This window comes from Chenopodium quinoa, unplaced genomic scaffold (genome assembly GCF_001683475.1).
Source record: "Chenopodium quinoa cultivar QQ74 unplaced genomic scaffold, ASM168347v1, whole genome shotgun sequence".
Classification (NCBI taxonomy): Eukaryota; Viridiplantae; Streptophyta; class Magnoliopsida; order Caryophyllales; family Amaranthaceae; genus Chenopodium; species Chenopodium quinoa.
The window spans coordinates 2,926,256-3,070,434 of NW_018744693.1; the positions used below are offsets into that span (position 1 = coordinate 2,926,256).

The following is a 144,179-nucleotide window of genomic DNA, read 5'->3' on the forward strand; positions in this document are numbered from 1 at the left end:
CCCTACCTTGATGGTACTTGCAGCGCACATTTGGATTCCAACTAGGCAACCTCTTCTCAAGCGGGGGATCTTGAAGAGGTCCAATAGGAGTAATGAGTCCCTTGGCATGGAGTCAATCGAAAGCATCATCGTAGCTAATTCCAATAGGGGTAAAATCCCTTTTTTGTTTCTTTCTAATCCTAAGATCTCATTAAGGTCGAAAGTACCAACACTGTTACTAGAGTAGGTGTTTTCGGAAGAAGAAGGATAGTCGTTCTTCTTCCCTTTACAGCCATTGTTACTATTGTTACTAATCTTGGCCTTCTTGTCGCGTGGAGGAACATGAAGGAGATTTGAATCAATGAGACCTTGCACACGATCCTTGAGGGCGAGACACTTTTCAGTAGTGTGACCGCGACCTTTATGGTATCGACAATAGGAATTTGGATCCCAATTGGGAAACCGTTTTTCATGTGGAAGGTCTTGACTGGGACCAATGGAGTGAATATGACCTTGATCATGAAGACAGTCAAAAGCTTCGCTGTGAGTCATTCCTATTGGTGTGTTATTCTTCAATGGTCCATTTTGTCCATGGCTTAGGAGCATTGAGTTCTTCATTAAGCCCTTGGCGAGGATTTTGTTTGATAACCGTCACCCGATTTGCTAGTCCTTCTACCACATTCAAGAGCATGGTAACGACATCTTGCAATTTCCGAACATCCTCTTTTAGACTTGACGAGTCTTCCCTGGTATTATCTAAGAAAAGACTTTCGCCCTCCTCAATTATGGCCACTTCATCGAGAGAGGTCATATAAGCTGTCTCGATCATGGGCTCTCCTTCAAGTGTGATAAGAAGTGATGGATCGAAGGATGCTTGGTCATCTTCGATGGCTAGAATCTCGAAAGTTTCATTGTTATCGATCAGATCTTGAATAGCTTCTTTGAGTTTCCAACACTCCTCAGTGTCGTGACTCTTTCCTTGGTGATATTTGCAGTGCTTATTAGGGTCCCACTTGGGTGGCCTGGCTTCTGGAACTGGATCTTTGATAGGCCCTATGGGCATGACTAGTCCTTTGTGATGTAGCTTCTCGAAAGTCGTTTCATAACTCATACCAAGTGGAGTGAACACCCTTTTTGACCTTTGGATTCGTGATTTAGAGGCGTTCGTGGCATGTACCTCATTAATGGGAAAGGAAGAAGAAGGATGGTCGTTCTTCTTTCCTCTTGCACTATTATCTTTCAGAAGGTCATCTTCAATGTCAATGACTATATTATAGACTGCCTTGAAAGTATTCAAATTGTGTTGGTACTTTAAGTGCCTTGAATACTTCTCTTGGAGATTCTTGATAAACATCCTCACAGATTCTTTTTCGATAGGAGCCTTGACCATATTAGCAGAAGTTTCTCTCCATTTGTTGAAGAAAGAAGTGAACCCTACGTTTTCTTTTTGTTTTAACATCTCAAGTTGTCTATGGTTCGTCTCGTCTTGGATGTTGCACTAATATCTATCTATGAAAGCGTTTGCTATGGACTCCCAGGTGGAGGTTTTCTCTTTGTCTAGGGAAAAGAACCATTGTTGACAAGCGGTCTCGAGAGATAGTAGAAATAGAGAGGGGAAAACCTTCTTATCGATACCCTTAATGCTCATTATAGTTTCAAAAGCTCTTAGATGAAAGTAAGGGTTATCTGTTGCCTTGAATTTAGGGATGTCAGTGGCGTTGAACTTATGCGGAAGAAGTTCCTTGTCCAGCGTGACCTCTTGTGAACTAGTGCCCTGAAATTTATAGTCACTAGACAGCTCGCTCAAGCTTTCTTGCATAAGTTTCATTTGTTGTTGTTTCACAAGGTCATCAATTTTAAGGGTTAAAGCCTTTAACACCTCATCCAGTCACGTCATTCAATTGATTCCTAAGTTCATTGACCTCTTCTTGACTTGCCATTATCTTTTTAGCCTTCCTCCTTTGATGAATCGGTTTATCAAAAAGTGAAACTTGAATAAAGAGGTTGTCCTTGATTAATCGCCCTTCTCTCCTCGACCAAGTAATGTGGAAAAGGAATTTGAGGATATTCATTGTTAATTATTGGACTCAAACTTTATTCAACATGCAATGGATGGAGGAAGTGAAGAAAGATTGGAATAGAATGTGAAGAAAAATGATGTAGATGGAGGGATATGAAGAATTAGGAATAGGATGTACCCCTAACTTAAATGACGGAAAAAACCGACTCATGCATGAACCTAAGACATGGTCATGGTGACATATACTCAAAGTGTGTGCTAAGACTAGTGAGTGTAGGTGACATGTTAAGACTCGTGTCATGACCATGTGGCTAGACTATGTGACTAGACTCAATTAATGACTCGACAAGGTGTTATTGACAGCGACATTTAACCGACTTAATTAGCAAACTGGTTAATTAGACACAAGGTGATGACTCGATCAATAATCCGAACTGTCGTCAAAACGACAGGACTGGCGTCGCACTGTGTAGTGTAGCGCCAGACGACATAGCTGTCACCAGGCGCCACACTCCACAAAGTGGCGCTACAGTTCAGATTTTGGCGCCAATTCTGGAACTTCAATCTGAGACTGTTTTCGGTGTTATTAATCAACAGGGGTATGCCTAAAAGTCGTACTAGGTCAATTATGATTAAAATATTAGACTTTATTTACTCTAATTAATTAACTAATTAATTAATTAGGCAAAGTTCTTTAAGTCATTAATCTATTAAATCTCAACACAAGTCAAACAAACGGTTAAGAGAAACATAGAATATATGCACAATAAATAATGCACAATTAGTCAAGTAGGCACAATATGATGCAATGAGTTTGCAACCTAACCATGGCTCTAGTTCTCTAAAGTTCGGGATATGGTTTAGTCAAAGAGGGTCCACGGTTAATTGTCCGGATGCACCGCGCGGAAGCCTAACCGTGAAGGGTTGGCGCGAGTGGATGGGACACCGCGAGTTTCAGAAAAACTCGCTTCCATGGTTTGGTGAATTCAACATTCTCGGATGTACCCTTTGTTGCTCATAGCGTTTAATCAGGTAGATGGAGCATGAATTCCCAGAGGGTTATGTCCATATGTAGAACACATATGGGTTTCAAAAAAGTGAAAAAAACTCAATCAGGAAGTAGGATCGAGCAAACAATACGAAAAACTGGTCGAAATTAGAACGCATATTTCTGTCTCGGTATTGGAAGAATTTGGCGCCAGCAAACAGAGGTTGGCGCCAGTATTTAGCTGTAGCACCTGGCAACAGGGCTGTCGTCTGGCGCTACAGTTAAATGTCTGGCGCCATCTTCTGTTCGCTGACGCTAATTCCTACATGCCTCAGCAGCTTTCTGTGCTCGATAAAATTTTCCAGTTTCGCGCAGTGTTATTTCGGTCCTAGTTGTGAAAGATATTTCTCAAATTTCCTACGTGTAAAATCCTATTTTTTTAACTCATTACGGATGGTCTTTCCAATGAGATCTTTTTTATGCACATGACAATAATGTTAATCAAAATTACGCACATGAAATACTTAGAACGTTTCGAGTCTCATCCACTCATTCTAAATCATTACCGAAACAAATTCAGGAATTAAAATAGAAATCCTCCCCAGTGGAGTCGCCAAAAAACTGTAGGGAATATTTCAAGCGTTAATCCCCTAGCTTGAACCCCACTGTGATCATACACTAAAGTACGGTGGCGTCCAAAGGAAAAGAAGATAGAGCAAAAGAGTCGCCAACAAGTTTTTTAGGAACTTGTAAACCGTTCACGAGGTGAAGGTTACACCCCTAAAAGATCCAAGAGATCGTCAACTCCATAAGGTCTTGAACCAAATAGGGTTCGGGGATAAAGGTACAAATCCAACCTAAAAGAGATTGAACCTGCTCTAATAATAGGCCTCTACTTTATTCTGATCGTATTCATGTGCGCTTTCTGACTAACATGCAATCAATAGGATTAACACTAAACCCGTTTATCTATGTTGGTTGAATTTAATGCACAAATAAATCTATTATTGGCGATCACTTGAATTATAATCAAATTAACCCTGAACAAGATTATTAATTATCTTATTAAGCGTGATTACAAGTATAGATTCCCTTTTAACATGCATAAAAGGTGTGATCAAGCAATAACAATAAATATAAAGCAACGTAATATATAATCATCACAAGTATAATTATAATAATCACAATCATAAAAATAATCATAATCATAATTAATAATCATAAATCATGTTAAAGCATAATAATAGCAAGATCATAGGCATGATACTAATAAGATTAATAACAAACCCTAGCATGTCACTAACAATAAAAATCAAAATCTTTAACCCTAACATGATACTAACATGAATATTAGGAAAGAAAATAAAAGGCATCATAACAATCATATTTAGTATTAAAGTTACCTTAGACATGATACTAGGAATCATAATAACAACCTAAGCATGAACTTTATATCATAACATCAATAAAAACCATTAAAATACTTACTTTGATGTCTCGTACCTCTTTCTAATAACAAAATACACGCATTAGTAACTTCAAAGAAAATAATAATTAAAACAACTAAATTAAATTAAATAATTGAAAGAGAGATTTGGGACCAAACCCTCAGAAATTAAACCTTTCACGTCTAGGACGAAGGCAACTTCGAATATGGCTAGGTGTATCTAGATCTAATGAATGCGGAATTTTGTTTTTGAGAAAAGCTAGTTTAGAAAAGAGAGAGAGAGAGAGTAATCAAGAGAATCTCGATGAGAGAGAATTGATAGATCGTAGATGAATGAAAAATTAGTTGTTGATGAATGAAAATTGGTTATAGGTTATTGTTGATGAATGAAAACGGAGTTTTTACGACGTTATTTATAGAGAAAATCAGCCAAAAAGATAAAATATCAAAACAGAGTTCTGGCGCAGATAAAACGATGTTGGCGCCAACGCTGGCTATTGGCGCCAAACGCCAATGCTAGCGCCAGGCGCCAATGCTAGCGCCAGGCGCCAAGCGTAGCGCCAGGAGCTACATCTGGCGTTTGGTGCTGATTCAGAAATTCACGCGTTTTCTTAAAATCAGATAAAAAATGTCGTACAAGAGGATAAAATCGTATCTTCCTCAAAAAAACGTTCTTTGATTTTAATTAAAACTCTGAAAAGTCAACAAAAGTCAATTTATCAATGCTAATTGAATTAGGAATGAAAAGAACCTTCTAGAAGAATCTAGAAGACTAAAATCATTCCTAATTGCATTAAGAATGATAAATCTATATTAGGCCCTCCTCTAGATCATTGGGCCGCATATAAGGCTCAAACCGGGCCCAGTTCAGTAAATTGGCCATAACTTCCTCAATATTCATCGGAATTGGGCTTATAATATATCGTTGGAATGCTCTTGTCAAGCCCCATTCAACTACTCTACTATTAGACCCATATCATGGACCAACCAAATTGGATTGGCTGTTTTCTTAAAATAAGTTTTCAAAAACAGAGAGAAGAGAAAAGAAATTAAAACTATCCGCAACACTAAACTTTCCACACTTTCACTTCATTCGATTATGATTCGACGTGAAAGGTACTCATCACCGGGTTTGGTTTTGGGGAGACACAAATGGGTGTCTACACATATATATGAATAAAGAGATATGTTGGACACTCGATATCTGTTTGGAACTCACTGGACGTAGTGTAACTAGAACCTGATAGGAACTTTGACCATGAGCACTGACTTAGCTACGTGGTGAAGGACAAAACCATTAAGCACGACCACTACACTTCGTCAGCCTCAACTTTGAATGAATACATATGAGCATATTTATAGTACACTCGAATTATTCATTTCATCTTGAAAAAGATAAGTTTTCTGAAAAGATAAGTTTAAAAGATATTTTCTAAAAACAAGTTTTCCGAAAATATATCTTTTTGTTAAGAATAAAAATTGTCGTTAATAATAAGATAAACTTAACATAAAATCATATTTTATTCAAAACTTACCTTTTTGTTTAAAAATACTTTTTAAAAAATCTTATCTTTTTTCAAAAGGGATTTATTAGAAGATAAATATCTTTATTCAGTAAACCAAATCCTTAAGAGATATGCACGTATTAGGTAAATATATATCATTAAAACCGACTTTTAACGACGTGCATACTTAAGTTCCTATTAGGTTCCTGAACTCTGACAGTCTCTGAGTTCCTGACAAGTCAGTTACTCTAATTTCATTGACTGTCTGGAATTCACCTTGGTTCTGTATAGACTTGTTCCAGACCGACTTTTATGTCCAACATACTTACATGAATCCTAGAGCAATATACTTCTATTTCTCTGTCTTCATGTTGCTTCTCTGAAACTCTTGTTCTGGAATCCTGTAGTCTTGATATATTTTGGATATTAGGGTTTGCCCCATCATTACACCGGAACCAGGTCGTTACAACCCGTTGCGAAGTTCCTGTTAAGAAACTTCTTGAAGTTCCATTTTTTGAACTCTTCTTCTGACTTTACTTGTATCCTCATGGATCTTCTAAAGTTCCTCTGTTTCAGTTCCTTCTTCAACTCCTGGTGTTTACTAAACCTGCAAACATCACAACACTAGAAAATCCTTATTAGATGGAAGTTTGCTCAATCATAACTATCATCATCAAAACCTCATAAGAGTCAACAAGTTGCCCCTTTTTGATGATGATAAACTGAGCAAACTTCTGAGGATAACAAAGTAAAGCAGAAGGTTAGTTTTTTTCATTTATAAAAACAATAAAGAAAACTAAGCTAAATTAAAAGACTCCTACACATACATGACCTATATATGCATAGGATACTTACCTTATGAAGCTAACATATGCAAAGACATATTTACATAGTTACCTTCATGGTTCCTTAGCCATCATTATGCTTATCAACCATAACACCTATCATTGTTCTTGTTCCTCTATTCCTTATCATATTATTACTCAAGTTCCTTACATATATACCCGTCATTACTCAGGTTCCTTGTATCCTGTTCCAAGCATAACTTGTTCTTTCTATGCACAACTAATCAAACACGTTAGATAGATAATCATCATTAGTTTACAATCATCAAAACCTAATTACTCAACATATCGTCACCAAATCTAGAGTCACTTTATATTCTTGCCTGGATCTCAGGAGGTGATTATAAAAAGAGCACCCTATTCGATGTTGATGCTCCTAATTTGAAATTCTTTGGTGCTAGTAATTTGACCGAAATGAAGTTTAGGTTTGTCGATGAACTAAGTGGGTTAATTGAAGCCGAGTTAGGTTCTTCGAGGGATCAAATTAACTTACACCTCTTTCGAGCAATCTGTAATGTTAGGACGCTTAAGCTACGTTCTAATGTGATTGACGCTCTTAACAATGCTCTGGATGATGATGATGGTCAATTGCCCGTGTTTCATAACCTATCATGCCTCGTATTTTCAGAAACAAATCATTCTTGTTGGAAAGCATTGCTATGTCTGTTAAATTGCACACAAAAGATAGAGTTTCTATCCATTGAGATGAGTACGAGGTTTGAGGAAGAGGAGTTTAACGAAGAGGAGGAAGATGAAGAGGAGGAAGAGGTTAATGAGATTGCTATGTACGAGTATGTTGTACCTCCAAGTTCGTTACAATATCTAAAAAGGTTGGAAATTGGGTTTAAGGAAGTCGAAGATTATGAGACGATGGAGTTGGTAATGTACTTGTTGAGATACACTAGTGCTCTGGAAAAACTTCTTGTTCAGGTTCCTGATTGTACAAGTAATTTTGAGGCTCTTCGACTCGAGTCAGAATTATATGAGTATTTGTCCGAGCTCCCATGATGTTCTAAGTCCTGTCATATTGAAGTTGTTTGTGTATCAACATGATCTAAGGAATACATACTTGTATTCTATCATCGAAGTGAGGTATAAAGTACTATATATATGCCTATTTTTTGTTGTGTTTTACTACAGGTCTTATGTTTGGGAAAAAGGGCAATTAACCAACTAAATCTTGCTCATTGTCCATCTTCTACTTATAAATAAAGGCAATTCATAGCAACTATCTTTTTCTAGCTAGCTCTCAATGATTTGTTTTCTTGATTACTGCTTAGTTCTCGAACTTTAATAGTTATAGACTCACACACAACGAACGTTATTTCTACCAATTTTGTATATGAAACAATCAACATCTTGTATGTATCTTCTTAACCTATAAACTGGTATGGTGTCTTCTAATGTTTAATTTTGGAGAGAAAAGGGTGGATTGGAAGAAGTTGAGGGATCCAATTTCTACATACCCTCCTCTCTACTACTTCTAACCAAACACGAATATTTTAATCAACGATATTCTCTTTTATGTCAAAATATATTATTCCGCACATCATAAGTGATTATATTATCAATGATATGTGTTGAAATTTAATAAGTAGTCAAAAAGCGTATCCTAATATTTAATAATAACCTGATGCATTATCTGGACTCAAAACTATTATTAACATCATATCATATAATCATTAATCTATAAACATTGACTTAAGAGTAGAGGGGGATAAGGGAAGCTAATGGACCATTCTAATATATTGGACATGATTTTGCCCCACTACTAAAAGAAACTGGGCTTTATACAACAATAAAGTATACACGTGAGTCCATTTGTTTATGGTATTACATTATCATAATGTAGTTTGACTATTTTAAGTAAAAATTGTTGTTTTCTTTCTAACTTATGCAAATGACAAATCTGTTGACCATGTATGAATGGCATGATATATAACTGATAAGCCAGCTTATTTTATGTGAATGGACCCATTAATTATAATTTGTGATATTACCAATCTTTATCAATGTTACGTGTCTGATATTGTTTACTAACGGTTTGCTGCGAAGGAGGCTTCCCTACGATATGGCAATATCGACTTCTCGTCATCTTGTACTATCCAACAAAATAATGCGATAGCATGATGGGTTTTTATTATTCATAATCGTTTATATTGGTTTACTTCTACCAAGGGGCAAATCGATGACTTCCTTGGTGACTATCTGTTAGGAATATAGGAAAATATATTATTGTGATATATTTTTCATATAAATTTTATGATATTATATTATTGATATTACAGGTCGTTTGATGTTTGAGACCGTAGATTGAAGTTTACTATGAACTTATGAAGTATTCCGTATTATTTGTTATTTTTGTTTTCTTAATATAAGAAAATTTGACTTTTAATTCTATGATATACTTACCTCCGTTTTATTAGTTGATACGTATTCCTTTTTAGGAAGTTTTTTTTAGCTGACACGTTTCCTTTTTTGGTAATTTAATACCTTACTTTTTAAGTGTACCCCCCCCCCCCTGTTTTTCATTCTCTCTCACACTCTCTCCTTTCCTTAATATGTGTGACTAAATTGAACGTGTCAACTAAATAGAAATGGAGGAAGTATATTATTTCTTTGACATTGTATTCAAATTATGATGGAACTTTAATATTGTCATATACAAGTAACCTTTGATGTTTTATGATAGGTAAGAAAGGTTAAGATCTAGCACATAGCTTCTATATGCAAACCTTGCATATAGGATGACAATGTAGTAATAAAGTTGAAGTGGTAGTGAGAGTATAAAATACTATTTAATAGGTAAATATTACCATTAAATGTTGTAGTGATATAAAATTTTATGTTAATAGTACAAATAAGTATGTAAATGGTACATCAAAATAATACTACTGTGAGATACGGAGTATTATAGTACTACTAAGACATAAATGATATAATATACATGTATAATAGTACAAAAATGTACTAAAAAGTACTCCACTTTTGTCCTCCTATATGCAACAAATGCCTATAGATATAGGAACTATGCGACAAGATGCACTCAGTAAGAAAAGAGTGAATGTAATCTCTATTAGGGCTTAATTAATATTAATCTTTGGAGTAATATTAACTTTATTGTTTTGGGCAATATATTGCTTAAATTGATGCATAAAAAAAAAAAAAAAATAAATAAACTTTTAGATTAATGTTTGCCAAATAAAAGGCACTAAAATTTTATTAGAATTATCTTATTTTTACAAGCTATTATACCAATTACTTAATTGTTTCGATCGAACTCTAAACGAATCTAACAAATCGATTACTCTTTCCGTTCCATTATGATGTTCCTGTTTGAAATCTTTGACTTTTTAAAACCATAGAGAATCTTCTAAATCTCTCTTATTCTATAAGAACAAATATAGTTACGTGAGACCTAGTTTGATTCTTCTTGATGAGTAGATTATTAAAAACTAACTTTTATAATTTTTGCTAGTTTGAGATTAAAGATATTTGCGGTCAAAGATGGGTAAAAACTTACATTGATTTACGAACAGGAACATCATTCTGAAACGAAGGTAGTATTAGTTGACATCTTACATCTAACCTTACATCTAATATCTACTCACTTAGCTATTAGCGATTACAACTACTACTTTTGTCTAACAAGTTGGAGTAATTGAGAGAGAAAGAATTACTATATGGTATACGTTATTAATAAGGTTTGATTTACTTAGACACCAATTGATTTTACTTTTGGTGTATGTTATTTAATACTTTGTAGATTCTAATAAGGGCATTTACCTAATTGAGATGATGTGGATCAAAGAAGGAGGAGCAACGGAGGAAGATCCCAATTAATGCCAACCAACAAAAATAGTTGGGTGCCTTCAGTGTAATTATATCATCTTTTGTTTGATTTCAATTGCTCTTAGTGCCCTCTTCATAACAACTTTCTATTTCGAAACGGTGAGAAGTAGGTGTGCCTTAAATTCAAGGCTACACCTCAAAGAAAGAACAACATCAAGGCATTGCATCTCACGACACGATATAGTTTCATAAATATATAACAAAAAAATACGGAGTACAAATAACTCAAAACTATTTTAAAATTTCAAAATACGATTATACAAAGTATTTTAATTTCAAACTTATAGCTTTTGTAGTGGAGAAGGTTGTAATATCTAGTCGAAACTTTATTTTTTTACCAACTTATTTATTTGTAAGTGGCAATTCATTCTGATAAATTGTTCCATATCCTAACAAAATGACACAAGAACTTTAAAAATACTATAGATAAGATAACCAATGTGGTGAAACTAATTATTCTTTCAAAAGGAACCTCAAAATTATACAAGTATGAACAGTCATCTTCAATTTCATAACCATAGAAAGGGGTGAAATATTGAAAAGGACAATTCATTTTCATTTTCATTTTCATCACATAAGCTTTTTATAAAATCCCAACAAAATGACTCCAAATTCTTACTTTGACTCCCCACTAAAACCCAAAAGCTAAACAGCAAAATATTGGATCCTCCATTTTGACTCCCTTTTTTTATTTCAAAACCTTTGGTCAATTAGAATATACCCCTTTTACCTAAACCAAATAAAATACTAACGTACCAACAAAACCAAACTTTATTACACTACCTTTTTAATTTTTTCAATATTTTTTTTTGGTAATCCATACATAGATAATAAACTAATCACATACCATTACCATTAAAAACACTATAATTACTATTATAATACCTGCTAATCACCTTGCACTTGACCACATTATCATTAACATAGAACCCTGGTGCAACCATTATCCTAACCATTGTAGGTATCAACTTCTTAGCCTTATCACCACCCATATCATCCATATAAACCGGGTCGAATCGAGCCCCCTTTTCGACCCGGAATATCGTTAACGTCGGGTGAACCGAATTCGCCAACAAATGGACCAACCAAACACTCTTAGACGCCCCAAAAAACGCTTGCAATAGCGGTTCCGGCCAAGCCCTATTCCATCCCAACATACTAACAATCTCACTCATTTTCCTATCACAAAATCTACTAAACTCCTCACTAAAATGTTTAGTCCCTTTATTTAACACCTCCTCCCATGCAAGCTCCTTCAACCCATTATACGCCGAATAGTTAGCCTCACACCGATCAATCGGGTTCAGGATTCGATCCGTGGAGCTCTTCCCGAACCCGGAACACTCGAAATCCTCGTAGAAAGAAGCACTCAGTAGAGCCTCCAGGTAAAACTGGAGACTCTTATACTGATTGCTGTTCGAAGATGACGACGAAAGCTTGAAATCGTAGGATCGTAAGATTGTACTTAACCTCTCGAACACCTTAACCCCCATTAATTTCAGCTGTGAAGCGAGCGATTTGCTGAGAAAACGGATCGAAGATCGCGCATCGGATACCGCAACGAGGAAGTTCTTGATGATGAGATCATGGTTGTTATGATTGCTAGGGAAGTTCCAAGAGCCACCCGGGCTTGGGCTTGAGAACCGGGCCGGGCTTTGGGCCTGGGTTTGGGTTTGGTTACAAATTTCAAGCCCAGATTTAAGGTTATGACAGTAGATTTCTAACCGATTAAGCTTCTTCTCAAGTTCAGCCATGGAATATTTTAGCTTCGAAGCTTCTAGAATCGCTTCATCTCGTCTTCTAGTAGCTTGTACAAGTTTATGAGAAAGTTCGGCAACCGCAATCCTCCAGTGCTCCTCCCTCTCCACCGCGGACGAAGATTCCGGCGCCGGCGACGGTGACGGTTTCGGACTCCGGCGAGAGATTCCGGCGATGAGAGACTTGAACAAACCATTAGGACTCGGCGTTGCAGAGGAGGAGGAGAGAGAGTGTTTGTTAAGGTGGTTGTCGACAGGGACGACAACAACGGAGGTTTTCTCGCGGGTTGTCGGACGGCAGTTGTTACAGGAGACAGCACGGTCGGAATAAGTGGCGGAGTTTGAATTTCCCGATGACTTACGGTTTTTTCCGGCGGGTTTTTTCCCGGGTTCATGAAGTGGGGTCGGGTTATGGTGGTACACGGTGTCCGTACCGGCTGATGAGGTGGCGATTGTACTGTTATTACTCGGTGTTGTAACTGATCCATAACGATGTCGTTCTTCTGTTTCTTCACTCTCATTTCCTTCTTGTATCTGCAAATCCAAAAAAAAAAAAAAAAAAAATTAGAATTGAATTCAAAAATGATAATGATAACAACAATGTAAAAGGGTTATCGTATTGGATGGGGTCGGATACATGAACCAAGAATTTATCTCGAGTATTCGTAACAAAATAAATTAATTAAAATTTAAAACCAACAAAATGAAAGGAAAATTACAGGAGTGAAGAGGTGTGAGCGAGAAGGAAGAGAAGGGCTGACAGAGGAAGAAGAAGGAGGAGCCATAATTGTTTGTTGTAGTTTGTACAGAGTAGTATTTCCAAGTGACGACTAGAAGAACGGTAGATTTGTTTTTATGTATTTTTTTTTTTCTCTCTCTTAATATGTTTAAGTACGGTTTGGAAGAAAGGATGGTCCAAAATAAATAAAAAGAAAAATAAATTGGTGTTGTATGTGAAGGGAGAAGAGGAAGCACTACTGTAAAAGTTATTGTCAGGAAGTAATGATGGTGGAGATAAAAATTCAAAACAAGGTTTGTTTTTACTGTATGAATTATCAATTATGAGTGTGGTTTATATTGTGGATAGTTGCACGAGAGGTCGTGCAATTATACATGGCGCTGTTTTCGCTTTTTAGTACTGCTGCAGTGCTCACAGGATTTACATTTTTATTGGATCAATTCATTACTATTGCACTACTAATTTGTCACTATTAATAAGGTATTTATCTTCAGCTTAATTTCATTTTACTTCACTTTCTAATTTCGTTCTCTCATAAATAATTTATTTTAGCTCCATTCAATTTAGTTCAGCTCAATTTCAATCAGTTTAGTTTAATTCAGCTTAATAAATTGGTAAATAACTTACTACCTACAAGTATGAACTAAATAAAAATAAAATAAAAACGTATCGTTTGCCTAATTTCCTATCAACTATTTTTATTGAATACTGGTGTGTATTTCGTATAAATTTATATAGTCATACTCGGTATCATTGTAGGACATTATCAAGGAGGTATAGCCTTGCAAGGTGAATCCCGACACAATATGTCATTAATAAACAAAATAGGTATTGAGACTAGTTAGTATTGACCCATGAGGCCATGAGGTACTAGAGAGTAAGGTGAGACTATTAATCTTTAAGGTTTGATCCCTAATTCCTACGGAGTAATATAATGTGTCCTTGCACTCCTTCGTAAGGATTGTACCTCTTTATATGACAAGCAAAACAATCAATATTACTACTACATATACTATATACTACTATATTGTGGATTATGCAATACTTTGGTACTTCGTATCACACTTTTTATTTGACACATTTGACTTGTTGTGCCTTAACGTTGATTCTATGGAGTAACAAATTTAAAGTGATTTCAAACTTTTAATCAAGATACAACATTATAAGATAGCTGTATTACTTTTGGATCAATGTTATTGATCAATGAGAACTGATTAGGGGATTTTTATCCACCAATCACCGTCTGACAAGTGGACCAACCAGGTTCCGCCACGTGTCCTTCACGAAGGCCAACAGGAGCCTGCCACGTGTCAACCACAGATACGTCCTCTACGGACCACTTTAGACACGCCACGTGTCCACCCATGCCAAATGGGAAAACCGGCCATCAAGGCCCAATCCAGTCTAGAGGCCCGATCAGCCCTAGGTTTACCCTAAACCTAGAGAGTGACACGCTTCTCAAGGCTATAAGTACTTAATTAATCCTCATTAATGACAATCGAATAATCAAGAAATCAAGCAGAGAAGAACAGAGTTATTAACAACCGGCTAATCTCGCTAACGACGCAGATTACCAACACTAAGCACTCTCACCTAGAGAGATCTCATTACTTTAATTTCTGTATTAATTACTCCTTAATCAGGTACTAACTTGAACGTTGGAGGCGGAGCTCTCAGGAGTCTCCGTTATTTTGCAGGTACAGGCGTCCGGTTCCAGTCTCGGAATTGTAACTCTCCCGCAGGACATCAGAATACCCCGAAACATTTGGCGCCGTCTGTGGGGAGAGTACTTCAGAGATGGCATCCAAGTCTGTACCGACTCCAGAAGAGAGGCGTCCCCTAGACGACCCTCAAGTTCAGTCGGACCATGATACCGAAAGTGAATTTGAAGTGGAAACTCATACAGCTCCAGACGGGACCCTAAGGGCCCGACGTACCCGTCATACCGAAAGGAGGGAACGGGAGCATCTTCAAACAGGAAGCGAGCCAGCAGGCGCACCGCTTGCTCGGCAACAGCCGACTGATGGGTCTGCTCCCATCACAAGGAACGAACTCATGACCTTCATGAGGGACTTCAAGGGAGAGATTCAAGAGTTGATCAACAAAAAACCGCCTGCTTCAGTCAAAGAGCAGTCGGCCAAGAAACCTTCCACTTCACTAAAGAGGAAGCCAGTTCAAGGGCGAGAGGCGACTCCCCATCCTAAATCCAAGAAGCGGGAGCCACCTGCTCTTGATTTCAAAAAACTCCGTTATCCTACGGGAAATAGGAAACCGGTTCGTCATATTCAGGCGGACGGGTCAAAGCAAACGTTCACAGATGCTCGGCACCTGCTAGAGCAGAAGAAGAGTGACCGATTATCAGAGCCGGCTTCTACTTCAAATTTTCAGGACAGTTTGCGAAATGCCTCGATGAGGCATACTCAGTCGTACCATGAGAGTCAGTCAGGCGGCACCTCCCGTCAGTCCGGCTTTCATAGTGCCCAGGCGGTACCAAACTTACCATTTGTGCCGCAACAACAGTATTTTATGCAGCCACCTCCATTTGGTGGACCTGCAGCAAAAAACGTCCAACCTATGGACTGGCAGCTACGGCTGCTTAGACTTGGTGAACAGCCGTCGGCCTTCTCCAAGGAAATTACTGAAGCCGCTCAGCCGGCCAAAGTAAAAAATGTTCTAGTAGGCGCCTATGACGGCACTACTAACCCAGAAGACCATCTGATGGCATTCACCAACCTGATGTACCTTCAAGGGTTGGATGATCCCACTTGGTGCAAGTGTTTCCCAGCGACTCTCAAGGGAATTGCACAGCAATGGTTCGGCAACCTGCCGACTGGTTGTGTAAACAGCTTCAGGACGCTTGCTTACTTATTTGCCTCCAACTTCGCTATGAACATCCCTGCGAAGAAAACGACCCTTGATTTGGGAACAATTCAGCAGGGCGAGAAGGAGGGGCTTCGTTCTTACATCAGGCGGTTCAACCTGATGAGAATACAGATTCAAGGGTTACCGGATGAGGTAGCTTATACTGACTTTTTTAGAGGTCTCAAAGACGGGTCTACCTTCAAATTTGATTTAGTTCGAAAAAGGGTGGCGACTCTTCAAGAGGCCTTGATTGAAGCAGAAGCCTATATACAGGCGACTGATCTGTGTACGATAAAACAGTCGGACGGGAAGAGGTTCGACAAAAGAGAGGGCCGACAGAAACAGTCGTCCAACAAAGATGAGAAAAGAAAAGAGGTCTGGGCGGCTGACTCCTCTAAACAGCCGGCCCAGAAAAAGAAAAAAGAATTCAAACCATACTCCCCAAAGTATGTGTTTAACAAGGATAACCAGTTTATCCTAAAAGAAATAAAGGGACGGTTCTCAATTGAGAAGCCGCTCCCCATGAAGGGTTCTGCGAGCAACCGGAACCAAGACAAAATTTGTGCTTATCATGATGACGTTGGTCATCACACCAATGACTGCATCAGTCTCATGCGGTACCTAGACCGCTTGGCTGATCAAGGTGATCTTGACACTTATGTCAAGAAATCTACGGGGAACACTTCCTCAAAAAAGCAGCCGGCCAAAAAGAATCAACAGGCCGACAGTTCCGATACAGATGATGCAGTCGTCTACACCATTGCAGGCGGCTTCTCAGGAGGCGGCCCCACTATTAGGGGCAACAAAGACAATATAAGGCGGTTAGATGTAAACTCCGTTCACCAAGAACGGCCGTCCAAATATACATTTCCTGAGATTGTCATCACCGAAGAGGATCTAGGAGGAATAAGGGGGCCGCATGACGACCCTCTCGTTATTGAATGTAAAGTGGCCAACCAGAGAGTTGGCCGAATCCTCATAGATACCGGGAGTTCTTCAGATCTCATCAGCAGCAAATGTCTGTCAAAACTAAAATATCAGACGGACTGCATACATCCGGCCTCCCATCCTTTAATAGGGTTTGGAGGAGGAGTCGTCCACCCACTGGGACGAGTAGATCTACCCATTCGCCTGGGCGAAAAAGGGGAAGGACGACACATGGTAGTCCGGTTCCTAGTAGTAGAGGAACTCTCGGCCTACAACATGATTCTGGGTCGACCAACCCTGAATAATTCCAAGGCTGTTATAATCCCGTCACTTATGCTGCTTAAGTTTGAAAGGGATAATGGAACAGTCGGCTCCCTGAGGGGAAATCAGAGGATGGCCCGAGAGTGCTATCTCTCGGACGTCAAGCCCACTGTTATGACCACTGGGTCAAGTGGAGAAAAAACAGACCTTAACAATGTCAAGGAGAGTACGCCTGTTCAAGAAACAGGCGACAAAAAGAGAAAGGCGTCCCAGACAGAGTCCGCAAGAAAAGCAAGAAAATAGCAATCATTGGCAGAGGAGCGGCCGGATGAGTTCCGCCCTCAGCCGGCTGGGGAGCATGCGGACCTGATCTTAGACGACTCACGTCCTGACCGAACAGTCAAAGTTGGGACGACTGCTCTGAGAAACCTTGGTGACGACTTTCACAATCTGTTGAAAGAATACAAGGACATCTTTGCATTTGAAGTCCATGAAATGCCAGGCATTAGTCCTGATCTGGCAGTACATAAACTCGCTGTGGATCCGAAAAAGAAGCCGGTACGGCAAAAGAAGCGGAACCATGGTGAAGAAAGAGGTCAGGCGGCAGCCGCCGAAGTCAAAAAATTACTTGATGCAGGGTTCATTCGGCAATGTTACTTCCCAGATTGGGTTGCAAATGTGGTGCTTGTTAAAAAGCCGAATGGCACCTGGCGAATGTGTGTAGACTACACAGACTTGAACAAGGCGTGCCCCAAAGACAGTTACCCTCTGCCTAAAATTGATAATCTGGTCGACTCAACAGCCGGTCATGCCTTGATGAGTTTTATGGACGCCTATTCTGGTTTCCATCAAATTCCTTTATGGAAGAAAGATCAGGAGAAGACGGCCTTCGTCACTGATCAGGGGTTATACTGTTACACGGTCATGCCGTTTGGTCTTAAGAATGCCCCGGCTACCTTCCAACGAATGATAAACACAGTGTTCTTTGATCAGATTGGGAGAAACGTCGAGGCATATATTGATGATATGATTGTCAAAACTAAACTTCAGAAAGATCATCTGACGGACCTCCGAGAAACTTTCTCCACACTCAGGCGGCACCATGTCATGCTCAATCCCAAGAAATGTGTATTTGGAGTTGAGTCTGGGAAATTTCTCGGATTCCTTATCAATCAGAGAGGAATAGAGGCGAACCCTGAGAAGGTACAGGCGGTCATTGACATGCAGTCGCCTCGTACCGTCCGAGAGGTTCAGAAGTTAACGGGTTGTCTGGCGGCCTTGGGGAGATTCCTAAGCCGATCAGGCGACAAATGCCTATACTTTTTCCAGGCAATTAAGAAAAAGGCAAGGTTCGAATGGGGGCCGGATGCTGAGGCCGCCTTCCAGAAATTAAAGGTTCACTTGCATTCCTTGCCGAGGCTGGTCAGCCCTTTGCCCAAAGAAGATCTCTACATGTACCTGGCCGTCTCGGATCATGCGTTAAGCGCGGTGCTTCTTGCTGAAAGGGACGGCTGTCAGCTCCCGGTCTACTTTGTCAGTCACGTACTGAAAAATGCCGAGTTGAGGTATCCCCTAGTGGAGAAATTTGGTCTTGCACTCTTCATGGCTGTTAAAAAATTGAAGCCCTACTTTTTGGCACATGCAGTCGTCGTGTATACCGACCAACCTATCAAGCGGCCCCTTACCATCATGGAGTCGTCAGGACGAATGATCAAATGGGCCATAGAAATACAGAGCCTCGAAATTACTTTCGAGCCTAGAAAAGCAGTGAAGGGGCAAGCCTTTGCTGACTTTATTGTAGAGATGACTCGTCCTCCTGACTCTCAAGTTCCAGACCAAGTCTGGAAGGTATATGTGGACGGAAGCTCTACTTCAAATGGTTGTGGAGCAGGCGTCGTATGTCAATCTCCAGAGGGCGACAGGTTCGAGTATGCCCTACGCTTCAGTTTTCAGGCTTCAAACAATGAGGCAGAATATGAAGCTTTACTAGCCGGGATCCGCATGTGTAAGGCGGCAGGGGCAAGAAAAATAGACGCCTGTTCTGATTCACAATTGATAGTGAGTCAGTACAATGGCGAATACGAAGCAACCCATCCGGCCATGATCAAGTATTTACAGGCGGTTCGACAAGCAGTCGGCTCCCTTGAGGATTTCCACCTAATCCAAGTGCCGAGGTCAGAAAACAACCAGGCAGATGCACTGTCAAAATTAGCATCATCCGCCTCCTCCGATACTCCTCGAACTGTTTTTTGGGAAGTGATGGAGAAGAGAAGCATCGAGGAAAACCCTATTGGAATCCTAGACAGAAGCTCAACCTGGATGGATTCAATCAGGGCATATCTGACAAACGGTACACTGCCGGATGATCCTCAACAGGCGGCAGCACTGAAAAAACGAGCCTCCTGTTTTGAAATGATACAGGGAGAACTTCACAAGAGGGGGTACCTTCAACCCTTCTTAAAGTGTGTTACTCCTGAAAAGGGACGAGAGATACTAGATGATCTTCACTCTGGTTTCTGTGCTTCCCATATAGGTGGTAGGATGCTTGCTCAAAGGGCAAGGCGCCAGGGCTACTTTTGGCCTACTTTGGAAGCAGATGCAATGGAGATGGTGAAAAAGTGTGACAAGTGCCAAAGGTTTGGCAAATTAATTCACCGTCCGGCTACTGACCTCACTACCATTCACAGCCCACTACCGTTTGCTAAGTGGGGCATGGACATTCTGGGTCCATATACGCCTGCTACAGGCGGCAGAAGGTATATACTTGTTGCCGTTGACTACTTCACTAAATGGGTAGAGGCGGAGGTTGTAAAAGGAATCAAGACGAAAGATGTAATTTCATTCATTTGGAAAAACGTCATCACTCGGTTCGGGGTTCCCATGTCTATGGTTTTTGATAATGGTCCCCAATTTGAGACGCCTGTTCTCAAAAGCTGGTTGGGAGACCAAGGAATTGCACACTACTTTGCATCTGTCGGTCGTCCACAAGCAAACGGCCAGGTAGAAGCCTTTAATAAAATCATCTCAGACGGTCTCAAGAAAAAGATTGAACGAGCAGGCGGCCTATGGGCGGATGAATTACCACATGTTCTCTGGGCCATTAGGACGACTGAAAAAGGGGCGACTGGAGAGACTCCATTCCTCTTAACTTATGGTGCGGAAGCTGTTCTTCCAATAGAACACTACGAGCCGACTCTTCGAGTAATGCTATATGACGAAGAGGCAAACTGGGAAGACATGCGCCTGGCATTAGACTCACTTCCTGAAAAGAGGGGCAATGCTGTTTTGCGCCATGAGATCTATCGCCTGAGAATGACTAGATCATACAACAAAAAAGTACACAGGCGTCCACTCAAAGTTGGGGACTTTGTACTTAGAAAAATGGAAGCAGTTGGTAGGGCTAATGAGTCTGGCAAACTAACTCCCAACTGGGAAGGACCCTACCGAATCTATGAGGAAGTCAGGGACGGTACCTACCGTCTGGAAACACCAGACGGACAACCGTTGCCTCGAACCTGGAATGTAGATAACCTTAAAAAATATTTCTTCTGAATGATGTAAAGTAAAGAGCTACTTAATAAAGTTTGCACTTACTATTCAATTTTGTATTCCGAGGGGCATGCCGTCTGTACCTTTACAGTCGGCTACTCTCCATTGAGTTTTTCACTCTATCTTCAGAGGGGCATGCCGTCTGTACCTTTACAGTCGGCTACTCTCCATTGAGTTTTTCACTCTATCTTCAGAGGGGCATGCCGTCTGTTCCTTTCCAGTCGGCTACTCTCCATCGAGTATTTTACTCACAATACTTAGCTAAAAAGATTAGGGCCTGGCCGACCCTGTGCCTAACAGGCGGCTACCCTTCTCTCACTTAGCACCTACGTTCACCAAGAACTTACAAAGGCCACCGGCCGAATGATCAGACCAGGCGCCAAGCCAACTGATCAAATCTACAAAACTAATTCGACCTGTCCCAACATCATAGCAGGCGTCCGACGGCATCCCTCCGGATGAAATTCGTCGCAGAGAGCAGTTCCCTTTTGGGTGGAACATTGTTCTATAAACTAATTACACGGCACCTATACGACTGTCCCCAAGGGCAACTACGTAGCCGTTTTTGAGACAAGGATAACTCTATCACTAACCAAATCAGTGGTAGCAGTTGACATCTGAGTCAGATGACCGCCTGTATTACTTGGGATAGATGCAGGGGGTACCTATTGAGATGATAGCCAACAAACATTGGCGAATCAAGGGGTCTAGCCGGCCTACGCCGCCTGGCACCTCTACTTCTCAAACAAAAGTGACGGCGACTGAGTAACTCCAACGTTAACTCATAGTCACTCCTTCAAATTTGGTATGGAATCTAAAAAGTTTGAGTCGTCCGCCTGTTTTAAACAAACAAGGGCACTCGAACCCCTATTCCTACTAAGTAACCTATTAAGTTAATAGCCAACCAACATTGGCGAATCAAGGGGTCTAGCCGGCCTACGCCGCCTGGTACCTCTACTACTCAATCTTGATTGTGACGAAGACTAAGTAACTCCTATGTTAACTTAATAGTCACTCAAACTTAGTATGGAGCCTAAAAGGTATGAGTCGTCCACCTGTTTTTTATAAACAAGGGCTCTCAACCAATACTCTTGCTAGATTAACAAATTACGAGTTAAAAGCCCACATTGGCAATAATGGGAAACAACCGGCACCTGCCGCTTGTTATCCTACTTAATTCCTTGGCAACTAGGAAATACTATTTACTTGGTCAGACAAATTGAATAAATAGTTCGAATACCGATTGAATAAATGGCCGACTGATCATCTATCCTGGATACAGACAACCAGTCGTCCAGGGGCATAAGCGGCATACTTACTATTTGTACCTGTCTTAACGTTCGGCCATACACAACAGTCGGTCCAGTGAACAAATTAAAAATACTTAGACAAATTTGAACCAAAACAAAAATTTGATAAATGAGCCGGCCATTAAAGACCAGCAGAATATTCAAAACCCCGGCCCCCTGGCCGGGTAATTACAAATCAAACGGCACGCAGGCCGTGAAAAAAATACTTAAAAGCTTAAGAAGGGGGCAGTTCAGTATCAGCAGCTGCCGCCTGGTCAGCACTCTTCTTGCTGGACTCGGCCTTAGCTGCACTCTCTTTTGATGCCTTACCCCCAAGTGGCACAAGCGCCACGACCGGCTCTTCCTCCTCCAACGCACCGTCCAACGCCTCTTCTTCAGCAGCCGCCAGGATCTGTTGATTATATATTTCCGAACACTGGCGGTACGTTCTTTCCCATGAGGCAAAGTCGGCACTGGGGAACAGTCGTTCCCAGGTCATGCGCTGGATTTGAGCGGAGTCTTCCACCATCTCCCGGACGAGCTCTTGTTTCTCTTGCTCGGCCTTATCCGAGAGCTCTTGGGTAAGACTCTTCTCTTGGTTCACCAGGCGTTCTTTTACGTTGGCCAAAGATTTCTCCATGGCTTCGTAAGAATGCATTTTTTGGCGAAGAGGTTTCAGCTCGGCCTTAAGGTTGGTGACGGTCCCCTCCAGCTCGTCAACCTTCTTTTGGGCCGCCTCTAACTGAGCCCGAACAGCGGCGGTAGCCTGCGCCTGATAATAAAGAAGATCAATGGTCAGTACTTCATTTTGGGCAATTTGAAACATTGCCTTATCACAGCTGGAGACGGCCATAGCCTTTGCGGCCTTTACCTCTTTGTTTTTCCGATCAATCGGCTTGCGAAGACTGTTGACTCGGAGCAGGGCCTAAGTACAAAGAAAAACAGGCGTCAGTTTCCAAACAGAAAAGTTAACAGGCGTCAGTTTCCAAACAGAAAAGTTAACAGGCGTCCTGGAACTCAAAAGCTCAAAAATATGCTAAGTATACCTCAGCTAGGACCCCTGAAATCCCATCAAGGTCAAGGGTGCCGGCACCCCTGACCGCCTCCCTGTCATACGGAGGAACTACTTTAACCATAGACTTGGCTACCTCAACCAAGTCAAGTCCCTGGGGGCCGCCTGCATTAAGCGAAAAAAAAAAAAAAAAAAAAAAAAAAAAAACAAGTTAGACCTAGTCAAGAAGGAAGCAAGGGTGAGTTTTTTACAAGTGAGGGTCCATACATCTAGGCGGCCCCGCCTGGGTTTTTGAAGAAGTGGCCGGCTGCTTCTCAGCCGCCACTGTTTTCCTGGAAGACCCAGGAGAGCTTGCAACAGTCGTCCTCCGGGCCTTGGGGTCCGGCTGTTGCGAGGAAGAAGCCCTTGGAGTGCCAGACTGAAAACAAAAAGAGTTAGTATATGCATGAGACAACTAAAAGAGGAAGAGTTTTCGAAGCTTACCAAGGGTGCCTCCTTGTTGGGGGAGTCGGCATACGACTGTTTCATGAGCGAGGCCCGCAACATGGCCGCCGCAGTCTTGGATGCTGTTATTTTACTCATGGCGTCAGCTGCAAGAAATAAAAAACAAAGTTAGTTAAAGTCCCAAGTAAACAAGGCGTGAAAAAACAGAGTATTTGTCAGGCCGGCTACCTCTAGAGCACCGACTTCCGAGGCCACAGGCGGCCAAAAAGTACTCGTCATAGAGCCACTTGAAGCTCGGGACGCAGTTTAGGGGTACTTGCTCTCGTACCCCTGAAGTAGAGTTCACCCTAGTCTCTACTTTGAAGAGTCCTTTGTCTAGGATCTCTTTTTTAGCCTTTGGGGGAACAGGCGGCATGCTGCGGCCGCCTGCGAGAAGAGGCGGATCCCTATTCCACTTGTTAAAGCGTTTGTTCAGCTCCGTGTCTGAACCCTCGATAATAAGGAAGGTGTTCCGCCAATCCTTCCATTTGTTCGCCTTACCTTTAGTCATGAGGTAACCCCTATGGCTTGTTAGTTGGTACCAGCCGGTACCTCCCGACTTAGGGGTCCGGCTGAGATAGTTCATGTGGGCGAAAGCCTCAAAGCTTGGCTCCACCCCGTACATTTCGCACCCGGCCACATAGCCGAGTACGTTTACCCAAGAGTTGGGGGCTAACTGCCATAACCCCAGATCATACCCATCTAAAATCCGCTGAACAGCCGGATGTAATGGGAAGCGCAGTCCAGCTTTGATGGCCGCCACATAGCAGCCAAAGCAGCCGTCACCATAGCTGGTACCAGCCGGCCAGACGACAGTGTCTTCTGGATCCGGCACAAACAGTAAAAATTCCGGGCCCATTTTGTGGTTAGCAATAAAGCTCGCCACGTTGTCTTGCATGGTTGCAATCCGGCCCCGGGGTACCCTGCAGTAGTAGGGGGCGTTTTCCTCTCTGTAAGAGGCGGACGGCTCTGCCCAATTATCCCCCTTCTCAACTGCATGAGAAAGTCTCGCCTCTTGTAGGCGGCTATGTTTTTCTTCTGAGCCTGGAGAACTGTGTCCAGAAGAGCTGGACTCAGACTCGTCCTCTGACGAGTCCGAGGAGGACGACTCCTCCCCTTTCCTAGAGGGGCCCGCCTCCTCTCCCTTAGAAGGAGCAGAAGGAAAATTAGACATGTCAACGGTAAGATGGGAAGGGAACACCTTGGCCCCTCTCTCAGAACTGTCGGCTTGACAGTCGCCTCGTTCTACATCTGGCGCCTGGTCAGATGTTTCACTAAGGAGCACCCTTTGGGAAGAGCCGTCTGAGTTTGATATCATAGCAGTCTGTTTCGTTCTGGCCATCACGTTCTGCATAGACACAAATACAGTCGGACTTTGTATAAAGGGCAAAGATGGGTCCAGAAAAGGGCAGGCGGCACTCCTAGTCCTAGATTCAGCCGTCCCCGGTGACCGGCTGATCACTAACTTAGGTCGTGTCGTGTGCTTCCATGGTGCCATTTCAAAAAATAAAAAGAAAATTAAGAGTAAGAGAACTGAGTTACCTGAACGAGTGACGGTTGACGAAGTCCTGGAAGTTCGGGTCAGTCGGCTTGTCAGAACAGGCGGTAGGCAGAAAAAGTCCGAAATGTCAGAGCAAGTTCAGGGGTCCGAATGTTCTCGCAAAGTTCTCAAATGTGAAAATGACCGAAGTCAGCACTTCCTTTTATAGGCAAAGTGAGAAGGCGAAGGGTCGCTTCCAAATTCAAAATTTGGGCGGGAAAATCTCTCGGCCGTTTGCAAGGTGACACCTGTAGCAGGCCGTCGCCTGTCACCGTGCGACACCTGTCACAGGCGACATGTGACCAGTCACGTGCCACCTGTGAGGGGCAAATGATTAGGGGATTTTTATCCACCAATCACCGTCTGACAAGTGGACCAACCAGGTTCCGCCACGTGTCCTTCACGAAGGCCAACAGGAGCCTGCCACGTGTCAACCACAGATACGTCCTCTACGGACCACTTTAGACACGCCACGTGTCCACCCATGCCAAATGGGAAAACCGGCCATCAAGGCCCAATCCAGTCTAGAGGCCCGATCAGCCCTAGGTTTACCCTAAACCTAGAGAGTGACACGCTTCTCAAGGCTATAAATACTTAATTAATCCTCATTAATGACAATCGAATAATCAAGAAATCAAGCAGAGAAGAACAGAGTTATTAACAACCGGCTAATCTCGCTAACGACGCAGATTACCAACACTAAGCACTCTCACCTAGAGAGATCTCATTACTTTAATTTCTGTATTAATTACTCCTTAATCAGGTACTAACTTGACCGTTGGAGGCGGAGCTCTCAGGAGTCTCCGTTATTTTGCAGGTACAGGCGTCCGGTTCCAGTCTCGGAATTGTAACTCTCCCGCAGGACATCAGAAAACCCCGAAACAAGAACCATAAGTTTATAAAATAATTGTAAATTGCGTCACAACTTATGTAATATCTTCCACCGAGTATCATTCTTCTCCATTACTTCGTATTACCAAGAAAATTACTACACTATAGAGACCATCTACCAAACAAGAGTACTTCCTTCAACTATGCAGAAGGATATTAGAATTTGTGTATCTCCGGTCCCTCCCTCCCAATAAAGGAGGTCATTGTTTTTTTTAATGTGAAAACAAGTTGATACACGAGTGGTTTGCTTGTTTCAACTTTAAATAAGTTCATAAAAGTATAATTTAAAATAAATTCTATTAAAATAAGTTATAATTACGATACTTATAATTAATATTTTTTTAAGACAAAAGCTAGCAAACGCCCTCCGAACATCGGATAAGCTAGCTAAAAGTAGAAACATCAAATTAAAAATTAACATTAATTACACCGATTAACGCGTGATTTTGTCATACTTTCCCAAATTAATACCATCTTAGGTGATATTTTAAATGCTTATCCAACGCCCTGGGGGCATTCGTTGGCAAGATCCTTTTTTTAATTATAAGTTCAAGTTTAAATAAGGTTTTTTTATATATATATAAAAAAGGGTTAAATTCAAGCAAATTTTATTAGTAATTTTCTATATTTTTTTACTAATCAATAGTTTTACTCATTAAACAAGCAACACATGAATTTTGTGGTTTTTTTCTGTATAAGTTGTAACATATTTCTGAATTAAAGACTTCCTCGCTAATCAAAATTTTGAAAAACAGTACTATACAATGCAAATCATGCACCTTGGAAAGTAGAGGAAGCAATAATATTCTATTGGCCCGTTAATCCGTTACTCATTAGGCATATTATTGCTAAAACACTGATGTTGATTTAAGACCATTAAATGACATCCAATATTCGTGATTAATTTTCTACGTATTACTCGAACTAATTGGTAGTAGTTATTACAGTACCAAAAATTGCGTAAACTAATGAATTTACTCCGTAAAATCTTAAATGATTTACAGATGATTGGCAAATGCCAATACGTACCTGGTCCAATATTAATACCCGGTACCTAAGGTTCTTTTGGTGATCCAAATAAAGTCGATCTTGCCCTAAAAAAATCCAAATAGTCTCTGAAATTTACTATTAGCTGGTCCTAGATTCCCAAAGCTACATCAACCAACTTAACCAACAAAAACACATACTCCCTAATCCCTATATACGTACAAACCTTTTTCATACGCAGTAACACGGACTATCGAGTATGTTCATTTTATTTTATTTTTTTAATTGCAGAGAAGCTAAGGCTCTATTGAGTCGAAAACTTTACTTATCAACCTAGCAAGTCGGATGTGCTAATCCTTTTGGAAGTGGGAGAAGAGGATAAGATAGTTCCCATCTTAAAATGTCTTTAAAGGGATTTGATTCTAAATACTAACTCATCATAGTTGTAACTTGATTGTAAGATGCAAAGGCGCAAAGTTGAATAATGGATCTTACATTGTTAGATTCGTCTCATTATGAACTTTTTAAATATGTAATTTTTATAAAAAAAAAATTTAATACGCAATTAACGATATTTAACAATAAGTAAATGATAATCAAAAGTTCTGATTTGGTCTGATCTGAATCTTTCTGATTTGATCCGAATTTATTAAGGAATAAGTAATAAGTATATGAAATAAGTTGAAGAGAACAAGTCATAAGTGAACTTTTTCCGCTAGATCAAGTTTTGGCTGTTGCTCAATAATATCTAGAATAATCCAACATTAATCAAACCACATTTTTTGCATATACATTAGGCGAATCTTTCCTAGAAAGGCAAGTGAAAAATCTAAAGAAATGGACTTTAAGTAAAGTATTGACTAATGAGAGAGAAATTTTGTCATTGACTTTATTTCTATGCGAAAAGCATGCATGCATACATGCATGGCTCCATTATTTTAGTATAAAAGTATGAATTTATTACTCCGTGACTTGGATTCATTATCTTCGTTTTTGATGTTCTTTTTTAATTAATAAATTGCCTAATTTGTACCCCATTTTATAGAATTGCTAACAATTGTAGGTTCTATTAAGGGTATGTTCTCTTCCGTTGAAATTCAGTTCAGTTCAGTTCAGTTCAGCTCTTAATTTACGTCTAATGATATTGCTAATGATATAAAGCCAAATTTCATTCTTTTAAGCTCTTATTACAACAACGACGACGACGACGACAACAACAACAACAACAACAACAACAACAATAATAATAATAATCAATAAGTAATAAATAATAATAATAATAATAACAATAATAATTGAAATAATAATACTAATAATAATAATCAATAAATAATAATAATAATCATCAATAAATAATAATAATAATCATCAATAAATAATAATAATAATAATAATAATAATAACAATAATAATAATAATAATAATAATCAATAAATAATAATAATAATAATCATCAATAATTAATAATAATAATAATAATAATAATATTATTATTATTATGTACATTTGTATATACACATATGTATAGTAATAAATAATCATTAAATAATCAAAGATCACTAATCCGTAGTTAAAAATCACTAATTAATAAGTTCAGTTCAGTTCAATTCAGTTCAGCTGAATTCAGTCAATCGGAACAGGCCCTAATTCCGTACAAATATCCAATGAATCTATCTTGCTAGAGTACTTTATTACTGAGTATAAAACTTTGGGAGTGTAATGAAGTATTACCGAGTATTATAGTTTTATTTGTACTTAAACACAAATCGACAATTCAAATGTTGACAAAGAGTACATTTCTGATTTCTGCCTTTTTAATCGAGAAGTATCTTTTGCAATTATTATACAACACAAATACTTCTATGAAGGACTCTTATTATTAAATCGTTTAGAAAGTACTAGTACTTCATTATACCATTATTTTTTTAATAATAATTCAAACTTTGGTGATAATAGTTCAAACTCTTCAAAGAATTTTGTTAGTAACTACTCCCTCCGTCCCATAATTACAGGCAAATAACTCTAAAAGTACGGTTTTTAAGGAGGATTGAAAATGTAAAGGAATGTTGTATGAAAAAGATAAAAAGTGAAGAATGTTGTATTGGGATAATAAAAAGTAGAGAATATTATATAGAAAAGTTAAAAAGTAAGTAGTGATTGTTTGGGTATGTGTGTACTTTGTATGAAAAAGAGAAAAAGTAAGTAATGATTTTTTAAGTATGTGTGTAATTTGTATGGAAAAGTTAAAAAGTAAATAATGATTAGATGTTATTTTTAGTAATAGGAGGAACATTTGGGACACCCAAAATAGTATATTTGCCTGTAATTATGGGACGGAAAGAGTAGTAAGAATAAGATATTATATGATGTTGAGAAAAAAAAAAATTGCATAACTATTCTACTCGTATTTATTAATTGTATCATTATAATTCTACGCCTTTTTTTGGTTTTATCCTGAAAAAATAACATTTTTATTACCGTTTGCAAATGTGTTTGCTTGGAAGTTTACACTCATTAAACTTGCCGGATAACTATGTTTTTGGCAAAATCTTTGATACTCGATCTTATTGTGAGATTGTATTGAATTATTTAATTCTCTTATTGAAATAGTTTTTTTTTTATTTACAAATTAATAAAATATCGCCATACGGCACTTACATATAGTTCTTAAGAAATCAAGAATTTCAACATTAGTACACACCTTAAAACTAAATAAATCGTAGATTTGATTAACAATCGCCTTTATAAAAAAAACTTCATCTTAAGAAATACAATTTGTGAGTTCGCACTGATTCGGCTTGAAATCCACTTATGCGTAATCGTTTGAGTGAAAATACTCATATAGTCCTCCGAATTCTTGTAGAGATTATGAAACCTTAGATTTTCAACTCTTGCCATATAAACATAAAAAGTAAATAAACTCAAGAGAAAAATCATTCTCAAGGATGAGATCTATTTATTGAAAGCAATTTAAAGGTTTTTTGGGCTTACTAGGCACCAGTAAGAACATCAGTGGAGCCCCGTACAAAGATTCATAACTGAGACCAAGAGGAAAAGAGATGGAGAGAAAAGGGAGAGGAGAGAAGGAAAACCTTAAAAAAATTAGAAAAAAACCTAGCAATGAAGGCTATGAAAAACCCTCCCAAAGAGAAACCCTAGAGGGAACACTCATATGTAAATTATTTATCTTCACAACTAACAGTTTGTTGACAGCTAACAGCTACATACACAGCTCACAGCTACCTCCACAGCTACAGCTAACTTCACAGCTATATTTTGTCGAACATGCCCTTATTGTATCAATTCTAATTTGGTATCAACTTCATAATACTCATATTAATATGTGGTTTTCCAATTTTCCTCATTAGATATAACTACCAAAGTACCAATTACGAACAAAGGAATTTCTCCTTTTCAATATTATATTCTCTTTGCTAATGTGTCTAAAGCTCAATTTAAAAAAGGTACAAGTATGTACATTGTTAAGTTAAATTGTACTCTTTACAATAATAATAAAAAAAAACAATATAATTAAGGAAAATGAATTATTGTTAATTGATAATTAACAATTACGAATAATATGTCCTAATTAATCCCTCCACCCAAAATTTATATGAGTACATACTACATACTATATACGTGACAACTGAATCCAGATAAAGGCAGAACTGACTCACTGCAACAACATACTTCACCACTAGCAAGCTAACATACGTAAGACAATGTTATGAGGAATGTGGTGCTTTCAAGTAGTAAACTCAGTAATTCAGTACATGTAATAAATAAGAGTAAAAAAGAAGTGTGAAAATTGGAACCACAATCAAAGGCATTAAATGAGTACTCTCACAAAAATGGGGAAAGGGGGGTCATATAGCCCGCAGTAATAGGTCATAAACATTAATGGTGTAGTATATATATTATTCTCATTAACTTATTCTGAAATTCTCAACTACCTCATATTTAATAATCCTATCATCCATACCAAACCATTCAAAACTACAATTATACATGCCCAAGAGTAGGAGGAGAGAGAGTCTGATAAGTATAGTGTATGAAAGAAACATGTGAATACAATTAATGAGAAAATGATATATGAAAGCCATCTAGGTTGGGTTCTCATTTATTGCCATCATCTACACCTATCGTTTTTTCGATTATATATACATCCCTTCCTCTCAAGAAAAAAAAAAAAAAAAAAACTTTGGACATCCCTTACCCTTAGGCGTGTTTTATATATTCACTGATTTTCAGTTATTTGAACTTAACTGAACCTGGATAACATTTATTAATTAGGACTTATTTTTCCTGAATTGAACTTATTTTTCTTGAACTGAAGTTATCTGAAAGATGAACTTTTCTTCACTTAAGTAAACATATATGAATTTATTATACCTGAAAGGCTGAAATAAGTGAAAATAAGGTGAACATAAACTAGCCCTTAGTGCTACACTCCGTGTACAAGTATTGATTTGAATAATGTACTTCTAAAATAATGGTACTCCAATCCAATCAAGGGTGCTAATTGAACAAAGTAGCTCAAACTCGACTCGGACAAAACTCGACTTGAGTTGGCTCATGCTTGCTCGAATTAGCTCGAAACACGATAAGTGTACAAGAACTTCAATATTTTCCTATTCTTCTATCTTTGAAAACAAAAATTTATACCTTGACACTTAATTAATTTAAATTAATACTCTAAAGATTTAAAGTCCTAAACCTTTAAACAAACAGCTTATGTGTAATCGACTCAGATTGACTCAAAACTCAACGAGCATGAGTCGAGTAACCCTCTAATCGTGATCGAATCACGTTCCCATACAATCCAATCTGTATGTATAAATTTAAGAATTTAAAAAAAAAAAATATACATGTAGATTGGCGTTATCAATGCTTAATTAGTTGTGGAAACTCTAACTTAATATTGCCTATTTAAATTTCTTATATGCATGCAGCACTTGAAATTGCATATATCACTTTCCATCTTTTTTTGATAAATCATCTTCATTGTTTAGGTGTCACTTTTAAATTTCCCACGCAATGATATAATAAGATGGTGTATTAATAGTTCAATACTTTAAACTTAAAACTTCTCTCGTTTGGTCAATTAGCTAACTACATAAAATTGATATAATAACTTCAATGAAGTTATACCTTACACGAGTATGCATATGTATGTGTATTTATAAGAGCTATTCTTTTGTACACTTATAATCGTGTGAAAATGATTCATGTGATTCCAACTTGTGTTAAAATAAGATTTATTGCTAGAAACTGGTGATTTTTAGGTTTTGTTTTCTTTAACTAATTATTTGAAAATCAAGTGGTTATTGTTTTTGTACTAATAAGTACTTCCTTTGTCCTTTAATTATACATTTATTTATCTCTATTATATCATGTGAGTAATTATAAATGAAAGAAATATGCATATAATAAAGGGACGGAGGAAGTATATAACTATGGTTATTATTATTCAACTGATTATTTAAAATCATGTGGTTATTTGGCAGAATACTTGAAGCAATTTGTTGCTAAGCAGTAGTCCTACGAGTTAATAAGTTGCGGAATATTTTGGAAGTTTTGTTCCCTTCAACGAAATATCATTGATTAGAAATTTAGAATAGACATTTACTAATCAAAATTGAATTTGATTGTTCGTACCATCTCTGATTTCTTTTTTCATTCTCAATGAAATTTAGTTTCGCTATTTAGTGCTAATTCTTATTAGCTGAATATAACAAAAACCATAATTATGACAAATTTGATCATTGCCGAAAAAATAACAAATTTGATGGCAAGTCGTTTTCAAAACCTCAATTCATTATTTAATACATATACAAATCATTTTTTAAAAATTGTCTCATTCATAAGTGACGGATTACACTTAATATCCATATAAATTTATTTATTACTCCGTAGTTTAACTTTTACTCTATATGTATATGATCTCTTATTTGAATTGGCCTTGTTAATTTTTTAAACAAACTTAATTTTACTCTTACAATCATGAAAAATTATACGGAGTAAAAATATATAAAATTATTTTCAAATGCATTTATTAATGCAGGAGTGCAGAGTTGTGTAGAATAGGAAAGTTAGAATAAGACCATACACTTATTTTAACATCTTGTGAAACTGAATACAGAATAATTTGGCTCTGTAATCTGTATTTCTCGACAATTCTTTGTTATCAAGACATTTATGGACAAAACTAAAGTCTTTCTATTTTGTCTTTAACTTCACTAGCTCAAATTTGTGATATCATTCTTAGACAACTTGAAGAGTTGACTTTTTGTTCGGTTCAAGTCAATCACCCTTCTTTTTTTCAGGAAATAGGTCAATGACCCTTCTACTTCTACTCGTATTTTCTTTCTTTGTTTGTATATATGAGTATTTTACAATTCTTTATACTACGTATTTTCTATTTTGTTAAATTAAAAAATAGAAAAAGAGCAAAAAATAATTGGTGACATTCTGAAAAGAGATTTTCTAACAAGCATACAAGTATGATCACGAATACTTGTTAATTACTTAATTACTCCTTAGAAAGTAACATTGGCGCCCAATTAAAGATTGTGTTAAACACACAAACTTTAAAATGAATTTCATTTGGATCATTTAATTTAACTTGCATATAAAATTCATCATTATTGATTATTTCTGTAGTACAATCAATTGTACTATGCACAAGTATAATCCTAATTATAGAACGGTAATACTATATCATTCACCTTTCAGTTAAATCAATTGCTAAGACATGTTAATACTCAACTCGATTTGGCTGTTTGATATCCCTATTTAATAAACGGTAATACTGTATCATTCACCTTTGAGTTACAAACAAAAAAAAAAAAAAAAAAAAAGGCCAATATAAGGGAAAATAAAATCGTCAATTCGTCATCAACAACAACAAAGTCGTGAGTTTCATGAGAAGACCAAGACATTAGAAAAGTGGCCCAAACCAAAAAATAAGGCTTTTAAACATTGAAGTCTTATAACGTGGGCTACAAATTGGGGTGTGGACGGTAATGCAATTGTGTAATGCTGGACAAGCGTCATTTCCACACCAAAATTTGCCTCGTTTCAAGGATAAACGAGTAGATCCACCGAGTGAGCAAGTACCAAACTACACAATAATTATTCAATGGAAAAATTATCAAAAATAATACAAATTTTGAACAATCCGCTAAAAATAAGTCAATTTTTTTAATTATTTTTTAATAATACAAATTTTGAGGGTTATCCGTTTTAAACAAGTTAAAACCGATTAATTACCTCATGAATAGATTATATAGAACACGTGATATTGTATTATTTTCTTAAAACTATTAAACAACTTTATAAGATAAATAATAATAATAAAAAACGGTTAAATAACTTGTAGGTAAAATAACTTGTTTAAAGCAGATATTCTTGAAAGTTTGTATTATTTAGAAATAATTAAAAGTTTGACTTGTTTTTAGCGGACCGCTCAAAGTTTGTATTATTTTTGACAATTTTTCCTTATTCAATTACTCAATTATAATTCACAAACTTCATGATAGTTTTGGGCATGGACGATAACACGAATTGTTTGTAATAAAAATTTGGACAGTCGGACCGAAATATATACTTCCTCCGTTATTTTATTATTGCACCACTTGCCTTTTTAGGAAGTTTCACAAATATTGCACCATTTCCTCTTTAGGAAAAAATTATTTATGTTTACACTACAAATACCCAACATACCCTTGCTTTTACACACTTACTTTTTAATTTATCAATATGTCACATGGACAATTTTGTATTTTTACCTTTATCTCTCTTACTTTTTTCACTACCAAAATATTTGTACCTAACTCGTATGGTGCAATAATAAAAATATATCTCTCTTGTGCATCAATCGGTATTTTGGGAATCATTTTTAAAATTGATGCACAAGAGGGATATATTTTTGTTCCTACAATATTGTAAGAAATCGTTCCTCTTACTTTACCCAATTTTTTTCCTTACTCACGCATCCCTTCAACACTCTCTCCAACAAAATCAATTTACCAGTATATGCAAACAATAATAAATAACTATATTTGTACTCCCAATTCCCGTTTTAGTTCTTGTATAATTAGTATGGTTAAGAGAGTCAAGTTGTCTCATTGTAGTGTCGAGAGTCGTTGGGAGCTAGTCTCCTTTTGAACCATTGTTTTAAAAAAAAAAAAAAAAAGATCATTTGGGAAAATAGGTAAAATGCGGTGTCATTAGTGAATTAGAATAATCCTAATAACATGTTAACTTTTAGTTAACTACAAGAAGTGTACAATAATATAAACTAACTTCATATTCAAATAAGACGGTGTATGCTTGGTTAATTCGTTAGACGTTGAATGAGGTTTCACAATCTATATATGGATCTCCCTCCGAGTTGGTGGAAGCATCTTTGGGGTTCACAATTACTGCCGAAATAGAAGATGTTTAGGGCCTGTTTCGATTGACTGAACTCAACAGAATTGAACTGAACTGAACTTATTAATTAGTGATTTTTAACTACGGATTAGTGATCTTTGATTATTTATTGATTATTTATTAATATACATATGTGTACATACAAATGTACATATTATTATTATTATTATTATTATTATTATTATTATTATTAATTATTGATAATAATTATTATTATTAATTATTGATGATTATTATTATTATTATTTATTGATTATTATTATTATTATTTATTGATTATTATTAGTATTATTATTTCAATTATTATTATTATTATTATTATTATTATTATTTATTGATTATTATTATTTATTACTTATTATTATTATTATTATTATTATTATTATTGTTATTATTATTATGATTGTTGTTGTTGTTGTTGTTGATGCTGTTGCTGCTGCTGTTGTTGTCGTCGTCGTCGTCGTGGTTGTTGTTGTTGTCGTCGTCGTTGTAATAAGAGCTTAAAAGAATGAAATTTGGCTTTATATCATTAGCAATATCATTAGACGTAAATTAAGAGCTGAACGGAACTGAACTGAATTTCAACGGAAGAGAACAGGCCCTTACATGGAAAATACTTCATAAGCATTACCTACAGCTTTATTGTTACGCTTGCGAGGTAATCCTATGGATCTTCGTTGTGCTTTTTGTCATTTGGATTTGGAGACTTCTTCACACTCGGGATTGTGCCTTTTCTCGGGGTTTATGGGAGAAACTGCCTTTAGATTGGTCTGTTGATTGACATCTCTTGGTCTCAATCTTTTGAGGATTGGTTCCCTGAGATAATTTCCCGGTTTATTAGGCTAAAGGCCTAGTTGAAGTTGGATTGTCTTTTTAGTTTGATGTGGGCTATTTGGCTTACTCGGAACAATCTACGACTTTAATCAACGGTTTATTCCCTGCAGACTGCTTGGGATTTGGCTTCTAGTTGGATGGCCCGGTGTTCTGTAGCCCGAGACTTCATTTAGGTTGATCTTCCTACTACTCCTCCTGGGTTCTCATGCTCTTTGCTTCCAATTGTTCTTTGAGGTATGGCTACTGATGGTTGGGATGTGATTTGATGATGCTTGGGATTCTAAGGACCATTCGGCTGGTAGGGGTTGGGTCTTCTTGGAGGCTGATTCTGGTCTTCCGGTAAGAGGGGGAGCTCAAGTGTGTGTGTGTGTCTACTTTTGTTTTTCATTCAGAGTTGTTGGCTTGTTTGTTCGCTTTACGTCATCGAAAGCAACGAGGTTATGCTTGAATTAGGTTGTTCACTAACTGCAGTCCTTTGTTGGATCCTCTCCTTCCTCTTACTTTGGTTGATATTGCTATTCTTTAGACTTATTAGGAGAATATGGAGCTTATTGCCTCTTTGGTGGTTTGTCACATTCAGAAGGTTCCTGGGAGAAGGTGGCTCAGGTTCATGTCTTGGCTACGGCAGCTAGGCAACGTGCTTGGTTTAGTTTTTAATGTCTGTGTTTTTCTTGTTTTTTACTTTATTGTTCTCTTGTCAAAGAAAAAAAAACCTTTATATTCAAATTAGTATTTTGTCATTTCCCTTTTTCTATTAGTATTCTTACCTTGTTTTATAATTTTATCCAACGATAGTGAATTTTTTTTTATGTGGCTTGGCATAATGCATGCAAAAATATGTCTAAAACCTTTCTTTAGACCCCCCCTTGAGTTACCACAAGTCCACACCCTTTGAGACCCCTACAACCCTACTCTTACTTTCCCTACAACCCTACTCTTACTTTTTCCTTTATTCTCGATATTAAGAGCTTGTGAACAGGGGCGGAGCCAAGGGTGCTGGTGGAGGCCCGACACCCCCGTGACCCAACTGGTGATATATGTAATGTATAGTCTCCCCCCAGAATAACTAATAAATAGCTAATATTTACCATATATTTCATGTTGTTAGTGATGACCCAGTTGGTTTGTTGGAGCTTTGCTTGGTTAGAGGAGGTCTCAAGTTCGATTTCCCCACTTTGGGCGTTTATTTATTTTTGGTTTTTTTTTTATTTTTTTTTATTGGGTTAACTTTATCGTTTCTTGGCCCCCATAGATTTTTATTCCTCCTTGTGAATTGTCAACTCCACCTTATTCACTAGGTGAAAAAAGTGCTTTGGCAGCGGTTCAAACCCGGTCTAAGGCACCGGTTTGAACCGCTGCCTATGTGGGGGGTGCCAAATACCCCCTTTTTAGCACCGGTTCAAAACCGGTGCCATAAATCCAATTAGGCACCGGTTAACCGGTGCCAAAATATTTATTTCATTGGTTTTGGCACCGGTTAACCGGTGCCAAAACTGCCCAATTTTTTTTTTTTTTTTTTTTTTTTGTTTTGTTTTGTTTTGTTTTTGTTCTTGTTCTTTGTTCACTTGAAAATTGGCAGAAAACTAATACAGCACCAATTTATAACATTAATTCATAATCAGTAATAACACACCAAATATAATTGAAATTCATAATCACCAAAATGTTACATAATACATTAATACATAATATAATTGAAATTTATAATCAGTAGTTTTACACTTGCCCAAAAAAAAACCAAATGGATTCGACGAACGAGCTCAGTAGCTGAATTGCAGAAGCAAAGTATCGGCCACCAATTTTCGACGAAGATAACTCACGAACTGAAAATTGAAAAAAAACAAAAACGATTATATTCAGATAATTATACCCAGAAAACACAAAATTATAAAAAATAAAATTGAAAAAAAAATACAAAATCCCCGAAAAAAAAACAACCCAGAAACTCAAAAAAAAAAAAAAATACACATACATGTAATAAAAAAAAATACCCAAAAAACACATGCATGTAATTAAAATTGATTAATCAACCCAAAATTAAACCCAGAAAAACGAGAACAAATCGAATTAAAATACAAAACCCATTAAATTCGGATAATTATACCCACAAAAATCGAATTAAAATCCAAAAATTGATTAAATAAACCCAGAAAAATCGATTAAAATCCAAAACGATTACTTAAACCCTAAATTCAATCCAACATAATCGATTAAAATCGAATTAAACTTATAAATTAAACCATAACCTTGTATAAATTATACCAAAAAAAAAACACATGCATGTAATTAAAAAAAAAAAACCCAAAAAAAACACATGCATGTAATTAAAATTGATTAATCAACCCAAAATTAAACCCAGAAAAAACGAGAACAAATCGAATTAAAATACAAAACCCATTAATTTGGATAATTATACCCACAAAAATCGAATTAAAATCCAAAAATCGATTAAATAAACCCAGAAAAATTGATTAAAATCCAAAATTGATTACTTTAAACCCTAAATTAAATCCAACAAAATCGATTAAAATCAAATTAAATCCTAACCTCGTATATTATACCCAGAAATTGTTGTTGATGTTGATGTCGGTGGGATTTGCGGCGGCCGTCAAACTTTGCGGTGGTGATGATGTGGTGGTGGCGGCTTTGCGGTGTTGTTGTTGTTGTTGTTGTTGTTGTTGTTGTTGCGGTGGTGTTGTTGTTGTTGTTGCGGAGATGCTCGAAGAGAAAGAGAAGAGATTGGGAATGAAGGAGATCTAGAGGAGAGAGAAGGGAGAGCAGAGGAGAAGGGAGAGCAGAGGAGAAAGAAGAGGTGGGGTTAGAGGAGAGAGAAGAGGCAGAGTGATTTAGGGTTATAAGTAATGTCCGGTTTTTTAAAAAAAAATATTTAAAGGCCCGGTTCACAAAGGCACCGGTTCAAACCGGTGGCCTTTATGATTTTGGCACCGGTTTGAAGTGAACCGGTGCCTTTTACTCTGGTTCAGCTTCCCACCAATTTTGTAGGCCATTTTTGGCACCGGTTTGGACTGAACCGGTGCCAATTAGGGGGTGCCTTTTTGATATTTTCTACTAGTGATTGGTTCTTAATTCTTCATTGAACATGCTATCTTTGGTCCCATCCAAAGAAACCACTCCATTCTAAACAAAGTTACTAATTATTTCAACTAATGTTTTCCAACTACATGGAAAAGAAATCAGCAAGAACAAAGCTTGCAATTTCATTTTAGTGAACTTGTTAATCAGTCACTGAGATGCTCATACACCAACTCTTCACATTTCAATTTCAAATTATTAACTATCTTGATTAACGGAAGTTTTCATTTGTTATGTGCAACTTCATTATTATTATTATTATTATTATTATTATTATTATTATTATTATTATTATTATATATATATATATATATATATATATAATTCACTTGGGTCATGTTAAATCCTTGCAATATAGCAAGTCTTCTATCATTGGTCTATAGATGGAGTAATTGGTTGATGTCACATTAACCATGGAGCTACCACTTGGATAAAAATGTCAAAAACCGACTCGACCAACCTAACCCAAAACCGATCCAGGAAAAATTCGACTCAGATTTCGACTAGTATGGACACTAGTGTAGTTACAAAATTTGATTCAGTCTAACAATCAAGATCAAAATCAAAATCGCAAAGGTAGTAAGATCTTATCAGGATTGGTCATAATCATACAGGATCAGGTAGGATTGTTCAAAATCCTACAGGATTGCGTGTCGAATGGGTCAAGATCAGACGATCCTACTTTTTCATTTGGATTATTGTTGGAGCATACAGGATCGTGTAGGATTGGTTAGAATCGTATAAGATCGAGTGGAATCATTTAGGATCGGATGCTTATACTTTTTACTTATTAAAATAAGCCTAAAGCAACCAATCTTTTCTCCAAGCCTAGAAAATGAGTACCTAACTACTTAAACTATACATTTTGACATTTTTATTTCTTGAAAGATGGGTATTTAGCTATGTAGCAACATTTTTATTGCCCCTTTTATCAATTTTGTAGTATCTTATAATTCTAGTATTTAATTTTACTGATTCAATCCTACCCCCTTTCACCGAACTTAGCTTAGGATATCCAAATTGACTCTAATACTAGAATATATAATAAGAAGATGTAATACTAGAATACATTATCGCGCAATCTTCTTATTAAGATATCCAGATTCACCACATCGATTTATCGTGGCAGATCAATCGCGCAATTTGGTTGGGTTGCAAGTCATGATCATTATTATTCATGTATTCGCTCATTCATGATGTAACTTATTCACTTCAAGATACAATAAGTATATCACAAACTATTGGCTGCGTCCGCCCGCACCCAATAGTTTGTGCGGCTATTCTCCATTTTTCTCAGTTTCACTTTTCTTCTATTTGAAAATCAGAATTGTGAACTTTTCTCTCTCCTCTTTCTTCTTTCTTCCATCAATTTGTGATTTAATTGGAGGCGATTTGCAATTTTGTACCACCAATTGTTACAATTTACGGTTTGTGGTCGGAGGTGGTGCTGCAATTGGGTGATTTTGGGGAGGAGCAGGAAGATCTAAGTCGAAGTGTTGAACCACCGTGAGTTCTAGACATTGAAGATCGACCACCGTGAGTTTTGGGTCAAGACAATCGACGATAACCGTGACATGGAAGACTGGTTGCAGGTGAAGAATGGTATGGTGGTATGGTGTTGAACGACGGACAGTTTGATAGTTGTGCGGTCGTTGTGCAGGTGTGGTGGTGGTGGGGGTTAAACTCGACTGATGAAAATGGTAAAAGAATTAATTAGAGAAGGAACATGATGAAGAAAGGAGGAGGCATGGAGTAATGAAGTATGTAGGCATGAAAATGAAATTGAGAGCACTCGTATCAGTGAGCATTTTTTTGCTCATGAGCAAAAATGGTAAGCAAATTTGGTAGATATGGTACTACATCAATGAGGAAAATGAAAAATGCTCATGAGCATTTCAGAAATTGCTCATAGGATGAGCAAATTTCATGATGAATAGTAATCTCGTGGGCCCCAACATTTATTCAAAATTGATGACCAAAAATGATAGAAATGTTACTAAATCAATGAGCAAAATAAAATATGCTCATGAGCAATTTAATTATTTTTTATCACTAGTGGGATAAAATTTCCTCACCAAAAATGCTCATGAGCAAATTGGTTGGGAAGAAAGAGAAAGTGGTTAGAGAGAGAATGAACAATTTTTTTTTGTTCACTATGTGAGTGCTCTGAAGGAAAGAGATCTAATCTTGATTATAGAAGAAGAGGAGTGTGGTATTGAGGAGAGAGAAAGAGTGAAAGGGGTCACGTGAAAAAGGAAAGGAGAGAGAAAGAGATGAATTACCATATAAGCTAATAAATATTCGATATCAAATATTAATAAAAAAAATGTACTTCCAAAAAAAGGACCCTATCAGCCAACAAGAGGAATATGTCAGCCAACAAAAAGTATAAATTAGCCAAAAGACGGGACATATCAGCCAACAAATGAAGCATATTAGCCAACAGAAGGATCAAATAAAAGCAACATGTAAGCCAACAAAAGAAATATACCAGCCAACAAAAGATGCATATCAGGCTATCAACCAATAAGAGGAGTATATCAGCTAACAAAAGATACTTAATAGCCAACAGAACATATCAGCTAACAAAAGTTTCATATCAGCCAACAAAAGGATGAAATCAACATGTAAGCCAACAAAGTGAACATATCAGCCAACAAAATGATACATGTAAGCCAACAATTAAAATATACATATCAACCAACAAAATAAATATATCAGCCAAGTAAAAAAACATATAAGCCAAATGATGTTTGATATCAGCCAATAAAAGGAACCTATCAAAAATTAAAAAAAATGAAATATACCAATTAACAAAAAGAATATATTAGCCAATACAAAAATCATATCAGCCAACAAATGAAACATATCAGCTAACACATGAAACATATAAGCCAACAAGTAAAACATATCAGCCAAATCAGCCGCACGGAAATTTGTGTGCGGACATCCGCACGCAATACGCTCTCTAAGTATATTTGTACCTAGTGTGGTTTAAAACTATTTTGATATCTTCAAATGTAATTTTCTTCCTATGCTCCAAATTAATTGATACATATCTTTAATTATCAATATATATATATATAAAATTATAAAAAATAAATATTTTGAAAATCCACCATTGAAATAACCTAACAACATAATCCTACATGATAATTTTGTTTTATAATCTACTCCTATAATAAATAAAAAAAATTAGTCAAAAATAGATATTTTAAATCACAATGCGTCAACTAATTTAAAACGTGTACCATAGTATTAAGTCTTGTTCAGTTTATCTTAAACAAAATAATATTTAGTATAAATAATTTGAATTTAACAAAAATGAGATGAAATGAAGAGTATTACCTTAAAAAAAAAAAAAAAAAAAAAAAAAAAGGGTTGTAATAGAAGTTTCCTCATACCTCTGTGTTGCGGTGTTACAAGCGGTTTGAATTATAAAACCTGATTCGCACCTATATATTAGGATTCATTTTGCCTAAAATCCTCTGTTTTCCCCTAACCCATTTCTGATCATCCTTTTGCTTCGCTGCTTAGGGTTTCATTTTCCCCTTTTCAAGTCATCTTTATCTTTCTATCCAATTCTGAGGTAATTCATTAATTCCCTTGATTTTTTTTTTTTGTGATTCTATTTCATATTAAGTGATTTATTCTGATTGTTGATGTTGATTTTAGCATAGGATCTCTCGTAGTTAAAGCGTTTTGTTGATTTTGATGTTGCCAACTCTGATGATATTATCTTCGTGGGATTTTGATTGTTGAGTGTTTAATTGTTTAAATTTTTGGATTGTTTGAATTTTGTTTACGTAATTGGGTTATCTGTTGTTTGATTTTGTTCATGCTTTTCGTCTTCCTACGACTTAACTTGTTATCGAATGAATTCGAATTTTTTATATGTTCTTTTCGCTTTCGGGTGCAAATGAAGTTTCGAGATTTTGCTGGAGATTTTGTGATACAAATTATTTGTTTGATATTATTGTTGTTTGCTTTTATTTTGTTGTGATGTAGTAATTTGTGATTAAGCTTTGGTTAATGAAAATTGGTGTTTTACTTTTGGGTTGAAGTTGCATAATCTGTGGGAGGCATTGGGTTGATGGATGCATCTCTGCCATGTTATCTTGTAAAGTATTAGATAAAGGAGGTATCTTTTTTATGTTAGATTTGCTCTTTCATAGATGATAGATCCATCCTTTTGAAGAAAAATAATAATTCCATCTGCCTTAGGATTAGTTGCCTTAATAGTTTTATAAAGTTAGGAAATCAGCAACACATTTCCTACTATGTAAGTGAATTATTATTAGATTTTCAATTATCACCTCATTTACCCAACTTAAATAGAAGGTTGAATAGGAGATCAAGAGTTCTATTGTATTGGGCACTATATTTTTATGATGAACTCATGGAAGCTCTTTGTCGGGCATTTGGTATGAGTTGGGGATTAGGATTAAGGATAAAGTTAAACGTTTGGTCAAGGATATGGATTTTTTCATGGGGACTTCATTTAATCCATATTCTTTGTTTGGTATGAGATGGGATTAAAATGGGATGTTCAGCAAATGTATTGAATTTCCTTCATCATTTTGGGTACAATTTTTAACCCGATTCCTCCCTAGGTATATAATTGGTGGGATATAGGGCTTTAGTTTTTTTATTCCTCATCTTATCCCCGACATTACAATTCAAACATGGGATATGGGTGATTAGAGATAGTAAATCCTTTTTTTTTTTACTTCTTATATCTCCTTCTAAATGTTGAGAATAGAATATGAGTAGAAAAGCTTTAGTATTTCATTGATCAAGATTGCTTTTATATAGGTTACTTGAACTAACAAGATACATAACTCAGTAATAAAGTATAAGGGATAATTGTAAGGTTCTTCATAGAAGATAAGAGCTAAGCTAATAACTATATTTAACTAAATATTTACGTAACATCCTAGTCTAGCCTAGGCTACATTCAGAACCGAATACCCTTCAACTATGAGAGGGTGGGACAACATGACAATTGAATCTAGATGGAGAGAGTAATAATTTTACCAAGGTTTCGTAAGCACCGGCTGTATGGCATCCGAAGATATATTGAAAATCTGAAGGTATATTAACTAGTCTCAAGTGTTTACTGTTGTATTACTAAAGGTGAAGGCGTGTGTGGACGTGATGTACTCATGTCTGTAAATATTTTAAAGCCTTTCTAATAGGTGAAACGTGAAAGATGTTTACACCTAGTGTGTATTCCTTTCCAGCGGGATTTTATGCTCTATTGTCCTTTAGCTTGATATGTCAAGTTTTTTGATTACTGACGATAAATTTACTTGCCTATCTTTGTGGGATTGCTTCAATACAGAAGATATACCTTCCCCATTGGATTAAGGGATGGAAGTTTTAGAAAATGTTCTAGACTTGGGATTTTTATTCCTTTTGGAAACATTATGGATTAATTATCCAGAAAACAGTGATAAAGTAATGACAATTGCTGTCGAGAAAGGAGGGGAGTGATATAGTGCTCCTCAAATAGAGTGGGAATTAATGTTGTGCTGAATATGAGGTATTATTGTGTTTGATTAATATCTCGTGTTCTTGACTTCATGATGCTACCTTTATTTGGTGCGTGGATTAATCTTTGGAGCATGTTTAAGTTATTGTTAGAGCTAGGCATTTAGGGTTAGGATAATGCCACATTAATCATTCTGCTGTACTCTATCAAATATGAAGTACTCCCTCCGTCCCCCATTGATAGTCACTTCTGCTAGAAAATCACGGGAATTAATAAACATAAGTAAGAAGTAGCAAAAGTACATTGAAAAAGTAAATTTACGTTGGATATGAAAAAAAGTAGAGAGAGAAAGTAATTAAAGTACATGGGAAAGTTAAATTTGCAAAATATTTTTGCAAATGAGAGAATTTTGGTAAAAAAATAATATTAATGGTACTTGAAAAAAGCAAATGTGACTAACATTTTGGGTCACCAAAAATGGCAAAAGTGACTATCAATGGGGGATGAAGGGAGTATTATTTAGAATTAGAATAATGCCACATCGAGTAACAATGTATTTATAGCATTATTAGCATCATCTAGTGGCTGGAAGAATCATTTGTCCTTTTATGTGCTGATGCTGCTTTTGGACAATGAAATCATTTAATGAATTGATATCGAGACCTGAGTCATTGTTTCAAAATTAAACTCTGTATCTATGGGTTCAGACTTAGGATGTCATGATCTTTGGTTTACTTGCCTTACAGATAACCCTTGTAGATTTATTGATGGTGTTGATCACATTACACAGGTAGACATTATGATTATACTTACAAGCAAAGTTACCCCAGTTGCAAGCAGTTCCACATTATTGTGTGTTTGCATCTTAGATTGATCAATGATCATTACACAGTGTGGACTTTGTGATCACAACTTACAAACTACTGTCGTAGTTGAATCAAAAGTAGGCTGTAGAAATACCTCTTCGATTGCCATATACTTGAAAATCTCTTGATATGGATATTGTGTTGAAGTCGTCGAATGAAAGGGATTATTGGTATTTGTAATAGTTAACTAACCCATGCCCTTATTTTGCCTGTTTACATATTGCAACACTATTTCTAGTAAATAATGAGGCTCTTTTAATCAATTATATGAATATTGATAATCCGTCCTTGTAATCAGATCTAATGGTGCTGCTATAGATCTTTATGTCGTAATCCACCAAAGGGATTGTGGTTCCTAGTTTGGTGAGGACCATAGTCACCATACTGCTGTAATGCTGTGAATATTTATTTTGTGATATCTAGTATCTTAAATTGCTGCTTAGACAATTTTGTACTTTGTATCTTATTATAAATGAAATTTTGGTAGTAAACTTCGACCTTTTTCTTTTAAGGAGCTGTTGGCAAAAGAAATATGGACGGAAGGGGAGGCAGGAATAGTTTCTTTGACCCCTTTGCTGGCTTTGGTGGGTTTGGTGGTATGGGAGGTCATCCGAGTATGCTGTCAAGTGGGTTTGGTGGTATGGGAGGTCATCAGAGTATGCTGTCAAGTGTTTTTGGAGGAAGAGATCCATTTGATGACCCTTTCTTCACTCGTCCATTTGGAAGCCCATTTGGAAGCATGTTCGAGACTGGCTTGTTTGGTGGTAATGGTAATCCTTTCACTGGTACACATCCAGCTGGGTTTATACAACAGCAAGAGCCTCAGCCAAATAAACGAAGGGGGCCTGTGATTGAGGAGTTGAATTCAGATGATGAGCATGGTGAAGAAGATGGTGCTAAGAAAACAGAAGACAATCACCGCAGGAAGCATTCGAGATTGGCCAGTGAGCGTTATATAGAAATTTCTGATGATGAAACAGATGGTGAAGTAGATTTCTGCTTTTGTATTTTCATTTATCTCCTCTTTTTTTTTTTTTTTTTTTTTTTTTTTTTTTTTTTTTTTGTTGTGTGTGTGTGTGTGTGTGTGTGTTATGACTTGACTTTTAATTTTATCTTGTGTTGCAGATGGAAAAAATAAGCACATTCAGCCCAGAAACGAGGTTAACAACAGGATGAACTACTTGCAGCCTCCATCTCAGTCTCAATGCTACACCTTCCAGAGCTCTACTGTATCATATGGTGGTGCAAATGGAGCATATTATACTAAATCTTCTACCAAAAGGGCCGGGAGTGATGGGGTGAGTACCTGTCTTTTAATTGGGACTCCAAAAGCATGCTACATGTTGTGCATTGATGTGTGTGACTCATTAATTGTTTTTTTTTACTCTTGTCAATATTCTGGTGTATGCTTTACAGGTTATGTTTGAAGAATTTAAAGAAGCTGACAGCACAACTGGTCAAGCAAATCACAGGATCTCAAGGGGACTCCATAACAAGGTTTTTTTTTTCCGGTTATCTTGGAAAATATATTTTACTATCCTTGGAAGAGTACAAGTTGGATGTCAGTTTTTGGATATTAAACCTTGTATATTTTATGTTTCCTGTATAGGGGCATACTCTCGCAAGGAAGCTTAATTCTGATGGTAGAGTGGACACAAGGCAGACACTGCATAACCTTAATGAAGGTTTGTTCTACATATGCCATGAGGTAAATTTATACATAAGTGGGAGTAGACGATCACTAACAAATTCTTCAAAATGTATATTGGTTACAGATGAGCTCGATGGCTTTGAAAATGCCTGGGAGGGAAGTTCTGGAAGGCATTTGACTGGTGGTAGGCTGAGGTTGGATGGAGGTAAGAGCACTGGAAGTTTATCTCAGTGATTATAAAGTGTGTGTTACTGTGTTTTAGTGCTTTGTGGAGGTAGCAAGTTGTTTTGTAAAAAGAAAAGGTATAAATTTCTTGTTTGGGCCTGTATTATGTTGAAGGATCTCTGTGCATGTTGGGTGGAGCCAAGACACTTGAGGCTCTAATTTTTTTAATAAACATGATGAAAATTAAAATGGTTCTACTTCTAGTTTTCTACTTTCTATTTTCTATATGTGCCCAGATCTCTTAAAGGTTTTTAACTTGTTTATTGCTTGTGCTTCACGTTCCCTCCCTGAGAACCACTTCTGGATATTGTGAGGCTATTTTTCATGGTTTTGAAATGTATATCGAGACTTTTTTTTCCAGTTGATGTTGTCCTTGGAGTCTTCTTGCTTTCTGTTTGACACTTCGGCTAATATGACCATAACACAGAACTGTAATAAATTAATAATTATGTTATTACTGACTGTAAATGCTTAGAATAAGCAGTTCCTCTTATTAGGTACTTCTGACTTTGTGGGAACTCCTTTAACTGTTTTTTTTTTTTTTCCTTATATGATCTATAGGTAACTCAGAAGCTGGTAGCTCTGGACAAGCATACAGGCAAGGCTGGGCACTTCCTTCTTCTCAGCATCAAGGAAACCACTCTAGTGTACCCATTGGGAATAATGCAGCGGCTCATATGCAGCAGACAGGGAGAAGGGCAACAGATCGTGGGTTGAATGGGAGAATGAGGGGTTAAGTGACTTGCAAGCTGCATCGGATGGCATATGTAAACCTTAGGATCTTCTCTACAATGCACCTATATATGTCATAGTACTTTAGTAGTCTCTAAACAATCTTACTATACTATCTATTAGGCATGCAAGCGTATCTATCCTGGCTGTTTTGAGAGTTCTGAGTATAGCCTATAACTTTGCCTTTCTAATGTGATGCTTTTGTTGTATGAAACGTCCTGGTTGGGCAATGTATTGGGAAGCACATTTTTATTGTGCGGATTTTAAGTATTAAATCGTGATCCATGTATTGAGTTAGTTCCACACATAGTACATCATTTCCTATGGCATTCAAAATTCACATGTTAACGATTTTTAGTATCTTATTAAGTGTCTTTATCTGGGAGATGATTTATGGTTGACAGAGCTCTTGTACTACCTCCGAATTTTTGTATGTGCAACTTTGGAACTATTTATCTTACAAATGATATTCTAAAGTTGCACATTAAAATAATTGAAGTTGGTACAAAATTTGATCGAGGGTGCTTTGTAATCTTGAACAAGATTTTGATTGAAATCCTAGTGTTAAAAGGATCTATAGTTAATGCTAATGGTTGGTACTAGTGACAATGTAATTGTTATAAGAGGGAACAATTTTGAGGAGATTTACAACGTAGATGAAATCAAGTGGGGCATAGAAGAGTCCGAGACAACATATTTGAGGTTTTTCTATTCCAATTGGGTTTAAGAAATTTTCTCATAAAAATCCGTCTTAAATTTCTTTATACTCGTATTGTGTTTTTGTTTTGACAAAAATGTAGTGAACAATTTCTTCTATTAGTACGATTTGCCTCTCTTGTAGTTGTTCATCCATACAATAGCTTTATAAAATTTGAAGGATAGGCTCATTCTTAAGGATGATGAGCGTTTTTCCTAGTGCTCAAACTTGATTGTTTTAGACAAGCAGCCTAGGAGTTTAGGAAGAGATATCACAAGCGAACTCATCCATAACTAAATTCGTTAGCCACTAGTTGTTGCCTCTAAATTAGACGATTCATTGGGACATCACTTGAATTCTTTATTTATGAAAGTGTTAACTATTAGCTTATTAGTTTCTGGATTAAAACATTCGTCTCATTTTACTTGCCTCGTTAAATTTGAAATAACATTTTAGTTCTCTATTAATTGCAACATTTTGACTTTTACGCTTGTCAATGCATAATTTTAGTCTTTTATATCTCTAATTATAGATAAGTAAATATAATAAGTTTGATATTGCGAAATTATTTATTAAGAACAAATTTATAAAAATTTATATGATTATATTTTTCACAACATTAATGTCAAAAAAAAAAAAAAAAAAAAGTGGCCGTCAAATAGAATAATGTTTTTATTAGACCATTGGTACATAACATGAATATGTTTTTATCTGCCAGAAATTATATTATGTACTGTCTTAAAAATCAAGAAATACATTTCTGATTTTCTGAGTTCGAGTTTCTACTTTCTACACAAGATAATAATTTCAAAACCCACCAACATCATCATCTTCATCTACGTTTGGAACTCCAGAAATCTGACCAATTGACGAAAATGGCAGCCATTAGAATGACCACAAACATCCTCCTCAACAGCGTTTCTAAATCAGCGTTTCGGGCTATTTCTAAGGAACGCGCTGCCTTAGCGTTTCTCAGAACCTCCCCTTACACCGCTTCTCGAAACATCTCCAATGGCGGTTTCCGGTGTGCTGCGTCGTCGGAGTACGGCGGTGCTCGGAAGAAAGCGTCGGCGCGTCTTTCTCAGGTCCAGCAGCTTCTTGTTGAAGCTGAAGAACGTGCTTCTTGCGCCGATAATGAGCCCCCTCCTGCCAAAATCTCTCTTGGTAATCCTCTTGCTTTGTTTTTTTGCAATTTAATGTTTGAGAATTAGGTTTTTTATTGTTGAATTGAAATGGGAAACAATCGAATTGTCGTAGTTTGTGATTGTTAGTTTAGCAAGAATTATTTGTCAGGAATATGAACTTAGGGTTCTTGAATTGATAGTATGTGATTGATTAGTTTAGCGTGAATTTTTGTTAGGAAATATAAACATTGGGTTTTTAATTGAAAGTGTGCTTGGTTAAATTAGCATGAATTTTTTTATGGAAATATGAACTTAGGGTTCTTTAATTGATACTTCGTAGTATGTGATTGATTAGTTTAGCTTGAATTTTTGTTTGGAAATGTGAACTTAGGGTTCTTTTATTGATACTATATTACTATGTAGTATGTGATTGATTAGTTTAGCTTGAATTTTTGTTTGGAAATTTGAACTTAGGGTTATTCAATTGGTTTTGGGTAATAGTGGAGACCAATGCAGTTATTTGTAAATGAAGATAGGTGTTGAACTGTTGATTGTTTTTCTAGTTATAATGTAAGTGATGTATCTTTTGTATAGCTCTATTGAAGCTGTAATGATTAATTACTTCATTGTATAGACTGGTTTTTTGTTCTGAGACCCCACTTATGGGATTAAGGCTTTGATTGATTGAGTGTCGGCTTTTGTGTTTCTGAAGCATCCATGTAGTATTGCTATATTTCGGGGAATTCATAATGTTGGTTACCTTTGAGGATTTTGTGCACAATGGTTTTGAAGAATTTGGACCTTTGGCTTATAAACTATTCCGTAGTTCTTCTAGGGCATTTGAAATGAAATCTTGCTTTTTAAAGGATTGATAACAAATCTACTTATGAGTATTATGATCCCATGCTATCTTAGTTTTAAAGGGCGAAAGGCGCACCAAGGCACAAAAAGTCCTTGGAGCCAAGGCGCAAAGCAAAGGCACGCGCCTTTTGTAGGTTAGGCGCACTTTATTCATATAGATTAGAAATAATACTTTCTATTAAATAAGTGTAAAAATGAAATTATGAGAAAAGGTGAAAGGGCCATGTGATCAATAAAAAGGGTTCTTCAAATCGAATTATAGGATATGGGATTTCTCTCTCCACTTGAATTGAAGAAAACCTGCCCATAACAAAGTCTCATGGTATACTTTAGGAAAAATAAACTTACACGATAGCTATTGATGCTTTAAAACATAAAGCGCACAATAAGGCGTAAGAAGCAACCTAGAAAAAAGCGCAAAGGCGCGCACCTTTAGTAGGTCTTTGAGCCTCAAAGAGCTAAGACGTCAACTCTGGAGCCTCACTGTGCCTTACACCTAAGGTGTGCTTTTTAAAACTAATCATACTATTTTTGTATTTTATGTCTTTTTTTCAAAGTTGTCGACCCAAATTTTTTTATTAAGAAAAACTTCTTTTAAGGCCAATTTTGAATACCGATTTAGTGTACATGGGAGCTCAAATTGGTTAGATAAGGGTCCACATTATGCTGATGCAACTTGATTGTTGCTACATTGTAAGTTGTAACTAAGCATAGACTTTATAATCTATCTTGTAATCTGTCCAAAATCTCTATTCTCTAATGTATTTTCGAAACTTCATGCCTTTACTTAAACTTGTTATCAGTTCCTTAACTGACATTCTATTCAAAATTGTGGGCTTATTATTGAATATCTTTGTATCTTTCGAGTAGTTATGCTGCTGCTAAAGTTTTGTTATAGGCCATGAATTTTTTGACCTGTGGACTAGTGCAGCCATTGGTCATTGTAAATAAACGCTTGATGTTTCTTGAGTAGACTACAAGTTTTACTTGTGATTCCATTTTGCTTACTTGTTTAATCCTTTTTGCAATCTCTTTGCCCAATTTCAAGTACCTATTCGGTGGAAATGAGAGCATGTTCTCTATAATTGGGGAAATAAATAGTCCATTTTATGTCTCCTACCAGATTGTCCTTAATTTCCGTCTTAGTTTTGAAAAGCGTGCCGAGGCGCAAGGCATGGTGAGGTGTGAGGCGTGAGAGCTGGCGGCCTGGCGCCTTGGCTGGCGCAAAGACCTACAAAAGGCACACACTTATGCGCTTTTTTCTAGGTTGCTTACTTCCTTTTTGCACCTTATGTTTTAAGTAGTCAATGGCTAATTTGTTAGTTTGCCATGTGACTTTGCAACTGTTAGGTTTACTTTAATTCTAGAGGAGAGAGAAACCCCAAGTCCCCATTTCCATTTGAAGAACCCTAGTTATTGATTACATAACCCTTCACCATTTTTCTCAATTCCTTTTTTAGGCTTGCTTAATGGAAACTATTATATAAATATATTTTTTTTTTATTATATATATAGTGTGCCTCACCTACAAAAGGCATGCACCTTTGCCCTGCGCCTAGGCTTCAAGGACTTGTGCGCTTTGGGGCATCTTGCTCCCTTTAACTTTAAGATTTCCAAGTGTATTTTCTTGAAGTTCATGCCTTTTCATAAATTTCCTTTCAATTCCTGAAATGCTATTTTATTCTTAATCATAGGGTGATTGTTGATCGTCCTTTCAATTTTTAAGTTACTGCTGCAAAACTTTAGATAATGGCAGTGAGGCATTTGAGGAAAGGAGCTCTTCAATAACATACTCTGTATTAGTTTGTCCTTTTGCAGTTATCATTGATCTAGTTGATCTTAACATAAACTGATGTACAGTCGGCTAGTTTGTGTCATCTATTTTTATAATGAGGCAGTATTAGTACATAAATTGATGTACAGTTGTCTGATTTGTATCATTGTGTGTCTGTAGAGCACGTGACTATGAATTTTGCAAGAAGTGGAGGGCCTGGAGGTCAAAATGTTAACAAAGGTTTGTTAAGTCCCTATTTGTATTTAGTAGTGAGGTTTTGAGATACTTTCATAGTTCATTGTTTAACTTCTTAATGCAGTAAACACTAAGGTAGACATGCGCTTCAATGTGAAAAAGGCAACTTGGCTGAGTGAAAGAATCAGAGAGAAGATTATGCAACTGGTTTGGTTCTTGCCTCCTTGTTATTTGTATTCTTTGTTCTCCTGATTAATTTCTTGAACCTATTTTTTTAGAGTAATAATAAGTCTTTTCTGTCTTGTGTTCATATATTGAAAGATTAGTGTCATTGTTTGGATACCTTATAGCTGTAGTAGGGCCTTTGTAATTTTGTATTCAATGCAAGCCTCCGCTTTGAACATGACTGTTAACTACAAGGATGAATGAATATTTTACTAGTTAGTAATAATGAACTGGCAATGGAGAAATAAGAGAAAAAAGCCCCTGGGTTCCAACTTTTTGGTTTTAATTAGAGAATGGAGTTTGTTACTCCGTATAATATAAGTATCTGGCAACACTTGACAACAGTTGTTTTTTATTTTGTGTCTCATATTTCTGGATGAGCAGGAGAAGAACCGGATCAACAAAGACGGAGAGATTGTGATTTCTTCCACCAAGACTCGGACACAACAGTAAATTCCTTGTTGCATATTTTGAATTCAGCTTTTCCATTGCATTCATATCTAAATATTGTTTATTCTTTATCTGTATATCAGGGGTAACATTGAAGACGCCCTATCAAAACTACAGGTACTTAAATCTGCATTTCTTCTTTATTCTTGTTAAATATTTTAATTGATTTTTTTTTGCTTTTCCTCTTCTGTTATTCTTCTTCTATGTTCTTGTTTAAGGGTTCATTGTGAAGTACTCACATGTCCTAGTTGGGTTGAAAAAGCTACAAATAATACAGCTGAAGTAATTTTATCCTTCATGCACACAAATGTTCATTTATTGGTGGCCACCAATTGGATTTTAATGGTGAAGTTGTGTTGCCCATCGTGTTTTAGCTTCATTTTCACAAATATATTTCATCTGTCAAATTCTCTTCACTCACTTTTTGATTTGCTCAGAAGATATTTGTGTGTACTTAATCTTATCTTATATGCTTGTTTTAACTTACTGAACCCAGGCAATTATTGATGCTGCTGCGTATGTCCCTCCAGCACCTACAGAAGCACAAAAGAAGAAAATAGCTCAATTGTATGATTCCTTTTATATCCTCATTTTGAACTCTTAACCATTCCAACTTGCTATTCTTTGTTCACTTCTATAATTTCTACGATGTCTCTTTATCATATCCATTGACATCAAGTTTTCTTGTTTATGGCTGAAGGTCTGCCAAGTCAGAGCAGAAACGATTGCAGAACAAAAAAGTCTTGTCACAGAAGAAGTCCCTCCGTCAAAGTAAAGGTAGCTGGGACTAAAACAGTGAGCTGGGATCCCACTTTGTCTTCGTGAATTAAAGATGCCTTAGCTAGATCATTAAGATTACTTCCACCTCTGTCGGTATCTGGTCGGAAAAAAAAAGGAGTTGCCTCTTAGGGTATGATTAGAGGAGCTCGGTAAACTTTCTCTTCGTTGTGAATACGTTAGGTAAGAGGTTGGTATTTGGTTGTTAACGGTTTCACGTAACATCCAACTGTCTATTTTCTGAATTAGATGCTGTGAAACATACAGAATTCGACGATCTTTTGACTAAATCACCAGTTCCTTCTCATCTCATCTCATCTTTGATAACGGAATCTGTCGGTTCGTTAAGTATTGCTTTTGGTGAGTTGGTGATATTGACAATTTGTATATGTGAAGGAATTTTTCAATGAATTTATACTTGTACTTTGATATATAGGTGCCGGCTTTCTTATGCACTCTAATTTTATTGCTGTGATTGTGCACCTACCACACTTTTGTACGAGTAGTATTCCAAAAGAACAAAAAATACTCAACCATATTTTATCTATATTGATTGCTTTGATAAAAGGGTGATGTTACATAACATTAAAAGTCCCTTTTAATTTGGAAAAAGTAGTATTCTGTCATTTGATGCAACTCGCATAGTTTCATTAATCCGTTAATTATTTAGAATAAGAACAATTTATGTCATGAAAAGAAAAAGAACATTATATAATGTGAAAGAAAAAGTAATAAGAACATTATCTATTTCGAATAAAGAATAATATCATTGGTTTGGATTATTTGTCTTACTCCGTTTTAATGAAGTTTTTTTCACTTTTTGTTTTGGGTTGATCTTGAATGTTTTGATATATGGACTCATAGTAAGTGGTTAAATTTTTTTGGATGGCTAGAATTATGAGGGGTATTTTTTTTTTTTTTTTTTTTTTTTTTTTTTTTTTTTTTTTTACAGAACATTCACTTATCTTTTAAAATATGTGGAGGATACATTAAAATGTTAGAATTAATTTATAAACACGCAATTTTAAAATAAGGGTACAATGTGTGATCAAATAAATTTTATACCTGTTTTCAAAAAATAAAAATAAAAATAAATAAATAAATAAAATTATACCACGTTAGTATATATATACAAATTTCAAACTTTTTGTTACACTTTTCGTCAGTCTCGCTACCTCTTTAGTTGCCGCCCCCTACTTGCTCATTCGCAATTACTACCACTTCTACCCCGGCCAAGCAACCAAAGCCGGGGACCTAGGTGAGAATAGTGAAAGAAAGAGAAGAAGCGGGGTAGAGTAATTGGAAAACTCATTAGGCTCATGCCCTGAAGATTGCAGGTTCGAATCCTGCCCCCGCCTAAGAACTCTTTTTTCATTTTAGGTATAGATGGTACTGGACAAGCTCTTAGGGAATATCAAAATTTAGGGTTTATTAAAAATTAAAAAAAAAAATGAAGTCTTAGATCTTAGAGGTTACAAATTTGAATATTTCTCTTCTCCAATTGTATTTACACTTGTAATTCGTAATGCATTACGGAGTATTACTTATTAGGACCAAAAAGAGAAAGGAAAATAAACCATAAAAGTTAAAAATGAAGTATGAATTAAAACACTTACCAAGGTAAAATATAAAAGCAACATTTCAATAACTTTGACGCGTATTGAACATTCCTTAACCGTGTTTAACAAGAATACTCCAAGTCTAAAGTAATTATCCCAAACTTTATTAACTCATGACGTACAGGAAAAGGTAAGCCAAAATCCACTGACTAAAATCAGAATTTTTAATGACATAAGAATTCTGAAGGCTGAAAAATTACTCTAATTTTCATTTTCCACAATCTTTTGACCCTTTAAAAGGAGGTCAATATATTTAATTTGCGTGTCCAGTCTGTCCAAAGTATAATTTGTTTCCACAAGAATATTCAAATGTAATGTTTTATCTTTGGACTGAGTTTTCTATAATTTTGTTGTAAGCTTGTAATATGTTAGTAGTATGCATTAACACAAACACGGCTTTAATAATCTCACCCACAATATGCTTTTACATGTTTTGAAGTAATGAGATAACACCATCATAATGATCAGTCTTTATTTTGGCGTATATATATGGATGGGGTAATAACCCGTTAGTATTAGTGGTATGGATTATGGAGTAATATTCTTTTTGTTTCATATACGATCAATATAATTTCATAGGAAGTAGTAAATTTTTTAATATGTTATTTTTTTAATAATTTTTTTATAATGTTATTGATATGAATTAAAATGAGTGATTTATATAAATTTTACACATGTGGTGTAAAATTTATTCCTAAACTTAAAATTTGGAACATAATTGTAAAGAGTTGTAAACTTGTAATGCACTCGAATGACATCATGAGATAAGGAATATTAGTTAAGTACCAAAAATTAGGAACTGACAAGTCTAATTGGAATATATTGTGTATTGGATAAGACAAGTCATCAAGCAAATATTATTTAATAATAAGAGATAAATGTAGCAAACTAAATATAAAGTAAGTCGGACTTTTAGGAATGGAGAGAGTATAATTACACTTTGAAAAAAAAAAAACTCACAACCAATTATTATTAATAAAAAAACTTAGTTTGCAATTGTTGAGATCATGAATTTGGAGATAAGTATTTATTCATGGTACTAATATGAGTTATATGTGACCTCTTCTTTACAACTTAGGACCTGTTCTGATTTAATGATCTGAAGTGAATTGAGCTAAATTAAACTAAAATATTTATGTGAAAATAAAATTAGAAACTGAACTAAATTGTATTGATCTGAACTGAGCTGAAATTAAAATGAAGAAAACAGACCCTTAGGACCTGTTCACATTTACTGCTGAACTAAGAAATATTTTTTTTCTAGATAACATGAAAGTATGAAAACAATAATATCAACGCCGCAAGATCCTCAATCTCCTCAACAACCCTTGCGCAACACTCCGACAGTAATACCTAGCCATTTCCTCAGCCAACCTAAGTTAGTAGCTAGCTAGCTAGCTAGTTACTCAGCGGCCACTCACTTGCTCCATTGTTTGCCCTATGCCTAGCATACATTACCATTCTTATATACTCTTAAAAACAGCTTTACATAACTATAATTTCTTCGTGTTCAGTCCTATTAGAAATCAAAAGTTATAATGCTACGTAAATTCTTTTTTGATCATTACTTAATACTTATTAAAGTACTACGTATATTAGTATGGAGTAATTTATATCCTATGATATTGGCTTAGTGTTAAGAGTTTGGTCTTTCCACTAGGGGCTCTTTAGGGGCGACAAACTTAGAATTTTTTAATTACATTTGGGTGTATCGTATAGGCTGTCTGAGAAACTGAGGATTCTCTTATCCTCCCCCTCACTTTGATCGAATTTCACTTGCAAAGCTAGATTGGATTGATATATCAGAGAATGAGAGATGTCGTCATAAAATCTAACACGGTCACTGCTCAAATTGTTCGTTTGAGTGGTATGTTCAGTATTTCAATTGTTTTTGACTAATTTAAATTTTTCTTATACATGAAATTGTCTGAATTTATCTACATTTATTACATTACATAGTTAATTTTCTTACTAATTATCTGCAAGCTAAAGTAAGTAAACAAAAACCAATTAAAATGAAATAATTTGTACATATTGAGCTAAAATTTTCCACAATCCTATTTTCCACTCCCTTTGTCAATGCATTATTAGTAAAAAAAAAAGGGGTCACTACAATATAAATAAGATCTCCATGTTGAAATAAATTAAAAGTCATTTTGGCAATATATAGGTTATAAGAGGTTAATTGTTTAATGTAATATTTTATATATTGGTGGTTTTCAAAAAAAATAAAAATTATATATTGGTTATTATGAATAATAAAGGTCACTATGTTAAATTTAGGGTCATAACTTTGTATTTTAAGTTCACAATAATATTAAATGTTATACTAGATTTAATAAAGGTTAATATGTTAAAAATAAGGTTACTATGTAAAAACTAAGGGTCACTATGTTCAAAATAATGTAAGTTGCGTGTGTATAAATCTCGGGTCCACAATAACATTATTGTGGACCAGGTCCACGCAAGTCTTTCTGTTAATATATAACGTATATTCTCAGTAATATTCCTTCAATTTTATTTGGCCAAACCCATTTTTCATTACGTGCAACTGCTGCTCTCAGCTCTTGTGTCCTAATTGCAATTACCTAATTGGATTTTACAATATATTCTACAATTAAATTTTATTTTGAAGCAAATAATTATAGAAAAAAATAAAATAAAAAATTTTGGTGCAAGATTATGAAAATAGTTGGGCAAAACTTTCAAGAGTGACCATAAACCCATAAAATGCCTCACTTGAAATAATATACTCCATCAAGGAAGTAATTATAAGCTTTTTTTATTTTAAAAAAGACATATTAATAAAAATGAAGTTTTAAGACTAAAAATGAAGCTATAATAGTTTTGGCATGGATCAAAAGCCTACAAAGTACATCGTACTACTTAGGGTGACAACTTTTCCGAACATACAAAAGTATACACCGTACATAAGTACAACAAAGTACATGACTACTTCCCGAACAAATCAAAACAAGCATGTCGACTAACGAATAAGCTTAAAACAAAACCAATTGTCATCAACAAGTCTATGAACAAAACTTCATAATCACTCATTTTAAATTAGTCTGTACAAAGATATAGCCTAATCTCAATTAGACCATACATACATTATCATATATACTACACACTTCTCAAACATTTGCATGGATGTCTCAGAAGCAACAGTCATTTATATTTACATTTATTACTTAGTCTACAATATCCCCTTTTCCTCTCCCAAAATTAAATTAATTCAAATAAAATAAAGACACATTCCTTTTTTTTTCCCCCTAAATTACGAATATTGTTTTTTTTTTTTTGGTCAGATATTTCAAAAAAAAAAAAAAAAACATAAATATCTCAGGTAGTTCTGATGACGTGTTCCTCACCAGAAATCTGATCCACATGTCTAATCCAACGCTTCTTCTTCATCAATGGAGCAGACCCACCGTTAGATGCTGCCACGTGTGCGATATCTAACCCCGGTCCTACGGGTAAAAAAGCAGTGCGTACCACACGATATTTCCCTCCATCTAGAACTCCTCTCCACTTAAACCCAGACGACGCCGTTTTAACCTGAGCATTTTTACATACCAAAACTGCCCCTCGATTACTTAACCTTGCTAACCTTAAGAACCTCGAAAAGTCTCTCCTTCGACTATCTACCACCAAAAAGTCAACGCCTTCGAGTTCCGACATAACTTCTTCCGGTTCTCCGACAAGAATCTCCGGTGTTGGTACGCTGTGTACGACGGATGTCATCGCTTGCATGTAATCGGAACGAGAGCGGTCGTCGGGTACTACGCATACGTGACGACCCCCCGTGTGACGGGCTGCGATTGCGAGACCGATGCTTCGAGGGGTAAAATTGCCATTTGACCATGTTTCTACTATTAGCTTTGAATTCCATCCTGCTGCCATCGCTGATATTAGTTCTGCTACTCCTGATTCTTGGTATAATTCACACTGCCATTTCAAAAAATATAAACACGTTATAATCGAGTCTTTTCATACAGGAAGAACATTATGAGTAACAAGTGGTTTTTTTTTTTTTTTTTTTTTTAATATTTTGATATTTAATAAGATAAATTAATAATGTTAAAACTTAATTACAAAAAGTTACTCGTAGTTTTTAATTGGAGGTTACAAAAGTTAGTTAGCTGTTCACAGAAATTCATTTTTGGAAAAAATATTCACAGAAATTCATAATAAAATGAAACTTAAAGCAAAAGGAAAAAAAAAAAAAAGAAAAAAAAACTTCTACACGTTTCTTGATAAAAGCAAAATCTTGGATTTTGAATTAGTTGCAGAAATACAAATAGATATTTATTTTGAATTTATTTTGTTTTTATTCAATGAATTAACCCAAAACCTAGTTTTATTTATTTACTCCTAATTTTTTTTTTGTTAAAAAAATAGTGAAGCAAAAAGAATTATGAAGGGGTTAAAGGATCAAATAATAAAACCAAAAATCAGACCAAAAGATGAAAAGGAAAAAAAGAAGAAAAACTTACAGATTTAACTGTATCAATATAAGCTTTAGAAGCATTATCAGGAGACCAAACCACCTTCATTTTAATCAATCTTTGTTTATATTAATAAATCTTCAATAAAAACGAGATAAATGAATCTCTTGGAAAACTTGAGCTGTTGATTATCTCCTTATAATCGGTAGATGATAGCTGGTAAAATAAAGATGATAAGAGCTTGAGAAGAGAGAGAAAATAGAAAAAAATGAGAGAGAAAGTGAAAATATTTTCTTGGAGAATAAGAAAAATATGTGTGGAAATAGAAATGAAAGAAAAGAAGCGACTTTTAAGGGAGTCACCTATTTCTCCTTTTAAAGGGAGAGGAGAGAGAAAAAAAAAAAAAAAAAAAAAAAAGAGTTGACAAATTGTAATGGTGTGTTGTGTGGGTGAGTGTGTGCCGCAAATCCTACGTGTTTTCAAGGATAAGCTCTTTTTACTTGGGCGGAGAGTAGACTACACCAACGATGGATTCTTCTTCTATTCCTTGTTTTTTCTTTATTTATAAATTAACAAATTACGTAAAATTATAATTATTAATGTTAAAATTAATAATAAATAATTTTAGATTGCCATTTTCCACTTTTAATTTGTTCAAGATTATTTTATTGTTTTGGACCAATACTTTTTTTCATTACATTTTTCTTAACATTGATTAGTATGTAATAGTAATCTTCTCCATGGACCAAGTTACTTTACTAGCTCCAACTTTCATGGCTAAGTGATGACAATTTTAACTTGTCTTTTGTAACCTTTTCCATGGACCAAGTTATCTTATTAACTAATACTTTTATAGCTAAGCGATGACGATTTTAACTTGCCTTTTGTAATCTTCTATATGGATGGATTTTCGTCCTAAATCAATATTGGTAATTTTGTGGTCATTACATATCAAAAATATTTTATGTAAAGATTATGCCTCTGACACTCCTATACACATTTATAAACTCTTTTTAATTAGTACGACGTCACTCACATGTGATGTCTTGTATAGAGCCAAAGTGTAAATTCAACACTCCCGCACACATGTATACATTTGGTCTAATCTATAAATATAACTAAAGTAACAACCGATATTATCTTTTATTTAAATTATACAGATGCCAAGTTGTGGTAAAAAAAATTCCCGCCTAAATCAATTGCTGACATCATATTCTTATTTTTTTAACTTATTTTTTGGAACCTTCTCATTTTTTACCTTAAATTATTAAATTATATATATAGAGTATATTCTTTTTTAAGACAATTATTATATTATGTTATTTTCTATTTATTTTTCCTACATTACTATGAATTTATAAGAAACTATCTGACTTCCAAATATAATTACTCACGGGTTTAAAAGTACTCCATATTGTATAATTTGGTTAAAATTTTACTATCTTCAAAATTATTTAGATCTAAATAACTTTGCAATTAATGCTAATATTCTACTATTGTAATATCAATTGGTAAGAGTGGAAGCATATGATTCCATGGTGCTGTCTGATAATATGTTGGATTAAAATTTAGCAACATTTAGTATTTGGCTGCTGCCCACCTTAGTGTTTAACTGTTTAGGAACATTCAGTTACTTAGATAAGAAAATTGATAAAGAATACAATTATAGTTTGGTGTGAGCTGTTGACTGTCGTTGTAGGTAATGTATCATGTTACTTGAGGTGTAGTTAAAAGTGTATATCATGTTACTTGAGGTGCAGTTAGAGGTGTATATGTATCTTACATAGGAAAATTAATAGAGAATACCATTATAACTTAGTCTAATTATAAATTAAATGGTATCACTAAGCTTGATTAGGGACTGGTGGGAAGTATACATGGAACTACTATGCGCCGTATTGTTATTGGTTCGGATGAAAACAATGGGACCTTGTCGAAGGTCCGATGAAGTGGAGAAGACTAGATTCGATCCAAGTAATGTTGGGTCGAAGGTTTCCTGCACAGTAAACACACGTAAACTAGCCTCGGGGGTGTTGCCGAGGAAGGCCCCTCCGATGCTAAAGTCAGTACAGTGTGTAGAAAGAGAACACTATGCAAGAGAATTAATTGCTTGAGGCTTTTTTCTTGAATGAATGTACAAATGTAATACTGATGGCTTTTATACCTCTGCATACATGGAGAAGTTGGGCCTTAGCCCAATTGGCTTGCCGTGAGGACTGATCTTTGACTTTAGCACAATTGGAGAGATGGACCTTGACCTTGGGCTTTTAATTGGATCATTTAATGTCTAGGCCCAATTGGACTAAATTGGACCCAAACAGTTATGAAGAGAGAATTGAATTGAGCAGATTTGTTGAGGAGAAATAGTAACTTGCTAGATGAGCACCCCAAAAACACCAGTGGGGGTTGCTAGCGGGAATAGGAATACTACCATAGTTCTACCAGCTGTTATTGTGGATATTTGATTGTTTCCTTAATTTCTGGTGGAAAACACCATTCTAATTTATGTTATTGTTTTGAGTGTAGGACTCTCACCGAGGGTATGTTGTGTGCACCAGCAAAAGTTGTTCTCGTGTCTACTCAATCACTCCTTGGTATGCATGTGTGTTCCATGAACTACATTCTTTTACACGAGAACTATGTACGCATTGCTGTCATCGATGACCAAGATATCTGTAGTCCTATTTCTAATGTTTCTTTGAATCGATTAAGTTGGGATACTTGCTCTAGTAATCTAGCTGAATAATATACTGTACTGAAGTTCTGAAACTAATGTCTCTTTTTTTATTCGTTGTTTTTTTTAATTTAAATTAATAAATTACGTGAAATTATTGTTATTATTATTATTATTATTATTGCAATTAATAATAAACAATTATTGTTTGACATTTTTCCACTTCTGTTGAAGATTATTATATTGTTTTGGACTAATGCATTTTTTCATTACATTTTTCTCTAACATTTATTAGTAGTAATCTTCTTCATGGACAAGTTACCTTATTAGCTACAATTTTATGGCTAAGCGATGACGATTTTAACTTGTCTTTTTGTAATTTTTTCCATGGACCAAGTTACCTTATTAGCTAATACTTTTATGGCTAAGCGATGACGATTTTAACTTGCTGCTTTTGTAATCTTCTAGGTAGATGAATTTTCTTCCTATTTCACTATTGACAAACTTTTAAATAAAACGGATGTTCAGTAAATTACTGAGCATCCGTTATAAAGTGATAATAAAATGTGCAAAAGTTACACTAAAACGCACAAAAGTTACCCTGACATATATAAGAGTTATTTATGCTTCATTGATAAATTTGACAAAAGTGGCACTAAATTTGACAAAAGTGACACTAAATTTAACAAAAGTATACCCGATGTACAGTAAATTACTGAAAACCGGGTGTATACAAAAGTTTTCCTTCAATATTGGTGTTTTTGTGGTCATTGTATATCAAAAATATTTTATGTAAAGATTATGCCTCAACACTTCTATACACACTTGTAAGCTCTTTTTAATCAGCACAACGTCACCCACATGTGATGTATCGTATAGAGCCAAAGTGTAATTTTAAAACTCCCCCACACATGTATACATTTAGTCGAATGTATATTAAAGTCATTATGACCCTGATTTTGATACAATGTTAAATATGAGTTTGGGTTTCTTCACAAGACCCAGGGAAATTTCATCTTAATATCATTTGGTTATTGGAGTGACTTAGCTAGTTAGACTCTCAACCTTATAAAGACATAAAGTGTTTAATTTTCTCTTCTTTGATTAATATAAATATTCATGTGTGTTATTTGGAAAGATTGTGCAGCAATATTTTCAATGATATTTTAGTATAGCAAAATTGTATATTTTGATATTATATTATATTGAGATAAATTTACTAAGATATCATATGATTGTATTTCTTTCGCACATATATGTCAACTACTAAGATAGTATGGTTTCTGAAAATGGGTGAGAAATTCCTACCATTTCTTGCACTACAGCACGAGTAACAACGAGCTAATTATAAATTACCTCAATGCCACAATTGTTAATTAAACATGAGTATTAAAACACGAGACGTGAAATGAACTATTATTAATAATCATCCAAACAAGTAAAATTTACTTTAGTTGTATAGATTAATTGAAGAGAACATACAGGACCAGCGGAAGAGTGATGAAGTTTATTAATTTAATAATAACGGAAAAACAAATCTTATAATATCCTTACATCTCAAACGTGAATATTGTAATCCAGTGTCGACATAAAAAATAATGTAAGATTTTATCTCGCGTGATTATTATTATCTTACACTTGTATAGTTGTATTGTTGAAGATGATCGATGATGATTTTTTAACACTAGAATGAAGAATGAACGATCCACGTTTATAGTAGGAGTAATGTCGTCTTATTGTCTTTCTCCAATTATTAATGCAATGTATGCAAGCACATGGTTTTTTCGCACTCAATTCAAAGTCTTATTGAAATGCTAGTTCCTCAGGGTTTATTATCATAACATCATTCTACTTGGATTTAATTGGCACATGTCTTCCTTTTCATATGCTCCGTCTATTTCTTTCATACTTATTTCGAGTTAATATGATTTTCTTTTTGCCATTTTTTGTGCTATATAAAGTTAGGTTGTTCTAAATCTCTTTCTTCCTAAAAGTGAACATGTTTAATAAAACTAAGCAACCAGTGGCGGATCCAGGAATTTCCGACTGGTGAGTCACAATTGATAACCAAATATGTAAAAAGAAAAAATTTACCAAAATTCCCAAGAAAAATTATTTACAAAGATCATCCAAATAGAAAATTGACAAGATTACAGTACTAACTAATAATTAACAAGCTTAAAATTGACAAGACTAAAATTAACAAACTAATAATTAACAAGCTAATAATTGACAACATGACAAGCTTAGCTCTCTAATAATTAACAAACTAATAATTGACAAGATTAAAATTTGTACAAGCATTAGGTTCACATTTCATCAAAAACCCAACAACATTAACAAAAGGTTTAAAGTTAGTATTTTTTTTTAAAAAAAAAAACTTAGAAAGCAATTTTTTTTTTTATTTTTTTTTTTAAAAACTTAAAAAATATTTTGGGCCCTGGTGAGTCATTTGACCCACCAGGCATAAGGCCAAGTCCGCCAATGTAAGCAACATATCGAAATGGAAAGAGCATATAGGAAAGTTAGATTAACTGCACCTATTACTTTTGAAGTTATACATTTATACTAGGGTGGAATTTCATTTTATCCAATTCGATATGTATTTCTTAGATTTTATATTGACTCGTCTTGTATATATTGTATGACTCAGATGATATAATTGATGTTGAGTCCATGAGAAAATCCACATGTGAGTGGTGTGTTGTCCCACATTAGTTGAGTTTATAATTAAGTGAGAGTTTGTTTGGTTATATTATTATTACTCGTATTATATTGTGCGCACATTCACACATATACAAAGCTAGTGTATATGTACAAGGTTATATATTGAGTTAGTTAGCCCTAATGTATGTTGAATGCTGGTGAGATTCATTATTGTGTCCCCTAACCTTAACATGGTACATATGCATCTTTTCTATGTATGAGGGAATATACTTGTACAGAAAAGCTGAAATTTGTAATCTCATATCATTCTGGTAAACTTAATTCTCTTCAATTGCCTCTTAAATATAGAATGATATCTTAGTTGTTACATCACTTAGGTAAATTGTTCTCTCTTTCACGCAAAGAAAGGTCTTAAATTGGGAAAGTGAACATGCATGGTAAATGCATATAGGTGACCACCCTCTAGGCCTATTCCTTTGGCTCACACCAAATAAAGCAAGAGAAAATGGCAAAACCTTATTTTAATGTACCACTGTATCCGCAATTACATTCACAAACTAATAAGAACATCTCCAATAACAAGTTACTAATCATGTCATTTTTCATGCTACAATGCTGGACGGGTTTATTTATTATTAGTTCGTTTAATTAATCATTCAATTAGTTCAATGTAGCTTGTTTGAGAACAAGTTATTTAATATACTCACTCTAGTGGTAGGCTACTTGATTTAAAAGAAGTTGCAAGCAATTCCTTTATACATACAAGAGCATCTAAGCATCTTCATGAATATATGACAAGTTACTTGGTATTGTAGCTTGGCTTGCCAATTTGCCATAATGCCATTTAAGATTTTCAAGGTACAATGTCTCAAGCCATAAACTCTACAATAATAGTTGGCTACCGCAAATTGTAGCTTGTATATACATGCATACAATATTTGATAAGTGATATTTCTTTATTTAATACTATAGAATTCAGCTAACATTGTAACTAGTTTGATACTTTTATTTGAGCAAATTGCTAAAATAAGTTTTTCCCACTCTAAGGTTAATCTACATGCTTCCAAATTTAAATAATTTATAAGAAAATCCTTTATATTATACTTAATTTGTTTTTTAATAAATTTAATAGTTTGTATTTATTATACACTCATCAAAAGTCAACTTATTTAATATATTAAGGAACGAACAGATCGAATAGGTAAACTAGTGACTATTTTAATATGTGTATGAAGTAAAGCAATAATGGCTTGAAGTAAATATACAATAGTAAACCATAAATCAACATGAAATCATTGAGGATGTGTAATCCATTTATTCATAAATTGAGAATTTGTCACTGATTATGTCACACTTAGCGTTCCAAAACAGTAATCTGCACCAAAGTTAGGCATAGATTACGTAAAAAGTTAGGCAATATGTAAGATGAACAATAACTTCGGTAAAAGTTAGAGATCGAAAAGTAAAAATAGCAATTACTAGTAAGAACATTCCAAACCAAATGTGTAAGAACTAAGAACTATAGTCAAATTGAGGAAATATAAAATGGATCCACTTATGCATAAAAATGTGAGAAAATTAAATGAAATGAAAGTATAAAGTCAAGAGTCACATAGTCACATGTTTGTGGCCAACTTGGGATTGTGGCTTGTGTGAATGTCTGAATCAAGATTGAAAATGTACGGTGTCTTCAACACAACGTACATTCTTTGTTGTTTGGCCGGTTAGGTCATGCTTCTTAATCATTTATATTCATCATTCATCATTGTTCTTTTGTAGTATTGTGGTTGTTTAATCGTACACTTTTTATGGTGTGAAGACAGTAACATTACATTATATATACTCCGTATCTAATTGAGTTTACTTATTTGTACATTAGTATACTATACGTATAACAACCTAATTAGCTTTGTCACTGTGTAGGGAGAGCCGCAAAATAGTGTAGATGGATTTTAATTTTACATTTTTAGTACCACTTCCAAGACTTCAACCAACTAAAATTACATACACACGTACATCTGACTATGAGCACACTACTCCGTAGTAAATTCTAGCTTAGCTCTCACATACTCCGTATTGAATTTATATTGTGGTTACATGCACAAGATAGTGCATGATTGATTACATAAATTGTGAGAAATTATCCAAAATAACAGTATTTAATTATTTGTTTGGTGTACACATCTTATTATCGTCATCGCTTTTAATTCACTTGGTGATTGGTTACTTTAATTCTATATATGGCACTAATGGTGGAGCTCAATATATAGCTCATTGCTTGCGTAAGATGCTCACACTACTTCCGACTAATTTAATAAAGTCTCCAATAAATAATTGAATATGTAGACCCCACTATTCAATTAGGGACAAATGAATTAGTTTGGCCTAATATAAACGGTTCAAAAACCGTTTTTGTACTAATTGGAGATGCCAAATTTCATTCTATTACTAGAAGCTAAAAGGTAAGCAACTCGATTTATTTTAATTGTAAAGGGTGATTAGATAAAGATAAAATTTGAATAACTACAACATATAGATAACAAGCTTTATATCAAAATAATTCATAATGAGATAAAAAAATCACACCTGTAGTTCAAAACACTAAAATATATACATACCGTAAAACATTTGAGTGTACCCTATGTAATGATGCATTTGAGTTCTTGAGTGCACTCGTTCTTTCCACTACATTTTTATGGTAGTTTTAATTTAAAATTCTTTTGTTTGCAAGAACTCAAACAGAGTGCTTAGGTTAAGGTGTGGCCTCAATCACTTAAAAGGCACCTCAAAAACTCTCGATCTCATGAATCTAAGCTTGAAACACGCAAACACTTTAGAAAAAATAAACATCCAGCACGCCACATAATAAAAACTATTGGTAACAGTCTACGAAGTACCTTGACATATATCAGTATAAGTTTAAGATTCTCATAACATTGGAAAACTTTTAGACAATACACTATATACACCTAAATAATAAAACACATCCCTAGCTCTTCTTAGGACTTGTTATGATTTACTGAAATGGGTTGAACTGAACTGATTGGAGCTGAACTTAATTGAATATTTTATGAGAAAAGGAAATTAGGAATTGAACTGAACTGATTGGAACTGAACTGAACTGAAGAGAATATGCCCTTATACTAGAACACAATCTATGTCAAGAATGTGAATCCTTGGTTTGTGTATTACGTATAAGGGTATATATATACAACCTAAGATCGGGCTAAAACATAAGCCTGTCTAGCTCAACAACCTACCATACCTATGCTTCAAAGCCTTCGATCTACTTGATATCAAATGCATAATAACAATTAGCTCATCACAGTGTCAATTCTGATTTTGACTCAAACTCCTCGTCAAAGAAAAAGGAGAAACTTTAAAGCTTTAAAACCACACAATGACACAATTATAGAAAATACAAGCATATAGCACAAATGCACAATCATGTTCTTTTGTGCCTTTAAACACTTGAATTTGGAGTGGTGAAAAAAAAAACGTTTCATGTTAACTTTTGTCTTATGTGTTTCCTAGATTTGTTGTTTATTAAACAGAAGATATCTTTAATAAATAATTAGTTTAGGATTAAGCTACTTGGTTGAGTGACAAGTACTAACTGTGATACCATGGCGGATCTAGTAAACTCAATCAAATACCTCATCAGCTCGTTGTCTTGTTGCATAACTTCATAATGGATGTATAGTATTGTGTGTTCGACATGCATGTATCAAACATAAACACGCCTTAGACATGAATATATATGTGTTCGACACATGAAATGAAGTCTCTGAATAATTTTGAGTGTATGTAGCAGATACGAGTACACGATTACATATCAATATAAATAATGTGATGTACACACTTGACACAAATAAGGTACTTTTCATCAATACGTATTAGTTGTCAATTATATTTTTAAAGCTCATTTAATTTTTGGTCTTCTCATCAATACGTATATTTTGATCATTAATATGTCTAATTATCAATTTTTGGTCTTCTCATCAATACGTATATTTTGATTATTAATATATCTAATTATCAATTTTTATGTTATATATATTACAAGGTTTGTAATTTTATTTCTTTTATACTACCTATAAAAAGATACTTCTAACTCTATAGTCTATAATAGTTTATTATTATAGTATGTGTGCACTTGGAAGAACTATTTTAGCTCTATTTAGGTTTGTTTTCAACGCTAAAAGCTTGTAATTTTCGTTCTATTATTATTATTATTATTATTATTATTATTATTATGTTCTTCATTTTTATATATCATGTTGTACCCATCAAAAAATATATCATGTTGTAGATTTAACAATAATATAATAATGCAGTAAATGACAAAGGTATAGCTTAATACTCACGCATGGAGCATTCGAATTATTGATTGTAAAAACGTGCGCTAATACACCTAATTAGATTAAAGGTGTATATCATTGACTCTAAGTCAAGTAGGTTCCAGAATTATTAGTAAATTGTCAGCTAACTTCAGAGGAGAAGGGGGAAGAACAAGCTCCTAAGTACAATTTTAAAATTCTTAATGGTTTAATGTCAGTTAAAGTCTGTGCAACAACATGCAATTCAGCAGCCACAAGTCAAAAAGAATTAATATATTGGTATAGTATTAAGGAAAATTAATAAAGTAAATAATGGATAAAAATTTGAATCCAACGGAGTATCTATAAATATGAAATACAAGTTATAAACATAATTCCTTATAAAAAAAAATAATAATTAATAAACATAATTAATTTGTATATATAATAGCACCATATGAAGTACATCGAGTCTTGTGTGTGGCAAGTTATACGGTGTGGTTGATTTATTATAAGAGTATTTTTTATTTATTTGTATGTAACCTTGTTTATTTATAAGAGAGTGGGTCGAAATGTCGTATTGGTCAACTTAGTGAATTACATGTCCACGTTAACAGATTAGTTATTTTGAAGAGGAAGGATAAGGCCAGGGTCGGGATTGCTTGTTTGCCACCCTTGCAAGCCTGCCCAAAGCCGGCCATTCAGTTGCTTTAAATCGGATTATAAGTTATTTTTTATATAACTAGATCTTTCCCTCAAATAGAATATAAATGTCCTTAATAGGGATTGAACCTCCAACTATAAAACTAGAATAAAGATATAATCTCGATCTAGCTAGATCAGTCAAGTTTGGTATACATATACTATCATTAGTTATTGCTAACTTGTTTTGTACTTAAAGTGTATAATTAATTAGACTAATTACAATATATGATGCCAGCCAAATAAATTACTCCGTACTACCCTAGTTATGTACTGAAAACTAACTGTAAAATATATACATTAGCAGCTAGCTGTCGTAGCACGTTTCAATCTTAGAAATTTGACATAATCTAAGATTAAACATCTAGATAACTCTATAATTAATTAATTCAAAAGAATTTTTTATTTATCAAGTGGTTAGATAGCTTATCATCATGTAGCCATATAAGCTATCATTGTGGTAACTTTTAAAATAGAAATATAAAAATTGGACTAGTTGTCCTTTGTGGTACGTCCTTTTTGCGTTAGACTTATTAAGGCTAAAAAATAATATTTCGTACATATCTAATATTGGACATATTATAATATAAAATTATTATGTGATGTCAAAAGCGATAGGCTCAATTTTTTGATGGATGTTATTTCTACACATGACCTAAACGACACAAAAATGTTGACATTATATATAATTTTAATTTATGATAGAGTTATAAAAGAAAATTATGTTTTATAATTAGTTAGAGTAGGTAAATATGATCTAATGAAATGATAATATAAGATTGTTTTGGAAACATAGTTGCTATGGGAATCTTTCATGACATGAGAGAGCCTTTGCTTTAGTTGGAATGACTTGAGCTATTAATTTAAATCTTTGATGAGTAATGATTTTCAACATATATACGCCTGGATTTATTTATGTTGAAAAGTCAAAAATTGAATGTATGATTAAAATTATAATATTATGTGAAATAATAGTATATTACTTAACATTAAAAAAAATGTATAATATTGAAGATGTTTGTTCAACGAAGTTAGATGTGAAAAACATCTCACACATCACATTTGTGATTCTTATCCACTATATATGCTACCATGTCAATGTGTACGAAAAATTATAGGCAACTTTACCATATCAAGAATATGAATTTGAAATTGTCAAAGACTTTTCTTTTTTGTCATAGTGTTTGGGACAAATTTTAGACTAAATCTTCATTCATTAGGTTTGTGGGGTTTGCTAATCATATAATAAAAAAGAGTATAATCAACCAGGCTTAGATATGTTGAATATTAATAAAAATATATTAGGAGTTCGCAATTACAAATTAAAAGTAATGCATCTTAAAAATGGAGTAAATACAACAAATACATTATAAAGCTAAGATAAGTGGATATAGAGAGAAAAAGGGGTAAAGACTAAAGATGAAATAAACTAGATGAGTTGAGACGTTGGACCGGTTTTCTTCAAAAAAGTTATGTAACGTTAGTTGGACCGAGTACACAATTTGCATCCATATTAATCAGGAACATTTTATTTATCCATTTGGGAGAATAAAAAAGGCAAGAGTCTTATCATTATTCAATGTTGAATTGAATTACAGTGAATGATGACGACTTGTTATATATATATTAACTAATTTTATAGTATCCAATGGGGAAGTAATAGTTGAATTATCTTCATTGATTTAGTAAGTTGAATAATATCTTCATTGTCGTAAAAATATTGACTAGCTAAATTCACGATCATTCTCCTTGTTAATTCTCTCCTAACAAACATTTGTTAGGATTTTGTTTAGTTGTATCATATCACATATAGTATCATTGATGATGGATCGGAGCTCAGTCTTTGTTAGACACATTATTACATTTGGCAAACTCAAAATGGTACTAAAATCTTAATGTTGTTGCTGAAATCAAAATAGCAATGATAAATTTAGTATGGCGACGGAAAATTCTATTTTGCTTAAATTTTTGAAATAAGATTGCTATTGTCAATACTCGATTTGGATTTTATTGGAACGATATTGATTTAACTTACGAAGTTGTTATTTGATTCTTTCTAATATTATCGCATGTTTCATATTATCGCATATTTTTGCTGGATTTCGATAGATCTTCAACTAGTACATGAAGCATAAGATCAACAACTATAACAACTTCTTCAATTGCAAACATTTGAAATTTTGAGCTTTTGAGATTTAGGATTGCAAATAGCTAGATTTGTCAATATTGGAATATAGTCAATATTCCCAACTCTAATATAATCACACTGAATTTTTAAATTCAAACAAATGAATCATAAGGAAATCATCATTACTACTACAACAAATAAGCATATTGCACATGTTATGTGTGAAAGACATCATACAATGCAATATATTATACACTCAATGATTATAGTTTCACTATTTCAATTGTTATGTATTTGCATGATACATCCATATACTTCCATAATTCATGTATAGATGTAGTATGCCATTTTATTGATACATTCATTTCAACCAATTTTGCAAATATATACTTTATTCTTTCTGCAATCCCAACATTTGAAATTAAAATTTATACAATTCACTTCTTTAATTATAGTTTGTGATTTATACGTTAAAATAAATAATAGTTTTGTAGGATTTGGTTAGATTCATCGCAATTTATAAGAATTTTTAAAATATCCACTTTCTATGGATTTACATATATAAAGATAGTTAGTGTCCTCAAAGATGTTAATGTTATACATTGACATTGCAAGCATGAAACTCTAAACATTGCAATGTGATAATAACAAAGGAAGTATTAGACATGAAATAAAGAGAACACTACAATGGTTGTTGTAAATAAGAAATACTTCCTCCACTCTTTTTTACTTGACCTGTTTTATTTATCACGCTTATCATTGCAAAACTTTAACTATCAATAACTCTAATTCTACATAAGTAAAAATTAAAAAGTTGTATATTATGATAATTCATATTGAGAAAATTCTAACAAGACTCCGCATGAATATGTTTTTCCTTATATATAATTCTCAAACGGCAGTCAAAGGAACCAAGGAAGGTTGGTAAATAGTGTAAAAATTAAAGCGGACCAAGTAAAAAAGAACAAAGGCAGTGTTTAAATTTTTTTTTTTTTTTTTGGGAAAGAAAAGTACTATGTATTAAAAAGAATTAATTAAGTCTAGATGAATAACTCTCTGAAAAAATTTTAAAAATTTTGCTTTAAAAAGTTAACTAAAAAAAAAAAACAAAAACCAAGCAAATTTCTTTGTGCGAGGTGAAATGGGCTTGGGCCATACGCTCATACGCAAGATAGGCCGAATCTTAAATCTGTCCAACGATCCAAACGGCAAAGCCCAGCCCTTAATTTTGGTTGTGGCTAGTCCATCGTCGTAGGCTAACAAACATAAAATACCCTTCCATTATTAGATAATTCAAGCAAATTATGCAAATATGAATAGCCTCTAAATAACGTAAAAGTGATCTTGGTTTAAGATTACTAATTACATATTGAAGGATAAAATCATCCTAGCACCATATTGGCATAAATAGAATAATGTAAAATTGAGTTGAACTTTAAAATACATCAAAAATTCAAAACAGAAATTTGAACAATATAAAATGGAGGGGGGGGGGGAATAATGTAAAATTGAGTTGAGCTTTAAAATACATCAAAACAAAAATTTGAACAATATAAAACGGAGGGGGGAGGGTTTCTGTGTGGCTGGGGTTACTTCAGTTACTCCTGACCGATTAATCTCTCAAGTAACCCCTAATCAAATCCCTTAAGTAACCCTTGACCGAATAACTTCTGGCCAAATATACCCTCAAGTAACCCCTGATCGAGTAAATCCTGATCAAATCTCTGAAATAACCCCTCGAATAACCCTTGACCGAACCCTTTAAGTAACCCTCGACCAGAGAAGTCAAGTAACCCTAGTCAGAGAACTCGAGTAGTGAACCCCTGACCGAGTAACTCGAGTAACCCTACCATATAAAAATTTGCCAAATGGTGTTTTTTACATTTAATATTGATAAATTTTATCTTAGTTAAATGGTAGCTTAATATACTAGAACTTATCTTAAATCACTAACTTAAAAGTTTCACCTACATGTATTAGACTTTACACTATATTGGCACAATGGATGTATAAAGATGCACATCTAGTTTTGGTTTCATTTTATTTTGGGTAAAATTAATAATGGGTGAGATAATATTGAATTACAAACCAGAATAAGTCGGGTATACTATAACGTGTTAATAGGTTGTGTCAAATTATAATCGATTTTAGATCTCAATTGAGTCAATCAACATCACGTTGGATTTGATTCAAGCTAAGGGTCTCAAACATAACTATATTTTACTTAACGTATAAATCATAATATATATATGATCAAACAAAAATAATGAATAGTGCAAAAGTTCCATTGTTACAATATTAATAAAACGGAGGAAGTATCTTAAATCTTTCTCAATTAATCTCTCTCTATTTCCATTTCCCTCCAATTTCAATGCCTATGACTCTTATGAGCATCTTCTTCTTCTTCTCTCCTGATCAAACGTGTCCATCTCCACACCCCCAAACTCTCCCAAACTCCCACGTGTCATCACTTCCTCCCACCTCACCTTCATCTTCCTCCTTCTCCTACTCCACCTCCATTTTCTCTCTCCTCCATCAAAACCAAAACCAGAACATCTGAAATCCCCAAAATGCCCCGCCACAAACTCGCCCATCAAACCCTCAGATTCTTCTCCACCCAAAACACCCACCTCCAAGACGTGGGTCCCCTCTCCTCCCGCCTCAAATCCCGGTCCGTCATCCGGTTCACCGGTCCAGACTCCGTCAAATTCCTTCAAGGTTTGCTCACCAATGATGTTCGCCAATTCGATGATTCTGTTCATGACAAAGTCTCCAACTTGGCGTCCACCAATATGCCCACTGTCGGAACTCGCCCGGTTTACGCGGCATTGTTGAACCCTCAAGGTCGGTTTTTGTTTGATTTTTTCCTCTATAGACCTCCTCGCCTTGATGAGAAGCTTGACCCGACGGGCTCTGGGCCCGGCCCAAGGGATGATGAGATGGGGTTGTTTGCGGATGTTGATGGGTCGATGGTGGATGAGCTAGTTGAAACTCTCAAGAGGTGAGGATTTTGGTTTGTTTTGATTCTGTTTGTTGCATGTATGGTGTTTGATGAAATGCTTGTGAGAAGTTTTGTGTTTTGTGTGCGTTTGTTTGAATCTGACTGGCATTATGCGCAAAATTGTGTCTTGAAAACCGAATTTAAAAAAAAAAAAAAATTGCTCAATGGACAGAGTAACAATGTACGAAATATTTGATTATACTTGCACGTAGAATTGGTATTGATCTTGTCAAAAAAAAAAAAAAATATTGGTATTGAAAGATTAATTTTTTTGGTTTTCTTAAGGGTATGCTCTATAAGAAAGGCAGGTTATTTTTTACTGTGGTATTTAAATTAGATATTTGGTTTATTTAAGGCATGATCATACACTTTTTTTTTTTTAGTATTAGGCTCTGTTTGTTCTGATGGAAACCATATTTCATAGATTGTCATTTGTAAAAAAGAAAATAATTTCTATTGAAAACATGATTGTGAAAAGGGTTTTCCTTTGTTTGCTTGATGATAAGAAAACATGTAGAGAAAAAGAAATGGAAGTAAAAGGGAGGGGAAGGATAAGGAGTGGAAATAGATAAGTAAGGAGTAAGAGGAACTGTAGCATACCTTCTTCACCAAAGGAAAATGATTTTTCTCATCAAAGATGGTAACTTTCCACCTATAACTTAACAAACAAAGGAAAAGGGCGATATCCCACTAAATCAAACGGAGCCTTAGTTGTGCATTGCTTTAAATATTTACTTAGCGCAACGAGATCAGAAGAGTAATGCCACCTGGGTACTGGTTTTCTTAAGGATTTTTGTATTACTTTGTTACTGAAAGTTTCAATTATTTCCGATGCTCTGGTGGTTTGGCAAGCAATAGAATGACGAATAGCAAGTATGTTACCGCAGTTGAACTTTAGTAATATTTGGTAATAATTAGACTCGAAGTAGTTGCCTAATCATTGGCTGCTTAACCATCTTTTGGTTTCGCTACCTGGAGCTTGTATCATGGAGAGATATGACTAAGGCATTGATCAGTGAATGAGTATGGTCTGATATAGGTTTTGTGTCTTATACAAAGTAGTGCTTATAATCATCAGAACCCAGCCAATGATTGTTGTCAAAAGGCAGAGTTTTGTAGTGTATCTTGAGTTGGGCTGGTGAGTAAGCTACTTTAGATTTAGCTGCCTTTTATTTCCAGTTTGCACCCTCTGATATTTTGTGTTGCCATAATCTTGTAGATATCGGTTGAGGTCTAAGGTTGACATTGAGCACATGGGAGATGAATTCTGTTGTTGGCAAAGGTTTGGTGGAAATTTGTCTGATAAATCTTCATCTGTCGAAGAACCAGAGGTCGCTGGTGTAGGTTATGGTGGGAGTATTGATAGCTCTTCTATGTCATCTGCTCAAGGGAGTGAAAGGGGGTGGCAGTGGTTCAAGGATCCAAGGTTGGATTGTCTTGGCTTTAGAGGGATATTTCCCTCCGGGGCTCCACGTGAGTTTTATTTAATTTATTTTAGAAGCAGATATTCTCTTTTAGTGCTTTACTGTCAGTATCCAAGTATCCAACAATTAACTTTAGATGTTAGGTAGTGAAGAAATGAGTTAATAGAGGTTCATTGGCTGTTGCAGCTCCGTTGGTTGAGGCTGGCAAAGAAGTCGCTGAAGAAAATTATCTGCTATGGAGATTAGAGAAAGGGGTTGCAGAAGGTCCAAACGAGATCCCAAAAGGTCTGTCTTTTACCATGATATCTTCATCCTTTTTTGCCTTTCCTGCTTTAATCTGGCTTTGCAGCATGCAAGCATGTATTTGGAAAACTCCTATCACCCTTCATGTCAACAATGCATTGAGGACATTTAGATTTGAATCGAAATTGTTAAATTTTGGTCTCAAGTTGCTATGCTTCCTTCCCTTAAAATTAAGTTTATTGGTAGACTTGGAATCTTTTCTATCCTTTACTGGAAGTGAGCTACAATTTCATTGGTTAACTCAGAAACCTTAATACGATTATTGTCTTTGTATGTTGCAGATGAAGCCATTCCTCTAGAATACAATCTTGCAGGCCTTAATGCAATAAGTTTTGATAAGGGATGCTACGTGGGACAAGAATTGGTTGCTCGAACTCATCATCGGGGTGTCATCCGAAAACGTGTGCTTCCTTTGAAGTTTCTTGATGATAACGGCAAAGGTAAGCCTGGTTTCTATTTGCAAAAATTTCTATTAGTTTTCCTTTTTGTTTGTTTTGAATATCCTCATTATCTTTCTTCTAACAGAGGTAGAGCAGAAAGTCGCTCCCAAGTCGGTAGTGGTAAATGCATCATCAGGCAAGAAGGTCGGGGCTGTGACTACTGCCCTTGGGTCTCGTGGATTAGGTCTTCTGCGTTTGGAGGAAGCCTTCAAAGGATCTAGTGCACTTGCTATACAAGGAAATGAAGATGTGAAGGTTGTTGCTATTAGACCCAAATGGTGGCCAGCCGAGTGGTTTCTTGATAATCAGGAGCGTGCTGATACTGCTTGAGTTTCTGGTGCTCCAATGCCCTCTTTTTCTTTGTGTCTTGGATTGCTTTTGAGTAAGTTTTGCAGCTTCAATCTATAGGACTTAGACCAGCTGTTGTAGTGGAAATAAAGTGACTTTTTTTAAAACATTATACTACTTGTCTACGTCTTTGAAGAATACTGATACCATTAACGAGAAGTCGAGAATAGATAGTTCTTTGGATAACAAAATGTAGTCCGTTGAAGATATGTTGAACCCAGCAAGATGAATAAAAAATCTGTTTTTGACTAATTGCCCCCTATAAATCCTTGCTTTTATTTTTCCCTTTAATTCTGTACTTGTTGGTATTGCCAGTTTTTAGACATTCTGCCTGTATTGTAGCTGATGAATTACATTTCTTTTCTCTAACTTTAGTTTAAAATTTGCACCTTTGATACCATTACTCCTGCATGGTTGAGGCACGGTCCGCTGTTGCTGCTTTGTTGTTTGTTTAGTTTTAGGAGTGTCCTCAGATTTCTGGTTAGAGCAGACTCAAATTATCACAGAATCAATCAAGGCAAAAATCATTTTGATGCTCTATATTTTAATAGCCTAATTTACAAATCTTTACACTCTCAACATTAGGTTATGACCTCCTGAAAAAAAGTGTCAAAAACTTAACTAAAATCACTCATTAGATTCTCATCGAGTGGTTCAAAAGGAAGCCTCCAAGGCCAAAGGAAACCATTGATGCCTATCATCAGCTGTAAGCTGCACTTAAGCCCCTTCAAGAACCACTATTGCGTTTGTTTAGCTCTTGGATTACAGCCTCCATGTATGGTCTTTCATCTGGAAGCTCATGTGTGCAATTCAACGCGAGTCTCACTAACTTTGAGGCTTCAGTCACAGAGAATTTCCCGTTGAGGTTTTGGTCGACAAAATCCTCCAATTTGGAAGATTCAGCAGCTGATCTCATTGCATTTGTTAGCTGTTGCTTCCCGGATAGAATATGTAGGACCAACACTCCAAATGCATATACATCACTCTTCTCAGTGAATCGACCTGTGGTTATGTACTCCGGGGCTAGGTATCCCATGGCTGCACTTACTTTGAGTGCTGAGAAGATTGTGTCATCAGCTAGTATCTTACGTAACCCGGAATCCAAGATCAATGGATTATATTGGTTGTCTATCACTATTTTTTCTGCTGACATATTTTGGTGAACCACTGAAGGTTTATTATCGTTCTTTTCATGCAAATAACATAGACCTGGACATGAAAATCAAGGAAGTTAGTACTAGTTCAAGATATACAAGCAAAGCAAGAGTGTAATAATTGAAAGAAGTTTGTACAAGTATTTAGTAATTTTAAGATGAAAATGTCCTATTTGGCAATATGAACTAGGTTATGAAGTGACTGTTATTTTAAGAACTTGGAAGAACGTGATTATACCTTTGGCAATGCCATTGATGATGTTAACCCTAATCGACCATTCAAGAACAAGATCACTTCCCTCGTTTACATCAAGATACTTTAGAAGGTTTCCCTTGGGAGCAAAATCATAGATGAAAAAACACTCCCCCCGACCTCTAGAGCAACAGAACCCTCTCAAGCTGACAAGATTTTCATGTCTGAGTGAAACTAGCAAGTTCAACCCCTTCACAAACTCCGCCTCTTCAGACTGGCAGCTATTAACACTAATACTTTTAACAGCTACAACAGATCCATCTCTCAAAACTCCTTTGTAAACAGTTGAGAAGTTCCCTCTTCCCAACATATTTGCTTCTGAAAAGTACTGTGTTGCAGATTCCACCTCCTCCAAGTTGAACCTGAAGCTCTGAAGAGCCTCTTGGGAGAGGTCTCCACTATTTAAACCATCTGCCAGTGGATCCCAACCTGTGGAGTATGCTAGACTGACCAGCGGTGAGGCGCTCTTGCTCTGCAGATCAATAGCATGGTCAGTGCTGAACCTACTCTCAGAGGCTTCTACCATGGTGCCAATCTTCTGTTTCTGCCGTCTATATCTAAAAAATGTCAAAAATCCTGCTACTGCAATTGTTACTGAGGCTGTAATAACCCCAACAACAATGACAATTTGAGGGAATTTTGTTGATTTTGAGCAATTAGTAGAGCTACATTTGGTTTGGAAACTTGCATTCTTGGGTTCATCATGCTTCGGTGTTGTGTGGTTTTTGAAGATTAAATCAAATGGCCGAGGTGAGTTGAAATCTACATTTGAATTGTCCAAGGCAGTGCAAGCTCTCAAGGAAAGGAATCCTGCTCCACATAACTTTGTATTGTTTCCATATAGAAATCCTGTATCCAATCTCTTTAATGCTGCATTTTCATCCAGAAAAACAAAATTAAATCAACTTCACCTCACAATAAGCAGTTAGGCTTTTTAAGATGATAGATCTCAGACTTACAGGCCGGAATAGCTCCTGAGAGAGAATTGTTCCGGACATCCAGAATATGAAGCTGTTGGATGTTGGCTATGGTTGCAGGAATGGGTCCAGAAAGGAAATTATAGCTTAAGTCGAGCCTCTTTAACACATGCAAGCTGCCCAAGCTTGGAGGAATTGAACCATCTAATTGGTTATACTGTAAAGAGAGGGAACCAAGCTTACTCAAGGAGTCTAGTTGTGCCGGAATGTTGCCAGTCAAGCGATTACAGCATAGGTCTAGCACTGCAGTATAGCAAGAATTCAATTAAGCTAATGCTCAAAAAATGAACACATAGACCAAGTTTTATTCAATCTAAACATCAAATCTCCTGAAGATATGTACACAAAACTAATTCCATTTTATAAATGTATGCCACTTGTAAAATACGAATTATACAAGAAAACAGCTACACCTGAGGCTAATATTTCAGAAGATTAATCAGCCAAAAGAATAGGAAGATCAAACTTGTAAGTGTACCAATCGAGAGAAATCATGTGTACGAAGTATATGGTACATGTTTGGATGGAACTTGATCAAATTTCCATCACGGGGTAGTTTTATTTTTTAAGGCTCGTTTAGGACAGTCATAAATTGATATAATGATGAATTTGTGTACAATTTTATCGCGTCATTGATAATTAATGTTACACCCCCAACAAAATAACACGTACGCAACATTAATCTTACATCAATGTTGCGTATGTACATGCAAAAAATATCAAGGAGCACATAGAGGTACAGTTACATAGTGATGTAGCTAGCAAGAACCAAGAGATGGACCTCATTTTACTCTTGACCACATGAGCAACACCCTCGGTGTCATAAGGGGGTGAAAGGGAACCTTCAATAATTAAAACCCTCCAACAACTAAAAATTAAACTTTCTAAATAAATCCAATTTTTAAAAACAATAGGAAAGACAAATCACTCATTATCATGCAAATTTGCTAACAACACTCAAGATATTCATCAACTGTATTTTGCCATAAATTCTCAAACAAAAAAATCCAAAAATTCAAATGAAAAGCCCCTCTCTAATTTAGAATATCCAAGAATCCAAAATTCTAAAACATTAAACAAAATTAAATTATCCCTCTTTCTCAAAATAAAAAAATAAAAAATAAAAAAATAAAAAAAAGAATAAAACAAGAAATTATATGATAAAGAAATACACTTTAACTACATGAGCAATAAAAAAAAAATACGAGTTCGGAATATCTCACTATTCAGGAAAATGATATATACAGCTCTTAATTATCTTACTCATAAAATAATATATTAAGCTTAATTAAACAATGATTACATAATTCAATCGCATTTCTAAATTAATATTTATACTAATTATTAATTAGCAACTTAAAAAAAACAATTCAAAAAATTAATTAACAATAATAAAAAATCACTAACCTTGAAGATTAGTCATGTGACTAATCTCAGGAGGAATAATCCCCGTAAAATTATTAACATTTAGGTAAAGATCAGTGAGCTCAGTTAGTTCACCAACTTCCGCCGGAATCTCGCCGGAAATAGAGTTGTAATGCAAATAAAGCCCAGACAAACTCTTCAACTCTCCGATCGCCGGCGACAATTTTCCGGTGAGTCCTCTTCCTTGTAATGAAATATTAGCAATTTTCCGGTGATCATTACAAGCAACTCCGACGAATGAACCAGTACATGGGTCACCATCATTTAACCATGTTTTTAAGATTTTATTATCTGGGTCTAAAGATGATTTAATATCCATTAAAGCTGTTAACTCTGTTTCTGCTAAAATTGATTGAAAAAATGATGAGTATAATAGTAAGATGAAGAAATTTATGAGAAAGAAAATGTTTAGTTTGAATGGTTTAACCATTTCTGGGTTTTCGAGTACAGTGGCGGATCTAGTATGGGTTCAGTGGGTTTAATTTAATTTTAAGTTGTGTTGTTTTTTTGGGTTGAAAGGGTGGAATTTTGGAGGAAGAAGTTGTAGCGTAAACATAAGAATGAATGGGAGAAAATTTGATGATGTGGGGGTGTAAACGTTTTTTCAAACGAGGGTCTAAAGGTGATAGGCTGATAGCTGCCTTTTTTTAGTATTTTTTTTTATTTATAATCAATTAATGGTTTATGATTATATACTTTGTTCGGTTTTTAAAATATTGTTCTATCTCTGTTCGATTGTTTATTTATGACGTGTGGATGATTAAGTTGGTTACCGTCTTAGAAAAAATAGCACAAGAATTAAGATCCATCTAATTGCACTTATCTTTCTAACTCTCTTTTAACACATATGTTTTTACCCTATTTGACTTTTTATAGTATCTAAGACGCATTTTAAATGTATATACTCTATTTTTTAATATGTAAAAATTATAAATATATGATTATTTGTATTGTATTTAGAAAATATATAACAAGGTGAATCCAACAAACTCTCACATAGTTAAAATCTCACCTGATTATATTATCTCTTATAGAATATTAATTAACGAGAATTTTCCGTTACAATTACTAAAATTTGACCTTGGCAATGAGCGAGGCAAAAAGCATATAGACGGAGTAAGTAATGTTTGAGGGACAATTTAAATTAGAATGAAAAATGGGGGCAATATTTAATAAATGTGGAAGGATTAATAAAACTCTTAAATAGTGGGCTAATAGCAAATTAGCAATGTATGGCATCATACTTCGTATTTTAATAACAATAATGACTTATGCTAATTAATTTGTGGGACTTATAGTGGGCCATTAGTTGATATGACAATGGCAAAAAAAAAGGTGACAATTTTGATGGAAGACTAAGCTTGATTAGTGGGCAATTACCTCCAACTTTTCTTTAGTGAGTGTCTTTTTACGTAAACTGTATATACTTAATTTCAATTAATCTTTTCCTAGCAATCATTTTTAACTACTACTGTTTGACAAGATGAAAATTCTAGATTGTGAATTGGATTTGAATTTTCAAATTAATAAACACTATGCTCTTTCTTCTGACGTTACATTCTTCTTTAATTTTATCATGCATAATCCTCTTTTTTTTTTCTTTTTTTTTTTTTTTTTTGTGGGATAGGTATGCATTATAGTCCTAACTTTTAAGTTTTAATGTATTACATTGCTAACCTCCTGATCTTATGATGAGAATTGAGAAGGTGCCGCGCAAGACCAATTGAAAAAATTATTGTATCATTTTGATGAGTCCATTACCTATTTCTCAACTAAAACAATATGTCCAATAATATATACGCTTTGGTGGTTGTTTGAAGCATTATCGAAAAATATATATATCTGAATAAGTGTGTAAATATTATTAAAAGTGATGATTGTCAATTCACATATTTCTATTGTACATCTATGTAATTTCAGTTTTAATTTGCTAAATTGGATGAAAAGCTTGACCAACATGGCCAACATGGGAGTAATTGCTTGGATTTTGTTCCTACAATGACTAACAACTTTGAATTTTTTTGAACCGGTTAGTTAGGTCAAATAGAAAGAATAAACAAAATGTACGTATTAGTACGTGTATACTCAAATAGTTTAGGGCTTGTTCTCAGTGACTGAACTCAGATGAACTGAACTGAATATTTTATAAGAGAAGGAAATTAGGAGCTGAACTGAACTGAACTGAAGCGAACTGAATTGAACTGAATTTCAACGTATGAGAACAAGCCACTTTGTTTTCTCAAAAAAAAATGATTTACTTTGTATTACAATATAGTTCATTCACCTAAAAACAAAAAAAAACGTACAAAAACAATATGAATAAAAAAATAGGACCCAAACAAATAAAAAATCAGATATTTCATGTAATAGTAAGATTAATATGTGGTATATTGGCCATAAATTCTTAAGTTTGAGAAGTATGAAAAGTCATTTTCTCGAGCAAGTGTAGGGGTATAGTCAAGTTTGGTAGGTAGTGATTGTAAAAGCATATACAAGTAAAATGTAAAATAGTGTTAACCCAATTAAGATTAATGGTGGATCCTCCAATTTCTCTATCAATTGGTTTTATTGGAGGTTTGATTTTACGCTAAGAGAAGTCATTTTTCATTGTTTTTGGATCTTTTTATTTTTATGTAAGTAATGTTATTATAGTTGGATATATATTATAAGGTTGTTTTTTCTATTTAACCTCTTTGCACAATCGCACTACTCTATTACATGTGATTCCAAGTTTGTCTTAAATAAGCTATGTTTCCTTTTGTTTTTACCTCGTAGTCTCGTAGATAGACACGTTTAACTGTCACCATGAAATTACATTAACCTAGGAGCATATAATATTCCACAACCTAATACCATAAGATTCCTCGTAGCATATAATTTAATTTGTGTAATTGATTTAATTAACAAGTGCATTGTTATATACATCGGTGGAAGCAATACTATGTTCATTAAATTTTGCTCGTTAATGATTTGATATTCATTACGGAGTATTAAGGCCCGTCCTAATTGACTGAAATTAGCTGAGCTGAACTGAACTGAATATTTTATGAGAGGGGGAAATTAAGAGCTAAAGTGAACTGAAAATAATCTAAAGAGAACAGACCCTTAGATTAGCACAACACAAAGTTATGAAGTGAATAATACGGAGTACAACTCATCCAAAATGGGAGCAATATAATGATACTCTATATACATCAGATACGGTTAGTGTTTGATCTAGAGAGAATTAGGTGACTTTGAATACCACATGAAGTGAATGATATAGCTCATTTAATATGATAGGCCTGATGACACTTGGGAACCGTTATGTTCGCCTTATTTTCACTTATTTTAGGTGTAAAAAGTTCAGATGAGTAGAGTTAAGTTCTAATAAGTTCAATTCAAGAAAAATAAATTCTGATATGGATTATCCAATATAAATTACAAGTAAAATAGGTTTTAATAAAGTTTAATCGGTTGAAATAAGTTCAGGTAAGTTCATGTAAGATAAGATAAATTCAGATAAGTGAAAATCAGTTGAAATGAACACACCCTTATTTATATCATAAATTAGTTTTTACAATAAAGTACAAGAATACCTTTGATATTGTCTTGGAGGAAGAATATCATAGATGACATAGACAATTTCCATTTCGGATATACTCCCTCCGTTTTTAAATACTTGCTCTATTTCTCATGCGCGAAGTTCTAGGAAAAATTAGAGAAAATAATAAAATATAGAGTTAGTGGAGTGAGTGGAAGGTAAATTGGAGGAGAGAGAATCTAAAAATAATAAAATTAGGTCCCACTAAGTGAGAGAAATGAGTTAAATATTACGGAGTTTAAAAGTTTTCCAAATAAGAAAATAGAGCAAGTATTAAAAAACGACCGTAAAAAAAAAGTAGAACAAATATTTAAAACCGGAGGGAGTACTTTATATTCATGCGTCAATATTGTAGTACAAAGTAACTTCGTAGTATTTTATTTTAAAAATAACCGTAATTAACCAAATAAGGAGTAATATCTTCATGTTGGTTATTTTGTTTGCCTACTATTTTATCATGGAGACGTTTTTTACATCAGCATATATAGTACTCCATAGTATTTTCAACGTACACTTATTCTAGTAAAATTGCAAAATTCAAATTATGTCTCTTTTTTTAAAACAAATTCAAATTATTTTGTCCTTTACATCATTAAATGTGACCCCCGCAAAAATAAAATAAAATAATAATAATAATAAAAAAAAAAATCAATAAGTTGCTTATTTTTGGACCCTTGTATATCTATCGTTATCTACTATAGTTTGAAAATACTCCGCACTAATTATTAGCACTAAAAGTGAAAGTGTTTAGAGAATTGTCCCATTCTGATTTGCAATTCAAATAATTGTAATTCCAGCAAAAAGAACGGTAAGGTGCTAGATAGTGAATGTTGTTTTAAATTTGAACTTTTTCATTAGGCTTTTAGATGGAGATGCATACACTATTATTATTGTTATTGTTTGTTTAAATCTATTTGGAAGATAATAGCAAACAATGGAATCTACAAACTCCATGACCCCTACTTTTGCTCGTGCATTGAAAGACGAGTCTTTTCAAAAAAAAAAAAAAAAAACGGAATTTTTATTAGGTAAGGGCATGTTCTTTTCAGATTATTTTCAGTTCAGTTTAGCTTCAATAAAGGCATGTTCACATTTACTTAATTTCAGTTCAGTTCACTTCAGTTCCAATCAGTTCAGTTGAGTTCAGCTCCAATCAGTTCAGTTTAGTTCAGCTCTTACTTTCCCCCTCTCATAAAATATTCAGTTCGGCTTCAATCAGTTCAGCTCAGCTCCAATCAGTTCAGTAAATGTGAACAAACCCTAAGTTCAATTCAGTTCTAAATTTCATTCTCTCATAAAATATTCAGTTCATTCAGCTCCTATAAATTCAGTTTAATTCATTTCAGCTCAGTTCAGTCAATCATAACAGGCCCTAAGTCGTGATTCTAATATGAACAATGAAATGAAAATGAAAATGAATTTGTATTTAATTAAAATTAGAAAAATAATAATAATAATAATCTTCATTCTCATGACCACTCAAAATGACCCCCAAGCTAAGTTGTCTATTTTTTTGTATAAATTCATTTTCACATAATACCAGCTCCCAAATAGTAATGGATGGTCATGGAAAATTATGAAGAAAATACAAATTGTATGGATGAGATTGAGGTCTCATTAGACATTAGGTTGTTTTCAATGTTAAATCACACTTAAAATTTATTATAATTACCACAATTTAGTACCAGTGAAGAGCGATAGGTGATTGTTTAATTGACCATAATGAGTAACATATTCTAGGAAAAACGATCTTTTTTCAAAATGTACGTTTCCTTGCAATCAAGTGTGTTACTAGGTTGAACATAAGTATTAGATTTATCCATATAAAGTTACACTTACCTATGAGAGGCCTAGGCAATGATCTTTCATATTTTTTCAACTAAATGTTTATTACCAATCAATTTAAGAATAGAACCTCAAATAAGCTTTAACATGAATCAATTTAAACTGTCACTTTCCATGGATTGCCGAGACCCACTATTTTTGTGGATTGCTAAACATCGCCCGCAAATCTCCACATAAAGCCCACAAACTTATATTGAAGTTACAATATTGCCCTTGACCTTAAAAAAAAAACACAACCTCAATAAAAATCAAAGTACGGGGATGTCGAGGCTCGTGGCGGCAAGGTGGTTGGCTCGTGGCGGCAAGGTAGTGGTGGCTCGTGGCGGCAAGGTGGTGGTGGCGCCAGGTCCGGCAGCCACGTCCACCGGCCTGGCGTCTGGGCAGGACGCCCAGCCACGGTGAGTGGCGTTTGGGACAGGCGTCAATCACTGTGGCTGGGCGTCCTGCCCAGACGCCAGGCCGGTGGACGTGGCTGCCGGACCTGGCGCCACCACCAGCCACGGGCCGTCCTGGCCAGGCGCCCCAGGTGCCTTAATTTTTTTTTTTTTTTAATTTTTTTTTTTTTTTTTTTTTGGAAAATCAGAAAAATTTTCTAATTTTTTTTTAATGTGTTTGATTTTTTTTTTTTAATATTTATTAATTTTATGTGTTATTTTTTATAAGTCTAGTATATATATTTTTTATAAAATCAAATAAAAAACATAAATTTCCACATCCTAAATCAAAACATAAATTTAATAAACATAATTTAAAAAAAAAAAAAAAGGCAAAAAAAAAAAAATTAAAAAGTAAGGGCGGCGTCCAAACCAGATGCCAGTGCACTGGTGGTGGCGCTTGGCCTGGACGCCAGTGCACTGGTTGAGGCGCCTGGGCTAGACGCCAGTGCACTGGTTGTGGCGTCTGACCTGGACGCCAGTGCACTGGTTGTGGCGCCTTGCCTGGACGTCCTTGCCATGGTTCCGGCGTCCAAACTAGGCGCCACCTCGTTTTCCGTCGAAGACGACGTATCTCCGGCGACCCTCGCCTCTCCGGCCTCCCTGGGCAACCCAGTACGACTCCACATTTGTTAGATCGAGATTTGTTCACTTTGGGTACGATTTTAAAAATGGGCAAAATTGTCAAACCATGTCTAATTTGTGGGCTTTATGTGGAGATTTGCGGGCGATGTTTAACAAATCCCCTATTTTTGAAGAAAATTAATACAAAACCATGAGCTTCCTTACTACTTATTAGTTTGTTGCAATAATAAAAATTATAACAAGATTATTTAATACTGAATTATATATAATACTTTTTTCCTTTTTAGTTAATTATGAAATAGGGGTGATTTTTTTTCCATATTGTCAATGTATGATGGAGTATAACTTTATTAATTAACAATATATTGCACGATTCAACAAGTAAATATTAACTGTTAGCCAAATTACAATATCTCATATGATTATGTTTTCATTAAAGCACTATACTATCAAATATCAATTAAAATTATTACAATACCAATGTTGAATATCATATTATTAAATTATATTTACGTTATAATTACTTTATTTTTCCTTGTTTTTATGCTTTCTTGTTTGCAAGTTGTAACGATAGTGCGTGCATGGCAGAGATAAAAACAATACAAGTAAAATAGTGGTACAAGAAAATTAGTTTATAAAAAAGGGGTGGATTTTTGTTGTCTTTAAAAATTTTGACATTGTTGTTACACCACTTTAATTAATGGAAATAATAACAAGTAGGAGTACTTGAAGACTTGAAGTTGGAAGTAGGTAATCGAAGAACTAACGAATTGTAAAAGTGGGAACATTTTAACATGGATTTATGCAATTTAGCATGTGCTTTGGGTTGACTACGATACTACGACTCATTTTTCCATAGTGGTTTATGGAATTCAACAACCTACTTGCGTGTATCACTCTTATTAACAATCTATCTGGATTTGTATTTTTTATTCTTTGGTGTTACATTTGGATTGAATTAGTAAGACAAAATAGATATGTTTAAGAGGTTGAACTTAAAACACAAAAATAACATGCAATTATCAAACTCACATATGGAATAATGTCCCTTTGTCCAATTCAATACCCACGTATCATGTATGTAGAACACACCTAATTACGTGTTTTTATTTTTGTTTTTTGAAATAACCTAATTACAGGCTTGTTCTGATTGACTGAACTGAGCTGAACTAAACTGAATTTATTAGAGCTGAACTGAATATTTTATAAGAGAAGGAAATTAAGAGTTGAACTGAACTGAACTTATTAGAGCTGAACTGAACTGAAAATAATCGTATCAGAACAGGTCCTACGTGTTTGAGAAAAGTAAAAACTGTGTCCGATTTTTTTTTATATTGGTGAACACTAGCTTGGACATAAATCATCTATTATCCTACTTTCTTTCTTTACTAGTGCTTCTCTCTCCCTCGCTCCCTTAACCAATGTCTCGTTCTCCTCCCTTGCATAGCCGACTCTCTTTTTCTCATATCAATAATAATGTTCAACATAGAAATTTGTTTTTAATTACTCTATAAATAATTTTCAACAAATGATGCTCTTTTCATCATGCATTATATCTTATGATTTGTTATTAAATATGTATGTCTCCTAATTTTGGATCGGTGTTTAATAGGTCCCTGTTGTATTCGTCCCCAAACTAGTAGCATGTTGAAATACATTTGCAATAAAAAATCAACCTAGTGTGGGTTATTTTAATTAAAAGTGGGTATGATTTAGGGCTTGTTCTATTCAGCTTATTTTCAGTTCAGTTAAGATCTAATCAGATTAATTCAGTTCCTAATTTACTTTTTCCATAAAATATTCAGTTTTGTTCAGCTCAATTTAGTAAATTAGAACAGGCCCTTAGCAATCCACAATCGAAAAGAATGGAATGTAGTAAATTCCAAAAATTGGGGAGGAAGGACAACATGAAAATTAAAGGTCAAAATAGTAGAAAATGTCTGAATTTGTCAAGGCAAAGATGAAGGGTAATATTTTCCTTTCTAGTGACCAGTAACAATGAAAAGTGACTGGGAAAAATCTATAGTACTTATAACAGTATTTTGGTAATCAATTCAAATTTGCTATCAAATGTCAATGTTACAAACATGAGTGCTCTCTTCCTTTGGGGTGATCGAACATGAAAGTATCCAATGTTAAACTTTATCAAGTTGGAGTTATATAATGTTTGCCAGCTATTGAATTTGTAAGGTTGATTTTATGCATGATCTAGCATGAAATCACTTTTAACCTAGATTGCATGACGACGAGTATGTAAATGGGTACGTATTACAAAATAAAGTATGATACGGAGTAATATATATGACAACTAATTGTACAAGTATGGTCTGCATTATATACTTAAAAGGAAATATTTATGAAATTTTTAATAAATAATGTTTGGCAAAAAAAAATCCTAGATATTTAGATAAGAGACCATTAAATTATGAAAAGTACAAAGACTAGAATAGACCCGGTCTACAATAACTTATTGTAGACACAACCTTCTTGTATACAATACGAATGTGATTATATCATACAAGATGTGATTATATTACTACAAAAGTGATTATATTATTTTGAAGCTGTTATGTAAATGTATAACTTAAAAAGTGAATTTATCGTTATAAAAAGTATCAAATAGTAAATTACATCATTTTAAAATATGATTTTTAAATTTTATCATCCTAAACATAATTATATAATCTCATTAAATAGTTTAATATGAGATTATATAATTCAAAATATAACTCACAAAAAGATAATTATATCATCTAAAAAAGTGATTATATCATCCAGAATGTGATTATATTATTTAAAAGTGTCAAATTTTGGGTCTACAATAATTTATTATAGACCGGGTCCATACAAGACCAATTAAAGACAACTTTTGTAGATGATATAAGATCTAGTTTTATTCCTCTTTTCATACAATTGGTCTTATATCATCTACAAAAGTTGTCTTAATAATTTTTACAAGTTCAAATAATCCATTTGCCATTTGTAAGTAATAATGCTCAATTAAGTGGCTTGAGAGGCCAAGGAAAATTTACTCACTAGTAGAAAAAAAAGCATTAGGCACCCCCCATATGGCACCGGTTCAGGCTAAACCGGTGCCCAAAACCGGTCCAGAAATGGGCGGGATTTTAGAAGAAGAGAAAAGGCACCGGTTTGGCCTGAACCGGTGCCTAAAATTAAAATGGCACCGGTTTGAACCGGTGCCAATTGAACCGGACCCGTTTAAAAAAAAAAAACGCGGACTCGCCTTCCTCTCTTTCTTCTCTTTCTCTTTCATTCCTTCTTCAATTCCCTCCTTAATTACTGTTTTATTGCTGCTCATCCTTCAATCCTTCCTCTCTCTCCCTCCACCACCAGCCGTCACCTTCACCGGCGGCCACCAGGGGTTTCGAAAACCGGCCTAGTTCAATCCTTCCTCTCTCTGTTTTCCCTTTCTTTCTCTTTCGAAAATAAACCACCTAGCCGCGCCCTGAGGTTGTTCCACCACCTAGCCGCGCCACCCCCCTGAGGCTCCTTCAACACCGAGCCGCGCCACCAGCCTGAGTGTCCTCCTCCATTTGTCGTGAGTGCTGCTGCGCCTCCTCCATTATGAACTTAGCTGCTGCCCTAATTTTCTCCTCCACCACCTAGCTGCGCCACCCCCCTGAGGCTCCTCCACCACCGAGCCGCGCCACCGGCCTGAGGGTCACCACCGAGTCTCCTCCTAGCTGCTGCCCTAATTGTTCAAGGTTATTTTTAATTTTTTTTAACATTATTTTCCAATTATATAATTATATATATTAATTATTTGTTTTGCATTTTGAACCATTGTTAGTAAATTAAAATTTAGGTTTGAATATAATTTTTCTCAATTTTAGGTTTGAATATAATTGGGAAATTGTGAAAATATTAGAGATTAGTAACCTTGTTACTCAATTAGTTGGATTTTATTGTGTTTAAATGGTTAATTTAATGTGTTTTGGTGGATACTTTTGAAATAATTATAGAAAATATATTAACCTTGGTACTTAATTAAATAGGTGAAATTTGGTATTTTACTTTTAATGGTTAATTTGAAGTTGTTTTGATGGATTGTTTTGATGGGTATATTTGAATTAATTTGAGATTAGTAACCTTGCTTGTTACTAAAGTAGATGAATTTTGGAATGGGTGAATGGTTACTTTTAAGTTGTTTTGATGGGTAATTTTGAAAAAATTAGAGATTAGTAACCTTGTTAGTTTAGCAATTGTTAGTTCAATGAATGATGTGTTTTAACTTATAAATAAATTAGTGAATTGACATGTTAGTTTAGCAATTGTTAGTTCAATGAATGATGTGTTTTTTTTAACAGATTATTTGTGAATTGAAGCAAGAGTTTAATTAGCTTGAGGACTACATATTGAGCTCAAGTGGGTAGTTGCTATATTGGTATGACTACTAAACTTTACTTAGATATATTTCTTTCTATTCATCCATTTAATAAAAGTTTATTCATGAAATTGCAACTTGTGTATTGTTTAATTGCAAATAAATACAACAATATATAGAATACTTGAATTGCATCATCATATGTCTAGATACCCGTTCAAGGCTTTCTCATTAGGAGAAAGTCTTGAATAGTCCCCGGTTGGGACTGTCCCCGGTTGGGACTGTTCTTGAATGTCTTCCTACTCCTACACATGCGGACTCGAGGGAGCTTGAAAATCCAACACCGCATGAATTCCCAGAGTTACAGATGATTTGTAACCCTCTACCTTAATGAATTTTGTTATATCAATGCTGTTGTAAAAGTCCTATTTAGCTATCTTCTTTTTATATATATACTTGTGTAGGAAGACACCCGGTGTGCACTTCTAGCCCTGGGGCATGCAAATAGTACCGTGTTGAGTTTGGTGGCGTATGGTAGTGCCCAACCGACGACGGGTGCTACGGCGGGGCCACATCATTACTCGGTTGGGATCGATTCAATGGTTGCGGGGTTCGAAGACATCCCACTACCCATACCGATAGAGGAGGTTGAGATAACAGCGCTTTGGCAAGCTGTAGGTAGCTTCGTTGATTGGCCACGTGCATGGGTGAAGTTGATTAATAAGGAGGTAAATTAGCTACTCACTTGACTATTTTCTTCATTTCTCAACTTTTAAACTCCTTGCATATCAAAACAACTCATAATCACATATTTATAAGTGTTTGTCATTTGAAATTACATTAAAATCGCAAAGTTCTAAGGTTTTGGGTCCAATTCATCAAACTAAAGCCACTTTGAGCCGAAATGGCTACTCACTTGCCTATTTTCTTCATTTCTCAACTTATAAACTACTTACATCTCAAAACAACTCATAATCACATATTTATAAATGTTTTTCATTTGAAATTACATAAAAATCGCCTAGTTCTAAGTTTTTGGGTCCAATTCATCAAAAAAAGTCATTTTGACCCGAAATGACTACTCACTTGCCTATTTTCTTCATTTCTCAACTTATAAACTCCTTGCATCTCAAAAAAACTCATAATCACATATTTATAAGTGTTTGTCATTTGAAATTACATAAAAATCGCCAAGTTCTAAGTTTTTGGGTCCGATTCGTCAAAAATAGCTATTTTGACCCGAAATGGATACTCACTTGGCTATTTTCTTCATTTCTCAACTTATAAACTACTTGCATCTCAAAACAACTCATAATCACATATTTATAAATGTTTGTCATTTGAAATTACATAAAAATCGCCTAGTTCAATTTTTTTTTTAAAAAAAATAAGCAACTTCCGCCGCACCGGGACACCCGAGGGAGCCGCCCCCGCTGCCGGAACAGCAAAGGCAGCCCCAACGAGGCCAGAGCAGCCCCGACATGTGGCTGCCAAGGCTGTAGCAGCCACAGCAGGTGGCTGCCAGTCTGCTGCAGCCTCGACAGCAGCTTGCCTGGGCTGCTGCAGCCTCGACAGGCGGCTGCCGAGGCTGCAGCAGACTGGCAGCCACCTGCCGTGGCTGCTACAGCCTTGGCAGCCACCTGTCGGGGCTGCTGTGGCCTCGGCACGGGCTGCCTTCACTGTTCCGGCAGCGGGGGCGCCTCCCTCGAGTGTCCAAGTGCGGCTTCCGTTGCATTTAAAAAAAAAAAAAAATTAAAGCAATTTTCATCATTTCATCAAAAAGTAGCCCATTTGAGCCGAAATGGCTACTTACTTGCCTATTTTCTTCATTTATCAACTTATAAAATCCTTGCATCTCAAAACAACTCATAATCACATATTTATAAGTGGTTGTCATTTGAAATTACATTAAAATCGCCAAGTTCTAAGTTTTTGGGTCCAATTCATCAAAAAAAGCCATTTTGACCCAAAATGGCTACTCACTTGCCTATTTTCTTCATTTCTCAACTTATAAACTCCTTGCATCTCAAAATAACTCATAATCACATATTTATAAGTGTTTGTCATTTGAAATTACATAAAAATCGCCAAGTTCTAAGTTTTTGGGTCCAATTCGTCAAAAATAGCCATTTTGACCCGAAATGGCTACTCACTTGGCTATTTTATTCATTTCTCAACTTATAAACTCCTTGCATCTCAAAACAACTCATAATCACATATTTATAAGTGTTTTTAATTTGAAATTACATAAAAATCTCTAAGTTCTAAGTTTTTGGGTCCAATTCATCAAAAAAAAGCCATTTTGACCCGAAATGGCTACTTACTTGCCTATTTTCTTCATTTCACAACTTATAAACTCCTTGCATCTCAAAACAACTCATAATCACATATTTATAAGTGTTTGTCATTTGAAATTACATAAAAATCGCCAATTTCTAAGTTTTTGGGTCCAATTCATCAAAAAAAGCCATTTTGACCCGAAATGGCTACTTAGTTGCCTATTTTCTTCATTTCTCAACTTATAAACTCCTTGCATCTCTAAACAACTCATAATCACATATTTATAAGTGTTTTTCATTTGAAATTACATAAAAATCGTCAAGTTCTAAGTTTTTGGGTCCAATTCATCAAAAAAAGCCATTTCGACCCGAAATGGCTACTCACTTGGCTATTATAAGTGATTGTGAGTTGAAACTTATTATTTCTCAAACTATTTCAGATTTCCAATGGAAGCAAAACTTCAAAGAGAAAGAGGGTGGAGAAGCCTAAAAGAATTGATCAACCTAAGAAGAAGCTTAGTGAACAACAGTCCAAGAGTGAACAAGCGTCGAAGTTGCACTCTTCGAAAGGTTCACCCATGCCACCTACTCCAATTGTTGAAGACATTGTTCTTCAATCGCTCTCTATTGACATGAACTTTCTTCACAACCGTGCTTGTCATTTGGTCCAACATGGAAGACACCGTTGGTAATTTACATGATATTATATTATTGTGATTATCTTGAAAATCTATGGTAATAAATATTTGCTCATTTCCTTTGCATGTTTCACTGATGTGATTTGTTTGTCATATGCTAGTGCGCACAACAAGAGAATGGACTTGATTGTGCTTTGTATGTGATGAGATTTATGCTTGACATTGTGACTCATTGTACGGACACTCAACAACTTGATGAGGTAAGTCCTAAAACTTCTTGAAATGCTATATTGATGTGATTTCACGCCTTAGACACCTAATATTATCCAACAATGACATTTTATGAGAAACAAAAAGGCTATTTCACAAGAAAGGTAGAAAATGGATTGAATAGAAGTCATATGGGCCATATTAGGGCCATTTTGTGTTAATATGCTCTTTTAATGTGATTTCTTTCCTTATACACCTATAACTAGATAATATTGACATGTTATGAGATAAATAAAGTTCATTTAATAAGAAATGTAGGAAATGGGCAAAGTAAGGTCATATAGGCCATATTCTGGCCATTTTGGTAAATACCGTCATAAACCGTAATAAAATGCTCTCCTATACAATTTTAGGGCTTACACACATACAACTATCCAATATTGAAATGTTATGAGAAAGAAATAGTTCATTTGATAAGTAATGTAGTAAATGGGCTATATAGAAGTCGTATAGGTAATATTTGATAAAATACATATTTTTTGCCTAATTAATTATTTTTAAAATAATGTTTTTGTATTTCAAGTTTTGCAAGGTCCAAAAGGATGGTCCGTTGACAATCAAGGAGCTTAATGAAGTTCGTGACATGTTAGCGTCTTTCATCACCTTCAACATGTAAATGGCATGCATTGTAATTGTAAATTATTTATGTTAACTTATTATTCATTATATATGTGTACTTACTATTATTTGTATATGTAAGCAACTTTTTTTTTTTTGTATTGCGTTTGGGAATATTTATATCTATATATATATATATAATTGAATTCTTGTATCTAATATTATTTTTGTATATAATAATTAATAATATTATTATTAGTTATTATAATAATAAAATTATTAATTATTATATTTAATATAATTGCTGGAATTACAGGGTATTATTATTGCAGGTTTTTTTTTAAAAATATTATTGCACGATTGAAAAAAAAAACGAAAAAAAAAATTATACAAAAGGCACCGGTTAGGCAGGAACCGGTGCTTAAACTATCCACCACCCAAAAAAAAAATGGCGGGAGAGCAGTATTAGGCACCGGTTAACCGGTGCCTATTCTACCCTATGACACCGGTTAACCGGTGCCTATTAAACTCTATGGAACCGGTTTTGAACCGGTGCCAAATAGGGGGTTTTTGGCACCCCTCAAATAGGCAGCGGTTCAAACCGGTGCCTTAGACCGGATTTGAACCACTGCCTAATGCGTTTTTTCTACTGGTGACTCAATCTACAAAAAGATGGTTGTCACCTCGTGCCTAACCCACGTGCTTTTGGGGTTAGCTATGTCTAGATCACGCCTCACAGCCCGTTCCACAAGCTAGGTACATAAATTTGCCAAATTTTTTTCAAATGGTTAACCCATGTACATACGACTCTAGCCCATGTGTTATCCCATGCTTGAGTGCCTAAGTCCGGGGGCTAAGGCTCACATCTTGGCACTCACAATGCAATAATGTGTCATTGCATGTTTAAAAAGACTACATCATGTATGTGCCATGTTTTTTTTTGGGCTAGATATTGTTATATTGTGTCGTGCCTAGATAGATCAACTTAGTTTAATCCTCAACGATGACTCTTATGTTGTCTTAGTTTTCTCACTCATGTCCACAATTTGATCAATGCGAAATAGGTGTTAAAAAAATTTTGTTGTCATTTTAATTATGATCTAAGAAAATAAACCTCGAAGGTCTGCTCGGCATCACTGTGGCTTTCGTTTTTTTATTTTTAATATTTTAATTTATTTATTTTGAAAGTTATATGATACAAAATATATTTCATAAAAAGAACAAAACTTTAGTTAAATCTATTGGCTAGATTGTTCATTATTTTGAAGATTGACAACCAAAAAAAAAAAAAGTCCAAAGAAAATTAAAATAAAAAACAAAGACATACGATTAACTTAAAATTTCTTTTACTTTAACTGTTTCTTACTCATTAAGTTAACTTTTCTTTATTTACTCCCTGATTCCGATCCAAATGGGAATTTCAAAACGTTTCTAAAGTTAAATTGGATTAATTTTTTAGGTAATGTTAATCGCATTTGATCTACGTGTTTGTCTTTAGGGATTTTTTTAAAGTAAAATTAGTTGATTGATAAAACCATCATACATACATCTACCCGATAGAAAACAAAAGAAGCAAGTGAAACATATATTGACTCAGATAATATTCTAATTGGATAAAATCATGATCGTTGTGAATGAGATATCACATTAATAAATACTGTGTTGTATATCGTTGTTTGATATTAACTTTCAAAGGTGATCTTTCTATTATATAAACCTCTAGAATTTTATTTTATTTTATTTTTTATTTTATTTTTTTTTTAACTTAAAAATTGCTTATATAATTTACTTATATTCTTCTTGCTTCCCATATAAGTAGAAATACATATATAAGGTGTTAGTTTGTTTGATAAGGAAATTTACTTCCCATCATCCCTTGGCAATTTGTATTTCATGGAAATTAAATATCTACATTCAATTCCTAGGAATTGTCTAAACTTGTTTGGCTAGAATGAAGGAAGTTGCAAATCATGAGGATTTTGAGTTAACTGGAGGGGTTAGGTAATTAACTTCCCACGTTTTGTGGGGAGTCAGTGAGTCACAATTCCCATGAATTTGAAATTCCTCCATTTACCAAACAACTTATCCATTTGCAAATTCCCATAATTTTTCACTTCCCCCATTTTCTTTGTGCAACCAAACAAAGAAAAGAAAACTTCAAAAAACCGATATAAACTATGGTACGAGTTTCATATCGACATCTATTTGGTTTGGGTCTGGTCCTAACACAACCGGCCTAATCTCTTGGCCTTAAATATTCAATTTTCGGTCTTAAAATTGATTTGGTTCAATCTTGGACTAGAGAACAACCCTAATTGAATTTGTTAAAACTTGGGCCTAATTTGAACTTATAACATCCTATTATTCATTTTTTTTTTTGACACAAACATCCTATTACTCTTGATTGTAAGATGATAAATTATAGAGTGCACATCCATGAATCAAATTGAAACATGTTACAACTTATTAGATCGAAATGGATTAATACAGTAATTTATTTATAAGTATTAATTCAGAAGATGTGAATATAATGGACCATATATGGAAATGGAAATGGAAATGGATATGTATGGTATGATCATCATCATGTTTATGGAGCTACATTTACAAATATGTGTTTCTTTTTCACAAATTCCGGACGCAATATCACCTTTTAAATGGTCAGTCATGATAATGGAAATTGTGAAGAAAATGAAATATTTGGTTAGAGACTAGCATTAACAGGGATATTGACATAAAATTTGATTCACAAAGTTGCTTAACAATTACTATTACCATCATATATTATCAACAACCAAACGTCCAAACAAATGGTAAGTTTTTTTTTTTTTTTTTTTTTTGGTGGGAATAAGGGTTTGTTCTCTGAACCTTAATTTCAGTTTAGTTCAGCTTCAATGATTTCAGTTCAGTTCAGTTCATCTTTTAATTTTCTTCTCTCATAAATAGGGGTGAAAGTTCGGTTTTCGGTTTGGTTTATAGGCCAAACCGAAACCGAACCACACTAATTCGGTTTTTGGTTTTTGGAAACCAAACCGCACCACTTTACTTTTGAAACCAAACCAAACCAAACCATACAAATTTCGGTTTCAAAAGAGAAAACCGAACCAAACCGAATTTTTTTGGGCCTTGTTTATTTGGGATTTAATCTGCAATTTTTGTTCGGTTTTTGGTTTTTGGAAACCAAACCGCACCACTTTACTTTTGAAACCAAACCAAACCAAACCAAACCATACAAATTTCGGTTTCAAAAGAGAAAACCGAACCAAACCGAATTTTTTTGGGCCTTGTTTATTTGGGATTTAATCTGCAATTTTTGTGGGCTTAAATCATATAAATATTATATTCAACAACATATGTAGTAGCATAAATGCTTAATGAGATTTAAACAACATTAACAAGTTCTAAAACTTCAAAGTTATAATTCAAAGTTATAAAAGCTCAACACCTCATCCCAAAAAAAAATAAAATTGTTCAACATTACAACTTTAACAATTGTTTAACAGCAGTAGCAACAAGCAGCAGGGCAGCAGCAACATCATTACAGCAGGTCAGCACTCAGCAGCATAGAACCCTACAACTGCAAAGAAATTGTCATTCCATCCATATATCCTCAATTTCACAAGTCAGTTTTTCAGCTTACTCAAATTTGTGACATAGACATGAAAAAATGCAATCAGAAGTCAAAACCCATTGTTCAGAAGAAAAAACACAACAAGAAGAAACAACTAAGTATAAACAGCAAAAAAAAAACACAAATTCGCACAAAAACCACTTCAACCCAACAAATTATAGCTCAAATTAAGCTACCCCAGAAGCAAAATCAATATATTACAATAATCTCATAATAATTAATGTGGGAGTACCATATATTTACCAATAAACAAAAACTTCCATTTCCTATTCTTCTTACACGAGAATGACACTTATCATTATCAACTCTTCAAGTTGAACTAAAAGTACTAATTCATACTAAATTACCCCAAAATAAAATAAAAATTAAAAAAAAAACCCACATGAAACTAAGGGGGCGTTTGGTATCAACTTTGTAAAGGTAACGGAATGGAAACAAATTAGGAGGGGAAAGGGTAATGTATAGTGTTACCCTTACTAGTTGTTTGGTATTACTAAGAAAACGTAAACGATTAACAACCAATTAATTTCCTTTTGTTTGGTATAAAAAAAGGAAAACAATTTTTCTTTTTTAAAACAAAAAAGGGAAAACAAAATTTAAAATATTGGTGGGCGACAATTATCACAATTCAGAAGCTGCTTTATTGCTTCAACTTGTTCGAAATTCTTCTCTCTTTTTTCTTACTCTAATTTAATTACTCTAATTCAATAACCAAATTGATCACATCATCAAAAAATCAGATGACTAGATCCTTTTTTCTTTTATTGATCATAAAAAGACAACTACACCAGATTAAAACCAGCAGACCATCAAAAATCAAAATTATCAACATCAAATCAGATCATCGCAAAGGCAGATCAATCTTCATCATCGATCATCACGAAAGCACATTCGTTTTTTCTTTTTTTTTTTTTTAATTTTTGGTGGGTGAGATGTGAAAATGATGAGTTGTTGTTGAGCAATTTTATTTGACCCAATTTGACGTGTCTTGAATAATGAAGCAAAATCTTGAACAATGACATGCTGAGAAATTGAATTCAGAAGAGAGAGATTGGGTGAGTAAGAACCATAAATTACTAGGCTCTAAAACACACACTAGTTAAAAACATATCCTCGAAATAAATTACCAAAATTAAAAGTTACAGAGAAGAATTTACATAATACAACTATACAAGTACACAACCATTGCATTGCATAAAAATTGGAATCAAAATCATGAATACAAGAAAAACATCCAAGTAAACCAAACCAAAAAAAACAAAAAAACAAACGAACACTCACCAATCTGAACGGTGAAGTGGTGAAGTGGTGAACGGCAACGGTGGAGAGTGAAACTGAAAAGGTGAGCTATCTGGATTCGCAATGAAACTGAGAAATTCGCAAGAGGATTAGAGGAGAGGAAGTCAGGAGACTAGGAGAGACCGAGAGAGAATGAGGGATTGAGGGTTAGGGACTTAGGGTTTTTTTTTTTCTGATTTTATACTTAGGGTAAATTTGGGCTGGGCCAAGGGTTTTTTTTATGTTGGGCCAAAATTTCGGTTTTCGGTTTTTTTCGGTTTTTTATTTCCTCAAACCGAAACCAAACCGAAAACCGAATTATTTTTTTTTTTAAAAACCGAACCGAACCATTTCCGAAAAAAAACCGAACCATATTTCTTATTCGGTTCGGTTTTCGGTTTGGTTCGGTTTTAACCCGAATTTGTTTCACCCCTACTAAACAATTCAATTCAGCTTCAATTGGTTCAGTTCAGTTTAATTCAACAAGTTCCCAAAAAAAAAAAAAAAAAAAAAAAAAAAAAAAAAACTTTCAGGAGTCATTTGTAGTGGAAAGCGGCAAGATCGAGCTTTATTGATCTTAAAAAGGCCAACCTTTTGGGCCGTACTTTATGTAAACGTGTGGGACGCAAACTCTGAAACTGCATTAAAAGTGCCCTTATTTAGTGGGTACCGGATTTGCATTTGTATTTAATTTGACCTTGCTTGCTCACTTTTGTTTCTTAATTGGGCGTTTGAAATATGGCAGACCCAAATTGCATACAGTGGGCTCACCCAATAATCCAATATCAACCTTCTCATCTTACTTGGTAATTATGTGCTTCTGTATTGAAATTATACATGTCGTGTTCATACTTCATCCTTCAATTTTACTTGACTTGTTTCATTAATCACCATTATCAAAAGTTTTAGTATCTTAGTAAGTAAAAATTATGAAAATCTAATATTATGATGGCAACTTTATTAAATGCTGAAAGGATTCAAACAAGTTTGCAAACAAACAAATGAAGTATCTGATTTATGTTGAAATTCTTGCTACATTTGTTATATACTTTATGAAAATAGTATAGTGCACCATGCGCATGGTGCAGCCAGAAAGAACATTAGGCATATTTTAAAGAATATGAACGTAAAAAAAGAACATATTATTGTTTGAAAAAGAACATACATGTGTTTGACAAAAGAACATGTTCGTGTTTAACAAAAAATATGACATTACATAAAAACATAAAGCCTTTAACAAAAGAACACGATAATACATTATAAAACATGTTATTTTTCATGGACTCATGGTTACTCACGAGGTTAATTGTGTTTGAAAAATAACCCTATGTTTGATAAAAGAAAATCCTTATGTTTGATAAAGACAGAGTTGATCATTGGGCGGGCCAGGCTGTGTTCGAGTCGGGCCAAAATAAAAAAAGCCCAATCTCAAGCTGGAATATTTGTGCCCAAAACCCACCCAAAATAGTAGGGTCGTACAGGTTTTTCGAGTCGGGTCAGAAAAAACAACTAAAAATGCATTTCCAAATCTGCCCAAAAAAATGAATTTTTGTGCTAAAAAATTCTACCCAAAATCCGCCCAAAATTGGGTCGGATCGAGTCGGGGCTAACTTTGATCACCTCAAGCACAAAGAACATAAATTCTTTACAAAAACAACATGATAATACATTAAAGAACATGTTCTTTTTTCATATTTATTCAGGTTGTTGAATTTAACATTTTTTTTATGCATATACATTAAAGAGCATGCAATGTAAAAAACATATATTTCAAACTCAAAAAACATAATAATCAAACTCAATGAACATATTATGCTCATGTTCAATGTCTATAATGTTCTTTTTTTCCGCTCATGTTCAATGTCTATAATGTTCTTTTTTTTTTTCGCTCATGTCGTTCTTTTAAATATACCTAATATTTTTTACGGGTGCACCATTCGAATAGTGCACTCGGATGCACCAACCACACTTTACGATTTTTTAGGTGTATGGGTGTATTCTGTTAACTTTTACCCTACTTACTCTGACTATATTAGGTGATTACTACGGAAGAGGATGGCTACCTATAATAATCAAATCAAATTTTAGTTAGTAGAATAACAAACGAGTAATTAGTTGTGACTATATCTGGTGATTTATTTGTAAGATCGAGGTCCTTCACCCTTAAGAGGACTAAGATCTTCAAATCAAGTTAATTGATATACACATAACTTGCTATCTATCTATCTATCTATTAACCTATATACTAAAAGCGAATTCATCTATAATACTTGTCATTACCTTGTAAAAAAAATTTCCGCTTTTTTCGCTGTTTTTTTTTTATTATTATTTTTTATTTTGCAAAATCTTAAAGTAAACTATTTATACTTTATGATTTTTTTTCCACTTTGACAATCATATTCCATATATACCCAAATATTTCTGAATATCTTTTATATACTGTATGTAGTATTTTATAATATTATTATAAAAAATATTTAACAACCGTGCGTTGCATGGGAGTTTAACCTAATAATCATACTAAAATAAAATAGAAAAATAAAAATATAAAATCTAATTTCAGCTATAACAAAAACTCATCACATGATCCGTTATCATCAAGGATTGAACTTTTGATCTTTATTATGAAATGATATAACTTTGTTTCTTTTTTAAAAATAAGGGTGATGATATATGCAGCTCTAAGGGTTGTATATAAGCATTTAGGACATGTTCTCATACGTTGAAATTCAGTTCAGTTCAGTTTATGTCTAATGATATTGCTAATGATATAAAGTCAAATTTCATTCTTTTAAGCTCTTATTACAACGACGATAATAATAATAATAATAATAATAATAATAATAATAATAATAATAATAATAATAATAATAATAATAATAATAATAATAATAATAACAATAATAATATTGATACAATTCATTATTCAAATGGTTCTATTTTTTTTATACACATTTCTACATTAAACTCGTTGAGAAAATTAGAGTACTACACAACTTAAACTAATTTTCAAAATCGGTTAGTTCTCCATCTTCTTCTTGTCCACCAAACTCCTTCATTACCTCGGCATTCCTCTGAACTGACTCCCATATTTGATTAGTTATTTCTTGTCGTACAATATTCATAGCTGCTTTTCTGTTAGAATCGTACATAGTATGATCTTCTCTTCGCTCCATGACTTCAACTTGGTGCGTGAATGGAATCCCTAGTTCATGTAATCGAATAAAATTGTGTAGAGTACAACAAGCAACGATTATTTGCAACTGAAAACGTAATTTTATTTATTTTTTATTTTTTATTTAAACAACAAAGTGTTTTGTGTTCTTTTGTCATAACACTATTTTATTTTTAAATTATATAGTATATGTGTTTAAAATGTTTTGGGGTTTCATGTTTATAATATATTTTCCATAAATATTATAATTATAAAGTATATTTTTCATAAATATTTTAATATGTACATATGTATATACACATTTGTATAGTAATAAATAATCAATAAATAATCAAAGATCACTATCCGTAGTTAAAAATTACTAATTACTAAGTTCAGTTTAGCTGATTTCAGTCAATGAGAACAGACCCTTAATATATTTCCTTTTTTAGTATTAAGGGTCTGTTCAGTTCAGCTCATTTAAGCTCCAATCAGTTCAGTTCACTTTAGCTCCTAATTTCCTTCTCTCATAAAATATTCATTTCAGCTCATTTCAGTTCAGTTCAGCTCCAATTAGTTCAATTCAGCTTCAATCAGTTCATTTCAGCTTCTAATTTCCTTCTGTCATAAATATTTATTTCAGCTCAGTTCAGTTCAATTTAGCTCCAATCAGTTCAGTAAATGTAAACATGCCCCTTGGGAATTTATCGACAATTCACGAGTAAATCGGTGTAATAAATGTTTATTTATTTTCATTTTTAGTTTCTTATATACAACTCTAAATATCTCTTTCCTTAAAATAATTTAAAGGTCGGGGAACTAAAATCATGTTTTTGAAAATTGAACTAAAAACTTTCGGTTTAAGGAAAGTTTAATTAGATGCGTCAAAAACTACAATCTTCACCTTAATTAGATACAAATCATACAATCCATTATTGTTCACTTGTCAATTATATTTTGCTAATTAGTCAAAAAGTATGTTAAAAGTTGAAATAAACACTAATCCATTTGATTCTATCTAGTACGTACTCGTGGTGAGTGATAAGCAAATGAGATTGGATCAACTAAATATTAAATTAGGGATCTGTTTTGAATTTAATACAAGATTATCTGTCTTATTAATGCAATATGGAGGACAAGATCTCATTATCTTTGATTTGGTCTAAAGATCCAAGATCTCGTCACCATCAAACCATCATTTCATTTCGTAGACAGTTTGCCAAAGTAGTCAATATTAAATACAAATTCTCTAACCTTATTATAAAATCTAAGAAAAGCAGCATACAATTCGATCAATCTACCATACAAAAATTTCGTATGGGACTTATTTAGATTATTTTAAGTTAGATGATCATGAAGTCACAAATCACATATGTAGACTGTAGAGACAAATTGATAACAAAGCAAAACAGCTTAACCGCGTGTCTTTAAATTATGTTATTTTAAGTTAGATAATTATGAAGTCACAAATCGCATATGTAGACTGTAGAGACAAATTGATAACAAAGCAAAACATCTTAACCGCGTGTCTTTAAATTACGTAAATAGTTTTTCATGTGTGAGTGTTAAGTTGATTAAAGTTTTAACTAGAGACCTAGAGTTAAATCTTGATTTCAAATCTCATCTATATTATCATTCTTGTGACTCTCTCGTATAAAGATGATAAGTTACTCCAATAGTCTTAAATCTCAATAATTTGTCTATTGATTTGTCCTTGGCCAAACTAAACTCATTGTAAGTTTCAAAGTCTTTTGTCCTTTGAGTTTCTCTCTCTAGATTTGTTATACTATCCACCCCTTGTAATATTTCAAATTGGACATTTTTTATACATAGGGCGTGTTCGGCGCTACCTTTTAAATAGTCAAACCACTACTTAACAAAAAATGTGAGTGTTTGACAAAATAGTGGTTAGGATAGCTTTAAGTGGTGGAGGTAGCTTTTATGAAAAGTTACAGATATAAGCTAGTGAAACTAGAGAGGTAGCTTTTGAAATAGCTGTTGAAAAATTAATATATAGTTTTAAAAATAAAATAATAATTTTTATATGTAACAGCTTGTTGACAGCTAACAGCTACCTATACAGCTAACAAATATCTTCACAACAAATAGTTAGCTTCAAAGCTAGTTAACTAGTTAAGATCTTAAGTAATTTCAATCATACTATTTACTCTTGTAACATTCATCATTGGACATCCTTTATGCATAATAAGATAACTAGTTGAGTTCAAATTAAGTACAATGCTAGGTCTTAAGTAATTTCGATCTTACTTTCGACTCATATATTAAATATAGATAGGCTTTGTTCTTTTTACCATAGTTAACGAAAACAGTCTGAATATTAGAATATCTAGTCTTATTTAACTTTTCTTATTTGATAGAATATCTAATCTGATCTATTATAAATTTTTCTAATTTGATATGATTAAGTCCAAATAACTCTACTATGGTCTTTCAAAATCTAGCTAAAATTAAAAGTGTAAAGAACTTTCAGAAAAAAGGATGACATACATTCCAAGTTATCCGCCTACTTTTACATCGGATCATTAAATAAAAAAGACAAATTTAAATAAAACAATATTTTTTAAATATGAATAAAATATCCCGCCCAATATGAAATTTAACATGATCCTCCATAATTGTTCCACGTCTTTATAATTTAATGCATCCTCATCATTCATCACTCCCATAAGTACTAAACATCCAAGTTCCAAACCCCATTTAAACTCCACATACATTTTCACTTTCATTTTTCTAGTGAGATTTAGATCAAAATTTACATCAAAAAATACCCAAAATTTCAAATAAATGGGAAAAGAATACGAAGATGAAGATCAAATAGCCTCAATGAGAGAAGCATTCTCTCTTTTCGACACCGACGGAGACGGTAAGATTGCTCCGTCGGATCTCGGTATCGTGATGCGTTCATTAGGCTCGAACCCGACACAATCGCAACTCCGCCACATCTTAGAAAGAGAGAAACTCACCTCCCCTTTTGACTTCCACAGGTTTCTTGAACTTATGGTTAAGTACATGAAGCCTGATGATCCGTTCGAGTCGGAGCTCCGTGATGCGTTTCGGGTACTTGATAAAGATTGTTCCGGTTTCGTGTCGGTTTCGGACCTTCGACATATATTGACCAACATTGGGGAGAAGTTGGATCCGGCTGAGTTTGATGAATGGATTCAAGAAATTGATGTTGGAGATGATGGAAGGTTTCAGTATGAAGAGTTTATTTCTCAACTTCTTGTTAAGTGATCATGTTGCTATTATAATAAAATTACTTGTATTATTATGTTATTAATTAAGCCTAGAATTTCCATAGATTTATAAAGCTTGGTTTATGTATTGTAAATCTTATGCTACTCCTGTATTAATATTACAAGATTTGAGACTACTATGGTTCAATTTTGTAATCATTCTATAAGGCTATAATAAGTGTTTGTTTGGTTGATATAAAATTATACACGAAATTTTACTTTCTTGAGGTTGTTTATTATTACAATAGTGGGTCTCTTTCACGTACAATTCTAATTCCTATAATCATTAATCAACCAAATTTGTATCATTACTTCATTAGTGAGATTAGTCCCCAACGATTACTCAACAATTAATTTGAGGCCAGACCGCCAGAGCAAAAAATTTGGCAGTAATGTCAAAATCATAACATATTAACTACTCGTATTAATTGTTCAAAAGAAAATACAGAGAATTTTAATGTTCACAATTTAACCTTATTATGTACATCGATCAAAACATTAATGTCAAATGACGATATCATATGGGAAATAATTCAGAAATTCAAATTTAATTTAAGCATACTAAAGAATGAACTGCTTGTCTACTTTGAAGTTTGAAGTTTTGAACCGACTATATAAAATGTGACCACTTACCGTCACAACTCACAAGTGGCACACTCACAAGGCCAACTTACGGTCAAATAGGTTAAATATACTACGGATTAAAGGTTGACAAGTTCACATTAGATTAGTAAAACGAACATTACAATAGTTAGTACATTAGTAATCAGCACAATATCTTCACAATCTTTCCACTTAAAACACAATCAATTACCAAAAAAAGGAATTGATTCTTCATTGCAGTAGTCAGATTATCAAACTACATTGTCAAGGAAACAACAAGTGCAAATCAATCAAATTTGGAGGAGAAGAATGAGACCAATATAGGGAATAGCATCCAACAAACCACCAGGAGTTCATCTGCCTATGGCAAATAGCTTTGTACTCAAAATTTCAAATTAAGCAGAAACAACACTGTGCAAACTTTCTATCATATCACACCAAGTTCACCAACTATCTACAACTACAAGAATGAACACAACAGGTAATATACAATGCCCCGAAGTAAGCGGGAAGCACATAAGAAAGTAAAACCAGCTGATAGTCAGAAAACATTCTAGCAGCAGAGAGGTATTGTAGGTCTTGGTTAAACAAGTGAACCAGATGATTACCTGGCCATTGCTCATTTGAGAAACTAGGTATCATATCATCTGAAAGAGAAGCAAAAAGCCTTGTCTCTGAATTTTTGGGAGTGTCGTCGGAATTTGTACTTCCACTATTCTTTGCTCCCGAGCTTTCAGCATCATCTTGAATTGGTTCCTTGGCAATCTTGGCTTCATTGTTATTTGAGGGATCCCTAGGGAATCCTCCATCGTCTCCTGGTGGATCATCTTTATCTTCTCTCTCATCACCTCCCAATGGACCTTTACAACTGTCTTCGTTCCCCTTAGGCAGTTTTTTTATTTCATGCTCATCATTATCTGGTAAGTTATTAGCACTATCATCTCCCTGTTCACTATTTGATGGATCTCTGGAGCTTCCAACATCATTGGATCCGTTATTATCATATTCTCTCTGTTTTAGTGCAGAAGGGTTGCCAACATCAGTGGGTTTAGGTGCACCTTGAATCATGTCTGGCCGAGGCTCTACTCCAACACGTCTAAGATGCAACTGTTGTACCAAGAACAAGTGTCACATAACTGATCACCAACAATTGGGAGCACTAAGGTGATCCAACAGGCTAAGTAAATTCTGATGAGAGAGAGACTTGGAAAATACCTGAAGATACAAATTAACTTCATCAGGTCGTGACAAGAATGGAAAATCACCCCCAGATTTTATGAATGCTCGTCTAGCTCCAGGATACCTTTCACCCACTTCATCTTTAAGCTCTTGTGGAATCGCACAATAGTCATTTGTCTGAGGACATGGCAGAGGGTCACAAACATGAATACATGTACACGGAAATTATATGCCATGTGAAAAAATCCACCTCAAGGACAGGGAAAAGAAAAACCTATCAACTTCTCATTTATTTTTTTAAAAAAAAGAATATCATCATCTTACAAGACCAAAGAGACCTTCATGCAGTATGTTTAAAACAAAACTATATTCCCAGTGTTCCCATCTTAGTATCCAATACAGGTTGCTCCCAAATCCTAACTTGAAATTTTAACACTATAATACCTCTTACTGTGTATAATGTTTAACATAGCCAGGTGACAAACAAAACATAATTCTTGTGAAAAAAAAATCATGCACAAACAATAATGGAAATAATAGATACTGTATAAGAGGAGAAACATACATCCATTAGAGTTATAGATGCATCTGGTAGCGGAAGAGGTCCAACTGAAGCAGATTCCACTGTTAAAGTCAATCTGGATGCCAAATCATCCTTTGAAAGTCTTTCAACCTATATAAAAAGGTTTAGTTCTATTGTGTTAAGAAAGCAGGAATATATTGTTTTTTTTTAAAAAAAAGAGGGCTTTTTCTTAAAAAGAGGGCTTTTTCTTGAGGATAGCGACGTGCTTAGATTTTTAAAAAGCAAAATGAAACAAAGAAAGTTGCTACAAACTAATACCCGTCTCAAAAATTAAAAAAAAAAAAAATTATAAAAAATAAAAATAATAAATAAAAAAAAGGGAAAGAAAAGGAAAAAGGTATGAAGTAGAATGGAAAAAGGTCTGATTATTGTGCAAAAAATGCATCAGTTGCACAGAAAACTGGATTTTGACCCTATTTAGTAACTGAAACTAGAATGGAAACAGAATCTAATGGTTGATTAACTGAGAGAGTCATCACGAACTTCACCTGAGATACAACAAAATCAACAGAATCGGCAATAAATGGCTCGTGGGGGCCATCTCGAATACCCGTCAAGACATATCGTTTCAAAAGAAATGAAGGTGCCCAGCTCACACTGCATAATTTGCACAATAATCAGAGCATCTCCTAAGTAACATGCAAAAAGAAAGGGACATTGAGTGAACAAAATATGGTAAAATACAATTATACTTTATTTTCCAATATTTCGGGCAAAAGTTCCAAAATGTAGTTATGCTAATTAGAAAATTTATAGACAAAAATTTTGCAATCCTGCAGCTAAACTTTTGGATCCTGTAGTATTTTTTTAGGGTCCATGGCAATCAAGTCATCAACCTACAAGGAATTAAATTAGAAATATAAAGAATACAATTCTCAATAATTTTCCAAGTCTGTGAGGCTTGTGTCTTTTCAAAGCTGATAGTGATCATAAATTTCTCATTAAGGATTTTGTAAATCATACTCAAATTGTTAGCTACTTTGATTATTTAAAAAATCTACAAGAAAGTAGGATAACTATAGGTAAAATAGTGGAGCACTTACAGCCATTCACAAATTAAAATCTTTAGCCTCACAATGAGAGACAATATTGAAATGGGTGGGAACAAAGAAAATTCACTAGAATATATTTTATGGAGTTGCAAACTTGCAATATCAGTTGGCTGAAAGCTGATACAGCTAAGTAAATTTGACTTACACAGGAGCCCAAGGCATAGAGGATGCAAAAGTACGTGTATCCAAGAATGTATTTGATAGTACTAATGACTTGACTCGTCTTGGACGATGTTGAGCAAACAATTGTGCTAAGAAGCCTCCAAGCAATGTTCCATAAATGTGAATCTAATGAGTGAAGAATTGTCAGGATCCAACTGAAGCTTTCAATATCCCACATATTAAGCAAAACTATATGATGAATAGAGAGGCCATGTCTAAACTATAATACTATTGACAATTGGACAATATTAGGCTCACTTTTAAGTTAAGAGAGTTAATGTTTTTGAAGCAGAATTTTAAATAAATAAATATTGATTAATAGAAAATTGGTTGCTTTAGTTGTAGGATATAATTAAAGGTAGTGTCCTTTTTAATGGCACATATCTAGCAATTTTTTTTAAAATTTTAGCTTTATTTTTCTGCTTAACCACATCAACCATGAAGCATGAAACATTCCTCCCCCCCCCCCCCCCCCCTCTTCCATGCAATAAATACTGCAGTGTAAACATCAACCACATACTGCCTCATTTCCCATATTGCTCTCAAATTCTGTAAGAGACTCCATTCTCTCCATGCATCTCAGTTACAAACCCATTTGCCCTCCCATGCAATAAATACTGCAGAACTCCTCCCCCCCCCCCTCTCTTTTAGAGCATGTACAATGGTGAAGAAAAAAAAATTCTTCACCACTCTCTCTCTCTAACTTTCCCTCTCCTCCACATCAGATTTTTCATAAGGATTTTTTTTTTAATCTCATCAATGAAAATAAAATAATTACTCCTACAAGTGAAGGCCCCCTGCCCTACAGCGCACTACCATTTAGTTTGAATCAGTCAAATAAAGCAGAAAATGTCATGCATAATAAGTTGTACTTTAAGATGACCAAGATATGCTTACATGATGAACATCAATTGCGTCCAAGAATTTTTCAAATCCATGAACCCATTCATGATGACTCCATACACGAGGAATATCAACAGAAATGACCCGATAACCCTGAGGAAGAAAAATTTGCAAGAAACTCAGTTAAGTGTAACTGTTCAAATACGCTAGGAACTGGAGAGAGAGAGAGAAATGAGAAGAGGAAGCAGAGAAACTAATGGTATATTGCAAATATTCAATATCTAAGCATGCAGGTAATGTTCTATTTATACCAAATTACCAACAACCCTACAGAGAAAAATAAATAAAGATTTCTTGAAGTATGATCACTACAATCAAATTAAAACCCTTCATAATAATTATACTTGGGGGGGGGGGGATATGTCCAACTAGGGAAAATTCAACATATAGTGTAAGTTTTGGACAATATTGGACTAGTCCAGTATTTACATTAGCAACATTTGGACAATCATCGGATGATGTGTGCAATAGATAAAATTCTTGGAGATCCAATTCTTCCCATATTTCCAAGAAAAGGCACAGAAGGGAATCTTTAAGATTTGAGAAGATTATGTGAAGCAATAAACGTGCCAATCACTCGATCAACACACAAGAGAAACACGAGAAGCTCTTAAAAACGATTCACTAAACTCACAAACTGTGCAAGAAGCCAAGAAGTAGATTTACATTCCTTAACCGTCTCGCATTTAGAACAAGAATATCGTCCTAAATGCTGATCTGGGCCACCAAAGCTAATGGGAAGTACAAGCAGCAGTAATTACCAGCAATAAAGAAAGGCTTGCTAACAAATATAGTGCTGGTAAACAATCCTCTCAACCTCCCAATCTCCCATCCTCTTGCCTCTCGGGGCCACTCATATGGAACTTGTCTACATTAGCATCTCATACTGCTAATGTACTCGTAAACATCATAGAGTGGATCCTCTCAACCTCCCATCCTCTCGCATCTCGGGGCCACTCATACTGCTAATGTACTGGTAAACATCATACATTGGATCCTCTCAAGCTCCCATCCTTTCGCCTCTCGGGGCCACTCATATGGCATCAAGTGCAGTTTTAGTGGATGGTCATATATTAGATTCACGTGATCACGTCTGAATAATTGAAATTCTTAACATAAGGAGTTGGTTAAAGTGTGTTCACCTCTAAATTAGCAAGGGTACACAGAATAATAGATACGGCTAATGTATACAAGTTCCAGATTTAGAAGTGTCATGAATAATAGATACTACCCAAGGATTATTTTACATTTATCAACAGCAGTGTTACCAGGGTCTTGTAGTTATATCACTTAAAAACATACAATGCATAGATCCTATCAAGTATCATATGAGTCATATGGACTCATACCAAGGTTGGTGTTGACATACTAAGCGCGCATATCAAACTATCAAAGTACTTAAAGGTGTTAGACAAGAAAATAACCCATTTAAATGTTTCATGTCCCTACCTCCCTAGATATATATCATATAATCCCTTCGTCCTTACCCCATATTCTTCTTTGGGATGTCCCGTTGAGTTTTCCCTATACCATAATAGTCATGACTCATAAGGGATCACCAAATTTCTCTCACATGCACTACTTTTGGTCCCACCAATTTCTGTCTCATCAAACTCACCCAACCAAAGCTTAAAAAGTAATTGTTCTTCACATTCTAGTGGGACAAAGGAAGTATATAGATGAAGAACATGAGATATAAGAGCTTTGCTAATTATAAGTTTTAATCTTCCAAAGCAGTACAAAAGACTAATAGTCATTCATTAAATAGTAGAGCTAAGCATATCACAAGGAGAATGAACATTGTCAATTAATAAAGTAATGAGGGATAAATATATTCATTTGCATCCCTACAACAAACCGAGTTTAACCTCATCCCCCCCCCCCTTCCAAAAAAAAATAAAAGCAAATTGGCAATATTTGGCCCACTTCAGCAAATAAGGTAGCAAATTGCAAACGCAAACCGAATCTCACAGTAGCAAAATAATTAACAATTTAACACTGAGCTGGTAAATCAAGAAGTATAGAAAAACCTAGAATTCTGAATTTCTTATACATAAATTTGCAAATGCAGCTATAAAGACTAAAGCAACAAGTGAAGAAGGGTCGAATTAATTAATCAATCAAAACAATACCTTCATTGACAATGCCATAATTTGTTTATAGTACACATCAGCTGATCCTGCTGTCCCTGGAATGCAGATGAGTGGAGGAACCACCTTTGGACCAAAGTCATAATATCTCCATTGCTTTAAGCCAACCTATAGCAAAAAAGCGTTGAACGAAGATTATGATAATAAACAACAATATGCCACATATATTAGGTTGGGAGACATTGCAACACAGAGTAGACAATCAATCACATACTGATGATTTCCATTATTATTAGATCAGTGACACTATGATGCACGTGGCCTCACACACGGCCGTAAAATACAGTTCTACAAATTATATCAAGCAATGCCACTTGCCAAAGTTGCCATGTTAGCTATTTAAACATCTGAGAATGCCAATCCTTTATAAAAAGATTTTAAACACAACTAGATTATGACTTGTATTTCTTGGTTAGGCACCACACTGCACAAGAGGTGAATGTCAAGGTTTCAAGATACAAACCACTCGAAATTTCGAGCTCCATCAGTCCCTATGACAAACTAAGATCAATAAGAGACTTGATCATCGAAAATCCGATACGGACTATTATGAATTCTTCAGACATTAATAGATACTCAACATAAATTAGTCTGATAGTTTTCACAGCATCACACATTTAGAAGGGAGGGACTATGAGGAGCTCACTTCTCAGAATGATTTTGATACTTCATTTTTGTACCAGATAATGATAAATTGGTAATAATGTATCAAAATTACAGAAAACAACAAATTAAAGTGCAAAATTCATCCAAAAACTAAATTCCATTCTTCTATCTACCATTCAACAATTCAACCACCCTTCTCCAAATAAACCCCAATTCACTAATTAAACCCAAGGAATTTTAAACGCCCAAATCATAATAATTAATTGGATAGTTTCATGACAACAATTAAAACAGCATAATCATCAAAAGGAAGAAAAAAGTCTGAGCTTAAACTAACAAAAACCCATCATATATGATAGAAAATAAAGTTAAAATTGAGAAAAAATTACAGGAATTTGGTGAAGAGGAACTTGGGATTTGAAGTAGATATAGTCACCAGGAGCCGGAAAAACACCTTTGCCTTTGACATTTTTCATTATGAATTCCTCAAAATTGTGAAACTATTTGAAGTTTGGGGTTCTGGGAATTGCAAAATTGAAGTGAAAAAGCTGAATTTGGCAAGAAAATACTCCGAAATAAGGGGTTTGAAACGGATCAAAGCTGTTTCTTGTTCCCTCGACCCGGCGATGGGTGTCCAAAATCGCGATGATTTGGGAAGGAGAGAGAGAGAGAGGGGGGAGTTGAGAGCAGAGAAGAAGCACGTGATGGGACCCTCAGTTGTACTGGCCTGGTCTTTCTAATTGCACGTCAGCTTAAGTGTGTGCTGTACTGCTGCGCTTACCTGCACAGGCCCACCTGCCATTCTGCCAATATTGCTGATACTCCTCCTTTTCAAAAAAAATAAACTATTATGTAACTCGGGCGTTGCACCGGCTACTTTAATCAAACAGTGTGATTATCAATTATATACATTTATTTTCATATTTATAGCATATTTTATGATTGACTTAGATGGTTAAGTAACTATTTTCCTTATAAAAGGATGGGTATTCAAATCCCCTTATACGTGGCACAGAGACGTTCTTAGTAACGTCTTTTAATATATTAGTATTTTTGGCTTTATAGAGTCACTTTTATTACTGATACGAAGTATGTGTTTGTTTTGGTACTTTTATAGATTTGTTATTGTTTATAGGAAATTACGAATTCAGATCATTTTCCCGGACTTATTTAGGCCACTACGAGCATTAAAGTAGGATCGCATGCATATGACCATGTTCCGTAGCCCAAGACCGCGTTAAAACAATCAAACCGGTGATTAAAGGCTCAGTGAAGAAGAAGAGTTCAAGGCATTGGACCGAGTCATAAATACCCAAAGATGAAATTCGATTTGGGCCAATTAAGAGCCCAATTAAAGATGTCCAAGTTGCCTGAGAGCTTGCCCGACCAGGCAAGACCTCGCCCTGATGAGGCGCCCCCGGCCAGGCGAGGCAGACAGAGAAGAAGCACTTCTCCGCCCGGAAGCGCGCTCGACTAGGCGCGAGCAAAAGATCCCAATAGCTTGGGGCGGGCCTGGCCGGGCGAGATGGCGCCTGACCGGGTGCGTGTTTGTGAGAGTCATTTAGCAATTTTTACTTTGTTTAGTTTTAGGATTTTGGAGCTTTTATATAAATAGGCTTTTGTTAAGTGAGATTGAGGGACGCTTTTCATTAGTTAAATTCTAGATTTGTAGTTTTAAGCTTTTGGTTACTACTCTTTTTCTCTCAACACTTTTGGTTTATACAATTCATTATTTCCGATTATTTTGGTAACGATTTCCTTCAAATTTATTTTGCGGTAATTTAATTGCTTTGGTTAATCATGTCTTGTTTATTTGCTTTGCTTGGCTTAGCTTTAAATATGTGTGAGTAGTTTTATTTCTAGGGTTCGTGGGGATTCATAAATAATATGAAGGGGTAATCTATTATTGTTAATTGTTAACGCTTGATTAATTTCCTATTGATTGATTAAATGCTATGCAATTAGATTTGGTCAGGTTTAATTGTATGAGTTATGCAATATTGATTCGAGATTCGAGAGATAAGAATTAATGTTAGACTTAGTTTCAATAGGCGGGTTAATTTATAAATGGTTAAGTCAAGATTCGAGAGATGTGATTTAATACCAGGCCGATAGATTAATTATGTGGTTGTAAATTTGTAATACGTAGCAGAAGTCCTTTATGATCTGATTAATTGAGGCACTGATGATTGATTATTATGTTTTACCCTTTATTGGTGAACCTATACTCTAAGCTTTGATTTATTGATTTCTCCCTTTTAATTTGCTTTAGTTTATTTATTCTCCTTAATTTAATTCCCCTAAAAATAATTTGGTTACTTAATAGTTTATATTATATTAAGGACAGGGCTGTTTATGAGGTTTTGGGGGCCCAAGGGCAAAAGAATAAATTTGGGCCCTACTTTATGTAAATTTTTTTTAATATTGGAGAAATTTTTTTTTCAGTACTTTAATTTGAACAAGTAATATTTTTTCAAAAAAAAAATATTTTCAATAAATAATCTAGTTTTGACTACTATTTTTTTTAAAAAAAAAAATTTATAATAATTAAACTATATACAATGGTAAAATAATATGTACTTCTACAGCTATATGGTATGATAACGTTATGATCGATTCTATCTTGCGAATGAAATTGATCTTGTTCATTATCTATAACCATTATTTTTTTTTTGAGGAAAATAACCATAGCTATTTTATTATAATAGCAAAGATAATAGAAACAAGAATTTAAAATTTAGGCTACAATTATAAATAAACAAAGAAATAAAAAGTTCCTTTTCCAAAAAAAAAAAAAAAAAAAAAAAAAAGCAAAGTGTAGCTAAGGGATTCGAACTACAGACCAAGGCGCAAAATTTAACCTTACATATATACACTTTCCACCAAGCTACACAACCAAACATGATGATTAATGTATCTTTAAATTGAATATATCAATACTTCTGAACTTAAAAGGCTGAAAATTGGGCCCTCCCCATCCGTGGGCCCTGGGCAGTTGCCCCGGCTGCCCGGGTCAGATACGGGCCTGATTAAGGATAATTTGCCAATTACTACCGCAAGTTAATACCACTTTGTAAATTACTACCGCAAATTAAAAAAGTTGTGAATTACTACCGCAAATTTTTTTAAGATGTTGCAATTACTGCCAAACCCCCATTAAACCCAACTATGACGTCATTATAGCTCTTTAACCCATGGCTAAAGCCCTTAATTATGGTTTAACATGGGTTAAATACCTTAACCATGACATCATTATATCCCTAACCCTTTTTTTTTGCTGGTTAAAGCTCTTAACCATGGTCAAACATGGATCAAAGTGATATAATGACGTCATAGTTGGGTTTAATGGGGGTTTGATAGTAATCGCAACATCTTAAAATTTTTTGCGGTAGTAATTCACAACTTTTTTAATTTGCGTCAGTAATTTACAAAGTGGTATTAACTTGCAGTAGTAATTGACAAATTTTCCTTATATTAATTATTTAGGAATAGAAAGACTTATTTCCCTGTGGATTCGACCCTACTTCTGTATCTAGTTTAGTTAGAGGACTTAGGTGATTGTTTTGATTAGGAGATACGACTTTAGCCTATTAGACACAACACTGCCTCGCCGCTAGCTCCAACTACCAGGCGGTTAGCAAATATCTTTCCCTAAGGGGTTAGTATAGGTCCAACTTACATACTTTTCTACTAGATAGGGTATCTTTTATCCGGTTGTCCGGCTTTCCGCTGCGAAGCGCAATTCATTAAAGCGACTTTGAGTGCTCTTTCCACCATTCAGTTAATTATTGAATTTTCAATTTAAAAATCTAGTGGCTTTGTCATTGGAAATGGCTGATGAAAATGGTTGACCGGAAATGGCTATTGAAAAAGGTTGATCGGAAATGGCTGCTGAAAATGGTTGATTGGGTGCCCTCAAAAAAAAAATAAAAAAAATAAAAAAAAAAGTAGTGTTGTTGGGTTGTTGACTGAGATTTTATTGAAGAAACCGCCATTGTTACATTAAAAAAAGCAAGAAGGAAAGTTGAGGAAGAAAGGAAGAAAGAAAAAGGGATGAGTCAGCAACTAACATTTAAGAAACATCATATGTTTCTCAATTGAGAAGATGGGGCTTGGTGATATTAGTATAGATGTCTCACTTTAATTTTTAAATATAATTTAAAGTTGAAATTATAAAAAACGAACACAAATTCTTATATGTGGCTAACTACATTGTGACCAATCATCTTAAAGGTTATATCGTTAATTTTAAGGTTACTCCGGCAGCATTACTATACAGGGGTTACTTTGATAACCTTACAAGAATTACTCGGTTAGTATCATAGGGGTTACCCGATTAGTGTTATAATTAAGGGTTACTTTATTCTTTTTATAAACAGCCACATGTTGAAGCAAACCGCACAACTGCACAAGCACTGAATAACAAATGGCTCAAAGTTGTGATTATTATTAAAACTTAGTTTCCCTTTTTTATTATAAATTTTTTTTTACCACGCCCATTTTCTACAAATATCTCAATTCATCGCCCACGTAAACTAAATTTTCGTCTTATGTAACAATATAATCAAAAAATATGTTTATTTGGTAATAATGGCAACATTTTCCTTTTACTTAACATTGGATAAAATAAAAAAATTGAAAATCAACAAAGGAAAACGGCTAATTTGATGATTTGACATGGATAGTATTATAGCAGAATTGGAAGGGGGCATGATAATTTTCAATGGTTTGAGTTGTGGAGCATTTTTTATGTAAATCGATCGATGTTATGGGGTACTCCTTAATATGTACTCCTTGTATCCCTATTTTTTTTCCCATTGTAAAAATTTGGGTCAAATTTTAAAATTTTTTAACTATAGATTACTCTTAATCTATTAGAGATAATATAGTCAAGCAGGGCTAAATAAAGATAAAACCGTTTTAAGACACATCTTAGAGATCGTGAAGAGTAAAAAAGGGCTAAATATGAGAAACAGGAGTAAGATGTTTATTTAATGAGTATGTTTAAAATACTTGGTATTAACTAACTTTTTGAAAATTTTGTCAAAACCTACTTTATAAAATTTTATTTTTGAGAGAAACCACATACATTATACAAACAATGTTGTGTTTAAGATTTAACTACTTTTTAAAACACTTTATGTTATACATTCTCCGTTTTGTAATAATTGCAATAATATTCTTTTCCATTTTCTTTTAGGAAAAATACACTTTAATAATCCCAACTATGGACGATTTACCTACAATAATCCCAACTAATGTTTATTCTACAATAATCCCAACTATTGGGTCAGTTTTCCTCCAGCAGTCCCAAAAACCGATTACCTGCTGAAATGGTAAACTTTTTTTTTTGGTTTTTTAAATGCCACATGTGAGCACATGATTGGCTTAATTTAAAAAATGTAAATAAAAGAAAAAATAGCAAAAATAATCCCAGCCACCCCTCCTCCCTTCAACCACCTTACACCCACCACGAAACATGGAATCTCCACCCCAATTCTTCTCCCAACACCGCAGCTCCGCCGCCGCCCACCGTCGTCTACCCCTTCCGACCAATCATAGCCTCACACTGCCGCTTCATGCCTCTACCGCTCCCCTTCCTTCTTCCTCCTCCAACCTAAAAAACCACCAGTCACCCAAAATCGCAAACCCGCCCCACCAACCACCCCTTCACTCCCAAATTCGAGTGGTTTCCGGCGAGGCGTCGCGGATTCAAGCTCCAATCAGTTCACGGGTTAGGGTTTCGGGGCGATTTGGTGCGATTTGGGGCTGCTGGATTGCTGGTGGTTTCACGGGCAAGGGCGGCTGGTTGTGAGTGCTGCTGGTGCGATTTAGGTGGTGTTTCGGGGGTGCGGCTAGTCGTGGTGTTTCAGAGGTGCGGCTGGTCGTGGTGTTTCGGGGGTGCGGTTGGTCGTGGTTAGGGCTGGAGGTGGTGGTTGGGCGACAGGAGGAGGTGGTGGTTAGGGTTGGCTGCTAGATTTTTTTTTTGGTTTTTTTTTGTATATTTTTTTTGGGAACCACTCACACGCTGACACGTGTCAAACAACCTACAATAATAGGTTGTTGACTTTTGTTGACCAGTTTGGGACTGCTGGAGGAAAACTGACCCAATAGTTGGGATTATTGTAGAATAAACGTTAGTTGGGATTATTGTAGGTAAATCGCCCATAGTTGGGATTATTAAAGTGTATTTTTCCTTTCTTTTATGCTTGTCATAATAACTGCAACTACTCTTTCTAATTTGGTATAGGCTCAATACTATATTTGTAGACTTAATAAATTTGGGTTGCATTTAAAACTACCTTCTAAAAAGCGGGTTTAGGTTTGGATCTTGTCATATCTGGTAGGCTAGTACAAATTTGACCCATTGTCATCCCAACATAGTGTAGACTACGAAATATGAGTGCATGTGTTATCAAGCATCTAACGTTGTAACACCTCAAGTCAACATGAGCTTATTAATAGATATTATCCTCTCTATGCCCTCATTTAACCCCCAAAGATTTGCTTTGGTGCAAGATAAGAAGTCCTATCCAATAGGCCTCTACTAGGTATATATCAACCCCTATTTGTAAGGAAGGCTTCGTTCTTCTCAACTTCCAATGTGTGTGGGAGCGCCATAGGCATCTCCCCCCCCCCCCCTTCTTTGAGGAGCCTACATCCCAAAGGTACAACAGGACACCGAAATGGGCCTCGACTCTAATACCATATGTATCACCCCAGATTAATATGAGTCCACTAGCAGATATTATCCTCTCTGGGCTCTAACCCGCAAGGTTTTGATGGACAATAAATCATACCCATTTAAAAGGCCTCTAAGATACCAATCCGACAATTCCCATATAAAAAAGGCTTCGTTCTCCTTAACTTCCAATGTGGAAGCGCCATAAGCCCCTTCTCCTCTCTTTAAGGTTAATCAGGGGTGTTACAAATGTCGTCTTCAATGGAGAATTAAGTCGCTTCAATGGAGACAATCCCAACACAATTAAAACAAAAATTAAACCCTAAAAACAAATAAAGGAATAAAAGGCATGATTAACCCCAAAGGGTAGGAGTTTCGTCCCCCTCCATTAATTTCTTCATTGAAGCTGCTCGTTTCTTCCATTAAAGATTTGTTTCCTCAGCTTTTATAGAATTGACGAAAATGTTCTTATCACTAGTAGAAAATATCAAAAAGGCACCCCCTAATTGGCACCGGTTCAGTCCAAACCGGTGCCAAAAATGGCCTACAAAATTGGTGGGAAGCTAAACCAGAGTAAAAGGAACCGGTTCACTTCAAATCGGTGCCAAAATCATAAAGGCCACCGGTTTGAACCGGTGCCTTTGTGAACCGGACCTTTAGTTTTTTTTTTATTTTTTTATTTTTTTATTTTTATAAAAAAGCCGGCCATTGTTTACTTATAACCCTAAAATACTTAATTGATCCTTCTCACTCCGCCTCTTTACTCTCTCCTCTCCCTTCTCTCTCCTCTAGCTCTCCTTCCCAATCTCTTCTCATTTTCTTCGAGCATCTCCGCAACAACAACGACAACAACAACACAGCAACAACAACAACACCACCGCAACAACAACACCGCAAAGCCGCTGCCACCACCGTAACATCAACACCACAAATTTCGATGTTGTAACTCGATTTCCTCATTGTTTTTCGATTTCTGGGTTAATTTTCGGTTACAATAATCGATTATTGGGTTAATGCATGCGTTTTTGGGTGTTTTTTTTATGGGTTTGTTCAAAGTTGAATATTTTAGGTTTATACAAGTTGATTTGGGTTTAATTGATTTGATGAGTGTCTTCGAAATTTTTTATGGGTTTCTTCAAAAAAATTTTGGTTTAATCCACCACGAACACATGCATGAGCAAGGTTAGGGTATAATTTCTTGATTTTAATTCGATTTTTTTTTATTTTCTGGGTTGTTAACTGATTTTCGAATTTTCTTTTAATTTAATCGATTTATTTTTTATTTTTTATTTTAATCGATTTTAATTTGTTTTTTTAAAGTGATTTTCGATTTTCTAGTTTGGTTAATCAATTTTTAAACTTTTTTTAATTCGATTTTTTTTTAATTTCTGGGTTTTTTTTGTCGAATTTTTTTTTATTTTCTGGGTTTTAATTAATGTTCGGGGTTTTAATTGATTTTCTAGGTTTTATTTTCTGGGTTTTAATTGATGTTCTGGGTTTTTGAACTGATTTTCTCTTCTTTTTTTTTCGATTTTCTGGGTTTTTTTAAAAAAATTTCGCAGCTAAATCATGTTAATCGATTCATTTTGGTTGTTTTAATTGGTGCAGGTATATGGATTTAGATCTTAAATCGAAGAATCAAGGACGATTTACGAAAATATTGTTAAATTGAAACTTATTTACCAATTTGCGTCGGTAATAAACTTATTTACCAAATTGATGTCCACGTAGGATTGGGAATATGTTTGGGTCTATTTAATTTTAAAAATAACAAACCGCTACTTGAGGTAGCGGTTTTAGTAGCTAAACCGCTATTCAAAGTAGCGGTTTTAATAACAAAACCGCTACTCAAAGTAGCGGCTTTTCTAAATACTTTACACAACTACATTAAAATTAAAACAAAAAAAGAACAGAGGACCACTACCCACATCACGCACCTCGACATCATCACTGGACCACCTCTCCATCCCCACGAGACCACCACCCACATCACGTCGCCGTCGTCATCTACATCCTTCTACACACCAGAGGACAACCCAATTCACGTCGCCACCACCAATTGATGAATAAATTGGTTTTCTGATATTTACCCCCAAATTCATAAGGTATTTAGCCCTAATTTTTTTTTTCTCATTAATTCATTAGTTGTTAAATTAAATTTTGTTGTTGTTTGGTTTGAAATTCACTTCGCCACCACCACTTAATGTCAAAATCAATACAATAAACTCAGTTTAGTATGGAAATTCGGTGCTATAGTTTCGTATTCCTGATTGTTAGGTTTTTCTTTGGTTGCTTTTGTTTTTCTTGGATTTTGCTTTAACTACATGCCAATTTAGCTATTCTCAGCAAGATTACCATGCTTGGAAGACATAATTAATTAACATGGAATCCTTTTCTTATTATTAAAAGTGTTGGATATGTATTTACTAATTTACTATAAAATACTACTATTGCCATATTGTACTGTATATTGGATGAATGGTGCTTTAGTTGTCAAACTCAATTTATAAATTGTGAAGTTAATTCCAAAATATAATCAATTACATGGTGCTCTAATTTGGCATTTTGTTACAATAGTGCTATAAATTGACAATCTATTATAATAGTGGTTTCACTTGGGATTGTAGTACAATTTGGAGCTCTTTATTGTGATGTTATTATAGTACTCTAACTTGACACGTTGTGCTTAAATAATTATTTATAGTGTAATGTAGAATAAAATGAATGCGATTATTTTGATTTTTTTAATGGTAAGGTTTTGTTTAGAAATGGAAGAACCTATTGTATGTTATTGGGGCGGAGAAGTTACACAAAGTAATGGAAATGTCACGTATAAAGGTGGGGAGAAGAAATTTGTTTTTCTCAAATCTTCCATGAATTTCTCAATGTTTTTGAACAAGCTATATGAACTTGTGAAATGTGATCCAAAGAATGTAGAGTTAAAGGTGCAGATGAAATATCCTACTTCTGGTTCATATACACTTCTTCCCCTTGATGACGACATTTCTTTAAGAGCCATGTGGGTTGGTATATCAAAGTTGTCGGGTTCCACTATGGAGTTGTACATTGACCAAGTTTTCAAGCAGGTAGTAATGGAGACTAAATTGGGGTTATATCCTAGCTCCAATTCTAGTATGCCTCTCCAAATGACTAGAACAAATTCAGAGGTAGTAGTCTCTTTCACAAGATTGCTCACTGATGATCTTTATGTTCAACAACATATTTCAGAGCTAACTTCTCCCACACCAACTCCTCACACAGGAACGTCCTCCAGAAATCACTCTTTAGATGCACTCGATTACATTAATCTTGAACAAGTTGATGGCTTTGAAACCATAGTAGATAATTTGGATAGTGATGAAGGTGATGAAGAAGGTGCATGTGAGGAAAATGACATTGTCATAAAAACAAATGCTCCTTCACAATGTTTTAATGTCGTAGAAGAAATGGATCAAACACTTCGTGACTCATGGATAACATGGCTAGGAAACAACACTTATAATGGTGAATTCAGCGTTGGTCAGGAGTTTGACTCCTTACATCAACTGAAAGATATAGTAAAATCATACTCCATCACTAAAAATCAATCATTTCGAGTTGTTGAGTCCGATCCATCAAAGTTTGTTGTGGAGTGTAAAAGGAAAAAGACACACAATTGTCCTTGGAAGCTGCGTGCAATTAAGGATCCAATGTTACCTACTTTTTGAGTTGTGAAGTATAATGGTCCGCATGCAAATAATTGTGTAGGTGACATTATCTCCGGTGATCATCAAAATCTCACTTCTGAATTTGTGTGCAATATCATCTTAGATCTTGTACGAGTTGATCCTTCTCTTAAAATACGTGCTATTGTACAAGTTATTAAGGATCGAACCGAATTCTCTATAACTTACAAGAAGGCGTGGCTAGCAAAATTACAAAAGGCAATTTCCATTATATTTGGTGATTGGGAGAAATCGTATGAAGAGTTGCCTAGGTACATGCAAGCTTTACAAGAAGCCAATGAAGGAACTTTTGTTCATTGGAGCACAATAGAGACATCTAATCCGTCTATTCTTGTGTTCAAAAGAGTTTTTTGGGCTTTTAAGCCATCTATTGATGGATTTCGGAACTGTAGACCTCTAATCACTATTGATGGGACTCACTTATATGGGAGGTACAAGGGCACCTTGCTCATAGCAATGGCAACTGATGCAAACTTTCAGCTTTTCCCTCTTGCCTTTGCGATTGTAGAAAATGAGTCTATCGAAACTTTGTCATGGTTCATGGCATGTCTTAGACAATCAGTCACTCAAAGAAGAGGTTTATGTGTCATTTCTGATCGACATGCAGGGATACTAGATGCAATGAATAAGGAGGGGAGTGGATGGGAGGAGCCTTTTGCACATCATTGGTTTTGCATTCGACATCTTGCATCTAACGTGGGCAAACACTTCAAAACCCATATGAAGAATCTATTTGGTCGAGCTGCTGATGAAAGACAAAAGAAAAAGTTTGACTTTTGGTTCAAAAGAATTGGTAATTTGAACATTAGGGCTCGAGAATACTTAGAGAATATCCCTTTTCATTTGTGGTCGATCCACCATGATGGCGGGTTTAGGTATGGGATCCGGACAACTAACATGCCGAAATGCTTCAATGGAGTGATGAAAGGAGCCCGTTGTTTACCTATCAAAGCAATTGTGGAAATGACTTTTTTCGCGTTAATTTGTACTTTGTTACTAGGCGAGGCTGGGGTAAGAGGAGATTAGATGAAGGTCATGAGTATAGTGAAAAGGCCTACAAAATAATAGAGAGAAACATGCAAAAATCAGCTGCACATTTAGTTAAATCATTTGATTATGAGATGGGTCTTTTCCAAGTCACTACTAGTCATGGGAATCGCCCTCCTGGGAAGGGGGATAACAAACATAATGTGGATTTGGTTAAGAAAACATGCACCTGTGGAAAATTTATAATTTACAAGCTTCCATGTTCTCATATCCTAGCGGTTTGTCGGGATCGAAACTTGTCATATGCCTCGTTTATCGACCCATTCTTTAGCACTCATGAATATAGACAAACATACATTAAAAGTTTCAAACCTCTTCCTGATGTTCCATATTGGCCTCTTTATGTGGGTCCAAAAGTTATTGCTAATGAAAATCAAAAATGAGGAAAACCTGGACGACCGAAATCTACTAAGATAAAAAATGAAATGGACGAAGGTGCATGTACCAAGAACAAAACAACATGTAGCATATGTCGACAAAGAGGTCATAATGCGCGTACTTGTCCTTTAAAGAGTAGTTTTGGATCATCGGGGTATAGGTATATAATATTTAATTATGTTAATTTTCATATGTATACAAACTTTTTTATTTGTTTATTGGGATACTAATTTTAATTTATTTTTTCAGGTCTCATGGAGCCGGTGATCAACCCGGGACCAATTGAAACCTCTGTTCTTCGGCTGCAAGCAAAGCATAGAAGTGAGGGAGTTTGGCGAGGAGATGAGGATAAAATTTTGACATGTAGAGAGCATGTGGTTAGTTTGACACGAGACTGGAAAGTAGATGATCGAGTCTTGCATTATGTTCGAGTGGCGGGATTATATGGTGTACACAGGTTACGTGGGGGTAGAGTCTTACTTGATCGACCTCTTATTACTGCGTTAGTAGAAAGATGGAGGCGCAAAACACATACATTTCATTTGAGAGTGGGTGAGGCCACTATTACTTTACAAGATGTTGATGTCTTGATGGGTTTGAGGGTTCATGGTGATGCTGTTACAGGCGTTGGTTCTCTAGGTTGGGCTGATTTGGTTGAAAATATGTTAGGTGTTCGACCAGAGTCAGGGCCTAAGAAACCACTTGAAGGCTCATCTTTAAAGTTGAGATAATTGAAGCAACAATTCTTTGATATTCCAGATAATGCAGATGATGATGTGGTACAGAAGTTTAGTAGAGCATACATTCTTGCTCTCATGGGATCCTACTTGTTCGCAGACAAAAGTAGTGACTCTGTGCATCTTGTCTACTTACCCTTGTTACAGGATTTAGAAAAATCTGGTAATTATAGTTGGGGGGGGGGGTGCAACCTTAGCTTTCTTGTACAGAGAGTTGTGTAAAGCTTGTCATTTAGGTGCTCGGCAAATAGGAGGTCCACTGCTATAGATGCAATTGTGGTCGTGGGAGCATATTCACATAGGACGACCTGTTATATCTAGAGTTAGAGATCCTCCAGACGAGCTAGAGGACTATAATGAGCCATTAATTATTGGATCTCAGCATCAACATGGAGTTGATCCCCTTGCATGCAGGTATGTAGACTTTCGTAAAATTTCATACATATAATTCTATTTAGGGATATATATTCATATTTTAACTCACTGATTTTATTGTTGTATAAAGTTGGCTTCGAGTCCACCTTTGTAGTACCCATACAGCTGATGGACTACCTTAATATAGGGATGCACTTGATAGTGAGACTGATGAGCAGGTAATGTTTACTTTATACCTCATTTAATTAACATAGTGGATGCATTATTTAATCACTTAATGGATGAATTCCCGTTGCATGCGTTTGTAGACACCCATTTGTGTCTCCCCAAAACCAAACCCAGTGATGAGTACCTTTCACGTCGAATCATAATCGAATGAAGTGAAAGTGTGGAAAGTTTAGTGTTGCGGATAGTTTTAATTTCTTTTCTCTTTTCTCTATTTTCGAAAACTTATTTTAAGAAAATAGCCAATCCAGTTTTGTTGGTCAATGATATGGGTCCAATAGTAGTGTAGTTGAATGGGTTTGAAAAGACCTTTCCAACGATATATTATAAGCCCAATTCCGATGAATATTGAGGAAGTTATGGCCAAATTACTGAACTGGGCCCGGTTTGAGCCTTATGTGCGGCCCAATGATCTAGAGGAGGGCCTAATATGGATTTATCATTCCTAATGCAATTAGGAATGGTTTTAGTCTTCTAGATTCTTCTAGAAGGTTCTTTTCATTCCTAATTTAATTAGCATTGATAAATTGACTTTTGTTGACTTTTCAAAGTTTTAATTAAAATCAAAGAGCATTTTTGAGGAAAAATACGATTTTATCCTCCTGTACGGCAAATTTTATCTGATTTTAAGACAACTCGTGAATTTCCAGATCAGCGCCAAACGCCAGCTGTAGCGCCTGACGCTACGCTTGGCGCCTGGCGCTAGCATTGGCGTTTGGCGCTAATGTTGGCGTCTGGCGCCAATAGCCAGCGTTGGCGCTAATTAATTTTTATATGCGTCAGAACTCTGTTTTTGATATTTTATCTTTTTGGCTGATTTTCTTTATAAATAACGTCGTAAAACTCCGTTTTCATTCATCCACATTCACCCAGAATCCACAATCCACAATCATCTACAATCTACCAATTCTTTCTCTCTCTATTTTCTAAACTAGCTTCTCTCAGATATAAAATTCCGCATTCATTAGATTTAGAAACACCTAGCCATATTCGAAGTTGTTTTCGCCCTAGACGTGAAAGGTTTAATTTATGAGGGTTTGGTCCCAAATCTCTCTTTCAATTATTATTTAATTTAATTGTTTGATTTATTATATTTTCCTTGAAGTTACTAACGTGTGTATTTTGTTATTAGAAAGAGGTACGAGGCATCAAAGTAAGTACTTTAATGGTTTTAATTGATATTATGATGTAGAAATCATGTTTAGGTTGTTATTATGATATTCCTAGTATCATGTCTAGGGTAACTTTAATATTAAATATGATTGTTATGATACCTTTTATGTTCTTCCTAATATTTATGATTGTTAGTATCATGTTAGGGTTAACGCTTTGATTTTTAATGCTTAGTGACATGCTAGGGTTTGTTATTAATCTTGTTAGTATCATGCCTAGGATCTTGCTAGTATTATGCTTTAACGTTGATATGATTATGTTAATTATGATTTATGATTATGATTTTATTATTGTTATTATTATTATAATTGTTATTATGATTTATTATGTTGCTTGATATATATTTATTTTTATTGCTTGATCACACCTCTTTATGCATGTTTAAAGGGAATTGGTACTTGTAATCACGCTTAATAAGCTATTAAAAATCTTGTTTAGGGTTAATTTTGATTATAATTCAAGTGGTCGCCAATAATAGTTTATTTGTGCATTAATATTCAACCAACATAGATAAGCAGGTTTAGGCTTAATCCTATTGATTGCATGTTAGTCAGAAAGCGCACATGAATACGATCAGAATAAAGTAGAGGCTTATTATTAGGGCAGGTTCAATCTCTTTTAGGTTGGATTTGTACCTTCATCCCCGAACCCTATTTGGTTCAAGACCTTATGGAGTTGACGATCTCTAGGATCTTTAAGGGGTGTAACCTTCACCCCGTGAACGGTTTACAAGCTCCTAAAAATTGTTGGCGACTCTTTTGCTCTGTCTTATTTCCCTTTGGACGCCACCGTACTTTAGTGTATGATCACAGTGGGGTTCAAGCTAGGGGATTAACGCTTGAAATATTCCCTACAGTTTTTGAAAGAGGACGCCACCGTACTTTAGTGTACTTTATTATGTTGCTCTGTCGCCAGGTGCTACAGCTAAATCTTGGCGCCAACCTCTGTTTGTTGGCGCCAAATTCTTTCAATACCGAGCCAGAAATATGCGTTCTAATTTCGACCAGTTTTTCGTATTGTTTGCTCGATCCTACTTCCTGATTGAGTTTTTTTTTTCTCACTTTTCTGAAACCCATATGTGTTCTACATATGGACATAACCCTTTGGGAATTCATGCTCCATCTACCTGATTGAACGTTCTGAGCAACAAAAGGGTACATCCGAGAATGTTGAATTCACCAAACCATGGAAGCGAGTTTTTCTAAACTCGCGGTGTCCCATCCACTCGCGCCAACCCTTTACGGTTAGGCTTCCGCGCGGTGCATCTGGACAATTAACCATGGACCCTCTATTGACTAAACCATATCCCGAACTTTAGAGAACTAGAGCCATGGTTAGGTTGCAAACTCATTGTATCATATTGTGCCTATTTGACTAATTGTGCATTATTTGTTGTGCATATACTATATCTTTCTTGACCGTTTGTTTGACTTGTGTTGAGATTAAATAAATTAATGACTTAAAGAACTTTGCCTAATAAATTAATTAATTAATTAATTTGAGTAAATAAAGTCTAATATTTTAATCGGAATTGACCTAGTACGACTTTAGGCATACCTCTTTTTATTAATAACACCGAAATCAGCCTCAGATTGAAGCTCCTGTAATGGCGCTAAAGTCTGAATTGTAGCGCCACTTAGTGGAGTGTGGCGACACGCGACAGCTCTGTCGTCTGGCGCCACACTGCAAAGTGCGACGCCAGTCCTGTCGTTTTGACGACAGTTCGGATTATTTATTGAGTCATCACCTTGTGCCTAATTAACCAGTTTGCTAATTAATTCGGTTAAATTTTACTGTCAATCATACCTTATTAAGTCATTAATTGAGTCTAGTCACAAAGTCTAGCCCAATGGTCATGACACGAGTCTTAACATGTCACCTTGTAGACACCTAAAGTGTCTCCCCAAAACCAAACCCAGTGATGAGTACCTTTCGCGTCGAATCATAATCGAATGAAGCAAAAGTGTGGAAAGTCTAGTGTTGCGGATAGTTTTAATTTCTTTTCTCTTCTCTTTGTTTTTGAAAACTTATTTTAAGAAAACAGACAATCTAGTTTGGTTGGTCCATGATATGGGTCAAATAGTAGTGTAGTTGGATGGGGCTTGACAAGAGCTTTCCAACGATGTATTATAAGCCTAATTCCGATAAATATTGAGGAAGTTATGGGCAATTTACTAAACTGGGCCCGGTTTGAGCCTTATATGTTGCCCAATGTTCTAGGGGAGGGCCTAATATGATTTATCATTCCTAATGCAATTAGGAATGGTTTTAGTCTTCTAGATTCTTCTAGAAGGTTCTTTTCATTCCTAATTCTATTAGCATTGATAAATTGACTTTTGTTGACTTTCCAGAGTTTTAATTAAAATCAAAAAGCATTTTCGAGGCAAATATACGATTTTATCCTCCTGAACGGCAAAACTTATCTGATTTTCGAAAACGCGTGAAAAACAGGCTTGGCGCCTTACGCCAGGCATTGGCGCCTGGAACCAGGCCTGGCGCCTGGCACCAGCCATTGGCGCTTGGCACCAGCCATTGGCGCCTGGCACCAGCCATTGGCGCCTGGTGCTAGCCATTGGCACCTGGCGTCAATTAGCTGGTGCTGGCGCTAGCTCTGTTTTGCGTGCGCCAACCTCGTTTTGCGTGCGCCAAGTGCTCTGTTTTGATATTTTATCTTTTTGGCTGATTTCTCTATAAATAACGTATTAAAAACCCCGTTTTCATTAATCTACAATCAGTTTTCATTCGCTAATTCTCATCAAGATTTCCTTAATCAATTCTCTTATTCATCCATCTTTCTCCTTCATTCATCTCTCTCTCTCTTTTTCTAACCTAGCTTTTCACATACAAAATTCTGCATTCACAAGATCTAGAAACACCTAGCCATATTCGAAGTTGCCTTCGCCCTAGACGTGAAAGGTTTAATTTATGAGGGTTTGGTCCCAAATCTCTTTTAATAATTATTTAATTTAATTGTTTGTTTATTATTTTCCTCGAAGTTACTAACGCGTGTATTTTGTTATTATAAAGAAGTATTTTAATTGATTAATTGATATTATGATGTAGAAATCACGTTTATATTGTTATTATGATATTCCTAGTATCATGTCTAGGGTAATTTTAATATTAAATATGATTGTTACGATGCTTCCTATGTTCTTCCTAATATTTATGATTGTTAGTATCATTTTAGGGTTAAAGATTTGATTTTTATTGCTTAGTGACATGCTAGGGTTTGTTATTAATCTTGTTAGTATCATGCCTAGGATCTTGCTATTATTATGCTTTAACATGATTCATGATTATTTTTATAATTGTTTTGATTATGATTATATTTATGATTATTATTGTTGTTATGATGATTATTATTATGTTGCTTGATATTCTATTTTTGTTGTTATTGCTTGATCACGCTTTTTATGCATGTTTAAAGGGAATTAATACTTGTAATCACACTTAATAAGATATTTAATAATCTTGTTTAGGGTTAATGTGATTATAATTCAAGTTATCGCCAATAATAGTTTTAGTTGTGCATTATATTCAACCAACATAGATAAACAGGTTTAGGGTTAATCCTATTGATTGCATGTTAATTAGAAAGCGCACATGAATACGAACTGAACAAAGTAGAGGCCTATTATTAGGGCAGGTTCAATCTCTTTTAGGTTGGATTTGTACCTTCATCCCTGAACCCTTATTTGGTTCTAGACCTTATGGAGTTGACGATCTCTTGGATCGTTAAGGGGTGTAACCTTCACCTCGTGATGGTTTACAAGTTCCTTAAAAACTTGTTGGCGACTCTTTTGCTCTATCTTCTTCCCTTTTGGACGCCACCGTACTTTAGTGTATGATCACAGTGGGGTTCAAGCTAGGGGATTAACGCTTGAAATTATTCCCCACACACCTACACTCACTAGTCTTAGCACACACTTTGAGTACATATCACCATGACCAGTCTTAGGTTCATGCAAGTCGGTATTTTCCGTTATTTGAGTTGAGGGTACATTCTATTCCTAATTCTTCATATCCCTCCATCTATATCATTTCCTTCACATTCTATTCCAATCTTTCTTCACTTCCTCCATCCATTGCATGTTGAATAAAGTTTGAGTCAAATAATTAACAATAAATATCCCCAAATTCCTTTTCCACAGTACTTGGTCGAGGAGAGAAGGGCGATTAATCAAGGACAACCTCTTTATTCAATTCTCACTTTTTGATAAACCAATTCGTCAAAAGAGGAAGGCTAAAAAGATAATGGTAAGTCAAGAAGAGGTCAATGAACTTAGGAATCAATTGAATGACGTGACTGAGGTGTTAAAGGCTTTAAACCTCAAAATTGATGACCCTGTGAAGCAACAACAAATGAACCTTATGCAAGAAAGTTTGAGCAAGCTATCTAGTGACTATAAATTTCAGGGCCTTAGTTCACAAGGGGTCTCACTGGACAAGGAGCTTCTTCCACATAAGTTCAACGCCACTGACATCCCTAAATTTAAGGCAACAGATAAACCTTACTTCCATCTAAGAGCTTTTGAAACTATAGTGAACATTAAGGGTATCGATAAGAAGGTTTTACTCTCTCTGTTCTCACTATCTCTTGAGACCGTTTGCCAGCATTGGTTCTTTTCTCTAGAGAAAGAAAAAACCTCTTCTTGGGAGTCGATAACAAACGCTTTCATAGATAGATATAAGTGCAACATCCAAGACGAAACAAACCATAGACAACTTGAGATGTTAAAACAAAAAGAAAACGAAGGGTTCACTTCTTTCTTCAACAAATGGAGGGAAACTTCTACTAATATGGTCAAAACTCCCACTGAAAAGGAATCTGTGAGGATGTTTATCAAGAATCTCCAAGAGAAGTATTCCAGGCACTTAAAATACCAACACAACTTGAATACTTTCAAGGCTGTGTATAACATAGGCATTGACATTGAAGATGACCTTCTGAAAGATAATAGTGCGAGAGGAAAGAAGAACGACCATCCTTCTTCTTCCTCTCCTATTAATGAGGTACATGCTGCGAACGCCTCTAAATCGCGAATCCAAAGGTCAAAAAGAGTGTTCACTCCACTGGGTATGAGTTATGAAACAACTTTCGAGAAGCTACATCACAAAGGACTAGTCATGCCCATAGGGCCCATCAAAGATCCAGTTCCAGAAGCCAGACCACCTAAGTGGGACCCTAATAAGCACTGCAAATATCACCAAGGAAAGGGTCACGACACTGAGGAGTGTTGGAAACTCAAAGAAGCTATTCAAGATCTGATCAATAACAATGAAACTTCCGAAATTCTATCCATCGAAGAAGATCAAGCATCCTTCAATCCATCACTTCTTATCACACCTATAGGATAACCCATGATTGAGACAACTTATATAACCTCTCTCGATGAAGTGGCCTTGATTGGGGAGGATGAAAGTCTTTTCTTAGATAATACCAGGGAAGACTCATCAAGTCTGAAAGAGGACGTTCGAAAATTGTAAGATGTCGTTGCCATGCTCTTGAAGGTGGTTGTTGACCTTAAGTTTTGATGATGACTCAAGGAACCTAAGCAAATCTATAAGTGTTTTAATCTTTGTTTATTAGCTTTGATTTATTGACAGGTGTAGACACCCATTTGTGTCTCCCTAAAAACCAAACCCAGTGATGAGTACCTTTCACGTCGAATTATAATCGAATGAAGTGAAAGTGTGGAAAGTCTAGTGTTGCGGATAGTTTTAATTTCTTTTCTCTTCTCTCTGTTTTTGAAAACTTATTTTAAGAAAACAGCCAATTCAGTTTGGTTGGTCCATGATAGGGCTTGACAAGACCTTTCCAACGATATATTATAAGCCCAATTCTGATGAATATTGAGGAAGTTATGGCCAATTTACCAAACTGGGCCCGGTTTGAGCCTTATATGCGGCCCAATGATCTAGGGGAGGGCCTAATATGATTTATCATTCCTAATGCAATTAGGAATGGTTTTAGTCTTCTAGATTCTTCTAGAAGGTTCTTTTCATTCCTAATTCAATTAGCATTGATAAATTGACTTTTGTTGACTTTTCAGAGTTTTAATTAAAATCAAAGAACATTTTTTAGGAAAAGATACGATTTTATCCTCCTGTACGGCAAAATTTATCTGATTTTCGAAAGCGCGTCAAAAACAGGACTAGCGCCTGACGCCAGGCATTGGCGCCTGGAGCTAGGCCTGGTGCTGGCATTGGCGCCTAGCGCTAATTAGCCAGCGTTGGCGCCAGCTCTGTTTCACGTGCGCCAATGCTCTGTTTTGTTAATTTTATCTTTTTGGCTGATTTTCTCTATAAATAACGTATTAAAAACTCCGTTTTCATTCACCTACAACCAGTTTTCAATTCTCTTTCATTCTCTTTAATCATTTGCTAATTCTCATCAAGATTTCCTTAATCACTCTTTCTCTTTCTCTTTTCCAAACTTGCTTTTTTCAAATACAATTCCGCATTCGCAAGATCTAGAAACACCTAGCCAAGTTCGAAGTTGTCTTCGCCCTAGACGTGAAAGGTTTAATTTTTGAGGGTTTGGTCCCAAATTTCTATTTCAATTATTATTTAATTTAATTGTTTGATTTTATTATTTTCCTTGAAGTTACTAACGTGTGTATTTTGTTATTAGAAAGAGGTACGAGGTATTAAAGTAAGTGCTTTAATGGTTTTATTGATATTATGATGTAGACTTCATGTTTATATTGTTATTATGATATTCCTAGTATTATGTCTAGGGTAGCTTTAATATTAAATATGATTGTTACGATGCCTTCTATGTTCTTCCTAATATTTATGATTGTTAGTATCATTTTAGGGCTAAATATTTGATTTTTATTGCTTAGTGACATGCTAGGGTTTGTTATTAATCTTGTTAGTATCATGCCTAGGATCTTGCTATGCTTTAACATGATTATGAATATTATTATTGTTATTATAATGATTATTTTTATGATTTATGATTATAATTGTTATAATTGTTATGATGATTATTTTTATGATTGATGATTATTTATAATTATTGTGAACATGATTATTTTAATTATAATTTGTTATAATAATTGTTCATGATTATTATTATGTTGCTTGATATTCTATTTTTGTTGTTATTGCTTGATCACGCTTTTTATGCATGTTTAAAGGGAATTAATACTTGTAATCACACTTAATAAGATATTTAATAATCTTGTTTAGGGTTAATGTGATTATAATTCAAGTTATCGCCAATAATAGTTTTAGTTGTGCATTATATTCAACCAACATAGATAAACAGGTTTAGGGTTAATCCTATTGATTGCATGTTAATTAGAAAGCGCACATGAATACGAACTGAACAAAGTAGAGGCCTATTATTAGGGCAGGTTCAATCTCTTTTAGGTTGGATTTGTACCTTCATCCCTGAACCCTTATTTGGTTCTAGACCTTATGGAGTTGACGATCTCTTGGATCGTTAAGGGGTGTAACCTTCACCTCGTGATGGTTTACAAGTTCCTTAAAAACTTGTTGGCGACTCTTTTGCTCTATCTATCATCTTCCCTTTTGGACGCCACCTTACTTTAGTGTATGATCACAGTGGGGTTCAAGCTAGGGGTTAGCGCTTGAAATTTATTCCCTATAGTTTTTTGTGACTCCACTGGGGAGGATTTCTATTTTAATTCCTGAATTTGTTTCGGCAATGATTTAGAATGAGCGGATGAGACTCGAATCGTTCTAAGTATTTCATGTGCGTAATTTGAGAAATATCTCTCAAGATGCTGATGATTTAGCTGCTATGTTTGGGACTCCTAATGAGGGGTTTGATGAGTATTTTAAGGGAGAAACTGAATTGAGGGTTGATGGTGTACCTATTGAAAAAATTGTTGAATCAATTGGAGGTAAAGCTTCCAAAGTTCGAACCAACCATAATCTGTTTTCACCTATTCAAAAGTTGCTCTTTATTTTTGTTCACCTAGCTATCATTCCAAGAACCCATTATAGACATGAGGCTAATCACCTTGATGTTGTTCTTATGTACTGCCTTGAAAACAAAATACAAATAAATTTTCCTTCCTTGATGATCCAACACCTCACTCACTGCCTTGCCAACCATTTGAAGGTTGGATATGCAAATTTACTAATTACTCTTCTTAAAAGTTGTGGTATCTCCATGGCTAACTATGAAAGCCTCAAGCTTAAAACAAACCACTACGTGCAACTAAGAACCCTTGAAGCCAAAAACCTGACTGTTGTTGATGGAGTCACCCAATTCCTCACCAAATCTCTCCCTAAACCTAAGCAGGATGAGAGCAGTGTGAATAAAATAGAAGAAGAGGAGTTGGATAGGTGGTTGGAGGAGGAAGAAAGTGAGGGAGAGGGAGAAAAGAAAGCAAAAGAAGTGATATTGATGCCTGCAAAGAGCACTCCCAGTGTTGGAAAGAGGAAGAGTACAAGGTTAGCTTTTAGGCCAAAGGGGAAGGACAAGGCAGAATCCACTGCAGTAGTGGATTTGAGTGAAGAAAAGGGCTTCGGAGAAGAGAAAACTTTTGTTCAGGGGGAACAGGGCACATTTAAAGAAACTACAGTTTAAGCTGGTGAAGGAATGGGTTTGACTGGTCTTGGTTCTGTCAGCTCTACTTTGCAATTGAGATCTCTCAAGGATACAGTGCAAAGGCTTGTTGATGCTCAGCCTATTCTGGTTCAGAGGATTGAGACATTAGAGAAGTTGGTAGGAGACCTGGTGCAGGCCTCCAAAGAGCTCACCACCACCATGCAGCAGAGCACCTCAACCATATCTCAAGGCCAAGCTGATCTCTTGAAGAAACTGGAGGATCTGGTCATTGAAGAGGAAGATGCAGGAGAAGAGCATCTGCCATCTGCCCTAGAAGCCTAACTCGATTCCTTTCTGTCTTAGCTATCAAACTGTTTATCTTTGAACCTGGTCTGGATTGAAATTTGTTTTATTTTGTCTCTTTTGGTCTGTAAACACTTAAACATGGTATTTTGCTTTTATTGATGTTCTGGAGGAACATCAGTTTGTTTTTATGGATAATGCTTACTTTCTTTATGACTATTTTGCATACTATTTCTACCTATATGTGCTTTGTTCTATACTTTGGACACAAACCATTATCATGGTGCTGTGTTTAGATATATGTATTTGTATGCATTAATTTTGATGAACGCCAAAAGGGGGAAAAGAAGGCAAACTCAATTGTTGACAAGCTCTCCATCCATCTAAAATAGAGGTATAATTTTTATTCAGTTCCTTGTTTTAATTTAACTAGTTCATTTGAGCTTTAAGTTTTTTTTTCTTTTTGTTTTCTTTCTGATTGTCTCTTAGTTTTTAATGAGTTTGCTTAGGTTTGTCATTCATCAAAAAGGGGGAATATTGTTGACCTTAAGTTTTAATGATGACTCAAGGAACCTAAGCAAACCCATAAGTGTTTTAACCTTTGTCTATTAGCTTTGATTTATTGACAGGTTTATGTATGCAATGAAGTTCTAGAGTCAGAATGGAGCATAGAACAAGGTCCAAGGATGAGCTATGGATGAGCATAGAAGACAATCAGAAGCCAAGTTCCTTGAGTGAGGAACTGAAGCTCCAGAGTCGAAGCTTCATAGTGTGTCAAGGAGTCTAATGTATCTTTATCTTTATTTTAGGCTTCTTGTATCTATGTTAAGTACTTTGTTAATTGATAGGGTTTAAGTGGATTTGATTTAATTTTATAAAGATTTTATTTTCCATATTTTAACTTGTTTTAATCTTATTTCGAAAAATATCTTTTTAGTTAAAATATCTTGATGGTTAAAAGATTTTCTGTTTTGATTCTATCCTATTGTTTTGGAAAATATGACTTGGAAAATATTCTTTTGAAAACGGTTCTTTTACCTGGTTAAGGAAGTTGAGAGAATAAAGGAAGCAGTTAACCACTTCCTTGTAAAGTGCTTCAGCTTGCTGCCCAAGCATCCACGAACTACACTTCCTAATTTCATGGAAGTTGTGGGTTAGTGGGAGTTAAGGCAAACGGAAATATTTCAACTTCTTTCCTCTAGTATAAATAGGATTGGTTTTCTGTTTTGAAAGATACACTTGAGCATTACAATCCTTAGCTTTTCGAAAAAAGTCAAAAATCCACTTAAGTCCTTGAGTGTCTTTGTACTTAGCATTTAGAGTTTAATCTTGAGTTGTATTGGTTAGAGTTTGGGTAAACTCTAGAGTGTTTGATTGCTTTGAGTGTAGCAAGGAGAAAGAGAGAGTTTTTGAGAGTTCAACTGATTGAGGGATCAGTTGAAGGGGAACTTAAGTTCGTTGAGGAACTTGAGTTTAGAGTCTTAATTTGTAATAGGTTGTTTTCCCTATTATTATTAAGAGTTGAGTTTAAAATCCCTTGTGGTCGTGGTTTTTCTTCTTGATTAGGGCCAAGAAGTTTTTCACGTAAAATGTCTCTTGCACTTTAAAGTTTTTGTTTAAGTTTCTTTAAGAATACCGCAAAAATTACCCTAGTTCCTCTACAATACAATTCACCCCCCTCTTGTATTGTTCATTCAAGTCAACAATGGTAGAAGGATTAGCAAATCGGGTGACGGTTATAGAACAAAATTCTCGCCAAGGATTTAATGAAGAACTCAATGCTCTTAAGCCACGGGCAAAACAGACCATTGAAAAATACACACCAATAGGAATGACTCACAACGAAGCTTTTGACTGTCTTCACGATCAAGGCCATATCACTCCATTGGTCCCAGTCAAGACTCTCAACCTGAAAAATGTTTTCCCAATTGGGATCCAAATTCCTATTGTCGATACCATAGAGGTCGCGGTCACACTACCGAAAAATGTCTCGCCCTCAAGGATCATGTTCAAGACTTCATTGATTCAAATCTCCTTCATGTTCCTCCGCGCGACAAGAAGGCCAAGATTAGTAACGATAGTAATAGTGGTTGTAAAGGAAAGAAGAACGACTATCCTTCTTCTTCCAAAAACACCTACTCTAGTAACAGTGTTGGTACTTTCGACCTTAATGAGATCTTAGCCATGGATAATCGAGGATTTAGAAAGCAAAAAAAAAAGGATTTTACCCCTATTGGAATCAGCTACGATGATGCTTTCGATCGACTCCATGCCAAGTGTAGGGAATAATTTCAAGCCTTTAATCCCACTAGCTTGAACCCCACTATGATCATACACTAAAGTACGGTGGCGTCCAAAAGGGAAGATGATAGAGCAAAAGAGTCGCCAACAAGTTTTTAAGGAACTTGTAAACCATCACGAGGTGAAGGTTACACCCCTTAACGATCCAAGAGATCGTCAACTCCATAAGGTCATGAACCAAATAAGGGTTCGGGGATGATGGTACAAATCCAACCTAAAAGAGATTGAACCTGCCCTAATAATAGGTCTCTACTTTATTCTGATCGTATTCATGTGCGCTTTCTGACTAACATGCAATCAATAGGATTAACCCTAAACCTGTTTATCTATGTTGGTTGAATATTAATGCACAAATAAATCTATTATTGGCGATCACTTGAAATTATAATCACAATTAACCCTAAACAAGATTATTAATATCTTATTAAGCGTGATTACAAGTACCAATTCCCTTTAAACATGCAATAAAGGTGTGATCAAGCAATAAATAAATAAATCATCAAGCAACATAATAAATAATCAGCATCATAAAAATAAATTATAATTGAAATAATCATGATAATAATCATAAAAGAAAATAATCATCATATTAATATTGATTGAAATAATTATCATATATAAAATAATCGTCAAAATAATAATATTCATAATCATTATAACAATTATAATCATAATCATATTCATGTTAATATTAAAGCATAATAATAATAGCAAGACCCTAGGCATGATACTAACAAGATTAATAACAAACCCTAGCATGTCACTAAGCAATAAAAATCAAATCTTTAACCCTAACATGATACTAACAATCATAAATATTAGGAAGAACATAAGAAGCATCATAACAATCATATTTAATATTAAAAATACCCTAGACATGATACTAGGAATATCATAATAACACTACAAACATGATTTCTACATCATAAAATCAATAAATCAATTAAAGTACTTACTTTGATGCATCGTACCTCTTTCTGATAACAAAATACACACGTTAGTAACTTCAAGGAAAATAATAATCAAAACAATCAAATTAAATAATTGAAATAGAGATTTGGGACCAAACCCTCAGAAATTAAACCTTTCACGTCTAGGGCAAAGGCAACTTCGAATATGTTCGGTGTTTCTAGATCTTGTGAATGCGGAATTATTTATTTGAGAAAAGGCTAGTTTAGAAAAGAGAAAGAGAGAGAATAATCAAGAAAATCTTGATGAGAGTTGGTGATTGAAAAAGGGGAGATATGACCTCTATTTATAGGAAAAAAAGAGGGTCGAAGAATTAAGAAAAGAATCCAAATTCGAATCGAAATAAAACTCGTAGACAGCAGTTTTTGCGGATTTTGTTTTTATCATATCTTTTGATCCAAGAATCGAAATAAGATGAATAAGATGTCGTTGGAAAGATATTGAAGTCTATTTTTTAACCCAATTAGTATCAGATTAAAATATATTGTATAATAAAATATATGAATGAAATAGTGAGACGGTGTCAGTTTTGGATAGAGTTTGATATCTTATTCATATCTTTTCTGTTATAGCTCGGAATTATTATTATAATATATCATTGGAAAGATAATTTCAAGATATATCCAACCATATAAAATTTGGATAAAAATAGGAGGCAAGAAAATAATATCTGACTGTCTTTGAATATGTTTAAATCCGAATAGAATTAGGACTTTAAAAAAGGAAAGTTTATATTTAAATCAAATTCCTTAATCTTATCTTTTCAAAAAAGGATAATTAAGATATTTTAGAAATTTATAGAAGATTCTAATCAATCCTAATTAGTTTAAGAATAGGATTAAACCTTTGGACCCTCCTCATGATCATTGGGTCGTAGGTAAAATCCGGTTTGGGCCCAGTTTAGTATTTTGGCCATAACTTCCTCATTATCCATCGGAATTGGGCTTATAATATATCGTTGGAAAGGTCTTTTCAAGCCCCATCCAACTACACCATTATTGGACCCTTATAATGGACCAAACTAAACTGGAATGGACTTTTTCATAAAATAGAATGGGTTTTCGAAAACAGAAAGAAAGAATTTTTAACAAAAACTAACCGGAACACTAGACTTTTCACACTTTCACCTCATTCGATTATGGTTCGACGTGAAAGGTATTCATCACTGGGTTTGGTTTTGGGGAGACACAAATGCGTGTCTACACCAAGGGAATCATTACTCATATTGGACCTCTTCAAGATCCCCCACTTGAGAAGAGAGTGCCTAGTTGGAATCCAAATGTGCGCTGCAAGTACCATCAAGGTAGAGGTCATGCTACTGAGAGTTGTTGGAAGCTAAAGGAGGCTATCCAATATTTGATTGATAATAACAAGCTTCCCATACCTCCAGTTAACAAGAAGGGTGAGTGATGATAAAGCAAACAACACAAGACAAGAGGCGAGCTTCAACGACGAGATTTCATGGCATCTTTCTTCTTTTTCTTTATTTACCCTTTCCCCAATAAGTCTAGCATAGGCACCTTTCTTTTCTCTTAGATTAATTTTGTAAATTCTTTCTTTTCCCCTTTTAATAAAAATGAGCATTTATTCTCTTGCATATGATCATTTTATTATATTGCATTAAAAAAAAATCCATGTCAATCTAAACACAAGGTATACCAATGATTTGAGGCACCCTTTGTATCCACATCATATTACCTTTCACCCTTCAAATATACAATCTTTTCTTCATAAACCACTTTGAGCCTCGTCTAACGATAGACCTTTCTTTCTTCAACCTAAATCTACCTAACCTTGGGATGGGATGGTATGCAACTTATGCAAATTTCAAAGAATAAAAGCTTGAGTGATTTCAAAAGATCAAAATAAAAAAGCAACAAAAAAAATAAATAAAGTGTACAAAAGGGCAAGTGTTCCAATGTCTTTGATATGAAAATATCTTTGATAAGAACACGTCTCAGATTGCGTCTCTTATCGAGTGCTCGGTACCGTGCCTGAGAAACAGTGAATGCCAAGTGAGTGATAGACCGAATGATCGGGATTGCCCACACTTATAAAAATAAAATAAATGCTAAAGCAAAAAAAAAAATAAAGAAAAAAAAAAGAGTAGAAACTCAAGCATAAAAAAATACAAAGATTCAAAATCAAGGTTGCACACCTTGGGGGCTAATCGAGGGTCTTGAGCCTTTATCCCCTTCTTCTTCAGCCTTTAGCCTAACCACGTTACAACCCTTAAAAAGACTTTTTTGAGGTATACACATACTTGTGCGAGGTTAGGCTAGAGCTACGTTCGGCCTGATTCCTAACGGATACGTAGGCAACCTCACATCGAGGTGCGGCTGTAATAAAAATGCATTTATATTCACATTCACACACTTACACCATGA

The 144,179-nt window shown here is 34.8% G+C and overlaps 10 protein-coding genes and 2 long non-coding RNA genes across 12 annotated transcripts; 6 read left to right on the forward strand and 6 right to left on the reverse strand.

The window, feature by feature from the left end:
* Positions 1-7,198: 7,198 nt before the first annotated feature.
* LOC110702320 lies at positions 7,199-7,792 on the forward strand. The gene has a single exon (XM_021880024.1). The coding sequence runs from the start codon at positions 7,199-7,201 to the stop codon at positions 7,790-7,792; it is 594 nt and encodes a 197-aa protein (XP_021735716.1).
* A 3,334-nt stretch (positions 7,793-11,126) lies between these two features.
* Positions 11,127-13,536, reverse strand: LOC110702592 (IRK-interacting protein-like). The gene is made up of 2 exons (XM_021880326.1): positions 13,113-13,536; positions 11,127-12,927 (listed from the first exon to the last, which is right to left on the reverse strand). Exons 1-2 carry the CDS (start codon positions 13,176-13,178, stop codon positions 11,476-11,478), a joined length of 1,518 nt encoding a protein of 505 aa, XP_021736018.1. The 5' UTR covers positions 13,179-13,536; the 3' UTR covers positions 11,127-11,475.
* A 24,282-nt stretch (positions 13,537-37,818) lies between these two features.
* On the reverse strand, positions 37,819-38,959 carry LOC110702390. The gene is made up of 2 exons (XR_002507457.1): positions 38,751-38,959; positions 37,819-38,026 (listed from the first exon to the last, which is right to left on the reverse strand). It is a non-coding gene; the product is annotated as an uncharacterized LOC110702390 (long non-coding RNA).
* A 3,729-nt stretch (positions 38,960-42,688) lies between these two features.
* On the forward strand, positions 42,689-48,576 carry LOC110702593. Its single transcript, XM_021880327.1, has 7 exons — positions 42,689-42,885; positions 46,169-46,639; positions 46,782-46,954; positions 47,073-47,153; positions 47,266-47,341; positions 47,432-47,512; positions 48,094-48,576. The coding sequence occupies exons 2-7, from the start codon at positions 46,189-46,191 to the stop codon at positions 48,267-48,269; spliced, it is 1,038 nt and encodes a 345-aa protein (XP_021736019.1). The 5' UTR covers positions 42,689-42,885; positions 46,169-46,188; the 3' UTR covers positions 48,270-48,576.
* A 1,091-nt stretch (positions 48,577-49,667) lies between these two features.
* Positions 49,668-54,800, forward strand: LOC110702594 (peptidyl-tRNA hydrolase ICT1, mitochondrial-like). Its single transcript, XM_021880328.1, has 7 exons — positions 49,668-50,125; positions 52,901-52,960; positions 53,040-53,122; positions 53,525-53,589; positions 53,674-53,707; positions 54,087-54,157; positions 54,291-54,800. Exons 1-7 carry the CDS (start codon positions 49,837-49,839, stop codon positions 54,379-54,381), a joined length of 693 nt encoding a protein of 230 aa, XP_021736020.1. The 5' UTR covers positions 49,668-49,836; the 3' UTR covers positions 54,382-54,800.
* Positions 54,801-59,018: 4,218 nt separating this feature from the next.
* On the reverse strand, positions 59,019-60,796 carry LOC110702595. Its single transcript, XM_021880330.1, has 2 exons — positions 60,483-60,796; positions 59,019-59,934 (listed from the first exon to the last, which is right to left on the reverse strand). The coding sequence occupies exons 1-2, from the start codon at positions 60,540-60,542 to the stop codon at positions 59,329-59,331; spliced, it is 666 nt and encodes a 221-aa protein (XP_021736022.1). The 5' UTR covers positions 60,543-60,796; the 3' UTR covers positions 59,019-59,328.
* Positions 60,797-75,074: 14,278 nt separating this feature from the next.
* LOC110702597 (putative transferase At4g12130, mitochondrial) lies at positions 75,075-78,692 on the forward strand. The gene is made up of 5 exons (XM_021880332.1): positions 75,075-75,925; positions 77,145-77,398; positions 77,536-77,634; positions 77,934-78,092; positions 78,178-78,692. The coding sequence occupies exons 1-5, from the start codon at positions 75,495-75,497 to the stop codon at positions 78,420-78,422; spliced, it is 1,188 nt and encodes a 395-aa protein (XP_021736024.1). The 5' UTR covers positions 75,075-75,494; the 3' UTR covers positions 78,423-78,692.
* A 260-nt stretch (positions 78,693-78,952) lies between these two features.
* On the reverse strand, positions 78,953-83,136 carry LOC110702596 (probable LRR receptor-like serine/threonine-protein kinase At1g34110). Its single transcript, XM_021880331.1, has 4 exons — positions 82,232-83,136; positions 80,807-81,067; positions 79,833-80,717; positions 78,953-79,649 (listed from the first exon to the last, which is right to left on the reverse strand). Exons 1-4 carry the CDS (start codon positions 82,677-82,679, stop codon positions 79,168-79,170), a joined length of 2,076 nt encoding a protein of 691 aa, XP_021736023.1. The 5' UTR covers positions 82,680-83,136; the 3' UTR covers positions 78,953-79,167.
* Positions 83,137-90,694: 7,558 nt separating this feature from the next.
* On the forward strand, positions 90,695-98,265 carry LOC110702321. Its single transcript, XM_021880025.1, has 4 exons — positions 90,695-90,721; positions 93,506-93,769; positions 95,761-95,977; positions 98,246-98,265. Exons 1-4 carry the CDS (start codon positions 90,695-90,697, stop codon positions 98,263-98,265), a joined length of 528 nt encoding a protein of 175 aa, XP_021735717.1.
* Positions 98,266-100,140: 1,875 nt separating this feature from the next.
* Positions 100,141-102,003, reverse strand: LOC110702598. The gene is made up of 2 exons (XR_002507496.1): positions 101,699-102,003; positions 100,141-100,363 (listed from the first exon to the last, which is right to left on the reverse strand). It is a non-coding gene; the product is annotated as an uncharacterized LOC110702598 (long non-coding RNA).
* Positions 102,004-107,252: 5,249 nt separating this feature from the next.
* Positions 107,253-108,243, forward strand: LOC110702391 (probable calcium-binding protein CML13). Its single transcript, XM_021880091.1, has one exon. It carries the CDS (start codon positions 107,655-107,657, stop codon positions 108,102-108,104), a length of 450 nt encoding a protein of 149 aa, XP_021735783.1. The 5' UTR covers positions 107,253-107,654; the 3' UTR covers positions 108,105-108,243.
* A 626-nt stretch (positions 108,244-108,869) lies between these two features.
* Positions 108,870-116,127, reverse strand: LOC110702599 (maspardin-like). The gene is made up of 8 exons (XM_021880333.1): positions 115,734-116,127; positions 114,721-114,846; positions 112,583-112,681; positions 111,669-111,811; positions 110,960-111,068; positions 110,454-110,561; positions 109,925-110,065; positions 108,870-109,816 (listed from the first exon to the last, which is right to left on the reverse strand). The coding sequence occupies exons 1-8, from the start codon at positions 115,818-115,820 to the stop codon at positions 109,160-109,162; spliced, it is 1,470 nt and encodes a 489-aa protein (XP_021736025.1). The 5' UTR covers positions 115,821-116,127; the 3' UTR covers positions 108,870-109,159.
* Positions 116,128-144,179: the final 28,052 nt, after the last annotated feature.

Coding starts and splice junctions, on each gene's coding strand:
- LOC110702592 (XM_021880326.1), bottom strand. CDS start 13,178: ATGGCTCCTCCTTCTTCTTCCTCTGTCAGCCCTTCTCTTCCTTCTCGC. Junction 12,928..13,112: donor GCTCACACCTCTTCACTCCT/GTAATTTTCCTT, acceptor TTGGATTTGCAG/ATACAAGAAGGAAATGAGAG.
- LOC110702321 (XM_021880025.1), top strand. CDS start 90,695: ATGAAAAGTGACTGGGAAAAATCTATA. Junction 90,722..93,505: donor GTGACTGGGAAAAATCTATA/GTACTTATAACA, acceptor ATACTTGTGTAG/GAAGACACCCGGTGTGCACT. Junction 95,978..98,245: donor CTTTCTTCACAACCGTGCTT/GTCATTTGGTCC, acceptor TTAATTTTTTAG/GTAATGTTAATCGCATTTGA.
- LOC110702599 (XM_021880333.1), bottom strand. CDS start 115,820: ATGAAAAATGTCAAAGGCAAAGGTGTTTTTCCGGCTCCTGGTGACTAT. Junction 111,812..112,582: donor ACGCAATTGATGTTCATCAT/GTAAGCATATCT, acceptor TTCACTCATTAG/ATTCACATTTATGGAACATT. Junction 110,066..110,453: donor CATCTATAACTCTAATGGAT/GTATGTTTCTCC, acceptor CCATGTCCTCAG/ACAAATGACTATTGTGCGAT.
- LOC110702596 (XM_021880331.1), bottom strand. CDS start 82,679: ATGGTTAAACCATTCAAACTAAACATTTTCTTTCTCATAAATTTCTTC. Junction 81,068..82,231: donor TCACATGACTAATCTTCAAG/GTTAGTGATTTT, acceptor GCTATACTGCAG/TGCTAGACCTATGCTGTAAT. Junction 80,718..80,806: donor CTCAGGAGCTATTCCGGCCT/GTAAGTCTGAGA, acceptor ATGAAAATGCAG/CATTAAAGAGATTGGATACA.
- LOC110702594 (XM_021880328.1), top strand. CDS start 49,837: ATGGCAGCCATTAGAATGACCACAAACATCCTCCTCAACAGCGTTTCT. Junction 52,961..53,039: donor AGGTCAAAATGTTAACAAAG/GTTTGTTAAGTC, acceptor TTCTTAATGCAG/TAAACACTAAGGTAGACATG. Junction 54,158..54,290: donor AAGAAGAAAATAGCTCAATT/GTATGATTCCTT, acceptor TTATGGCTGAAG/GTCTGCCAAGTCAGAGCAGA.
- LOC110702597 (XM_021880332.1), top strand. CDS start 75,495: ATGCCCCGCCACAAACTCGCCCATCAAACCCTCAGATTCTTCTCCACC. Junction 77,635..77,933: donor TCCAAACGAGATCCCAAAAG/GTCTGTCTTTTA, acceptor TGTATGTTGCAG/ATGAAGCCATTCCTCTAGAA. Junction 78,093..78,177: donor TCTTGATGATAACGGCAAAG/GTAAGCCTGGTT, acceptor TTCTTCTAACAG/AGGTAGAGCAGAAAGTCGCT.
- LOC110702593 (XM_021880327.1), top strand. CDS start 46,189: ATGGACGGAAGGGGAGGCAGGAATAGTTTCTTTGACCCCTTTGCTGGC. Junction 46,955..47,072: donor AAAGGGCCGGGAGTGATGGG/GTGAGTACCTGT, acceptor TATGCTTTACAG/GTTATGTTTGAAGAATTTAA. Junction 47,154..47,265: donor CAAGGGGACTCCATAACAAG/GTTTTTTTTTTC, acceptor TTTCCTGTATAG/GGGCATACTCTCGCAAGGAA.
- LOC110702595 (XM_021880330.1), bottom strand. CDS start 60,542: ATGAAGGTGGTTTGGTCTCCTGATAATGCTTCTAAAGCTTATATTGAT. Junction 59,935..60,482: donor ATATTGATACAGTTAAATCT/GTAAGTTTTTCT, acceptor TTGAAATGGCAG/TGTGAATTATACCAAGAATC.
- LOC110702320 (XM_021880024.1), top strand. CDS start 7,199: ATGAAGTTTAGGTTTGTCGATGAACTAAGTGGGTTAATTGAAGCCGAG.
- LOC110702391 (XM_021880091.1), top strand. CDS start 107,655: ATGGGAAAAGAATACGAAGATGAAGATCAAATAGCCTCAATGAGAGAA.